This window comes from Loxodonta africana, chromosome 19, assembly GCF_030014295.1.
Source record: "Loxodonta africana isolate mLoxAfr1 chromosome 19, mLoxAfr1.hap2, whole genome shotgun sequence".
NCBI classification, from domain to species: domain Eukaryota; kingdom Metazoa; phylum Chordata; class Mammalia; order Proboscidea; family Elephantidae; genus Loxodonta; species Loxodonta africana.
The window spans coordinates 27,271,153-27,373,316 of record NC_087360.1 but is presented as its reverse complement, the minus strand read 5'-3'; the positions used below and the strand labels follow the sequence as shown (position 1 = coordinate 27,373,316).

Sequence of the window (102,164 nt, the reverse complement as noted above, 5' to 3'; positions counted from 1 at the left end):
CTTACTGATGAGGTTCAGAGAGCTTTTTTTCCTTTAAACCTGCCCAAGGTCTCACAGGTGACCGACTGGGCTCCGAACCCCGGCAGGCTGACACCAGAGCAGCCTTTTTTCCATCACTCTGACGAGCCAAGTGGGGAAACGCGGTTTGCAAACTGCTGCTCTGATTATTACTGCTGCGGTTGAGGCCGCGTGTGGGTCACAGCCCAAGTGAGGGCGCAGCAGGGGTCACCGGGCGCCCAGCCCACTCCAGGCGGGCCAAACCTTCGCGTGGGGACTCGGGGGCAGGCCTTGGATCAGGCTCTCACCTGCCGGCCCCGCCCCTCGAGCAGGCCAATGGGGCGCGCCGCGGGGCGGGCCCAGGTGCGGGCGTGGGCGGGGCCCGGCCTGAGTGGCAGGCTCGGCGCGCGGGCGGGGCGGGCCGGGCGTGCGCAGTGAGTCCCGTCCTCCGGCCTGGCTGCGGAGCCGGGCGGGCCCCCGGCGGCCGGGGCGGCAGCGGCGCTGAGGAGGGCGGGCCGGGGCGGGGCGGCGGGCGGCCGGGGCGGGGCCACACTCGGGCCCCGCGTCCCGCTCCCATGGCCGCCCCCGGCTCCCCGCGCTGCCCCCTCTCCCCCGGGCCGCGCCCCGGGGCCCCGCACTGACGGCCCATGGCGCCGCCCGCCGCCCGCCTCGCCTTGCTCTCCGCCGCCGCGCTCACGCTGGCGGCCCGGCCCGCGCCTGGACCCGGACCCGGTGAGTGAGCGACCCCGGCGCCCCCCGGCGCGGAGTCCCCCGAGGGGCGACTCGGCCCGACCAGCCTAGCGTGCCGGGATCCGCGGCTTCCCGGCGTCCAAGGGCCCCCTCTCCAAGTCCCGCAGCGACGCCCCTCGGGCCCGGCCAGCCCCCAGCCTCAGGGTCCGGGACCCTTCCCCAAGCGGCTCAGCGACACCCCTCAGGCCGGGACACCCCCACTTCAGTACCTTCCAGGACCCCTCCCCCGAGTCCCTCAGCAGCGCCCCTCGGGCCAGGACCCCGCTTCAGAGCCCGGCACCCGTTTTTCAAGCCCTTCAGAGATGCCCGCGGGCCCGGCTACCCCCCTTCCCCAGCCCCGCCTGAAGACCCAGGACTGTCCCCCGCAAGTCTCTCAGCGACGTACCCTCGGCCCGGGACGGCCCCCGCCTCAGTAGCACCCCTTCCCCAAGCCCCTTAGCGATGCCCCCGGGCTAGGACCCTCTCCACGAGCCCCCCAGCGACGCTCGCGTACCCCCAGCCCCCAGGAGCGGGTGCAGAGGTAGCAGGAGCGGCGTCCCTCTGCTGGGGTCGGCTGCGCTCGCTTGGCCTGACGGTGACTGCCTCGCAGGAGACGGGCCGATTTGCCCGCCCTACAGGAGGCAGGTCTGGGACCCGGGACGACCCGCTGCACCCAGACGGGATGCCCTCTCCCTCCCCTCCGGGGCGCTTTGAACTTCCCCATGACTCAGGTGATGGCACAGCAGAGGGAGAGAGAGAAAGGAAGGGGAGATGGGAAATTTCTTCCAGACAGATCTCAGGGTGCTCATCCTGAGGGTGCAATGCTGAGCCCCCAGTCCGAGTAGCCCCACGCTTTTAACACAGTCACCCACCCACTGTCCAGGCCAAGGCCAGGTCTTCTGTGGTTGGGCCCTGGACCAGGATGGAAGCTGGAACTTTGCTTAGCTTCTACACACACCCTTCCCTTGCAGCAGAGTCCTTTCCAAGTTGAAGAGTAGGCAGGAGGGCATAGTCTGGCCCAGTTACTGTCCCTCTGCAGGTTGTTTGGGTGTTGGGCATTGGACATTTGCAAAAGCGATGGGAAGAGTTCATTACCAGGCTACCCCAGTAAGAAAACCAGCCTCTAGTTTCTCCACCCAGAGTCGCAGACCATGATATTGGAAAGACAGGATTTTGCCGATGAAAGAAAAGTCGGAGTTGCTTTGTTTACTATCAGGTTGAAAATTAGTGAAAAAGCTAGGACTTGGTGTTGCCATTTACTGTGTGACTTGAGCTTCAGTTTCCTCATCTGTAAAGGGGGTGGGGGGATAATGATGCCTCCCTCGCAGGGAATTGTGAGAATTAAATGACATACTGAAGGTCATACACGTGCATATGGAAGCCACGTAAACCATCTTTTAATAATACTTTTTATAGTGCTTCATGGTTCAAGTGCTAGATACCTCATTTGCCCTGGGAATATCATAAACTTGCAGCCTGATTAATGCCTATAAAAGGTAAAGCTTGGCTTTAGATCAGTGCAAGGGGGGAGGGTCTCTGAATGCTGTCAACCTAAGGTGCAGTAAGTGGCCTCTGAGTGGTTGCCAGCCTTCTATGGGACTTTCTACAGTTTGACCACTTCTGCTATTTGCTGTATGTTAGGAGTGAGGGAGGGACATTCTGAGACCAGGATATGTCAACATAACTGTAACCTAGTAACCCCTCAGTGGAAATAAGCTGGTCCCCCTTCTGGAACGGACAGCAATACCACTGAAAAGCAGTAAGTGAGCCAAATCTGTGCTTATGATTGTTAGAAGGTAGCATTCTTTCCTCAGGCACCTTTGCTTTGCTAGGAAGGGACAAACTCAGCAGGTCTTATGTAGTTTGAACCCCAGGCTTTGGCGTGCTTTTATTTACAAGTGTAGGGTTGTTGTTGAGTCAATTTCGACTCATGCTGACCCCATGTGTGCAGAGTAGAACTGCTCCATAGAGTTTTCAAGGCTGTGACCTTTTGGAAGCAGATAGCCAGGCCTGTCTTCCGAGGCACCTCCAGGTGGGTTCGAATTGCCAACATTTAGGCCAATAGTTGAGCACTTAATCATTTGTGGCACCCAGGGACTCCATTGTGAAATGATTTGTGAAACGTGATCCAACTTCTTAATTCAGCGAACCTCACCAGCTTGGTTTCCTACCATCTTGCTACATCAGTGCTTTTCTGACTTTTTTCTCTCTAGTTCTAGAAGGATTTCTAGGGAGATACCACATGGTCGTCAGCATCACATCCTGTCTAGAGCCTACCCACAAATTTTTAAAATCCTTTCCAATAAAAAACACGTTTTACTCTGAGGATATGCCAAGCTTGCCATTTTATATTGTTTGATACTATAATTTTCTCAAAACTTTTGCGGATGGAAAAAATTATTTCAATACTTATATTCTGCACAATTTTGTAATATTTATATTACTGGTGGTTTGCATTTTTGAATGCTGACTTTATAAAAACAGTTAGCTCACTCCCCATCAGTGCTCCTTCTAATTACAGTATGTAAAAAAAAAAAAAAATTTTTTTCTTTATGTAGCCAACCCCAAATGAGCTCCCTTCCCCACTCCATTCTTCCTTTGAGATTCTTTCCCTTCTTTCACAACTGATAAGAAGAAAGATAGAGGTTACTGGCGGAATCTAGACTCCACTTCCAAGGAGGAAAGCAGCCAGGGCCGTGGGGCTGAGTGATTTTCCTTAGTGGGTCCCATCTAGAATTTGCTAGAGAGGTAGGAAGAGCAGAGAAAGCTGGGTGGGCTCCGCCTGTGGCTTGGGTGTTTGACTACATTTGGGAGCCATCAGGTGTGCATCAACAGGGCTTCTTGACTCAGGTTACATTTTCTGTGAACTGCCTTTTATAGTTGACAGTCATCTTCTTCCAACTCCTCATCTGGAATTCCTCCCATTAGCCTGTAGCATGCCTTGCTAAAACCTATGAATTCAGTTAGCAGTGAGAGCTTCATACTCTTACACAGGCCTGCCCCTCCTGGGGGCTCTGTTAATGCTAATATACTACCTGTCCACAGAGTCGGGGCTGAGAAGCGTGAATCAGCATATATACTGGTTACATTTACACTTTGAGTGTTTTACAAAACACAGTTTTGACTTGGTATCAAAGAACTCTGATCCTTTTGTGAAAATTTCTTTTGGCCCTTGGACGAAACTATTTAAATGTCTGAGATATGCAGTGTGAACCCTTTTACAAATTCTAAAGCAAGAAGTTCCATTTAGGCTCATTACTTATGAACAAGGAAACCCTGGTGGCGTAGTGGTTAAATGTTATGGCTGTTAGCCAAGAGGTCGGCAGTTTGAATCTGCCAGGCGCTCCTTGGAAACTCTACGGGGCAATTCTACCCTGTCCTACAGGGTCTCTATGAATGGGAATCAACTCGACAGCAGTGGGTTTGGTTTTTTGGTTTGACTAGTAAACAGCAAGTTAGTGCACTCAATATAGGTAGATATTATTGACACACTTTAATGGCTTAGCGTAAAACCAAACCAAACCCACGGCTGTCAAGTCTATTCTGGCTGATAACAACCCTACAGGACAGAGTAGAACCACCCCATAGGGCCCTATGCTATAAATCTTTATGGAGGCAGCTTGCCACGTCTTTCTCCTGCGGAGCAGCTTGTGGGTTCAAACTGCCGACCTTTTGGTTAGCAGCCAAGCACTTAACCACTGTGCCACCAGGGCCCCCTTGGCCTAGCATAGTTGGATGAAAAGTAGTAAATGTTTAAGATAAAATGTATTACTTAAATAACTTCACAATATACAGATTAAGGGGTTTTGGTGATGGGCAAGGTACTATCTTTAGTTTAGGATCTTTGAGCCTGGAATGCCATCTGAGGCTGTAGGTCAGGGGTCGGCAAACATTTTCTGTAAAGGTCCAGAGAGTAAATTATTTGGGCTTTGAGGACAACATACCTTCTCTGTCGCAATTACTCAACTCTGTCATTATAGCGCAAAAGCAGCCGTAGACAAAAAGCGAATGAAGAGCATGACCGTGTACCAATAAAACTTTATTTATGGACACTGAAAATTTGAACTTGATGTAATTTTCACATGTCACAAAAAATCCTCATTTTGATTTTTTTTCAACCATTAAAAAATATAAGAACCATTCTTATCTCATGGGCTATACAAAAACAGATTTGGCTTACAAGCTGTACTTTGGCAACCTCTGCTCAAGGTCCGTATGTATTTTTTTCAGCATCCGCTGGTCTGGAAAGGTGACAGGGAGGCTTGATTTTGGTGAATGAATGAACCTTTTACTGCAGACTAATTTTCAAGATACATATGGGGTAGAAGTTCATGCACATACATTTGGATCTTTAAAAAGACTTTAAAAAAAATGCTTTAAAAGAAGTTCCATGTGGTTTCAGGAAAATAGTGCCTGTCCTGGAACTGGCCAGTGGTTTGTTCAGCTATGCCTGCACATGCTGTTTGGAACAAACTGTTGAGAGATTCCTCTATCAGGAAAGCCCAGGCAGCAGGTGGCACCAGCCCTGAGATGTAGGCAGCTAGGGGGAAAAAAGAAAAAAAAAAAATCTGTCCCTTTCCTAAGCAGTTGATTTTTATTTCCATAGTTCTATCACCATTTTAAAAGTGGCCTTTAAAAAACAACAGTGTGCTTAGGATGGCTGATTATTTTGTTTTAATTAAAACATTTTTGAAAAACAAAATGAAACATTCAAACATACCAAGTTGATTGTGTTTGTACTGTGGAACAGTTAATGCAAAACACTCCAAAGCGGCCGGAAGTTCAGAGCCGTAGCTTTTGCCTGAGTTTTTTTGCTTTTTGAATAAGGACAACATAAGAGGAAGTAAAATGTGTTCCATAGAAAAGTATCAGATCTTAGGTGAGATCTCCTCAAGCCTCTTGATGCCATTTGGCAGGTGACTCTTTGGCTGGTTCACCGGGCAGCCTCCACACAGGTGAGAATGGTGACTAACGTACGTTCTGTAGTCAGTTTGACCTTGAGATTCCAGCTGGAACTGGGAAGTATTAGTCTAGGACGAGAAGTCTGTAGTCACTGTAGTTTTTCCTCTTCAAGACCTCACCTTTCCCAAACCTCACCTTCTGAGACATGGTCCTGGATTTGGACTGAACAGAGAAAGGAAAAGTTCCTTGTAAAATGTCAGAAGGGTGTCCATAATTCTCACAAATAGCCATTCCACAGAAACTTGCTTTCTCCTGTGAGGGGACTCCCTCTTCCTCATTTTTGAAAACTTTCTAAGTAAACACTTCCTTAGCCTAGACTTGTACCAGTCGGAAGAGGAATGAGTTTGGGTGTTAGGAAGCACCTCAGCAGACAAAATTTTTAGGCCACCTCACATGCAAAGTTGCCTCTCCCCCTTCCAGTTATAACAGGATCCCCTTAGGGTTCCCCTTTGTTGGGCCCAAGCTTCCAATTTCTCTTGCCACTGATTTAATCCCTGGCAAGTAGCCAAAGCATTCAACTTTTATTGTTCAATTTACCACAAGGGCGGGGCTCTGCTGCTAGTGGGCTAAGGAGGCTGCAGCCGTTTCCAAACCCTAGTGTCACACCACATTAGTGACTGCAGACTTCGAGGGCTGGATTTCTTTCAGTTTGGTTAGATTCTCGGTTAGAACTAGAACAGTATACTCATACTGGAGCAATAAATGACTTCTAAAGCTAGAAAAAAACAGCATCATCAAATGGTTGTAACTATCAGCACATATGAGGAGCTCTGCGTGGCTTCTGTCTATCTTCTGAGCAGATATATTAAATGTGCACGTTCCTTGGTATCGTAAAGTTGAATGAAAACATGGTGGCCAAGTTCTCTTCTAGAATAGTAGGCATGGTTAGCCAATTCCATCTCTGTATGTAAATTACTTGCTGCTGTTCAATCTATAAAAATTCATCTTCAAAGAAAATTATTGGGCTGGTAAAAATATTTTTAATAACGACCACAGAAGCCATATTTCTTTTTCTTTGATGTTCTCCCGAAGACTCTTCTGGTTTTAATCAGATTGTTCCCACATAAAATACAGTGGAAATCTACAATAATAAAATCCCTATTCCTATGTCTATGGGGAAATAAACAGGATGGGGACTGTCTTTTTAAGGGGCTTTCCCCTTTCCTTTCCCCAGACTCAAAGCCTCTATTACTGGTGGGTGTTTTGGCATCAGTTAAGGGCCTTCAATCCTTCCCTCCCTCCATGTTTTGCTCTTTCATTAAAGTGTTTCTGTTGTCTAATTATATCCTTTCAATCAAATTAGAGACTGCAGCATCTGGTGAGGGCCGTAACTGCTGCCATCTGCACCTCGTATATACAGGCCTTTTCAGCTGAGAATCACTCCAGTTCCCAATGGCAGGAAGAGATTTGAAAAAAGTTTAGTTGGCAGGGAGGTTCACTTAAAAAGAACGTCTTCAAAGGCTGGGTGCGACGCCCTGCTTGCTGTGATGTGTGCACTGCCGTGCTGAGCGCCATTGCTTGGCTCACCAAACATTCTTCTCTAGCGCTTTTGGCAGATGAAGGGTTTCTGACGGTCTTAGCTGAAATGACTAGGCCTTCTCCTCCCTGCTATGGGCTTGGAGGGCCCCAGGGCTGAGCTGAGAGTTTCTGCCTTGAGAAGAATTTTTTATTATATGACCACTGGTTACTGGATGTGACACTTTCTGTTTATTTGACCACTTCTTTTAACTCAGTGGTTTCTAGTGGAGAAGATTTTGCCCCCAGGGGACATTTGGCAATGTCTGGAGACATTTTCAATTGTCACAACTGGGGAGGGATAGGGGAAGGGTGTGTTACTGGCATCTGGTATGTAGAAGCCAGGGATGCTGCTAAGCATCATTGAATGCACAGGACAGCCCCCCACAACAAAGAATTATCTGGTCCCAAATGTCAATAGTGCCAGGGGTGAGAAACCCTGCCCTAACTATGTTATTCTTTTGTCCTTTCCTTCATTGTCGCCTAGGAGCAGATAACTGATCATCACCTTTTAGATTCTTCCTCATTCATATCTGAACTCCTTAGGCATTTCTGTAGACAGCGTTTCAGAAACCTTATTAAAGAGGGCTGGGATCCACTGTATCTTTCTCTCTCTGTAGTAGGATTGCCAGACGAAATACAGGACACCCAGTTACATGTGAACTTCAGGTAATTCAGAAATTCACATTTAACTGGGCGTCCTGTGTTTTATTTGCTAAATCTGGCAACCCTACTCTAGAGCCATGAAATGCTATACAAAACTTTAAACCTCTGATTTTTATCAAAATCAGTTGGTCACTGTCTGTCCTTAGTCTTATTACTCTGGGTGGCTAGAGATAATAACACCGTCTGCTTCTACCTAAGTTAGTGCTGCACAGAGACTTTCCTCAGTGCCCCAAATTGTCTCTCTGGCCAGAACTTCTGAAATCTGTCTCTAGAGTCGTATTTTTTTGTTGGGACAAATTAACAAGTACTTATCATATGCCTGCTATGTGCCCAGCATCTTCAACTAGGACTCATCCCTCTGCCAATTCTTAGAAGGCTACAGCTTTATTTCTTCAGGTTTTGCTTTAAAGATGTGTTGTAGATATATATTGACTCTCTGACAATCAGCTCCCCACTCAGGAACTCTTGTATTATTTGGCTCATCTCATACCAACTGAGGGAAGCTGAATAGCCCAGAGCCTGGCTTCCATGGAGTGTTGGCTGTCCTCCAGGACTCCATTATTGGAAACTTTCTTGCCATCTGAAATTTAAAATAGTGCACAGACAGTACTGATGAAACTTGACCAGAAGCTGGATTGTGTCAGTTTGTTTTGTCTCCCTTTAGTCTGATTGAGAGCTTCAGACGGTATGAAACAGGTTTGCTCAACTGACGGCAAGGCAAGGTATAGATTTGAGCCAAGTGTTTGCTGCTTAAAGCAAACTTGGAATTGGAAAATTTGTGTTCATTAAAAAGGATGTTGATTATTCCCCATTACGAATGACTTTACCAAAGATTTTCTTTCAAGAGCAGATTCCTCTGACTTAAATGCAAGCTTTTGATTTTCAAATACGTGATTTACATAAACTTTTCTGAAACATTTCATAGGTCATGGCTAGGTAACTCATGAGGCCAGTCTGGAGGCATAAACTGGTGAGGAAATTGGGGCATTCTGAATATGTCTGTAATGGATTTTTTTCCTTAACTCCCTGTACACCTGTTTCATTCCCTCATTCAACAAGCATTTGTCAGGGCCCTTTGTGGTGTATAGTTGCCGAAGAGACAAAGATCAGTACGATGCTCAAGAAGCTCCGTAGGCTAGTAGAAGCAGGGCCAGATGCTTCTTTAGCAATTGTAGTTCAAGATAATCAAGTCCTGTAAGAGCCATGGCATCAGATGTTTGGAACTTGTTTTAGAGCTCCTGATTTCTGTAGGAGTACAGTGATACGTAGTATAGACCCTAAACTTACAAATAGTTCTCCATCTTTTATATTGCTTTTTGTTTCCTTTAGAGCTGACTTAAAATGAAATAAGGTATTACCCACCAGAGAGTTGGATGTGAGCTTTTAAACATCTTATGCTTTCTGTTTCCTAAGGTGAAGATTATTTCTAGTGTGAAATTTTATTTCAAGTTTGAGGAGGGGTTGGCTTATCCTAATAAATAAATATGCAGAGTAGATCCATTCATATGCACCTATTATATCAAAAGATACACCATCACCAATGTGTGATAGCATATGTTCTATTGGTACTGGCAGTAAAATTCATCACAGTGTTTTGGTTAATTAAAGAAGTGTTTTCCGTAGCGTTCCACTGAGCTGGTAATTTCTAACTGTCCTACTGAGTCCATTCTTAAACTCAGGCTTGGCCTAATCTCATACACATTATAGAGCTAGATATGTCCATTGTCATTTTTTTGTCCAAAACTAATTTGATGATTTCTGGTGTTAATAATATCCTAAATTTATATATATATATATGTAAATTCCTCAAGCGCTGCTGCATATTCATGGTGATTATTTGAAGCAAAAGTATATGCACTTCACAGTGACAACCATGGCATGTTTTCTACTGGATCCTGGATAGGAATGGAGCATAGTGAAGTGGGAGCCAGGTGGGAAACAACGGACGCCCAAGTCACCTCTGCATTCTGGGCCTTCTCTGCCTTGATATTATTTGGTTTTCAAATTTTTATTTCACAAATAATAAAGGCCCCTCTCTGAAGTGTTTATATGGATCTTCTGAATTTAAACCTCTGGCTCTGTGCTTACTATAGGTTCCATTTTTCCTAGAATAGTCTTTTAAACAATTAAATATTCCATCTGTTAGTAGATAAAAAAAAAAAATTTTTATAGAGATGAATAAATGGGAGCTTTAAATAGGAGTCCTCAAGTCCCCTTCCAAACTATAAAATAACTTTGAGAGGCGTGGCCTTTTCTTCTATTACGATTTTTAAAGACATCATCTCTGAACAAAAAGGAAGACCTACAAAGTATTTTAATGGAAAATCTGCAGATACTTGAAAAGTTACAGCAATTATTTTTGTGGTAATTCAGCTTCAGGTCACAGCGCAGCTTGTTCTATGGTCGTTTTACACTGTGAGTACATAATCCAATAACATGATGGGATAGATGATTTATTTTTATTTTAGATGACTGAGTTCATAGCTGATTGAGTTTTTTTAAAGTTCTTAAGAAGAGGCTAATGTGGATTAGTTGTAAAACAAAACAATAGTGACTGCTTTTATGATGTCCTTTTTAAACATTTTAATATGGGAAATTTCAGACATACACGAAAATAGGAGAGTATAATGAAGTCACACGTATCTCGCAGCTTCCACGATGTTATTTCCTCTGTACTCCCCTTGCTCCCGCCCTTAGATTTTTGTTTTTTTAAATCTTATTTATTTTGTTGGGAATATACACAGCAAAACATACACCAATTCAACAGCTTCTACATGTACAATTCAGCGACCTCGATTAGTTCTTCAAGCTGTGTGACCATTCTCACCCTTTCTCTGAGCTGTTCCTCCCCCATTAACGTGACTCACTGCCCCTCAGGTTCCTATCTGTGTAATCTTTCAAGTTACTGTTGTTAATTTTGACCCCATAAAGATAGCTCTTAAAACAACATAATGGACAAGGCAGACATTTTTTACTAGTTAAGCTGAACTTTGGTTTTAAGAAGACTTCAGGGCACATTTTTGGTTTAAGGTTTAAAGATTATCTCAGGGCAATAGTTTTGGGGGTTTATCCGGCCTTCATGGTTCCAGAAAGTCTGGATTCCATGAGAATTTGAAATTCTGTTCTGCATTTTCCTGCTTTTGATCAGGATTCTTCTATAAAATCCTTGATCAAAATGTTCAGTAATGGCAGCCAGGCACCATCCAGTTCTTCTGGACTCAATGCAAAAGAAACACTCGTTCACGTTCACGGAGGCAGTTCGCCGCACATTCCGTTTCCACCTCCTTCTCTTCCTGACTCCGTTGCTCCAGGCGAGTAGAGACCCCTTGTGCCTCTGCTAATTTTTTTTATAACAAATCCCAGGTATCATATTATCTCAATTGTAAATGTCTGTATATATCTGTGTATCATCTGTATGTACATCTAAATAAGGGCTCTTGTAAAAAACATAGTAACAACACCATATCACACCTAAAAAAATTAACAATAATTCCTTTACGTCATCAAATATTCAGTGTCCAAATTTCCTTCTTTGTCTCATCAGTATTTTTTTTTTTTTTTTTTAGATAACACTGAAAATTTTCCAATAATGAGATATATTATTTGGAGCCAAATTTGAATTAAAATGAATGAAAGCGAACCCTTGTCCAGCCTGCAAATAAAATAGTTCTTCTTTTTTTTTTTTTTTAATGTAATGACCTATCAACTTTTTTAATTGTATTTTAGATGGTTTACAGAGCAAATTAGTTTCTTGTTAAACAATTAGTACATATTATTTTGTGACATTGGTTGTCACCCCCATGACATGTCAGCACTCATCAGTATTTTTCTTAAGTCAAACAGAGTCTACACAAGGTACATTTAGTGGATGGGACTCTTAAGTCTCTCTTAACCTATAGGTTTCCCCTCTTTTTCTTGTAATTTATTTATTGAAGATATAGTTTCTTTTAGGCAGAGTGAGGGCCCACATGGGAGGTGAGTTATTTTTTACTGTAGAATTCTCACTTCCATTAAAGAACCATGTACAATTAGAGACCTTTATGCCTGGAAGAGATTTTTTAGCCGTCGATCCCTTTCAGTCACATCACCCTAGACTTTTGAATCTTCCTTATGTTTTCTTAGAGTGAAGAAACTTTGAGACCAGCTGGCTCAAATCCCCTTGTTTCAGAGATGAAGAAACTGAAGCCCAGGGTGTCTGGGTGATTTGCTCAAGACAACATAGTGTTAGCAACTTACCTGGTGTGGTTTCCTCTTTATTCTGGTGACTCTCTATGTGTACTATGTGTGCAGAGCACTTTCCACCCTGGGGTTCCTCTCTCTAGTCAAGACCTGATAACCTTTCTTCATATAATTGCAGGAATCACTGTTCGTGGAGAACCAATATTAAAGATGGGAGAGTGTCCTATCATAGCCTCAGTGGTGCCGGGGTGGAAAAAGGTGGGGAACCACTTCCTTCCCAGGGACATGTGCCTCTTCACTACAGGGTTCCACATAACTGAAACAAGCATTGCTGTAGTGTTTTTGAATGTCTGAGGGCAGTTTCCCAATGAGCATGGGCTTTGATGATGTACTCATGAGTTCCCACTGGGCACTAATCTTTATTGGAAACCCAAGAGAGCAGCAGGTATTCTGTGCGAACATTTAACACTCTTTTGGGTTTAAGATAATAAAAGGAACTTTTTCCACCTAAGCATTGTATCTCTATGACCTGCCCACTTATCAAATTTCGTAGACACCTTTAAAAGAACAGAAAATATTCTCATTTGAAAATGTTTTCTGCTCTCTGGTCTTAAGATGCTCCGGTTTAATTTAATGTGTATTGACTTATGTTGATGCCAAAATAGGTTAAAACCAGCCAGATTTTTCCAACATAGGATCAATAGAGATGCTAAATGGTCCTACGTAGAGCGAAGACTTAACTTCAGTTGATTTAAAAAAAAAAAAAGATAAAGTGACTCTCTCAAACATCACAGACAGAGATCTATGGCTTAATGTTTAAGAGTTCGGCTGCTAACCAAAAGGTCGGCAGTTCGAATCCACCAACCACTCCTTGGAAACCCTACGGGGCAGTTCTGCTCTGTCCTGTAGTGTCACTGTGAGTTGGAATCGACTCGACGGCAATGGGTTTTTAGTAATTCTACCAGGAAACTAGGAATATTCTAGATGCAAAATAAGAATATGTTTCTATTTCTTAACAATGTGGTTTTGAACAAATAGGGTAATTAGAAATGACCTAGTTATAGAGCATCATTAACTCTTATCAAAGGATAGAATGTCTTTTAGATTAACTCGTTCTCATACCACTATCTTATGCATGTCAAGTTTTAATTATTTATTTTAAAAGAACACCTCATTATAGTTTTACACATGTATTTTTAAAATGCACTTCATGCCCAACCTGGCAGAGTTAAATTTCTTGGTACTTTATTGACTTGGTATTTTCCTCACTTATAAGTACGCATATTGAATTATGTGATTTTAGTACCATATATTTAAACAAAGCTGTGTTTCATCCCATTTACAGCTGAACTTTTTATTAAGAAAAATCTGTTTGCTCAATTATATCTTTTTTCCTTACCTCTTATTCATTGAATGCCAGCATCCAGTACGGGGTTCAAATCCTATATGTTTTCTATCCTGATGGTAGCCTGATAACTTAAAACAGAATCATAGTAGAATGGTATGCCACCTACTTGTATTATGCTGTCTTTCATAGCTACTGATCTTTATGGACGAGAATAAACTATAATAGTGATGACTATAATACTTTACAAGTTAAAATTTTTATAATAAATTTTGATTATTTTTAAAGTGTTATCATTACATAATAAATTACTAGGTACCTGCTGCACACTAGCCATTTTATTTGCGCATCCTCCAATTGTTTGAACTGCCCTGAGCTATAATTAATCTAATTCCCCATTTTATAGGTGGGGGAACTGAGGCTCAAAGAGGGTAGGGGAGGTACCCCTTAGCTTGTAAACTGCAGAGCTAAGGTCTGATTCCAGGGCCCCTAACATGCACTTTTCATATTGTACCACATTTGATTTAAACTTTTTCATAACTTACTAAATCCTTTGAAGTTCCTGTGTGTGTGTATTTTGTACATATATGCTTATTTAGGAAGTCCTTAACTTATAGTTAATGGATTCTATGCAACCTACATCGCATGGTTAGTGGATGTAGAAGGGCTTCAGGGGATCCGTGAATACTTCTGAAATTGTATGTGAAGTGTATGTGTATGATATTTGCCTGGGGAGTGGGTTCCTGTCTTTCAATAGATCCTTCAAGGTGTCTGTGCGTGTCCCTAAAAGGATTGTTGTTATTGTTAGGTTCTGTGGAGTCGGCTCCAACTCATAGTGACTTCATGGATAATAGAATGAAATGTTGGCCAGTCCTGCAACATCCTCACAATCATTGCAGTGTTTGAGTCTGTTGTTACAACCATTGTGTTAATCCATCTCATTGAGAGTCTCTTTCTTTTTTGTTGACCCTCTACTTTACCAAGAATGAATGACCTTCTCCAGTGATTGGTCCCTCCTGATGACGTGTACGAAGTAAACAAGACAAAGTCTAAGGAGCATTCTGCCTGTACTTCCTCCAAGACAGATTTGTTCATTCTGGCAACGCATCGTATAATCAATGTTTTTCGCCAACACACCAAAAAAAACCAAACCCGCTGCCGTCGAGTCGATTCTTACTTATAGCGACCCTATAGGACAGAGTAGAACGGCCCCCATATGGTTTGCAAGGAGCACCTGGTGGATTCGAACTGCTGACCTTTTGGCTAGCAGCCGTAGCTCTTACCACTATGCTACCAGGGCTTCACCAACACCACAATTTAAATGCATCAATACTTCTTCTGTCTTCCTTTTCATTATTCCAGCTTTCACATGCATATGAGGCAATTGAAAATAACTATGGCTTGGGTTGGATGCACCTTAGTCCTCAAAGTGACATCTTTGCTTTTTGAGATTTTGAAGAGGTCTTGATCAGCAGATTTGCCCAGTGCAATGCATCGTTTGATGTCTTTTTTTTTTTTTTTTGGTTCGATTTCTTGACTGCTGCTTCCATCGGTGTTGATAGTGGATCCAAGTAAAATGAATTCCTGATCTAATCAAACCTCCTCATTTCAGAGAGAAAGAAACTCGAGTTGTGAATAACATGCACTGTGCACGAGGGCACCAGAGGGCGGCAAAGTCAGAGCTAGGGCCCAAGCAGACCTCTCGCTCATCAGTGTTCTTTCCACTGACCATGAGTACTCTTTCCATCCTGACAGAGAGAGGTGATCCTAACCTCTGCAGTTGGACAGCCACATTAGCGCAAGTCCGGGCCTCTTTCATTGCTCTTTATGAGATGCAAGCAGCAACTATCCATTCCAGAGTATGCAATTAATGAACTGTTAGACTATAGTCCATTAAATCATTGGGTAGACTGGCTTTAGGAATTGCAATATAGAAAATATCTTTGGCAATACTTCTAAGTCTTCTGCAGGTCATGCTTCTACATTAAAACTCTTCAAATAATTTTATGTATAGATAGTATGAGACCTTATAGCAGTTGAGGTATAAACATCAAAGTTTAGAGTACACATGCAATGAAGTCTACCAGTCTTTGCTCTATACCCAGCCTGTCTAAATTCTAAGCATAATGAACAGTAATATTTTTCATGAGAGAAAACTCCAGCTAGATTTAATTAGCAGTGAGGGAATATTGAGCTTTCACCCAAATGTAGTCTTTGGTCTCAGATTTTACTACCAACGGAATAACCTCCAGCTAACATGCGAACAGGTCCCACAGAGAATAATCAGTGTGCACAAAGTCATTTGCCTGGAGATTCTCAACTAAAGATTTTCATACCCTAATGTGATTCTGCTTATCCTAAGAGAATTTTAATAAAACTAGCATCTCCAATTTTAAAAATAAATGCTTTATGCTATACTTTGGAGGATTTTGGTGATGAGGAAAAGGATAAGAAATTACAGACTTGCTAGCTACCATCAGTTCCAATTCAAAGCGACCTTACGTACAGCAGAATGAAACACTGCCTGGTCCTGCATCATCCTCACAATCGTTATACTTGAACCCACAATTGCAGCCATTGTGTCAGTCCATCTCGTTGAGGGTCTTCCCCTTTTTCACTGACCCTCTACCAAGCATGATGTCCTTCTCCAGGGACGGATCCCTCTTGATAACATGTCCAAAGTATGTGAGATGTAGGCTCGCCATCCTTGCTTCTAAGGAGCATTCTGGTTGTACTTCTTCCAAGACAGATTTGTTCGTTCTTTTGGCAGTCCATGGTATACTCACTATTCTTCACCAACACCATAATTCAAAGGTATCAACTCTTCTTGTCTTCCTTATTCATTGCCCGAATATGAGGCAATTAAAAACACCATGGCTTGGGTCAGGCGCATTTTAGTCTTCAAGGTGACATCTTTACTCTTCATAATTTTAAAGAGGTCTTTTGCAGCAGATTGGCCCAGTGCAATGCGTCTTTTGATTTCTTGACTGCTGCTTCCATGGGTGTTGATTGTGTATCCAAGTAAAGTGAAATCCTTGACAACTTCAATCTTTTCTCCGTTTATCGTGTTGTTGCTTATTGGTCCAGTTGTGAGGATTTTTATTTTCTTTTTGTTGAAGTGTAATCAATACTGAAAGCTAAGGTCTTTGAGCTTCATCAGTAAGTGCTTCAAGTCCTCTTCGCTTCCAGCAAGCGAGGTTGTGTCATCTGCATATCACAGGTTGTTAATGAGTTTTCCTCCAATCCTGATGCCCTGTTCTTCTTCACATAGTCCAGCTTCTTGGATTATTTGCTCAGCGTACAGATTGAATAGATATGGTGAAAGGATACAGCCCTGACAAACACCTCTTCTAACTTTAAACCACAAAGTATCCCCTTGTTCTGTTCAAACGACTGCCTCTAGATCTATGTACAGGTTCCTCATGAGCACAATTAAGTGTTCTCGAATTCCCTTTCTTTGCAATGTTATCCATAATTTGTTAGGATCCACGCAATCGAATGCCTTTGCATAGGCAATAAAACAGCAGATAAACATCTTCCTGGTATTGTCTGCTTCCAGCCAGGATCCATCTGACATCAGCAATGATTTCCTTGGTTCTATTGTCCTTTCCAGAATCCAGCTTGAATTTCTGGCAGTTCCCTGTCGATATACTGCTGCAGTCACTTTTGAATGATCTTCAGCAAAATTTTACTCATGTGCGATATTAATGATATTGTTGGATAATTTCTGCATTCTGTTGGATCACCTTTCTTGGAAATAAGCATAAATATGAATCTCTTCCAGTCGCTTAGCCAGGTAGCTGTTTTCCAAATTTGTTGGCATAGATGTGTGAACACTTCCAGTGCTGCATCCATTTGTTGAAACATCTCAATTGGTATGCCGTCAATTCCTGAAGCCTTGTTTTTCCCCAATGCCTTTTGTGCAGCTCCGGCTTCTTCCTTCAGTAGTGTCAGTTCCTGATCACCTGCTACGTCATGAAATGGTTGAACATCAACAAATTCTTTCTGGTATAGTGACTCTGTGTATTCCTTCCATCTTATTTTGATGCTTCCTGTGCCGTTGATATTTTCCCCATAAAAAATCCTTCAACATTGCAACTTGAGGCTTGAATTTTTTCTTTAGTTCTTTCAGTTTGAGAAATGCCAAATGTGTTCTTCCCTTTTGGTTTTCTATCTCCAGGTCTTTGCACACGTCATAATACTTTGTCTTCTCAAGCCACCCTTTGAAATCTTCTGTTCAGCTCTTTGATTTCAGTTCTTCCTTTTGCTTTAGCTAGTCGACATTCAAGAGTAAGTTTCAGAGTCCCTTGTAACATCCATTTTGGTCTTTTCTTTCTTTCCTGTCCTTTTAACGACCTATTACTTTCTTCATGTATGATGTTCTTGATGTCATCCCACAACTCATCTGGTCTTCAGTCATTAATTTTCAACGTGTCAAATCTGTTCTTGAGATGGTCTCTAAATTCGGGTGGGGTATACTCAAGGTTGTGCTTTGGCTCTTGTGGACTTGTTCTAATTTTCTTGAGTTTCAGCTTGAACTCACATATGAGCAATTGATGGTCTGTTCTCCATTCAGCCCCTGGCCTTGTTCTGACTGATGGTATTGACCTTTTCTACCCTCTCTTTCCACAGATGTAGTCAATTTGATTCCTGTGTATTCCATCTGGGGAGGTCCAGGTGTGTAGTCACTGTTTATGTTGTTAAAAAAAGGTATCTGCAATGAAGAAGTCATTGGTCTTACAAAATTCTATCATGCTATTTCCATGGTTTGTATCACCAAGGCCGTATTTTCCAACTACCAATCCTTCTTCAACTTTTGCATTTCAATCACATGCATCCTGATTGCATGTTCAATCAATTTCAGACTGCAGAAGTTGGTAAAAATCTTCAATTTCCTCATCTTTGGCCTTAGTGGTTGGTGCATAAATTTGAAGAATAATCATATTAACTGGTCTTCCTTGTAGGCATATGGATATTATCCTGTCACTGACAGAGTTGTACTTCAGGATAGGTCTTGAAATGTTCTTTTCAACGATGAATGCAATGCCATTCTTCTTGAAGTTGTCATTCCTGGCATAGTAGACCATATGATTGTCCAATTCAAAATGGCTAATACCAGTCCATTTCAGCTCATTAATGCCTCAGATATTGATGTTATGCATTCCATTTTATTTTTGATGATTTCCAACTTTCCTAGATTCATACTTTGTACATTCCACTTTCCGATTATTAATGGATGTTTGCAGCTGTTTCTTCTCATTTGAGTTGTGCCACATCAGCAAATGAAGGTCTGGAAAGCTTGACTCCGTCCACGTCATTAAGGTCGACTCTCCTTTGAGGAGGCAGCTCTTCCCCAGTCATCTTTTGTGCTCCCTCCAACCTGAGGGGCTCATTTTCTGGCACTGTATCAGACAGTGTTCCTCTAGCATTCATAAGGTTTTCACTGGCTAATTCTTTTCAGAAGTAAACCTCTGGGTCCTTCTTCCTAGTCTTAGTCTAGAAGCTCAGCTGAAACCTGTCTGCCATGGGTGATCCTGCTGGTATTTGAGTACTGGTGGCATAGCCTCCAGCATCACAACAACATGCAAGCCCCCACAGTATGACAAACTGACAGATGTGAGGGGGTACTAACTTACAGGGGTAGAATTAATTCTCTCAGGGTTTTGATGACAGCCTTGGAGGTTTTTATCAAGGTAGTTTTTCTACTGTTTAAGAAACTAAGTTTCTATTAATTTTCAGTTGGGCCGTTATGTCTAACTTAAGGGCTCTTTTCATCCACTCCACTCAAAAAGATGTGAGATTTCCAATGGAGAGATAGAGTCGAATAGAAATGATTTTTGTGAAGTAATGGGATCTAGCGAGAAAAGACGAGGAGGAAATAAAGCAGCACCTATCACAGTTTATTATTCTTTCCCTCTTGAAACACCTCCCTCCCTTGACTTTCGAGACCCACACACTTGCCTAGGTTTTCTCCTTCCTTACAGGCTGCACTTTCTCAGTCATCATTGCTAGACCCTATGTTGGAGGGTCCACCCTTCCCCCACTCAGCCTTCCTACTCCAGCCAGGTTTGAGGAACTGCTTTATACTTCACTGGACCTGCGAAGCGCGTTGTCACTTGCAGGAGCCTTACACTTGTTTTAAACCCAAACGCAAACCCATCACTGTCTAGTTGATGCAGCCCTATAGGACAGAGTAGAACTGTTCCGTAGGGTTTCCCAGGCTGTAATCTCTACGAAAGCAGACTGCTACATCTTTCTCCTACAGAGTGGCTGGTGGGTGTGAACCAGTGACCTTTTGCTTAGCAGCTGAGTGCTTAACCAGTGTGCCACCAGGGCTCCTCTGCACTTGAAGTACCTTCTGTCAATTACACTCTTCCCGCAGTCTTGCCCTTGGCTTGCTTCCTCCCTTCATTCACATCTCTGCTCACATGCTCCTCCTCTTTAGTCCTTCCCTGACCCACCCAATAAAAGAGAACTCCCCACCATTCAGTCTCCATCCCTTTACTCTGCCTCATTTTTCCTTATGGCACTTAGCACTCTCTGACATTAATTTTGATTGGTTTATTATTAGTGCGTTTCTCCTGTTAGCACATAAGCTCCATGAATACAGGGTATTTGTTCACCACTGTAGTCCCACTGCCATGAACAGTGCTAGGCATATAGTAAATGTCAAAGAAATAGTTGTTGAAGGAATTAATGAATAATGCTGTAAAAAAAAAAATTTTTTTTTTTTTTTTTGCTGTAGATATTAGACCTGTCACCATCACTCATTGCCTTTCCCTGAATACATAATATACAGATGGCCATGGTTCAAGCCATTCCTTGGCTATCTAGCCAAAGCTTATGTTGGTTTCACAGCGGTAAAAAATAAGGGAGGCAGGGTCCTTATCACCTAGTACGCACCCTAATATTTTGATGAGGTCAGTATGCACACACAACTAAATTCAGAATATTCAAGTTTGTTTTTCTTGCTTCCCCCCACCCCCCATAATGGGCATGTACTGGGCAAGTCTGGTCAAAAAAATAATAATCAAATCCAGTATAGTGCCTCAGTTTCCCCATTGTAATAGAACGAGATGGAGTCTGCACTTTTCCATTCCCCATAGATCATCTCATCCTCATTCATAATGACACTCATGTGCCTGGATGGCAGCCACATTCTTTTTTGTTACAAATCATCTGAGTCTCTGGGAACACTGACCCCACCTACCGTGCAGGTTGCTGGCCCCTGGGCCACACCTCATTCACTTTTGATAGAAGAACAAAGTGTAACCGTACAAAGAGGGCAAGCTACAAGGCCCTTTTGAAAAACTACTCATCTTCTGTACCAAGTTGTATAGTTTGGAAAAAAAAACCCCAAACCCATTGCTGCTGAGTCAATTCTGACTCATAGCAACCCTGTAGGACAGAATAGAACTGCCCTATAGGGTTTCCAAATTGTAGCTGGTGGATTTGAACTACCTACCTTTTGGTTAGCAGCCGGGCTCTTAACTACTATGTCGGCAATTGGCAAACGTTGACTTATGATCTTAGTAGAATCATCTAGTCTTAGTGGTTCTTAAACCTCATTACTTAGCAGAATCACCTGGGCAGCTTTTAAAAAAATACAGATTCCCAGGTCCCACTCCAGCCTCATAGGTGGGGATAGGGCTCTGGTGTGTGTGTGTGTGTGTGTCTGTGTCTGTGTGTCTGTGTGTCTGTGTCTGTGTGTGTACATACACATACTAAAGCAGATCAGATACATTCCCAGTGGTAATAAGTGCTATGAAGAAGCAAACAAAGGGCAGAAAAATAAGAGTGAAGATGATGGGAAAGGGTTTTCTGAGGAGGTAATGCTTAGTCTGTGATGGGAAGTATTAGAGGAAGAACTTTTTAGGCAGGAAATAGCATGCTGTGTTCATGGAATTAAAAGCAGACCAGTGTGACTGGAACATAGCAAGTGAGTAGGGGAAGAGCTGGGGTGTGGTGAGAGGAAAGGCCACATCATGGTTGCCTTGTAAACAACAGTGATGAGTTTGGGTTTTGTTTTGAGTGCTTAGGTTTTCCTAAGGCTTTTGAGTACTAGGTGGGAATGTATTGTAGCAGAATAAAAGCGGAAGTTGTGAGACCTGAAGGAGGCTGTACTCTCTTCTGGTGATGAATAGGACTAAAGCAGTGACCTGGAAGATGGAGGGAAAGGGGGGCTTTGGGTATAGATTTTAAAGAAGTCAACAGGACTCAGTGACGAGTTGGAAGAGGGGTGAGGGAGAGGACAAGGGAAGCAAGGATGAGGCATGCCAAGGGGCTTCTACTAGAGACAGTATTGGGTGTGGTTGAGTCCTTTCTCTGTAGTGAGACTGCCTTGGGCAAGTTACTTAACCTCTTTGTCCGCCAGTTGCCTCATCTATAAAATGGGGGTTCTGAGGGTACTTCATCATTGGATTGGTGGTGAGATGATATTTGTAAAGCCATTAAAATGGAGCCTGTCACACAGTAAAACACCACATCAGTATTATCGGTGATGTGGATGTGGTGATACATCCAAGGTTACACAGCTGGTCAGCAGCAGGTCCAAATGAGAAGCCAGAGCTTAGCCTCCTAATTTAGTGTAATTTGTGCTACATTGATCTGCCTCCTTTGCTTACCTTTGCTCTTTTTATTTACGGAGACACTTGGTAGGGGGTTTGGTCATCAGGGTACATAATGAGTCTTATTTACCATACGTATAAGTGTTGTACCAAACACAATAAATTATTAGGGTTTTCAGTATAACCTGGAATTCTAGATTGTTTTGGCTATCCATAAAACTGTGCCATTCCAGAGAAAATACTGGGCATGGACGTTGGGAGGATGAGGGTATAGGAAGAGTAATGTTTTACGGGTAGTTTTTAAATACTAAAAGAAATATCTTCCAGAATGTAGCTGTGCTCATGTCCACATGCTTAGGCCGGGCAAGACACTTGAACTTCAACAGGAGACGACATTAAGAGTCCTTAATTCCGTAAGTCATGGGCCAGTGCATGCCAAGAGAAGGAAACGAATAAAGCTAAGAATGTTAGTGTAACTCCACCAGATTGTCAGGTTTCTAGTGAGACATCTCAAAGAAGTGTTTGAAGTACTTCTGTCAGTTTCAACTAAGCTAATTAAAAAAAATTGCTTTTTGTACTGTGCCTTCCCCATGAACCTCTGTGAGTTTAATGAGTGCAATATGTGGGGGAAATCCCATCAGCCTAAGTTCCCATCCCTTCCAAAGTCTGAGAAACATATTTCAGAAGCACATTGTTTCACCTGCAAGGATTTGTCATTTTACTAAACTAGGACTTAAGTCTGTTTTCCATGGCTCTTGTAGGAAGGAATTTCAGAAAAAGGTGAGAGAAAATGCCAACTGGGCCCTTCCTCCCTTGTGTTGACTGTCTGTTTTGTTGCACCTCTATCTCACAGAGCTTGGGGAGGACTGTTCTTCATTACCAGGGAATGTGAGTCATTCCCAACTGGTGTGATTGAGATTCCAAAGCGTTGCTGTATCCGATGGTCTTATTAAATCCAAGTGTCAGTGCAGTCTTTCAGACTGTAGGGGAGAGCTCAGTTGCAGCTGGTGACCTGGTTCTAGTTACCACACAAAGACACTGGCAAGAGCAGTGACCCCCTCAGAGTACCCAGAATCCCACATGGATGGCTGTTACCAACTGTTCCCAGTTTTGGGGGTTTCCTGGTTCATTTCATGGACTTCAGTACATTTCAGGTCCCTGTTTATATCCTAATTTGGGTCTGTATACTTTGGGGGAAATGTTCTGGTGTCTGTAGATAGGCTAGTGCCAAGATTAGCCTAGCGTTTGGAGGGTCCCTAGTTGCAGATTGACTCAGCCCTAGCAGTGTTAACTGTGCCAATTCCAGGATCTAGCAAGACACTACCCATTCTCAGCTTGACCCCAACCAAAACAAAATAAAACATCAACTAGAGAGGGGAGGAGACTATAGATGTTGCCAGAAATTAGTTTACTTTGTCTCTTCTTTCTCCTAGAGTGTTTCACAGCCAATGGTGTGGATTATAGGGGAACACAGAACTGGACAGCGCTGCACGGTGGGAAGCCATGTCTGTTCTGGAACGAGACTTTCCAGCATCCATACAACACTCTGAAATACCCCAACGGGGAGGGGGGCTTGGGCGAACATAACTATTGCAGGTAAGATGGGGCCACTCAGGACTTAAAAAAATCTCTGGTCTCTTCTTCTAGCCCCTTATAGTCTGCTCACAACTAGGGAGAACTTCTTTGTGTCCTTTGGCCAACTCCAAAGGCCTTTCTTATCAGTATTTTAAAAATCTTTCTCCTACACCTTATACACACACACAATCTACCACTCTTTTCAACTTAGGCTGCTTTTATACTGGCTTTCAGAGCTCTGCCGTCCTGTCTGATCATTACATGTCTCTTTGAGAGAATTTTCTTAGTTGGCTCTTCCACTGGGAGACAGTACACACACAGAGAGCTTCCTGAGTGCCGTGAATGCGGTGGTCAAATGTCACCGTCTGTGACCCAAGCCGCCCTCTGTTTCTGAGCAAAGGAGGCTGCCCTACATTCCCCACCTCCTGCCAGCTCAGCATAACCATGCTCTATGAGCAGCTGTATTCTTCAGATTTGTGTTCTTTACTTCTTCTCACTAGGCTAGGGGGTTCTTTGTCTACACCTCTCGCCTAAATCTAGCAGGGGCTTAGAGTGCATAAAATGTTGCATATTCATGATTTTACGAGCGGATGATCTATGGTTCTAATCAGATTCTCACAGTTATGCTTGAGCTAAAACAAGTTAAGAATCACTGACCTGTAGGGATCAGAACCAAGATTCTAAGTACTTTTTTAGTTATTTATTCCCAAGATCCTGATAATGTGAGTCATGGCTCAATAATTTGTCGAATTTGATTATTATTAGGACAGGTGCAAAGGCAGCCTCTTAAGTCATTGGAACAGGGAAGGGGGATCACTGCAGTACACTCAACACTGTGTCCCCCAGTTCTACGGGGACCTTAGAATCTCAGCCGTTGCACTGTGGACACAGCTGAGCCAACATATACCTGCATTGCATGGGCCACACTGTTTACCTTCTGCTTTGCCTACATACCTTTGCTAATACTCCAGGACCCTTGAGATTGTCTTGAAGTCACCAGACTTAGAGTCCATGGTGTCTTTATCCCTGTACCTTCAGTTCTTAATTTCACCTGTGTCCTAACTTGCATTCCCCCGTAGTTGGGCATCCCCCCGTAGTTGGACATTGCCCATAGTTGTCATTGCATAATTTTTTAGTTTGTCATGATAAAAGTCTTAAAAGCTCTTGTGACAAATTCCCAAACACTGGAGAGATATATAATTGAAAAAGTTAAAACCCCCCACTTCACCTCTTTTTCCCAAAATTTCCTTGATCAACTCCCACTTCTCATAGGTAACAATTTGGTACATATCCTACTTGACATTTTGTTATCTTTTGTATTTTGTTGTTAAAGTTACACATGCTCACTAGATAATTCTTTTGTGTTTTACTTTCAAAGTTATACATGTTCGTTTAAAACATTTTGCATAAGTCAGAAAATTAGCCCCATTCCATTTCTGGCTTAGTTCCTCCCCCAATATTTCCATTCATTAGATTAGTTGGGTTGGGAAGAGTGTTTAGAAAGAGAAATGGGTGCTTGTTTTTTGTTTTTATGTAGTTACTTCTTGTTCTAAAGTGTTCCTTAGTAGCAGGCTGTGGTTATGTTTATTGCTCTATTGCTGTCTATCAAGCAAGTCTTCTCAGAAGAGTTCCTGCTTTTAAGTCTGACTTTAAGGTAAATTTGAAATTTCCAATGAGATTTAATTTATATGAAAAAAAAAAAAACTTTTTTTCTTATATATTAGCACCAAGTTCTACACATAGGCTCCCAGAAACCCACCAGTAAATACCCATTAAGAGTGCAGTGAGAGTCAGGGGCAACCATTTTCTTCCCTGTCTGCATCCCTCTCCTTTGATTTGATGGAATGTACCAGACCTGAACTACTGGTTTATGCTGAAATTGTTATTATCACATCAGAGAGCCCGGGGCCTTTTTGTTTTAGCCCTGCAGTGAGGTCAAAGATGAATTTGCTCATTCTTTATTAAGCTATTCTGATGCCTTTCAGAATGGTTGTGACATTGATAACAAACAGTTGTTTTCTAAGGGCTTTACCAAATAATACATCAAAGCTGAACACTGAATAGAGAGAAGAAAATGACAGTGAAATGCTGTTTAAAGAAAGGCTTTGTATAAATTCTCCTACTTTGATTTTGCAGCCGACACCTGACACCATGTTTGTCTTGTGCCATTTTTTCAGACCCATCACATTTGAGATGTCTGAGGGATGGCAAGTGATGGGAAAGCACTTCTCTGAGCTCGATGTATCTGGATTAGAGTGTAAGGCAGAAACAGGGAAGAGCAGAGTTGGCCCTGGCACCTGCCTTTGGGCACAAGGAATAAAAGGACCCTTTGTGCTTCAGGGAGGCTTATCGTCTTGGCCACACAATAGGCGGATCCCTCTCAGGCCTGATAGGGGTTGATCCAAAGCTCCCAGCTGCAACTTCTTTATGCCCATTTCCGGCCTAACCAGAGTATCAGGTTTCCAGTGTTCTGAGTCCAAATAAAGGGAGCTTGGAAAACGATGAAGAGGCAAGGCTTTTCTGTGTGCCCAGTAGCCCCTGCCACTTTTTGGTCTGCATCCACAGTGGTGCCCCATTATTGTCAGGATGTCTCTGAACTGAAAAGGCCTTCAAGGGCTTTTATTCCAAGCCATTATCTGTTAGAAATGTGAAATAAATCTTTTTAAAATGCTATCTTGATATCAGAAATTGGTATGGGGATTACAGGACTGTAGGTCCCAATTGAAACTTTGTTAGAGTTTTCTTCTGAATTCTCTGAGGAGTCAGTGTTTTGAGGAAGGATTAGAGCCCATTTCTATCAAACATGAATTGTCCAGCCCAGTCCTGGTGAAAGGTTGTCAGTGGAGTCTGTATCATATGCATTTTATTTTATTGCTTAAGTAACCCTTTAAAATTGACAAGGAGCCCTGGTGGCACAGCAGTTAAGGGCTAGGCTGCTAACCAAAAGGTCCATGGTTTGAACCCACCCTGCGGTTCTGCAGGATAAAGAACTGGTGATCTGCTGTTGTAAAGATTACAGCCTAGAAAACTGTATGGGGAAGTTCTACTCTGTCACGTGGGGTCGCTATGAGTCAGAGCTGACTAGACAGCAACAGGTCCAACTTGGTTTAGTTTTTAAAAATTACAAAAATGCGAAGTATGCTGTAGAGGAGAAAGAAAATAAAGAAACCAGAAAAGAAAAAAATTAAAATCACTATTAGTCCCATCATCTAGAGATAAATATTTCTAAGTATGAATCTAGGAAAATTGGAAGTTGTCAAAAATGAAGCGGAACACATAAAGATCAATATGCTAGGTATTAGTGAGCTGAAATGGACTGGTATTGGCCATTTTGAACCAGACAATCTATTATGCTATTATACTGGGAATGAAAAATTGAAGAAAAATGGTGTTACATTCATCGTCAGAAGAGAACATTTAATGATCTAGCCTGAAGTACAACACTGTCAGTGATAGGATAGTGTCCATATGCCTACAAGGAAGACCAGTTAATAAAGCTATTATTCGAATTTACACACCAACCACTAAGGCCAAAGATGAAGAAATTGAAGATTCTTACCAATTTCTGCAGTCTGAAATTGATCAAACATGCAGTCAAGATGCATTGATAATTACTGGTGATTGGAATGCAAAAGTTGGAAATGAAGAAGAAAAATCGATAGTTGGAAAATATGGCCTACATGACAGAAATGACGCCAGAGACTGCACGATAAAATTTTGCAAGACCGATGGCTTATTCATTGCAAATAACTTTTTGCAACAGTATAAACAAAGACTGTACCTCATTGGATGACATACACAGAAATTAAATTGACTACATCTGAGGAAATAATTCAAAGAGCTGGCCTATATGAAGAAGAACGGAGCATCAGGATTGGAGGAAGACTTATTAATAACTTGTGATATGCAGATGACACAGCCTTGCTTGCTCAGCTCGAAGAGGACTTGAAGCACTTACTGATGAAGATCAAAGACCGCAGCCTTCAGTGTGGATTACACCTCAACATAAAGAAAGTAAAAATCCTTACAAGTGGACCAATAAGCAACATCATGGTAAACAGAGAAAAGATCAAAGTTGTGAAGGATTTCATTTTACTTGGGTCAACAGTCAACACCCATGGAAGCAGCAGTCAATAAATCAAGCGACGCATTGCACTGGGCAAATCCGCTGCAAAAGACCTCTTTAAAGTGTTAAAAAGCAAAGATGTCACTTTAAGGACTAAAGTGCACCTGACCCAAGCCATGTTATTTTCAATTCCCTCATATGCATGTGAAAGCTGGATAATGAATAAGGAAGACGGAAGAAGCATTGATGCCTTTGAATTGTGATGTTGGGGAAGAGTATTGAATATACCATGGACTATCAGAAGAGTCAGTACTACCAAAAGGATCGGTAGTTGGAAAATATGGCCACGGTGATAGAAATGATGCCAGAGATCGCATGATAGAATTTTGCAAGACCGATGACTTCTTCATTGCAGATACCTTTTTTTAACAACATAAACAGTGACTACACACCTGGACCTCCCCAGATGGAATACACATGAATCAAACTGACTACATCTGTGGAAAGAGAGGGTAGAAAAGGTCAATACCATCAGTCAGAACAAGGCCAGGGGCTGAATGGAGAACAGACCATCAATTGCTCATATGTGAGTTCAAGTTGAAACTCAAGAAAATTAGAACAAGTCCACAAGAGCCAAAGTACCATCTTGAGTATATCCTACCTGAATTTAGAAACCATCTCAAGAATAGATTTGATGCGTTGAACACCAAAGACCAGATGAGTTGTGGAATGACATCAAAGATGTCATACATGAAGAAAGGAAGAGGTCATTAAAAAGACAAAAGAAAGAAAAGACCAAAATGGGTGCCAGAAGAGACTCTGAAACTTGCTCTTGAACATCGAGCAGCTAAAGCAAAAGGAAGAAATGGTAAAGTAAAAGAACTGAAGATTTCAAAGGGTGGCTCGAGAAGACAGTATTATAATGACATGTGCAAAGAGCTGGAGATAGGCAACCAGAAGGGAGGAACACCCTCGGCATTTCTTAAGCTGAAAGAACTGAAGAGAAAATTCAGCCTTGAGTTGTAACAATGAAGAATTCTATGGGAAAAATATTAAACGACGCAGGAAGCGTCAAAAGAAGATCAAAGAAATACACCGTCATTATAGCAAAAATAACTGGTCATCATTCAGCCATTTCAGGAGGTAGCATATGATCAGGAACCGATGGTGCTGAAGGAAGAAATCCAAGCTGCACTGAAGGCATTGGTGAAAAACAAGGCTCCAGGAATTGGTGAAATATCAATTGAAATGTTTCAACAAAGGGTTACAGTGCTGGAAGTGCTCACTCGTCTGTGCCAAGAAATTTGGAAGACAGCTACCTGGCAAAATGGCTGGAAGAGATTCATATTTATGCCTGTTCCCAAGAAAGGTGATCCAACCAAATTCGGAAATTATCGACCAGTATCATAAATATCACATGCAAGCAAAATTTTGCTGAAGATAATTCAAAAGTGGCTACAGCAGTATATTGACAGAGAACTGCCAGAAATTCAGGCCGGATTCAGAAGAGGATGTGTAACAAGGGATACCATTGCTGATGTCAGATGGATTGTGGCTGAAAGCAGAGAATACAAAAGGATGTTTACCTGGGTTTTGTTGACTATGCAAAGGCATTCGACTGTGTGGATCATAATAAATAATGGATAACATTGTGAAGAATGAGAATTCCAGAACACTTAATTGTGCTCATGAGGAACTTTTACATAGATCAAGAGGCAGTTGTTCAGACAGAACAAGGTTTAAAGTCAGGAAAGGTGTGCTTCAGGGTTGTATCCTTTCTCCATACTTATTCAGTCTGTGTGCTGAGCAAATAATCTGAGAAGCTGTACTATATGAAGAAGAACGGGGCATCAGGATTGGAGGAAAACTCATTAACAACCTGTGATATGCAGATGACACAACCTTGCTTGCTGGAAGTGAAGAGGACTTGAAGCACTTACTAATGAAGGTCAAAGACCACAGCCTTCAGTATGGATTATACCTTAACATAAAGAAAACAAAAATCGTCATAACTGGACCAATAAGCAACATCATGATAAACAGAGAAAAGATTAAAGTTGTCAAGGATTTCATTTTACTTGGATCCACAATCAACACCCATGGAAGCAGCAGTCAAGAAATCAAATGAGGCATTGCATTGGGCAAATTTGCTGTAAAGGACCTCTTTAAAGTGTTGAAAAGCAAAGATGCCACCTTGAAGACTAAGGTGCGCCTGACCCAAGCTGTAGTAATTTCAATCACATCATATGCTTGTGAAAGCTGGACAATGAATAAGGAAGACTGAAGAACTGATGCCTTTGAATTGTGATGTTGGCGAAGAGTATTAAGTATACCATGGAGTGCTAAAAGAACAAAAAATCTGCCTTGGAAGAAGTACAACCAGAATGCTCCTTAGAAGTAAGGATGGCGAGACTGCGTCTTACATACTCTGGACGTGTTATCAGGAGGGATCAGTCCCTGGAGAAGGACATCATGCTTGGTAAAGTACAGGGTCGGTGGAAAAGAGGAAGATCCTCAACGAGATGGATTGACACACTGGCTGCAAAAATGGGCTCAAGCATAACAACAATTGTGAGCATGGCGCAGGACTGGGCAGTGTTTTGTTCTGTGATACATAGGGTCACTATGAGTCAGAACTGACTTGATGGCACCTAACGACACCACCACCACCAAAAGAATGAACAACTCTGTCTTGGAAGAAGTACAGCCAGAATGCTCCTTGAAAGCAAGGATAGCCAGACTTCATCTCATGTACTTTGGACATGTTAACAGGAGGGGCCAGTCACCAAAGAAGGACATCATGCTTGGTATAAGTAGAGGGCAGCAAAAGAGAAGACCCTCAATGAGATGGATTCACACAGTGGCTGCAAAATGGGCTTAAGCATAGCAACAATTGTGAGGTTGGCCCAGGACGGGGCAGTGTTTTGTTCTGTTGTACGTAGGGTTGCAATGAGTTGGAACTGATTGAAAGGCACTTAACAACAACCACGTAAGTATTTAATATGAGGGATTAATGGGGTCTGTCATCCATGGTGTGTTATAATTGCCTTTAAAAAAAAACCTATTAAGACATTGTAAATACCTTTCTATATTAATGGAGTTGCTGGGGTGGTGCAAACTATTAATGTACTCTGCTGCTAACTGAAAGGTTGGAGGTTGAAGTCTACCCAGATGCATCTCAGAAGAAAGAACTGGTGTTCTAGTTCTGAAAAATCATCCATTGAAAACCCTATGGAATACCCTGTCCGGAGCAAGGTTAGAATGAGGAAAACCAAAGACACAAGGGAAAGATTAGTCCAAAGGACTAATGGACCACAACTACCACAACCTCCACCAGACTGAGTCCAGCACAACTAGATGGTGCCTGGCTACCACCACCAATTGCTCTGACAGAGATCACAATAGAGGGTTCCAGACAGAGCTGGAGAAAAATGTAAAACAAAATTTAAAGTCACAAAAAAAGACCAGGCTTACTGGTCTGACAGAGACTGGAGAAACCCCAAGAGTATGGTCTCCGGACACCTTTTTAACTCAGAACTTGAGTCACTCCTGAGGTTCACCTTTCAGCCAGAGATTAGCCAGGCCCATAAAACAAACAATAATACATGAAGTTCAACCATGTATACAAGACCAAATGGGCACACCAGCCCAGGGGCAAGGACGAGAAGGCAGGAGGGGACAGGAAAGCTGAAGAATGGAAATGGAGAACCCAGGGTAGAGAAGGGGCGAGTGTTAACCTGCCCAGGATTGGTGACCAATGTCACGAAACAATGTGTGTATTAATTGTTTAATGAGAAACTAATTTTCTCTGTAAACCTTCATCTAAATTACAATAAAAAAAAGAAAACTAAATAAAACTGTAAAAAAAGAAAGAAAGAAAAAAGGCCCTATGAAGCACAGTTCTACTCTGACACACATGGGTCGCCATGAGTCAGAATCAATTTGATGACAACTGTTTGCTCTTTTGTTTCCATGTTAATACAAACACGTATTAACATTCGTTTTTTTAAAAATAATTTTTATTGTGCTTTAAGTGAAAGTATACAAATCAAGTCAGTCTCTCACACAAAAACCCATATACACCTTGCTACACACTCCCAATTACTCTCCCCCCCTTTTTTTTTTTTTTAATGGGACAGCCTGCTCTCTCCCTCCACTCTCTCTTTTCACGTCCTTTTTGCCAGCTTCTAACCCCCTCCACCCTCTCATCTCCCCTCCAGGCAGGAGATGCCAACATAGTCTCAAGTGTCCACCTGATCCAAGAAGCTCACTCCTCACTTAACATTCCTTTTTACTGAATGCCCAGCTTCTTTTGTATGGATATACCATATATATTTAATTAATCCTTGATTGTTAGGTATTTGTTGTTTCCAACTTTTTTATACTATAAAAATGCTTTGGCAACACCTTTGTAAGTAAAGACTTCTTCAGAATAAATTCCTAAAGAGGAAATTGCTGGGTAAAAGGTTTGCACATTTTTAGGGCCTTTGATTCTAATTACGAAATCACTACCTGGCCTTTTGTGTCAGTTCACATTCTCATCATTGGTATGTGAGAACACCTGTGCCCTCTGAGGGTGGCATCCCAATGTTCACACTCAAGGTGCCAGTGCTATTTGCCATGATTTGCTTGGTGGTCAGTTGTCCTAATTACACTGCAGTAAATTTTTGTAAACCTGTATCACCTTTGGAAGCCCTGGTAGTGTAGTGATTAAGTGCTATGGCTGCTAACCAAAAGGTCGATGATTCAAATCAACCATGCGGTCCTTGGAAACTCTATGGGGCAGTTCTGCTCTGTCCTGTAGGGTTGCTATGAGTCGGAATTGACTCGACGGCAATGGATTTTTTGGTTTTTTTATGTCACCTTTGCCCACTTCCTTCTCAAACTCTGGAATATGTGTCAGAAGGGAAAGGTTTGTTATTGTAGTATTGCCATTTTTCCCTTCTTGAAAAGAGACAGCGCTGAAATGGATGCCAGTCATGAGAAATAACTTGGAAGGTGAAGTGTTCCATTTCTGTGAAACTGCAAAGCAACAAGCCAGTTGACCTAAAATGCCAGAAATGTTACTGGTTGTGTCCTTTTCCCCAACAGAAACCCAGATGGAGATGTGAGCCCCTGGTGCTATGTGGCTGAGCATGAAGATGGTGTCTACTGGAAGTACTGCGAGATACCTGCTTGCCAAAGTAAGACTATATATGATACATGATCTGAACACTAGGAGTGCAGAATGGAAGTCCACTGTCCAGCTGAGATAGTTCAGGCAGATGGATTTCCGAAAGCAGGTGAAGGGAGAAGCCATCACTTCTCTTATTGGGCTTTTCAGGAATAGGAATGCCTGGTTCCCTCAGTACCTCATTCCCTTGCTGGGTAAACCTAACCAGAATTCATACTTTAATTTCCTTTCACAGATTCTTTCACGGATACAGAGGACAGCAGGTCAGTAGCAGGCTAGAAAAGAAAACGTACCTTGTGCTTTTTGGAATGAGTAAAGACTCTATTTATAGACAGTTAAGCTGATTGCTATTATTTGAATTGGGATGTGCCGCCTGAAAAAAATGATATTGAGTAAATACCTGATTAAATACCATACAAAGCCAATATTATAGTTCTTTTCCCCACATTAGCATAAAGGTATTCTAATATTTTATTTTATTTATGATAATAACTCACATCTTTCACCTCCCTGGAGCCCTGGTGACACAGTGGCTAAAAGCTCAGCTGCTAACCAAAAGCTCAGCAGTTTGAATCCATCAGCCTCTCCTTAGAAACCCTATGGGGCAATTCTAGTATGTCCTGTAGGGTTGCTAAGAGTTGGAACTGCCTCTATGACAACGGGTTTGGTTTTGGGTTTTGTACCTCTCTACTACTGAAAAACCCGGTTTTTTCAGTCTTTTATTAGAAGACCTGTTTTCTGTTTCATTCTTTCATTCTTGTATTAAGTGTTTATTATATGCAAGATAAGAAAGGCAAAAAGATACCCCAGCCCTCTGGGAGTGTATTGTCTAGGAAGGAACCCTAGAAGGATACTTTAAAACAAGGTAGAAACTATTGTAGAAAGCTTTTACAGAAAGTTTAAATTTCAGAAACCAAAACTAAACTTAGCACTGTAAGGAATTTACTAATTAGTGTTTATAATGGCTTTTTAAATATGCCAGAGGAGCAGGGTTTCTCAGTATCTAGAGCTGAAGAAAAGGTCAGTTCGTTCACCATTATTCTGCCTGGCTTATTCTTTATTTGCCAAACCTACATCTTGTCCTGCCCCCTTCTCACTCCTCACTTAGGTCAGGAAGTTTGTGTATGTGGAATGGTATGGAGATTCAGGTGGGACCTGGGGCCCCTGTCCACTCATGCCCAGAATAGCAGTCTGAATCCTGATGCCTCCAGGGGAAAGTGCTGCCGGCCCGATGCTTACCTTTCATAATGAAACTCCCAACTGTCACCACTGCCTGACAGCTAGGCTTCAGCTTCCCTATCCTTCTTGCTTGACTGTGTCTTAATTCAGTCACAAAATTGAGAAAACTGTGAAGACCAGCGGAGTGGGCTTTTGTTCAGTCTACTTAGTTAAAATTTTAAAATAAAAAGCGTCTCATTTGGCTCTCATTATGTAAAGGAGAAAGGCAAGGGGGGAGGAAAGCAGATTTTCCTCGGTCCATTTGTTGTGTACAAAGATAGCCTTTTAGTACTAGCCTATGTCGTTCTCTCAGGGATGCTGAAGAGGGGATTTCAGTCTGGCTACTTTTATTTGGAAAGATCATCCTCTTCAGCTTGCATTTATAAAATATAATATGGGCCAATAGAAGCTGATTCCTGTGGTCCTTGACTCTAGGCTACAGAAGAGAGAATTACAGCAAAATGGTACAAACCCCTCCAATGTGTAATATTTGTCTGATATATCTCACTGTTCCAAATAAACAAAAAACCAAACCCACTGTTGTCGAGTCAATTCCGACTCGTAGCGACCCTGGAGGACAGAGTAGAACTGCCTCATGGGATTTCCAAGGTTGTAATCTTTACGGGAACAGACTGCCACATCTTTCTCCCAAGCAGTGGCTGGTGGGTTCAAACCTCCATCCTTTCAGTTAGCAGCCAGATGCTTAACCACTGCACCACCAGGACTGTTTGTTCCAAATAAGAGAAATTAAATATTATTTCCATGTCTGACAACACTTTTGATAACCTTCTCAATGCTCCTACTAAAGTTGACCTTGAACTGGTCTAGGGAGGGAGACTTGCAGAAGCTGGGAACAAGAATTTGAGAATACTTGGTTTGGGGGAAGTGAGCAGTGTCTGGCTTTGGTGCTTTGGGGAATCTTTCAGTCTGCCCCATGGGCACCAGGGCTCCACATCAGGCCCAGCCTCAGACGTTGAGTCTGGCAGAACATTGTGCTTCGGGTACATCTGACTAACATGGTTGAGAAAAGCTCTTGGGCCGTCTGCAGCAAGAGGCCTTGGTAGTTGACCAAAGGATCCAGCTGAGATACAGCCTGCCTATTTTAAGCCACTTTTGCCCTATTTCTGGATGTGGAGTCAGAATTTTCATGAATAATACTAACCCTCTGTGTGAAGCCCGCCATTCATGATTAACATTGAACTTGTCATACAGGAAAAGGCCTGTGACATGATCAGATTCCTGGAAAGTTCATATCTGAATATAACAGTCCCAGCAGGAGCCGGGGGGGTGAATGTTTAGGAACAAAGCAGAATCTGGTTGAATGGTGGGTCATTGTGTGGAGACCGGAATCTCTGCCTCTCAGCTCGTTAGGTGGAAAGAGAAAACAAGCAGGGAGGCAGAAATGAAGTATGATTCAAAAGGGGCAAAGAAAAATTTGAACTGTGCCCTCGACCTCCAGAACATGGATCAGAACTGTTAAAAGGAGAACAACTCCAAGGTAATTGGATTTGCCCTTCAAACTGCTTTTGCCAAGATGTTTCAGAAGCCCCGAGTTCTTGTTACAGGCAGGAGAAATACAAATTCTAAAAGCAAATTCCAATGTCATCAAGTTTACCATCTCTCTAGCCCCTACCCTCCAGATCTCTAGTCCTGTTGGTTTAGCTATGGAAAAGGGAAATCTGGCTTATTATCTGTTCTTTGCACGCCTCTCTTTGTTAAATAATCGTCCTTACCGTCCCAATTCTCCTTTGCTTCATTGCTTTTGAGGGACATATTAGTGAGGACCTCAGCATGGCTTTTACTTTGCTCTATTTGGCCTAGAGGATGTTTATAAAAGTTTTGTACAGTTTTTGAAAGTAAATGATGTAGTTGTGAGTAGGGGAAACCTGCAAATGGCATTTAAAGGCAAATGTAATTTTCTTCACATAGCTCATTTGGGCCCAAAGCTGTGGGCGTGAGAAATTTACCTTCTCATCTCTGGGAGCTATTTTTTGTTTACTTGTTTACTATAAAAAGTTCACTTGTTTAGAACAAACCTAACTATAAAAAATTCATCTTTGGAATAGTTGAGGAGTGAATATCGAGTAGGCATGAGATTATATTAAGAAATTACTGTTAATTTTATTAGGTATGTGTCTCAGTTTGCTAGTGCTGCTGTAACAGAAATACCACAAGTGGGTGACTTTAACAGACATTTATTTTCTCACAGTTTAGGAGGCTAGAAGGCCAAATTCAGGGCATAGGCTTTAGGGGAAGGCTTTCTCTGTCAGCTCTTGGGGAAGGTCGTTGTCTCATTTCAGCTTCTGTTACTGGTTCCTTGGCAATCTTAATGTAGCGTGTACCTTTGCTTCTGTTTGTGCTTCTTCCTCTGTGCCTAATCTGCCCTTTTTGTGTCTCAGAGGTGATTGGCTTAAAACACACCCTGTACTGATGTCGTCTCATTAATATAACAAAGAAAGTCCTATTCCCAAATGAGATTACAGCCACAGGTATAGGAATTTAGGATTTATAGCACATATTTTTGGGGGACGCCATCCAATCCATAACAGCATAATGGCATGGTAGTTATATATATTTTTTAAATGTCCTTTTAAATTACAGATACGTATGAAAGTATAGGTGGGCCTGAGGGTCTGCATTTCTAACAAGCTCCAGGGATGCTGAATTTGCAGGACCTCAATTTTTTTTTTTTTTCAATTTGAGTAGCACAGTTCTAGATGTTGGTTGGGGCGGAGGTGAGGAGGGCATTTGAGGCAGAAGGAACAGTTTGCATGCACACACACGGAGTGGCAAATTTTAAGAAGTAAAGGGCAGGAACTCGCTCAAGAACACTCCACACACATCTCTCTCCATGTAGTTAGCCCCATCAGCTCGTAGCTTGCCCTTCATTTAAGGAAAAGCTCCACCTCAGCCTTCACATCCAACTAGCAAGGGTCTTTTTTACCTGAGCCCCCTGAGTTAAAAAGACTGGGGCTAGGGTCAGGGAGAGGAGGCAGAGATCTGGGAAAGCACTGATAAGTTTCATTCTTTGAGCTGTTAGAACTTTTATGCAACCAGTGCTCTCTCTGTTAAACTGGGTTGGCCCACAGCATTCCTGAAATCGTGTTAAATTTGTTTTAATTTAAAGGGAGAACATTGTGCTATAAGTAAGGCGTTGTGAAATGTAAAAAAAAAAAAAAGTAATAAATAATGCAACTCCCATTAGAAGATGAGGAAGGAGGAGGAAGGGGAAGAAGAGGAGACGAGGTCTGAGAAGAAATAAACAGAGCCACATAATGGAAAGTCTGTGGTCTGGGTACAGAGCTTGGACTTGGCAAGAAAGATGGTGATAAGGCTAAGGAGAGCGTGGAGTGTCTGAAGGAGACATTTCTCCATAGCTTCTTCAGCATCTGTATTTAGGGACTTGGGGTAAGATTTCTCTGAATCAGGGAGAAATTGTCTAGTGATTTTACCATCCACACAAATCTAGGAGGATGCCAGCAATAACACCTATGCAACATGGAACCTTTGGGGATCTCAGCCTATGCCCTCATTGGCTCCAAATTTGCTATCCTAAACTGTTAGTATTTACCTTATTGAAATGCAGCCCAAAAAACAGGATTTGAAGGCTTCCAATTGTGATCCCTAATAAGAATTTTTAAAGCTGTGTTTAGAGTTTACAAAAACCCAAGGGCACTTTGGCAGTGGTGGTCAAGACAGCTTGTCAATTATAGTCAATGCTTAGTTTCTCTTTTATGCATTTTAATGTCGGCACTGAATTTTAGTGTTTCTGCCATCATTGAGTGCCTACTAAGTGCAAAGAACTTATATTCGCGTTATCATATTTAACCTTTTCAACAATCCTATGGAGCAGGTAGTATATCTACTCTTCCCCTACCCCCACCCTACCCCCATTTTTCAGATGAGGAAATCGTGGTTAGAGTAAAGCTAGAATGGCTATGTGATTTCATGAGGATGACACTCTGGGCTGAATGGGATTTGAATCCAGGATTCTGACAGCGAGCCCAGGGCCCTTTCCTTCCAGTACTTGAGAATGGCCCCCACTTCCTTTATCGCCTTGAAAACGGGGGCCCTGGGATATAGCCAGGCTACTGTTGAGGTCATTCTTCAGAATTTTCTTTGTGGATTGTGTAAAATTAAAGTTTGGAATTCTGATAGTATGCCAAATTATTAAGATTGCCTTTCTGACATTGTGGAAACCAGAGGATTAGCTCAGTGGCGACAGAGGGTCTGCAGTTCATGCTGTTAGCTCTAAGTGATTTTCTTTTCTTCTTTGGGTTTGGGAAATCCCAGGCCCCAGGAGTAAAGCAGGCAACGATGGTATCCAGGAAGCATTTGTTGCACAGCAGAGCTGCCCTGGAGAATGCTGGGCTGGCTCCATGGGTGTTCCCAACCCAGCTGTTCTCAGCTGGGAAAAAGGCTTCCCATGGCTGGACTTTTTGCATGAAACACCACATCACCAGCTTTGTCCGAGTCTCAAGATCTCTCCCAGTCCTGCACCTTTATTGCTGTTGGATCAGTTCACCTGCTCTCTGTGCATCATTTGTAGTTCACAGCCTCAAACTTCAAGCTGTAGCAAAAACAATATGGAAATGAACATTCATAATATAAACGTTGCGGACTAATTTTTTTCCTCTGGGCTATGTCTTTCAGTTACAGTTACTTAGTGTTTTTGCTTCTTTGAACCCTTTTTGACTGCCCAAATTCGTCTTATCAGAATCCTGTTTTATATTGTTTATTCTTATTTTACGTGAGTATTTAGTTTTGTTTTCCCAACTAGACTAAGCTGTTCAAAGATAGGAGCAGCGGTAGCTTGGGAATTTCTGTGGATGAGAGACTTAGTGTAGAAAGGGGAACTCAAGGATTTCTCTCGAAACTGTGTTTCCCTAGCAAATGTTTATTTGTGGAGGGGTGCTGATGGAATTTATAGGGGCTTTCCCCTCTCAAACCACTCCTTGGCTAACACTGAAAAGAACCGTATATTTCAACAATCTCCTACAACACCTAGCACAGTGGAGGCCGTAACAGGTGCTCAGTAATTATTCTTTGTTGGAGACGTGATGAGAGATCTCTTCTCATAAGAGAGAGAACACAAGCTAGTGGAAAGAATGTGGACTTTAGAGCCACATGGCTTAGGTTTGAATAATCACTTGCTTTATGGCTTTAGGCAAAACAACTTCCCTCTGAGCCGTGGTTTCCTCTCTGTGCTTTCCTACCAGGGTTGTTTTGAAGATTAAATGAGTAAAATGCATACAACTCTAAGTCCAGGACCTGGTGCATGGTGGTAACAATAGGTATTGTGGTGACCAGTGCTTTCCTCAAGAAATAGGCTACCATTGGCGTGTTTCTGTGGCCTAACTCCTTGAAGGCGTTATTCCTAGCCTTTTTATTTCTGCCCATTCTTTTTCATATGACTGACTGAGGGGCTTGGTACCAGGCCATCAGCTGCTGCTGCTGTGGCCAGTCCCCTTGGGACCTGGTGTGACGTTGAACCCAGAGAACACAAGAGACCCCGTGTTTGTTCTTATAATGCAGCTTCGTGGATTCAGGTCTGGTGTACATTCGGCTATTCTTTATTTTTGGCAGTGAATGTTATTTAATTTTCCACAAAAAAAGTACAGATTTTCTGAACCAAATGGACATTTTCCTCAGTGACAGATACACTGTTATTTCCAAAATGTTCCAAAGCACAGTCGCGTAAAGCGTAATAATAACTTGAAAAGGGAAAACTATTGAGATCGATAAAGATGATTTTATGGAAATCTTTATACCAGCACTTGATAGGGTCTATAAGGAGCATACGTTTTGGTTCCAGTTGCTGTTGTGCTGGTTTCGACTCATAGTGATCCCATGTATGTGAAAATAGAACTGTGCTCCATGGGATTTTTCTGGCTGTGACCTTTCAGAAGCAGATGGCCAGACCTTTCTTCCAAGGGACATCCACTGCCAGCCTTTCAGCTAGTAGCCTAGTACTTAACTGTTTGCACCACCCAGGGACATCCAAGGAATATAAATAAACATAAGAAATAGTTCCTACCCTCAATCTTATGATATAATTAGGAATCTGAGTTATAAACACGAGACAGAGACCAGCACAGCCATTACAAAAATAAATGTTGAATTATGAGGTACAATGCTGTGAGTTTTTGAAGATGAGAGGGCTCAATAGGGTTGTGGAAGTTGGGGGGTGTCATTATGGAGAAAGGTGGGTAGGGAATTGATGGGTCAGGCACACCAGCTCGGTAACAACATGAGAGAGGCATGGAAGAAGGGCACAAGATTGGTGTGAATGCAGATTGGGATCTAGGCTGGAGTAGAGGAGTGGACAGAGAGGAACCAGGTCAGACCTTGAACATCAGAGTTGGTAAGATGGGGAATGACATGCTGAAAGCCCTATTTTTGGAACATGGGCCCAGTGTCCATTTATGGGATGGATCAGAGGAAGGAAGTTTGGGGAGGAGAGAATGAGTGTAGATTTCTAAATCCAGGGGATAAGGGCCTGGGCTGTGATACCCCAATAAGACGGGAAGGGTTAAATCCAAGATGCATTTAGGAAGACAGAACTTGATGACAAGTGGAATATATGAGAGATGAAACAGTGGGAAGAATAAAAGATGACTCTGTGGTTCCTTGCCTGGATATTTGTGGTGTCCCTGAAAAAATGTCCAAGTCAACAAACCAAGCTCTTCTTCCCAGAGGCACAGATGTATTATGAGGTATAGTAGACTGAACTTTAATCAAGCAAGGTGTTTCAGTTGTCTATCACTGCATAACAAGCCACCCAAAAACCTAGTGTCTTAAAACAACAAGTTTGTCATTACTCCCGATTCTGTGCATTGGTTGAGTTTCAGCTGAGCGGTTTTTCTACTGCTCTCACCTGGGCTCAGGCAGGTGGCTGCATTCAGCTGGGAGCTCTGCTGGGATTGGAACATCCAAGATGACTTCAGACCTCTAGCCACGTGATCTCTCCTTCCAGCAGGGTAGTCATTCTTCTTACGTGGTGGCTAGCTTCCAAGAGAAAGAAAATAGAAGCTGCCAGTCTTCTTAAGGCGTGAACTCCCAAGTCCACCACATTCTGTTGGTCAACAGCAAGTTGCACGTCCACCCCAGATTCAATAGTAGGGGGAATCAATTCCAACTCTTCAAAGTGGGGAACAATATTAATGTCCAGGGCAGGGAGAAATTGCTGGGGCCTTCTTTGGAGACTATCTGCCATATTAAATCTCCAGAAATAAGTTTCAGAGAAGAGTCTCCTACCAGAAGGGAACTACCACTGGAAGACATCAGTGCCATTCAGGGGTCAGGATCCTTAGGAACCCTTACTACCTTTCCCTAAAGGTTTCATTTCATTGAGGAAGAAAACAAAGCTGTGCTTAGTTATTTGGATGAGTTGGTATGACTCAGAGGCATGAGTGAGGTGTTTGAAGAATCAGAGTGACTGAAGTGGATTGCTGATGTTTAGAAGTAAAGTTATAGAAGGATGGTGGAGCCACGTTGTGATAAGGACTTGGACCAAGACGGCAGCTTCCAAATTTGGAACAGAAGTTATAGGTGGACAGGAGGGGCTGCAGTGTGCTGGTGGTCACAGGGCTGAGAGTGTAGATGAATCTACCCGTAACCCATCAATACTCTGAAGGAAGTATTCTAAATGATTAGTTCCTTAGTAGGGCACCAGTAGTATCATCTTTCCATAAGAAGACTACCCCACATTCTCACTTCGTTCACATTCCTATGGAGGGGAGAAGTCAGCTACTGAGGTACCAGTGCAAGTCCCTGGGGCAGCAAGTGGTATTGACACAGGTTTTAAATGACATTTAAAATAGGCAAAGGAGTTGCATCATTTCTGAAGAAGCAGATTTTACTTATAAGAAGAAATAAAAGAAATTCTGCAGAGCCATGAATGGAGTTTTCTAAAAACTCGGGATAAGAACTTTGGCTCTGGTTTCTGAAAGTCTGATCAGAGCTCTGGAATAGAAAACAGGAACAGTCAGGGCTGCTTCTTATGTGAATTGCCATCTGAAGATCTGTGTTCAAGGTGAGCTTTTATGATGATGGGCAGCCTTCTGTGTGTTTTTTTTTTAAATAATATTTTGTTGTGTGTTTGGTCAGCCTTCTGTCTTTGACAGGAATTGTTTGGTTGCCAGGAATAGAACTTACTCAAGCTAACTTGAGCAAAAGGGATTTATTGAAAGACATTAGGGGTATATCACAGAACCTAATCCCTGTCTCCCAAGAACCTGGAAGAAAGTACCCACTCTCGTGGTCTCTCCCCGAGGCCACAGGGCCTCCCATCTCTGCCTCTCTCAGAATGGCACCCATTCTTCTTCCTGTTTGTGGATCAGCAAAATCTGCCCCTGTACCAACTCACATGGCCCAGATACGGTAACTTGCCTTAACCCCTATTTGATCGATCCCTACAGGTCCAATACCTGCAATTCCAGATTCTTGGGAGAGAGAATCCAGTGGCCCCAGTGTGAATCAGCTGTGTCCAGAGGAAGGGGCCCCTTGTCCTGTCCTCAACCAGCAGCAGTTATGGGAGCAGATTCCCTGAGAAGGTGTTGTGGTTCTCAGAGGAGGGCTGTGAGCTGTGTAGTTCCCCGTGAAAGTGTGTGGAGCACCTTTACAACAAGGCCACAGTTATACCCAAATATATCTATTCAGTGTTCAAGGAGCCCTGGTGGCACAGTGGTTAAGCATTTGGCTGCTAACCGAAAGGTCAGCGTTTCAAACCCACCAGTTACTCCATGGGAGGATGATGTGGTAGTCTGCTTCTATAAAGATTACAGCTTTAGAAACCCTGTGGGGCAGTTTTACCCTCTCCTGTAGGGTTGCTCTGAGTTGGAATTGACTTGGCGGCAACAGGTTTGTTTCCTGTGATAGTCACATAATAGTTATTGAGTTAATCTGAGTAGAGCACCATCTCCCCTCAGCCCACCTCTCAAATGTATCTCGGTCAAGAACTCTGAACATCTAGAGAAAATGTTGGTAATGAATTACTATGAGTCTTAAAGCCTCAACTATGATAAACAAGGGGTCCATTTGTGTTTTAAGATGATTTTTTAAAAACCGAAAGTGATGAAGCCTCTTTGGTAAGAGGAAAAATGCATGACCAAGCCACAAGGACTTTCAAGTGGCCTTGAAAGTAAAAAAGAATTTGAGAACAAATATCCTTTTTCAAATTGACTTTTCCTCCCTGCTTCTCGGAAGAGCTGAGGGTGGGACACAGTCTGGAAATCCACTCAGTTGACCAGTAACGCTTTTGAAGACTACATGACGTGTCTTCTCTGGCGAGACTTCGAGCCACACTTTCCAGTACGAGTCAGAGGGCAGTGGCACCCCTCAGAGGCTAACCACTATCTCAGAGGCTCCTTGCATTGTGCACAGAGCATTAAGGAAGCAGTAGCATGTTTGAGAATTTGAACTTTAATCTCAGGGAGTCACTTTTTCATTTAGTTCCTCAAACTGACCCTGTGAGAAAAGGGGATAGGGACACCAAGGAAAACACTGGAGTGAGAATCTGCAACCCCGGCGCTGACCCCTATTCCCTGGTGCCATGTTGTATGTTCCCAGACAAGTCCCTAACCTCACTAAACTGTGGTTTCTTCTTTGTCAAATAGGAATACCATCATCTGCCCTGCTTTCCTGAAAGGGCTGTGAGTTTTATGGGAGAGGACTTATGGGAAAGCACATTGTCTGCTAGACAGATGTAAGAGATTAATATCTTAATATTGAGGGTAAAACAGTTTTCTGAGGAGGCTGCCTTTGATTTGGTCTCAGCAAGCTCTTATTTGTGTGGTGAATGATAAAAAGCCTTATTATATATAATGATAATAAAAAAAAATGATAATAAACACTATTTATTCAGCACATCCTATCCTGCCAGGCCTGGTGGTATTTATTTTATTTACATTATCTCATTTTAGTTCTCACAAGAGCCCTTTGAGGCTAATATTGTTCCTCTTCCCACTGCTGATGAAACTGAACTTTCTAAAAAGGCCGCAGTGGAGGGGCCAGAGCTCACGCAAGGGTTTGTCTGACACCAAAGCCCACGTTTGTGATCACAGCAATGTGCTGGCTGCTCTGGGACAGATGATGGTGGTAGCGCCAGTGCCCTTTAGGATGTCACCACGTTCTGCGAATTGAGCAAGCAGAAACAACCCCTGAGCTACACCTTGGAGGGCAGCAAGTGGGGAGCAAAAAGACTCTCCCTCTTTTCGAAATGATGCTCAGTTTTCATCCAGTTCTATTAAGCGCTGTCGTTTTTTTCTAAGCCTAAGCCTAAGCGGCAGCAGATGAAGAAGCTAAGCAAAGCCTGCAGGCACTGACAGTAGCAAGAGCTAGCTGCTGTATAAGACCTCTTTCAGTTTAAAGTTCTGAGGCTTCAGCAGCCGTGACAACAACCAAGGAGACAGATCAACTATTAAAGTCAGACACAAGAACACAAAAAAGCACAGCAGTCTGGGGCTATTCAGGGAAGTACATTTGATGACCTCGAGTCACCAAGAAAAATTTAAAACAGGTTGAAGTATGTTAAATTTGCTTAAGAAATATGTAATGCATTTTAGAGAGGTTTTATCCAAAATGTTTAGGATAACATTTTTAGTTTTAAAGTTAACTGACAAAGAGGACAGTGAGCAGGAGTCAAAACCAGTGGTTACTAGCTTTCAGTGGATGTTGCTATGCAGGTCAGCTCTGCTTTTTGATTCTAGTCTGCTCTGTTCCTTCAGTGCTGCCTGAGACAGGTTACCTTTACCCACTCCCTCTGTGGTTTCAGCTGGCGACCTGGGCTAGGCTTGCTCATTCAGCACATAGTTATAGCACACCTGCTGTGTGGCTGGGGCCAGTGCCAACCCTGGGCACACAATTGTGTGGAGAAGATACAGTCCTGCTTCAAGTCGTTCATGGTTAAATCCAAGAGAGGAACAAGTAACAGATGTTTAGAATCAAACTCACACAGGCTGCTTTAGGACCACACAACAGGGGTTTATAAGCCTTCAGATGAGACCACAGCCCTGGCTGACACCCTGACTGCAGACCAGTGGGAGGCCCTGAAGCTGAAGACCCAGCTAAGAGGTCAGGGACACAGATGGGGATAGGGACTTCCAGAGGAAATGATGCTCAGGCTAAGTAGGGAAGAGTATTCCATGCAGAAGGAATAGCATGTGGAAAAACTCAGAGACCAGAGAGCAAGGTGCAGTTGGGAAACTTGTACATATACTATAATTTAATTTGGCCTTAGTATAGAATGTGAGCCCAGGGGTAGAAAGGCCATACTGCTGGGGGAGGGAAGGCAGGACAGCACAGATCAGGCAGTGCCTTGTATACCCCGTGAGAAAGTGTGGACTTTATCCTGAGTGGCAACCAGGGCACTTTGAAGGGTTTTACACAGGGCCCTGCCTACCTCTCCATCTGCTGCTGCTTTTCCCTCTCTTCACCACTGGCCATGCTCACTTAGATGTGGAAGGCCAAGGCCGTCCTTGCCTCAGGCCTTTGTATTTGCCACTCCTTCTGTCTGAAATGTACTGTGAAAAGATTGTTCTGGTCGCAGTATACTAACTAGATTAGAGAGGATGGGCCTGGGAACAGGTAGATGGAATAGAAGGTTGATGCAGTGGTCTAAGTGGAAGGAGACAATGGCCTGAACTGGGGAGGTGGCAGCATGGATGGAAAGAGATGGACAGTTGCATGGTATTTTAGGAGGTAGAATTGACAGTGTTTGGCAAGTGGTTGACTTAGGCAGTAAGGATGATCCCCGAGGTGCCGCTGGTGTTCCAGTGGCTTAGAGCAGCAGCAGGGCGTGGTCTGCTTCCCAGAGATCCACCTCATGGTGTGTTTTGGGACCTTGCTGCCCTGCTGGAACATGAACTGCCTGGATTTGCTCAGCAAACTGTTGTGAATAAAGCTTATAGGTTCTAGCTACATTAATGCAACCCATGGCCTTGTTTATGTCAAATCTTAACACATATGATTTGTGCTTTGGGGTCTTTATGAACTAATAAGCAGTAACATGCTTACTTGTGGGCATAAGGGAACAAATGAGAAAAAATTCAGAGTAAATGACCAAGGTGATCATAATCAAGTGCAGTAAGTCACTGGGTTACAAATGTCCAACTTATGGACAACTTGAACTTGCCCTTTAAAGTTATGTAAATTTGCCCTCACTTTGAAATGATTGAACCAATCCCTACTCAGGACAAATTCTTCATCGCAATCACCTTCACTTACTGCACGTGCAGCTTTTAAATCACTGAAAAGTCTTCGAGCCTTTTCTTGCACTATAGTAAGGCTAGATAAGCACCGTATGTACATGCACTGACTTGTTGACAAATTCAACTTAAAGACGCACTTAGCAACGGATCTTGTTCGTAACCCGGGACTGCCAGTAGTTTTTGTTAAGAACCATTAAACACACGGCTCAAGTTTCCATATGCAAGGTCCCTTTAACAACAGCAACTTATATCATATGCCCCTGACTGCACTGCAGCTGTTTAAACCCTAAAGCCCAGACATTCCCAAGCAGGCCCCTGGACTCCTACTGCCTAGAGCCTTTCTGTTTACATTTGCTACTATAGAGATTTGGTTTGTTTCCGAAAGATGGATTTTAACATTTGTGTGGTGAGCCACATTTGTTATATTTGAACCATCTATGACGCAAGGGAGAAGGGTAACGACTTGGCTTAGAGGGGAAGGGTGACTCTTGGGGTTAGCAGAGGTACTTCCTGCCAATTTAAAATGAGCTGGTTAGATGGTGGCAGAAATAAAAAAGTATGTGTGTATACATATACACATACATAGTTTCATAGAGCCTAAAAGCCAGTGTGGATGTAGAGATAGGTAGGTACGTAGGTGGATATAAATAGATACGTAGATAGATAGATAGCTGCCATTGAATTGACTCTAACTCATGGTGACCTTACATACAAAAGAACAAATGTTGCCCAGGCCTGTGTCATTCTCATAATCACTGGCATGTTTGAGTTCATTGTTTGGGCTATGTGCAGATTCATCTCACCAAGGGTCTCCCTCATCCTTACCGGCCCTCTATTTCACTAAACATTATGGCCTTCTCCAGTGATTGATCCCTCCTGATGATGTGCCCAAAGCAAGTGAGTTGGACAGTGTTCTGTTGTGATCCATAAGGTTTTCTTTGCCTGATCTTTGAAAGTAGATCTCTAGGCCTTTCTTCCTAGTCTGCCTTAGTATGGAAGTTCTGTTGAAACCTGCCACCATGGATGAATCTGCTGGTATTTAAAATATCTGTGGCATAGCTTCCAGAATCACAGTGTGGATATAAATTTATTAAACTGGAGCATTCTGTTTTCCAGTCTCAAACATAAAGGGGAAATGGTATCTAAGAGTCTTTATGGCTATCACTTTGGCACTGGGTAATATATAACTCTTAACTGACCTAGAAGTGCTTCCAGGACCAGGTTGCATTCATGTCTTGCTATAGCCTCAGATATATAAACTGTGAGGAGCCAGATAGAGATGCAGTGATCAATAAATTGATAACACAGATGGAAAACTAAGGTCCAGAGAGGTTGATTTGCTCATTGCCCACAATTAATCCATTCTTTCATTCAATAAACACATATTTGGTATGTATAGGTATATTAGTTATCTATTGCTGCATGACAAATGACCCCAAAACTTTGTGGCTTGAGAAAACACATTTATAGTCTCACACTTACTGTGGATCAGGAATCTGGGTACAATTTAGCTGGGTCCCTGCTTCAGGGTTTCTCACAAGTCTGCAGTCAAGTTGTCAGCCAGGGCCAGGATCACGTCTCAAGGCTTGGCTTGGGAAAGATCTATTTCGAAGGTCATGTCATTGTTGGCAGGATTCAGTTTCTTGTGGACTGTTGGACCTAGAGTCTCAGTTTCTTGCTGGCTATTGGCTGGAGGCTGTCTTTAGTTCCTTGCCATGTGGCCTCTCCAACATGACTTACTGCTTCATCAAAGAATACAAGCTGAGAAAGAAATGGAGAGAATCTGCTAACAAGACAGAAGTCACATTCTCTCGTAACCTAATCATGGAAGTGATATCCTGTTAACTTTGCCACACTCTATTGGTCAGAAGGAAGTTACCAGACAGGCACACTCAAGGGGGAGGGCATTACACACGGGCGTTATCATGGATTGAATTATGTCTCCCAAAAATATGTGTCAATTTGTCTAGGCCGTGATTCCCAGTATTGTGTCCCGGTATGGTCCACCATTTTGTCATCTGATATGACTTTGCTGTGTTGTAAATCCTACCTCTATGATACTAATGAGGTAGGATTAGAGACAATTATGTTAATGAGGTAGGACTTAATCTACAAGATTAGGTTTTGTCTTTAAGTCGATCTCTTTTGAGATATAAAAGAGAGAAGTGAGCAGAGAGGTGGGGGGGCAGGGGATGGGACTTCATGCTACCAAGGTAGAAAAGCCAGAATAGCGCGTCCTTTTGACCTGAGGTCCCTGTGCTGAGAAGCTCTTCAATCGAGGAAGATTGATGACAGGGACCTTCCCCCAGAGCTAACAGAGGGAGAAAGTCTTCCCCTGGAGCTGGCACCCCGAATTCATACTTCTAGCCTCCTAGACTGTGAGGGAATAAATTTCTGTTCGTTAAAGCCCTCCACTTGTGGTATTTCTGTTATGGCAGTACTAGATGACTAAGACAGGTGTGAATACCAGAGGTGGGGATCATTGAGGGCCATCTTTGAAATCTATCTACCACAAGCAGTACATACATTCAGGTTTCTTTATTCTCAGATACAGCTTTTTCTACTAGACCAAACCATCTGATTTTGGGGTTGTGAAACACTAGTATGCTCACTGTGGTAGGCTGAATATTGGCCTCCCAAAGATATTCAGGGGCCCTGGTGGTGTAGTGGTTAAGCATTTTTGCCTGCTAACCGTAAGGTCGGCAGTTCATATCCACCAGCTGCTGCTTGGAAACCCTATGGTACAGTTCTACTCTGTCCTGTAGAGTTGCGAGAAACCCTGCTGGTACAGTGGTTAACAGCTGTGACTGCTAACCGAAAACTCAGCAGTTCAAGTCCCCCAGGCACTCCTTGGAAGCCCTATGGGGCAGTTCTACTCTGTCCTGTAGGGTCACTATGAGTCAGAATTGACTTGATGGCAGTGGATTTGGTTTTGGTTTAAAGCTGTCTATGTCTTAATCTCCAGAATACGTGAATAAGTTACCTTACGTGACAAAAAAGATATCACAGGTGTGATTACGTTAAGGATCTTCAGATGGGAGACGATCCTCAAGTATCACAAGGGTCCTTATAAGGGAGAAGCAAGAGGGTCAGAGTCAGAGAAGGTGATGTGACTACAGAAGCAGAGGGAGAGAAGATGTGGCTATGGAAGGAGATGCAAGAACGAGGTGGCCACCAACCAAGGAATGTGGGCAATTTCTAGGATCTGGAAAAGGCAAAGAACAGATGGTCCACTGGAGCACCCAGAAGGAATATAGCTCTGCTGACACCTTGGTTTTAGCCCTACAGAATCCAATTAGGGCTTCTGACTTCTAGAACTGTAACATAATAAACTTTACGTTGTTGTAAGCTACAGAGTTTGTGGTAATTCATTGCAAGAGCAATAGGAAATTAATGTACTCATCAGAAGACCTTGGGAGAAATCCTCTGGTGGAGCTTCCTAAGGATAGAGGGGTTTAGATACAAGGCATGGGATGATGGGCTGCCCAGGGCTTTTCCTGTCCTCTAGTGGTTCTGGGACATAATTTACCGTTACATTGTAACTTCTCTATTTTTAGAGAATTGTTCCTATTTCCCTTCAGTACTAAATCCTATCAATATTGAACAGTTACAAAATTTCTTAGGGTTAGTTAAAGGTAGGTCTGGGTCTCTCATACTCTTCAGAAAAAAACAAAAACATGGCATCTGGCAGATGACACGAAGGCTTCTGTGTTTAAAACTTGTTGCTTGTTATTTGTACTTCAAGAGTGGAAATATTGGCTGGGATGAAAGTACCTGGCACAAAGAACTTTTCCCTCTTGGCGTTTCACAGCCAGGTGTTGTGAAATTCTTTTGTTTTTCTTTTTTCTCCAGTGCCCGGAAACCTTGGCTGCTACAAGGATCATGGAAACCCACCTCCTCTAACTGGCACCAGTAAAACGTCTAACAAACTTACCATACAAACCTGCATCAGCTTTTGTCGGAGTCAGAGGTTCAAGGTAATGGCTCTGTGGCTATGCCTTGTTAGTGGTTATTAATAACTGAAGTACAAGATAAACACATGAATGTATTCTGCTGAGATAATGTGGAAATATATATAGATTAAACAACAACAACAACCGGTTGAGCCATATCACTCGACTTTTCTTCTTCCAGGGAGAACTTGGAGGAAGAGTGGGGCTTGAGATTCAGCAATGTGAGACAGCACTTTATCTAAAGGCTGGGAGAAAAGGGGAGGAAAAATCCCCATCATCCGCATCCCCATCTGGCCTCCTACAGAATTATACGTTTCCTTATGTCCTTGTATGTTACAAGCTGGTACTTCTCTGGATCAACAGACAGTCTGGGAAAAGCCATATAATGGCTACTTCCTTAATAGACTAAGGGGCCCTAGTCTGGACACCAATCCAAAATATTTCCTTTTTCTCCTATCCATTCCTTTATCTGAAATTCATTCCTTAGTCATTGAGGTTCAATAATGCTATTATTTGTTATGTTTAAAAAAAGAAGAAAAGAACCTTTCTTTCCTCCTTTTCTTCCTTCCTTACTCCTTTCTTTCCTCCTTTTCTTCCTTCCTTCCCTTCCTTCCTTCTGTCCTACTTGTCCTACCTTCTTTTCCTTCCCTTCCTTCCTTTCTCCCTTGTTTCCTTCCCTTTCCTCCCTCCCTCCCTTCTTCCCTGCTTTCCTCCTTTCTCCAGTTAAAAAGCCATTAAGCAGACCCAAGTGAGGAGGGTAGCCTGGCAGGGTTCAGAGCCTGTGTGAAGCAGGTGGCTAAGAAAGGCAGGTGGCCCATCACAGTCAAGTGATTGGTTGCATGCAAAGGGATTGAGCATATAAGTAAATATATTGAGGATGATGGGAACTAGGTTTCTCACTGCTGGGGAAGACAGTTACAAATATGGAAGCAGGGGAAAGCTGGCATGAAGCCTGCAATGTTGGATAGGAATTGAAATTATTAGTATAAGTGCATGGTGATAGATAGATAGATAGATAGATAGATAGATAGATAGATAGATAGGTAGATAGATAGGTAGATAGATAGATAGAAATGTAAAAATGTGTGTATGTATACATACACATATATATTTCTTAGCTCTGTCCACTGACAGGGCCTATGAGCAGCAACACACCAATGAGCACACCTAGCACCCAGATCTTGGTTTCTAGATACTGTTCTCCAGTAAAAAGAAATAAGGCTCCTTGGAGAAAATGGCTGATTCTAGGGCTGGGACTGGGAAAGTGTAAGAGGTGCCTGAAACATCTTGTGCAAGAAAGTAAGGAAGTGCTCAAAGAGCGTTAAGGACGTGTCAGTGGGACATAAGAGCCGACTTATGGCCACATCTGGGATAATTTGTGCTTCAAAGCAAAAGATGATAGTAATGAATTATACCCCACTGACTAAAATAAGAATCCATAAATCCATGCTAATATAAATAAAAAGCAAAGGTGTCACTTTGAGGACTAAGATGCGCCTGACCCAAGCTATGGTATTTTCAATTGCCATGTGAAAGCTAAACAGTGAATAAGGAAGACCAAAGAAGAACTGATGCCTTTGAATTATGGTGTTGGCGAAGAATATTGAGTATACCATGAACTATCAAAAGAATGAACAAATCTGTCTTGGAAGAAGTACAGCAAGAATGCTCCTTAGAAGCGAGGATGGCATCTTACGTACTTTGGACATGTTATCAGGAGGAACCAGTTCCTGAAGAAGGACATCATGCCTGATAAAGTAGAGGGTTAGTGACAAAGAGGAAGGCCCTCAATGAGACGGATTGACACAGTGGCTGCAACAATGGGCTCAAACATAGCAGTGATTGTGAGGATGACACAGGACTGGGCAGTTTCATTGTGTTGTACGTAGTGTCACTGTGAGTCAGAACCAACTGGATGGCACCCAACAACAACAAATATATAAATAAATGTGGAAGACAGAAAGGTTTTCCTTACAGTAGAACACCAACTAATAAAAGCAGAAGAAATTATGCAATCAGAAAATCACCGTTTGGCAAGTATCATAGTAATAATTAATTCAGGGAACAAATATTAATGAGTATGTAAACATCCCAGTTTGCATCCACTAGTGGGTAAAGGTTACATGAGGAACGGGATATTTACATAGACTCAAAGATTTTCCCACACAATGCTTATTAATTATAAAGGGAAAACAATATAGTAGAGAAAACTGGCATATGCTATCCTACTCAAGTGATCAAAGTAATATCACCAATGATGGGACAAATAGACATTATATGCCACCTGATGGGATATAGGTCATCACTTCAGTGATATTTCTGCCAGAAGTGCATAATCTGAATCTAATCACAAGGAACCAGCAGGCAAACCTAAAATAAGGGCCATTCTGTAAAATGACTGGCCTTTACTCTTCAAAAATGTTGAGGTTATAAAGGCCAAGAAAGGACTGAAGAACTATTCCAGATTGAAGGAGATTGAAGAGAACTGACAATTTAGTACATGTATGATCCTGGATTGAATCCTTTTTCTACAGAGGACATTATTAAGACAGTGGCCTTCTTGAATGAAGTCTCTGGGTAAAGGGGATAGGTCAGCTCTTTGTACTGTTCTTGCAACTTTATTGTATGTTTGATATTTTTCAAAATAAAAATTCAGAAAAAGCATCTGAGAAAATACAATATCCATTTATGGTATAAATCCTTAGGAAACTAGGATTAGAAAGGAACTTTTTCAGCCGGATTAAAAACATCTATGAAAAACCTACAGCTAACATTGTACTCCACAGTGAAAGACTCAGTGCTCTCTTTCTAAGATAAAGAATGGACAAGGATGCCCCCTCTCACCACTTCTATTCAACAGCATACTGGAGTTCTTGCCAATGAAGTAAGGTAAGAAAAAGGAATGAAAGACATACAGATTGGAAAGGAAGAAGTAAAACTTCCTTTTGGCTATTCTCGGTCCTTTGCCTACCTCATGCCATATACTTATATATATTCACATATACAAATATTAACTTAAAATGGATCAAAGACTTACAATGTAAAACTGTAAATCTCTTAGAAGAAAAGACAGATATAAATCTGTGTGACCTGGGATAAGGCAATGGTTTCTTAGTTATGATACCAAAACACAATCTTGTCTTCATACAATCCTAAGAAACCTACAAAGAAGATACTAGAACTAATAAGTAAATTTAGTAAGGTTGCAGGTTTATTTCTGTATACAACCAGTTACCAGTTGCCATTGAGTCAATTCCAACTCATGACAACCCCATGTGTACAGAGTAGACCTGCTCCATGGGGTTTTGAAGGCTGTTAACCTTTTGGAAGCAGATTTCCAGGCCTTTCTTTTGAGCCACCTCTGGGTGGATTCGAAACTCCAGCCTTTTGGTTAGTAGTCAAGGTCTTAACCAATTTCACCACCCAAGGACTTCTTTCTATATACTAAAAAAATATATATATATATATACTATACTAGCAGTAAACAATTACAAAATGCAATTTTAAAATTCTGTTTACAATCACATTAAACAAACAAAAAAACCTTAAGAATAAACTTAAGAAAAGATGTTAAACACCTGTACGCTGAAAACTATAAAACACTGTAAAGGGAAATTAAAGAAGACCTAAGTAAATGGAGACATTGACCTTGTTCGTGGGTTGGAAGACTCAGTGTTATTAAGATGCCACTTCTCCCGAAATTGATCTGTAAATTCAGTGCAATTTCAACCTAAATCATAGCAGACTGTTTTAAAAAATTGACAGGTTGATCCTAAAATATATGGAAAGGCAAAAAACCTAGAATAGCCAAAATAATTTTGAAAAAGAAGGTCAAGCTTGAATTTACCTTGCCTGGTATCAAGATTTTCTATAAAGGTACATAATCAAGCAAATGATATTGGTATAAGAATAGTCATATAGATCAGGCATCAACAATAACGGCTCATAGGCCAAATTCTACTATTTACCTACTTTGGAAATAAGGTTTTATTCGCACATACCCACCTCATTGCTATCAAGTCAATTCTGACTCAAAAGAACCCTGTAGGGCAGAGTAGAACTGCCCCATAGGGTTTCCAAGGCTGTGATCTTTACAGAAGCAGATTGCCACATCTTTTTCCTGAGGAGCAGCTGGTGGGTTCGAAACACTGAGCTTCCAGTTAGCAGCCAAGTGCTTTAACCACAGCGCCACCAGGGCTTCTTCTCTTGGCACATAGCCACATCTATTCTTTTACATATTGTCTGTGGCTGCTTTTGTGCTACAGTAGCAAAGATGCGTAGTATGGCCCACAAATTCTAAAATATTTACTCTCCGACCATTATAGAAAAATTTTTTCTGAGCCATGCTGTAGACCAGTGAAACAGAATAGAGAGTCTAGAAATAGACCCACACTTACGTGGACAGTGGATTTTTTTTTATATGTAATTTTTATTGTGCTTTAAGTGATTTTTTAAGTGAAAGCTTACAAATCAAGTCAGTCTGTCACACAAAAACCCATATACACCTTGCTACACACTCCCAATTACTCTCCCCCAAATGAGACAGCCTCCTCTCTCCCTCCACTCTCTCTTTTCGTGTCCATTTCGCCAGCTTCTAACCCCCTCCACCCTCTCATCTCCCCTCCAGGCAGGAGATGCCAACATAGTCTCAAGTGTCCACCTGATCCAAGAAGCTCACTCCTCACCAGCATCCCTCTCCAACCCATTGTCCAGTCTAATCCATGTCTGAGGAGTTCGCTTTGGGAATGGTTCCTGTCCTGGACCAACAGAAGGCTTGGGGGCCATGACCACTGGGGTCCTTCTAGCCTCAGTCAGACCATTGAGTCTGGTCTTATGAGAATTTGGGGTCTGCATCCCACTGGTCTTCTGATCCCTCAGGGGTTCTCTGTTGTGTTCCCTGTCAGGGCAGTCATCTGTTGTAGCCAGACACCATCTAGTTCTTCTGGTCTCAGGTTGATGTAGTCTCTGGTTCATGCGGCCCTTTCTGTCTCTTGGGCTCGTAATCGCCTTGGGTCCTTGGTGTTCTTCATTCGCCTTTGATCCAGGTGGGTTGAGACCAACTGATGCATCTTAGATGGCTGCTTGCTAGCGTTTAAGACCCCAGACGCCACTCTTCAAAGTGGGATGCAGAATGTTTTCTTAATAGATTTTATTATGCCAATTGACTTAGATGTTCAGGAAACTTCTTTGCTTTTGGTTTGGTCCAGTTGTGCTGACCTCCCCTGTATTGTGTGCTGTCTTTCCCTTCACCTAAAATAGTTCGTATCTACTATCTAATTAACGAATACCCCTCTCTCACTCTTCCTCCCTCCCCCGCTCTGGTAACCACAAAAGAATGTTTTCTTCTCAGTTTAAACTATTTCTCAAGATCTTATAGTAGTGGTTAAGTGCTATGGCTGCTAACCAAAAGGTCAGCAGTTCGAATCCACCACGCGCTCCTTGGAAACTCTATGCGGCGGTTCTACTCTGTCCTATAGGGTCGCTATGAGTCGTAATCGACTCGACGGCACTGGGCTGGGTGGGTTTATAGTAGTGGTCTTATACAGTATTTGTCCTTTTGCAACTGGCTAATTTCACTCAGCATAATGCCTTCCAGGTTCCTCCCATGTTATGAAATGCTTCAACGATTCCTGACTGTTCTTTATCGATACGTAGTATTCCATTGTGTAAATATACCATAATTTATTTATCCATTCATCCATTGATGGGCACCTTGGTTGCTTCCATCTTTTTGCTATTGTAAATAGTGCTGCAATAAACATGGGTGTGCATATATCTGTTCCTGTAAAGGCTTTTATTTCTCTAGGATATATTCCAAGGAGTAGGATTGCTGGATCATATGGTAGTTCTATTTCTAGCTTTTTAAGGAAGCGCCAAATCGATTTCCCAAGTGGTTGTACCATTTTACATTCTCACCAGCAGTGTAGAAGTGTTCCAATCTCTTCACAGCCTCTCCATTTATTATTTTGTGTTTTTTGGATAATGCCAGCCTTGCTGGAGTGAGATGAAATCTCATTGTAGTTTTGATCTTCATTTCTGTAATGGCTAATGATCGTGAACATTTCCTCATGTATCTGTTAGCTACCTGAATGTCTTCTTTAGCGAAGTGTCTATTCATATCTTTTGCCCATTTTTTAATTGGGTTATTTGTCTTTTTGTAGTTGAGTTTTTGCAGTATCATGTAGATTTTAGAGATCAGGTGCTGATCAGAAACGTTATAGCTAAAAACTTTTTCCCAGCCTGTAGGTAGTCTTTTTACTCTTTCGGTGAAGTCATTGGATGAGCATAGGTGTTTGATTTTTAGGAGCTCCCAGTTATCTAGTTTTTCTTCTGCATTCTTAAGAATGTTTTGTATACTGTTTATGCCATATATTAGGGCTCCTAACATCCCTATTTTTTCTTCCATGATCTTTATAGTTTTAGATTTTATATTTAGGTCTTTGATCCATTTTGAGTTAGTTTTTGTGCACGGAGTGAAGTATGGGTCTTGTTTCATTTTTTTGCAGATGAATATCCAGTTATGCCAGCACCATTTAACTGTTTTGGGGTCTTTGTCAAATATCAACTGCTCGTATGTGGATACATTTATGTCTGGATTCTCAATTCTGTTATTGGTTTATGTATCTGTTGTTGTACCAGTACCAGGCTATTTTGACTACTGTGGCGGTATAATAGGTTCTAAAATCAGGTAAAGTAAGGTCTCCCACTTTGTTCTTCTTTTTCAGTAATGCCTTATTTATCCGGGGCCTCTTTCCCTTCCGTATGAAGTTGGCAGTTTGTTTCTCCATTTCATTAAAGAACGTCTTTGGGATTTTTTTTCTTTTTTGGGGGGGGGGGATTTTTTTTCTTTTTTGGGGGGGGATTTGGATCGGAATTGCATTAAATGTATAAATCACTTTTGGTAGAATAGACATTTTTATAATGTTGTCTTCCTATCCACAGGCAAGGTATGTTTTTCCACTTATGTCTCTTTTGGTTTCTTGCAGAAGTGTACTATAGTTTTCTTTGTATAAGTCTTTTACATCTCTGATAAGATTTATTCCTAAGTATTTTATCTTCTTGGGGGCTACTGTAAATGGCATTGATTTGGTGATTTCCTCTTCGATGTCCTTTTTGTTGGTGTAGAGGAATCCAACTGATTTTTGTATATTTATCTTGTATCCCGATACTCCGCTGAACTCTTCTATTAGTTTCAGTAGTTTTCTGGAGGATTCCTTAGGATTTTCTGTGTATAAGATCATGTCATCTGCAAATACAGATACTTTGACTTCTTCCTTGCCAATCTGGATGCCCTTTATTTCTTTATCTAGCCTAATTGCTCTGGCTAGGACCTCCAACACAATGTTGAATAAGAGTGGTGATAAAGGGCATCCTTGTCTGGTTCCCGATCTCAGTGGGAATGCTTTCAGGCTCTCTCCATTTAGGGTGATGTTGGCTGTTGGCTTTGTATAAATGCCTTTTATTATGTTGAGGAATTTTCCTTCTATTCCTATTTTGCTGAGAGTTTTTATCATGAATGAGTGTTGAACTTTGTCAAATGCCTTTTCTGTATCAATTGATAAAATCATGTGATTCTTGTCTTTTATTTATGTGGTGGATTACATTAATTGTTTTTCTAATGTTGAACCATCCCTGCATACCTGGTATGAATCCCACTTGGTCATGGTGAATTATTTTTTTGATATGTTGTTGAATTCTATTGGCTAAAATTTTGTTGAGGATTTTTGCATCTACATTTATGAGGGATAATAGATCTATAATTTTCTTTTCTTGTGGTGTCTTTACCTGGTTTTGGTATCAGGGATATGGTGGCTTCATAGAATGGGTTTGGTGGTATTCCGTCCTTTGCTATGCTCTGAAATACCTTTAGTAGTAGTGATGTTAACTCTTCACTGAAAGCTTGGTAGAACTCTGCAGTGAAGCCGTGCGGACCATGGCTTTTTTTTGTTGGGAGTTTTTAGATTACCTTTTCAATCTCTTCTTTTGTTATGGGTCTATTTAGTTGTTCTACCTCTGTTTGTGTTAGTTTACATAGGTAGTGTGTTCCTAGGAATTCATCCATTTCTTCTGGGTTTTCAAATACGTTTGAGTACAGTGTTTCGTAGTAATCTGATATGATTCTTTTAATTTCAGTTGGTCTGTTGTAATATCACCCATCTCATTTCTTATTCGGGTTATTTGCTTCCTCTCCTGTTTTTCTTTTGTCAGTTTGTCCAGTGGTTTATCAATTTTGTTGATTTTTTCAAAAAACCAGCTTTTGGTCTTGTTAATTCTTTCAATTGTTTTTCTGTTTTCTATTTCATTTAGTTCAGTTCTAATTTTTATTATTTGTTTTCTTCTGGTGCCTGAGGGTTTCTTTTGTTCTCTCTTTCTGTTTGTTCCAGTTGTAGGGATAATTCTTTGATTTTGGCCCTTTCTTCTTTTTGGATGTGTGCATTTTTTGATATAAATAGGCCTCTGAGCACCGCTTTTGCTGTGTCCCAAAGGTTCTGATAGGAAGTGTTTTCATTCTCATTGGATTCTCTGAATTTCTCTATTCCATCCTTAATGTCTTCTATAATCTAGTCTTTTTTGAGCAGGGTATTGTTCAGTTTCCAAGTGTTTAATTTCTTTTCCCTGCTTTTCCTGTTATTGATTTCCACTTTTATGGCCTTACGGTCAGAGAAGATGCTTTGTAATATTTTAATGTTCTGGATTCTACTAAGACTTGCTTTATGATCTAATATGTGGTCTATTCTAGAGAACGTTCCATGTGCACTAGAAAAGAAAGTATACTTGGTTGCTGTTGGGTAGAGTGTTCTGTATATGTCTACGAGGTCAAGTTGGTTGATTGTGGCATTAAATCTTCCGTATCTTTATTGAGCTTCTTTCTGGATGTCCTGTCCTTCACCAAAAGTGGTGTGTTAAAGTTTCCTACTATTATTGTGGAGCTGTCTATCTCACTTTTCAATGCTGATTGAGTTTGTTTTATGTATCTTGCAGCCCTGTCATTGGGTGCGTAAATATTTAATATGGTTATATCATCTTGGTCTATTGTACCTTTAATCATTGTATAGTGTCCTTCCTTATCCTTTATGATGGATTTCACTTTAAAGTCTATTTTGTCCCAAATTAATATTGCCACTCCTGCTCTTTTTTGATTGTTGTTTGCTCGATATATTTTTTTCCATCCTTTGAGTTTTAGTTTGTTTGTGTCTCTAAGTCTAAGGTTTGTCTCTTGTAGGCAGCATATAGACGGATCTTGTTTTTTAATCCATTCTGCCACTCTCTGTCTCTTTATTGGTGCATTTAGTCCATTTACATTCAGGGTAATTATGGATAGGTATGAATTTAGTGCTATCGTTTTGATGTCTTTTTTTGTGTGTTGACAGTTTCTTTTTCCGACTTGATTTTATGTGCTGAGTAGATTTTCTTTATATACTGTCCTTTCCTCGTATTTGTTATTGTTGATTTTGTTTCTGCTGAGTCTGTATTTTTCCCTTGTATTTTATTTTGATGAGTAGGGTAGTTTGTCTCCTTTGTGGTTACCTTATTATTTACCCCTATTTTTCTAAATTTAAAACTAACTTTTATTTCTTTGTATTGTCGTGTCTTCCTCTCCATATGGAAGGTGTATTATTACATTTCTTAGTCCCTCTTTATTATTATTATTATTTTTAATAATTTTTATTGAGCTTTAAGTGAACATTTATAAATCAAGTCAGTCTGACACATATAAGCCTATATACACCTTACTCCATACTCCCACTTACTCTCCCCCTAATGAGTCAGCCCTTCCAGTCTCTCCTTTCATGACAATTTTGCCAGTTTCTAACCCTCTCTACCCTCCCATCTCCCCTCCAGACAGGAGATGCCAACACAGTCTCAAGTGTCCACCTGATACAAGTAGCCAACTCTTCATCAGCATCTCTCTCCTACCCATTGTCCAGTCCCTTCCATGTCTGATGAGTTGTCTTCGGGAATAGTTCCTGTCCTGGGCCAACAGAAGGTTTGGGGACCATGACCGCCGGGATTCCTCCAGTCTCAGTCAGACCATTAAGTCTGGTCTTTTTATGAGAATTTGGGGTCTGCATCCCACTGATCTCCTGCTCCCTCGGGAGTTCTCTGTTGTGCTCCCTGTCAGGGCAGTCATGGGTTGTGGCCGGGCACCATCTAGTTCTTCTGGTCTCAGGATGATGTATGTCTCTGGTTCCTGTGGCCCTTTCTGTCTCTTGGGCTCATAGTTATCGTGTGACCTTGGTGTTCTTCATTCTCCTTTGATCCAGGTGGGTTGAGACCAATTGATGCATCTTAGGTGGCCGCTTGTTAGCGTTTAAGACCCCAGACGCCACATTTCAAAGTGGGGTGCAGAATGTTTTCATAATAGAATTATTTTGCCAATTGACTTAGAAGTCCCCTGAAGCCATAGTCCCCAAACCCCCACCCTTGCTCCGCTGACCTTTGAAGCATTCAGTTTATCCCGGAAACTTCTTTTCTTTTCGTCCAGTCCAGTTGAGCTGACCTTCCGTGTATTGAGTATTGTCCTTCCCTTCACCTAAAGTAGTTCTTATCTACTAACTAATCAGTAAATAACCCTCTCCCACCCTCTCTCCCCCCCTCGTAACCACAAAAGTATGTGTTCTCAGTTTCTACTATTTCTCAAGATCTTATAATAGTGGTGTTATACAATATTTGTCCTTTTGTCTCTGACTAATTTCACTCAGCATAATGCCTTCCAGGTTCCTTCATGTTATGAAATGTTTCACAGATTCGTCACTGTTCTTTATCGATGCGTAGTATTCCATTGTGTGAATATACCACAATTTCTTTAACCATTCATCCATTGATGGACACCTTGGTTGCTTCCAGCTTTTTGCTATTGTAAACAGAGCTGCAATAAACATGGGTGTGCATATATCTGTTCGTGTGAAGGCTCTTATTTCTCTAGGGTATATTCCGAGGAGTGGGATTTCTGGGTTGTATGGTAGTTCTATTTCTAAGTTTTTAAGAAAACGCCAGATAGATTTCCAAAGTGGTTGTACCATTTTACATTCCCACCAGCAGTATATAAGAGTTCCAATCTCTCCACAGCCTCTCCAACATTTATTATTTTGTGTTTTTTGGATTAATGCCAGCCTTGTTGGGGTGAGATGGAATCTCATCGTGGTTTTAATTTGCATTTCTCTAATGGCTAATGATCGAGAGCATTTTCTCATGTATCTGTTAGCTGCCTGAATATCTTCTTTAGTGAAGTGTGTGTTCATATCCTTTGCTCACTTCTTGATTGGGTTGTTTGTCTTTTTGTGGTTGAGTTTTGACAGAATCATATAGATTTTAGAGATCAGGCGCTGGTCAGAGATGTCATAGCTGAAAATTCTTTCCCAGTCTGTAGGTGGTCTTTTTACTCTTTTGGTGAAGTCTTTAGATGAGCATAGGTGTTTGATTTTTAGGAGCTCCCAGTTATCTGGTTTCTCTTCATCATTTTTGGTAATGTTTTGTATTCTGTTTATGCCTTGTATAAGGGCTCCTAACGTTGTCCCTATTTTTATTTCCATGATCTTTATCATTTTAGTCTTTATGTTTAGGTCTTTGATCCACTTGGAGTTAGTTTTTGTGCATGGTGTGAGGTATGGGTCCTGTTTCATTTTTTTGCAAATGGATATCCAGTTATGCCAGCACCATTTGTTAAAGAGACTATCTTTTCCCCAATTAACTGACACTGGGCCTTTGTCAAGTATCAGCTGCTCATATGTGGATGGATTTATATCTGGGTTCTCAATTCTGTTCCATTGGTCTATGTGCCTGTTGTTGTACCAGTACCAGGCTGTTTTGACCACTGTGGCTGTATAATAGCTTCTAAAATCAGGTAGAGTGAGGCCTCCCACTTTCTTTTTCTTTTTCAGTAATGCTTTACTTATCCGAGGCTTCTTTCCCTTCCATATGAAGTTGGTGATTTGTTTCTCCATCACATTAAAAAATGTCATTGGAATTTGGATCGGAAGTGCATTGTATGTATAGATGGCTTTTGGTAGAATAGACATTTTTACTATGTTAAGTCTTCCTATCCATGAGCAAGGTATGTTTTTCCACTTAAGTAGGTCCTTTTTAATTTCTTGTAGTAGAGCTTTGTAGTTTTCTTTATATAGGTCTTTTACATCTTTGGTAAGAATTATTCCGTAGTATTTTATCTTCTTGGGGGCTACTGTGAATGGTATTGATTTGGTTATTTCCTCTTCGGTGTTCTTTTTGTTGATGTAGAGGAATCCAAGTGATTTTTGTATGTTTATCTTATAACCTGAGACTCTGCCAAACTCTTCTATTAGTTTCAGTAGTTTTCTGGAGGATTCCTTAGGGTTTTCTGTGTATAAGATCATGTCATCTGCAAATAGAGATAATTTTACTTCCTCCCTGCCAATCCAGATGCCCTTTATTTCTTTGTCTAGCCTAATTGCTCTGGCTAGGACCTCTAGCACAATGTTGAATAAGAGCAGTGATAAAGGGCATCCTTGTCTGGTTCCCGTTCTCAAGGGAGATGCTTTCAGGCTCTCTCCATTTAGAGTGATGTTGGCTGTTGGCTTTGTATAGATGCCCTTTATTATGTTGAGGAATTTTCCTTCAATTCCTATTTTGGTAAGAGTTTTTATCATAAATGGGTGTTGGACTTTGTCAAATGCCTTTTCTGCATCAATTGATAAGACCATGTGGTTTTTGTCTTTTGTTTTATTTATATGGTGGATTACATTAATGGTTTTTCTAATATTAAACCAGCCTTGCATACGTGGTATAAATCCCACTTGGTCGTGGTGGATTATTTTTTTGATATGTTGTTGAATTCTATTGACTAGAATTTTGTTGAGGATTTTTGCATCTATGTTCATGAGGGATATAGGTCTGTAATTTTCTTTTTTTGTGATGTCTTTACCTGGTTTTGGTATCAGGGATATGGTGGCTTCATAGAATGAGTTAGGCCATATTCCGTCATTTTCTATGCTTTGAAATACCTTTAGTAGTAGTGGTGTTAACTCTTCTCTGAAAGTTTGGTAGAACTCTACAGTAAAGCCATCCGGGCCAGGGCTTTTTTTTGTTGAGAGTTTTTTGATTACTGTTTCAATCTCTTTTTTGTTATGGGTCTATTTAGTTATTCTACTTCTGATTGTGTTAGTTTAGGTAGGTAGTGTTTTTCTAGGAATTCATCCATTTCTTATAGGTTTGAAAATTTGTTAGAGTACAATTTTTCGTAATAATCTGATATGATTCTTTTAATTTCATTTGGGTCTGTTGTGATGTGGCCCATCTCATTTCTTATTCGGGTTATTTGTTTCCTTTCCTATATTTCTTTAGTCATTCTGGGCAATGGTTTATCAGTATTGTTAATTTTTTCAAAGAACCAGCTTTTGGCTTTGTTAATTCTTTCACTTGTTTTTCTCTTCTCTAATTCATTTAGTTCAGCTCTAATTTTTATTGTTTGTTTTCTTCTGGTGCCTGATGGATTCTTTTGTTGCTCACTTTCTATTTGTTCAAGTTGTAGGGACAGTTCTCTGCTTTTGGCTCTTTCTTCTTTTTGGATGTGTGCATTTATCGATATAAATTGGCCTCTGAGCACTGCTTTTGCTGTGTCCCAAAGGTTCTGATAGGAAGTGTTTTCATTCTCGTTGGATTCTCTGAATTTCTCTATTCCATCCTTAATGTCTTCTATAATCCAGTCTTTTTTGAGCAGGGTATTGTTCAGTTTCCAAGTGTTTGATTTCTTTTCCCTAATTTTTCTGTTATTGATTTCCACTTTTATGGCCTTGTGGTCTGAGAAGATGCTTTGTAATATTTCGATGTTTTGGATTCTGCAAAGGTTTGTTTTATGACCTAATATGTGGTCTATTCTGGAGAATGTTCCATGTGTGCTAGAAAAAAAAGTATATTTTGCAGCAGTTGGGTGGAGAGTTCTGTATAAGTCAACGAGGTCAGGTTGGTTGATTGTTGTAATTAGGTCTTCCGTGTCTCTATTGAGCTTCTTACTGGATGTCCTGTCCTTCTTCGAAAGTGGTGTGTTGAAGTCTCCTACTATAATTGTGGAGGTGTCTATCTCACTTTTCAGTTCTGTTAAAATTTGTTTTATGTATCTTGCAGCCCTGTCATTGGGTGCATAAATATTTAATATGGTTATATCTTCCTGGTCATTTATCCCTTTTATCATTATGTAGTGTCCTTCTTTATCCTTTATGATGGATTTAACTTTAAAGTCTATTTTGTCAGAAATTGATATTGCTACTCCTGCTCTTTTTTGCTTATTGTTTGCTTGATATATTTTTTTCCATCCTTAGAGTTTTAGTTTGTTTGTGTCTCTAAGTCTAAGGTGTGTCTCTTGTAGGCAGCATATAGATGGGTCGTGTTTCTTTATGCAGTCTGAGACTCTCTGTGTCTTTATTGGTGCATTTAGTCCATTTACATTCAACGTAATTATAGATAAGTATGTGTTTAGTGCTGTCATTTTGATGCCTTTTTATGTGTGTTGTTGACAATTTCATTTTTCCACTTTTTTGTGCTGAGACGTTTTTCTTTGTAACTTGTGTGTTCCTCCTTTTCATAGTATTTGACTATGTTTGCTGAGTCATTGTGTTTTTCTTGGTTTTTATTTTGAGTTATGGAGTTGTTATACCTCTTTGTGGTTACCTTAATATTTACCCCTATTTTTCTAAGTAAAAACCTAACTTGTATTGTGCTATATCGCCTTGTATCCCTCTCCATATGGCAGTTCTACGCCACCTGTATTTAGTCCCTCTTTTTTGATTATTGTGATCTTTTACATATTGACTTCAATGATTCCCTGTTTTGAGCGTTTTTTTGTTTTTGTTTTAAATTAATCTTAATTTGTTTTTGTGATTTCCCTATTTGAGTTGGTATCAGGATGTTCTGTTCTGTGACCTTGTGTTGTGCTGGTATCTGATATTATTGGTTTTCTGACCAAACAATTTCCTTTAGTATTTCTTGTAGCTTTGGTTTGGTTTTTGCAAATTCTCTAAGCTTGTGCTTATCTGTAAATGTTTTAATTTCACCTTCATATTTGAGAGAGAGTTTTGCTGGATATATGATCCTTAGCTGGCAGTTTTTCTCCTTCAGTGCTCTATATATGTCATCCCATTGCCTTCTTGCCTGCATAGTTTCTGCTGAGTAGTCTCAACTTATTCTTATTGATTCTCCTTTGTAGGAGACCTTTCTTTTATCCCTGGCTGCTTTTAAATTTTTCTCTTTATCTTTGGTTTGGGCAAGTTTGATGATAATATGTCTTGGTGATTTTCTTTTTGGATCAATCTTAAATGGGGTTCGATGAGCATCTTGGATAGATATCCTTTCGTAAACCGCAGAGCAGTTTACTTTCTGGCTCAGGAAATTCCAATGTTAATGAAGCCGCCTGGGAAGGGGAGGGGAGGGTTCCTATAAATAGGAGAGAGTAGTGCTCCGGAATATAGACAAAGTTACTTATCTTGGTTGGGATGACCGTTTTATCTGAGATTCCCGAGGGGCCCATCGTCGACTGTGTGCACTGGCTGGGTAGAGATTGCCCCCGAGGGTCAGGCCCGCGTCCTGTGCTTGCGCTGTCTCAGAAGCCGCAGTTAGTTCTTCCGCTCCCAGTCCAAAGCCCAGTGCCGAGGTTCCCCCAAGGATGCCGCACTCCTGGCTCCAAAACCAGTCGCTGCCTCCCGGTGACTTCTCCTCCTGTCAGCTGTGTCACTGCGCTGCCTGTGTGCACTGGCTGGGCTTCCCCCGAGGTCAGTTCAGGGGGTCAGGGCTGCGCCCTGTGATTGTGCCATCTCAGGATGCTGTGCTCAGCTCTCCTGCGCCCAGTCCAAAGCCCGGCGCCAAGGTTTCCTGACTGGGACGCTGGCTCCAGGCTCCGAAAACAGTCGCTGCTTCCCCGTGGTTGTTCGTTCTCAGTCTCTGTCACTCAGGTCAACTCTTTAAATCTGTGTTTGTTGGTAAGAGTTCGTAGATTGTCATGTATGTGATCGATTCACTAGTTTTTCCGAGTCTTTGTTGCAAGAGGGATCCGAGGTAGCGTCTACCTAGTCAGCCATCTTGGCCCGATTTCCCCTCTTTATTATTTTAATGTTGTCTTCTTTTATATAGTAACATCGCCGTTACCCTGTTTTGAGCTTTTTGTTTTGTTTTTTATAACCTTGCTTTGTTTTTTTGGATTTCCCTGTCTGGGTTGACTTTGGTTGCTCTGGCCAGTGTTCTAGTCTTGAGTTGATACCTGGTATTATTGATTTTCTAAGCAAAGAACTCCGTTTAGTATTACTTGTAATTTTGGTTTGGTTTTTATGAATTCCCTAAACTTGTGTTTATCTGGAAATGTCTTAATTTCGCCTTCATATTTAAGAGACAGTTTTGCTGGATATATGATTCTTGGCTGGCAATTTTTTTCCTTCAATTTTTTAAATATGTCATCCCATTGCCTTCTTGCCTGCATGGTTTCTGCCAAGTAGTCAGAGTTTATTCTTATCGGCTCTCCTTTGTAGGTGACTTTTCGTTTATCCCTCGCTGCTCTTATAACTCTGTCTTTATCTTTGGTTTTGGCAAGTTTGATTATAATATGTCTTGGTGACTTTTTTTTCAGATCTACCTTATGTGGAGTTCGATGAGCATCTTGGATAGATGTGTGCTCATCTTTCACAGTATCAGGGAAGTTTTCTGCCAACAAATCTTCAAGAATTCTCTCTATATTTTCTGTTATCCCTCCCTGTTCTGGTACTCCAATCACTCGTAGGTTATTTCTCTTGATAGAGTCCCACATGATTCTTAAGATTTCGTCGTTGTTTTAAATTCTTTTATCTGATTTTTCTTCAGATATATTAGTGCCAGAGTGATTTATCTTCGAGTTCAGAAATTCTAGCTTCTACTTGCTAAATTCTGCTCCCCTGACTTTCTATTGAGTTGTCTAATTCTGTAATTTGGTTGTTAATCTTCTGAATTTCTGATTGCTGTCTGTCTGTGGATTTCTCCAGCTTATTAAACTTTTCATTATGTTCCTGAGTATCTAATTTCTTCAGTTGCCTTATCTGTGTGTTCCTTGGCTTGTTCTGTGTAGTGCCTCATTTCCTTCCTGATATCTTGAAGGGTTCTGTATATTAAACTTTTGTACTCTGCATCTGGTAATTCCAGGAATGCATTTTCATCTTGAAGATCCCTGGATTCTTTGTTTTGAGAGCCTTTTGAGGTGATCACAGTCTGTTTCTTTATGTGACTTGATATTTACTGTTGTCTCCGAGCCATCTATAAGTTATTGTATTAGTTTATGCTTGCTTACAGTGTTGTAGCTGCTTGCTTTGTTTTGTTTTGGTATACCCCTATGGGTTGCTTGAGGGAGCTAGCTTGATTATTTTTGCCTTTGGAGCCCTGGTGTCCTGTCCCTAGCTGGCTAGACCTGTTATCAGGTATATTAGTCTAGGAGTCCATTCAGTTTTCTTATATGAATTCAGCTCAGGTTTCCAGGTAGCTGATCATCAAGTGTGTGGTACAGACCCTGTCCTACAGACTTAGGGGGGCACGGGTGATTGGAGTATATACCAGTATCTGATTGCAGCAGGGGGTCACGCTCTGAACAAGGCAGGGGGCAGAGAACTGACCCCCGAGTGTCTCTGAGGAAAATGCATCCCTGTTCCTTAGAGCATGCAGGTGGGTGGGTTCTGCAGATGGACCATGGGCACCCAATGTTTTTGGTTGTAAGGACTGGGAGGTACCAGTTATCTTTGGGCCCCTGTCGTTGGTGGCTGGGTGACCTGGTAGAGCTACCAGTCCTTAGGTCCCTGATGTGTGTAGGTGAGGACCTTGTTTAATAGGCAAAACAATGTCAAACGTCAAACACCCACCTCTTCACTGCACAGCTGAAATGGTTGGAGTTTGCCAACAAGGACCTATTCTCCTGAAATAGGCCCACACAGGTCCATGCAGAAGGGAAAGGTGCTCAGGGTCCTCGGACAGTTTGTGCCTGGACAGGAGCCGCTTCTGTCTTGAGCTCCCCCGGGAAATGGAGCTAGCAAATTATCTTTTTCCCCCCAGTTGCAATTTTTTTCCTTCCCCAAGTCCGGGAGGATGGCTCTAGGTGCTCAACAGGGTCTATCTCAGGCATGGGGATTCAGCCGCTGAAGCTGGCTTGGGAGTAGAGGGGTATGGTAAAACATACACAAGTACTTAGCTTTTGCCGAGAGCGCCCTTCTCCTCAGGTTCCGGAGGTGTGAATAGGCTGTGTGGCTGGCTGCTCCTCCCTGAAGAAACTGCAGCCGAGTGCTAGCACCAGCCCACCGCCACCACTGCCACTGCTCCAGGAATGGTGCCTGAGGGCTCCCCGCGATTCAGGTCCGGTAACTCCTCTCCACTTCTGAACAGTTTCTTCCTCCCCCTGTCCCTCAGTTCATTGTCTAAGCTTTGCCTTTGATGCTCAGGGCTCCCAGCTTGTCACAAATACACTCGTTTCACTTGTTTTTTCGGGTCTTTCTTGTAAAGAGGGCTCGCCGGAAGTGTCTGTCTATTCTGCCATCTTGGCTGTGCCCCCACAAGTCCCAACAAAGGATTTTGACAAAGGTGCTAAGTTCATTCAATGGAAGAAAGGATAGTGTTTCAACATGATTCTAGAGAACAACTGGAAGTCTTTATAGAGAAAAATGAACCTTTACCCTTCCCTCACACCATTTTTTTTTCACACCATAGCCAAAAATTAAAAATTATACTACCATAAAGGAAACCCTGGTGGCGTAGTGGTTAAGTGCTACGGCTGCTAACCAAAGGGTCGGCAGTTCAAATCCGCCAGGCACTCCTTTGGAAACTCTGTGGGGCAGTTCTACTCTGTCCTATAGGGTCACTATGAGTCGGAATCAACTCGATGGCACTGGGTTGGGACTACTATAAAAAGAGCTTGCGTCCTGACAGAGACTGGAGAAACCCCAAGAGTATGGCCCCTGGACACCCTTTTAGCTCAGTGATGAAGTCACTGCTGAGGTTCACCCTTCAGCCAAAGGTTAGACAGGCCCATAAAACAAAATGAGACTAAAGGGGCATACCAGCCCGTGGGCAAGGACTAGAAGCAGGAGGGGACAGGAAGGCTGTTAATAGGGAACCCAGGGATGAAAAGGGAGAGTGTTGACATGTTGTGGGGTTGTTAACCAATGTAGTGAAACATTGGTATGTACTAACTGTTTAATGAGAAACTGGTTTGTTCTGTAAACTGTCATCTAAAGTACAATTTTTTAAAAAAACCCATGGAGCACAATTCTACTCTGACACACATGGAGTTGCGATGAGTCAAAATTAACTCAGTAGCAAATGGTAGGAAGCATTTATATCAGGAATGCAAGAATGATTCAGTATTTTGAAAGCTATTAATATGATTCACCATTTAAATAGAAAAAAAAAAAAAGAATTTGCATGTTACTGTGATGTTGGAAGCTTTGCCACCAGTATTTAAATACCAGCAAGGTCACCCCTGGTAGATAGGTTTCAGCTGAGCTTTCAGATTAAGACAAACTAGGAAGAAGGACTGGCAGTCTACTTCTGAAAAAAATTAGCCATTGGAAACCTTATGAATAGCAGCAGAACATTGTCTGATATAGTGCCGGAAGATGAGCCTCTCAGGTTGGCACTCAAAAGACAACTGGGAAAGAGCTGCTCCTCAAAGTAGAGTTGACCTTAATGACTTGGATGGAGTCAAGCTTTTGGGACCTTCATTTACTGTTATGGTGTGACTCAAAATGAGGAGAAACAGCTGCAAACACCCATTAATAGTTGAAATGTGGAATGTATGAAGTATAAATCTAGGAAAATTGGAAATCATCAAAATGAAATGGAATGCATAAAGATTGATATCCTAGGCATCAGTGAGCTGAAATGGACTGATATTGGCCAGTTTGAATTGGATAGTCATATGGTCTACTATGCCAGGAATGACAAATTGAAGAGAAATGGTGTTGCATTCATCGTCAAAAAGAACATTTCAAGATCTGTCCTGATACAACACTGTCAGTGATAGAATAATATCCATACACCTACAAGGAAGACGTGGTAATACTACTATTATTGAAATTTACACACCAACCACTAAGGCCAAAGATGAGGAAACTGAAGATTTTTACCAACTTCTGCAGTCTGAAATTGATTGAACATGCAATCAAGATGCATTGCTAATTCCTGGCAATTGAAATGTGAAAGTTGGAAACAAAGAAGAATCTGTAGTTGGAAAATATGGCCTTGGTGATAGAAATGGTGCTGGAGATGCATGATAGAATTTTGCAAGACCAACGACATCTTCATCACAAATACCTTTTTCAGTAACATAAATGGTGACTATACATGTGGACCTTGCCCAGTGGAATGAATACACAGGAATCAAATCAACTACATCTGTCGAAAGAGACAATAGAAAAGCTCAATATCATCAGTCAGAACAAGGCCAGGGGCCGACTGCGGAACAGACTATCAAGTGCTTATATTCAAGTTCAAGTTGAAGCTGAAGAAAATTAGAACAAGTCCTTGAGAGTCAAAGTACAACCTTGAGTATATCTCATCTGAATTTAGAGACCATCTCAAGAATAGATTTGACACATTGAACACTAAGGACCGAAGACCAGACGAGTTGTGGGATGACATCAAGGACATCATATGTGAAGCAAGTAAGAGGTCATTAAAAAGACAGGAAAGAAAGAAAAGACCAAAATGGATGTTACGAGAGACTCCGAAACCTGCTCTTGAACATCAAGTAGCTAAAGCGAAGAGAAGAAATGATGAAGTTAAAAGACCTGAACAGAAAATTTCGAAGGGCAGCTCGAGAAGACAAAGTAAAGTATTATAATGACATATGCAAAGACCTGGAGTTCGAAAAACCAAAAGGGAATAGTACTTTCAGCATTTCTCAAGCTGAAAGAACTGAAGAAAAAATTCAAGCCTTGGGTTGCAATATTGAAGGATTCTATGGGCAAAATACTGAACAACACAGGAAGCATCAAAAGAAGATGGAAGGAATACAGAGTCACTGTATCAAAAAGAATTGGCCGACGTTCAACCATTTTAGAAGGTAGCATATGATCAAGACCTCATGGTACTGAAGGAAGAAGTTGAAGCTGCACCGAAGACATTAGCGAAAAACAAGGCTCCTGGAATTGATGGAGTACCAATTGAGATGTTTCAACATATGGATGCAACACTGGAGATGCTTACTTGCCTGTGTCAAGAAATTTGGAAGACAACTACCTGGCCAAAGAGGTCCATATTTATACCTATTCCAAAGAAAGGTGATCCAACAATGCAAAAATTATCGAACAATGTCATGAATCTCACACGCTAGTAAAATTTTGCTGAAGATGATTCAAAAGAGGTTACAGCAGTATATCCACAGAGAACTGCCAGAAATTCAAGCTTAATTTAGAAGAGAACGTGGAACGAGGAATATCATCGCTAATGTCAGATGGATCCTGGCTGAAAGTAGAGAATACCAGAAAGATGTTTACCTCTGTTTTATTGACTACGGAAAGGTATTCGACTGTGTGGATCATAACAAATTATGGATAACATTGCAAAGAATGGGAATTCCAGAACACTTAATTGTTGCTATGAATCGGAATTGACTCAATGGCAACGGGTTTGGGTTTTTTTTTTTGTTGTTGTTAATTGTGCTTAAGAAGAACCTGTACATAGATCAAGAGGCAGTTGTTGGAACAGAACAAGGGGATACATTTTCATGGTTTAAAGTCAGGAAAGGTGTGCATCAGGGTTGTATCCTTATACCATACCTATTCAATCTGTATGCTGAGCAAATAATTCGAGAAGCTAGACTATATGAAGAAGAACGTGGCATCGGGATTGGAGGAAGACTCAGTAATAACCTGAGCTATGCGGATGACACAACATTGCTTACTGAAAGTGAACAGGACTTGCAGCACTTAGTGATGAGCATCAAAGGCGACAGCCTTCAGTATGGATTACACCTCAACATAAAGAAAACAAAAATCCACACAACTGGACTGATAAGCAACATCATGAAAAACAGAAAAGATTGAAGTTGTCAAGGATTTCATCTTACTCAGATTCGCAGTCAACACCCATGGAAGTAGCAGTCAACAATGCATTGCACTGGGCAAATCTGCTGCAAAAGACGTCTTTCAAGTGTTCAAAAGCAAAGATGTGACTTTGAAGACAAAGTGTACCTGACCCAAACAGTGGTGTTTTCAGTTGCCTCGTATGCATGTGAAAGCTGGGCAGTGAATAAGGTAGACTGAAGAAGAATTGATGCCTTTGAATTTTGGTTTTGCCACAAATATTGACTGCCAGAAGAACAAACAAATCTGTCTTGGAAGAAGTACAGCCAGAATGCTCCTTAGAAGCGAGGGTGGCGAGACTTTGTCTCACATGCTTTGGACATGCTATCAGGAGGGATCAGTCCCAGGAGAAGAACATCATGCTTGGTAAAGTAGAAGGTCAGTGAAAAAGAAGAAGACCCTCAAGGAGATGAATTGACACAGTGGCTGCAGTAAAGGGCTTAAGCATAACAACATTCATGAGGATGGCGCAGGATTGTGCAGCGTTCTGTTTTGTTGTACATGGGGTCACTATGAGTCAGAACTGACTTGATGGCACCTGACAACAACAACAACATAAAAAGAGCTATGGTACTGACATAAGGATAGACATATAGACCAATGGAATAGAATTGAGAGTCCAGAAATAAATTCATACATTTATGGTTAATTAATTTTTGACAAGGATGCCATGATTATTCAGTGGAGAAAGAATAGTGCTTTCAACATATAAAAGAATGAATTTGGACCCCTACCTCACACCATATGCAAATATTAACTAAAAATGATTCAAAGACTTAAATTTAAGACTAAAACTATAAAACTCTCATAAGGAAACAGGTTATAAATCTTCATGGCCTAGGATTACACAATGGTTTCTCAGTTATGATACCAATTGCGCAGATAATCAAAGAAAAAAATGGATAAATTGGACTTGATGAAAATTGACAAGACACCCACAGAATGGGAGAAAATATTTGCAAATCATTTATCTGATAAGGGTCTAGTATTCAGAACGTGTAAAGAATGCTTACAACTCAGCAATAAAAAGACAAATAACCTAATTAAAAAATGGGGAAAGGATATTTGACCAAAGATATGGATGGCCAGTAAACACTTGAAAAGATGCTCAGTAATACTAGTTGTTATGGATTGAATTGTATCCCCTCAAAATAAGTGTTGTAAATCCTAAGCTCTATGCCTATAGCTATAATCCCATTTGACAATGGCTTGCTTGTCTTTGTTATATTGAGGCAGGATTAGTGTAGGATGTGTTTTGAGTCAATCTCTTGCAAAATATAAAAAGAGCAGATTAGGACAACCAAGCAAGCAGAGATGGGGAAAGAGAGATGCCAAGCCACATGAAGATCGCCCAGGAGCAGAAGCTCAGAAGAGACAAGGACCTTCCTCCAGAGCCAACAGAGAGAAAGGCTTCTCCTAGAGCTAGTGCCCTGAATTCAGACTTCTAGCCTCCTAACTGTGAGAAAACAATTTTTTTTGTTAAAGCCCCCCACTTGTGGTATTTCTGTTATAGCAGCACTAGATAACTAAGACACTAGTTATCAGGGAAATACAAATTAGAAGCACAATAAGATACTACTGCATACCAACCAGAATGACTAAATTTAAAAATACTGACCATACCAATGATTTGTGAGAATGTTGCACAACTGGAACGCTCATTGTTGTTGTTAGGTGCCATTGAGTCGGTTCCGACTTGCAGAGACTTTATGTACAACAGAATGAAACACTTCCTGGTCCTATGCCAGCCTCACAATTGTTGTTATGCTCGAGCCCATTGTTGCAGCCACTGTGTCAATCCATCTTGTTGAGGGTCTTCCTCTTTTACGCTGACCTTCTACCAAGCATGATGTCCTTCTCCAGGGACTGATCCCTTCTGATGGCTTGTCCAAAGTATGTGAGACATAGTCTCACCATCCTTGCTTCTAAGGAGCATTCTGGCTGTACTTCTTCCAAGACAGATTTGTTCGTTCTTTTGGCAGTCCATGGTATATTCAATATTCTTCACCAACACCACAATTCAAAGGCATCAGTTCTTCTCTGGTCTTCCTTATTCAACTGGTAATTTAAAAAAAAAAAAAAACGAGTTGCCATCGAGTCGATTACAACTCATGGTGATCCCCTGTGTTTCAGAGTAAAACTGTGCTCCATAGGGTTTTCAATTGTTGTGGTCTCTCAGAAGTAGATTGCCAGGCTTTTCTTTCAAGGTGCCTCTGGGTGAGCTTGAACTGCTAACTGGGTAGGTTAGTAGCTAAACACTTAACCATTTTTACTGCCCAGGAACTTCATAGACTGGTGATACAAAAACCAAACCTGTTGCCATTGAGTCGATTCCAACTCATAGCGACCCTATAGGACAGAGTAGAACTGCCCTATAGGGTTTCCAAGGAGTGACTGGCAGATTTGAATTGCTGACTTTGTGGTTAGCAGCCACGTTCTTAACCACTGCACCACCAGGGCTTTAGACTGGTGATAGGAATGTAAAAGGTATAGCCTCTTTGTAGAAAGGTCTTGCAGTTTCATATAAAGTTAAATATACAAGTGTACCTTACAACTCAGCCATACTACATCTAGGTATTTTACCCAAGAGAAATGAAAACTTATGCTCACACAAAGACCTATCCAAGAATGTTCATAGCAGCATTACTCATAATAGCCCCAAACTAAAAATAACCCAAATGTCCACTGACAGACGAATGAATCAATAAGTTGTGATATATCCATACTATGGAATATTACTCAGCAATAGAAAGAAAAGGCATTAAGACATATTAATACATCCAACAGCATGGATGAATCCCAGAAACATTATGCTAAGCGAAAAATTTTAAACACAAAAGACTACACACCGAACTCAAAATGAATCCTGATCTAAATGTAAAGCTATAGAACTTTTAGAAGAAAACATAGGCAAAAATTTTTATGAACTGGTTTTAGGGAAAGATTTCCTAGATGTGACATCAAAAGCATGGCCAGTAAAAGGAAAAATTGGTAAATCTTAATTTAGACTTCTTCAGAATTAAAACCTTTGCTCTGTAAAAAACACTGTAAGAGAATGAAAAAGAAACTGCGGTCTGAAAGGAAATATTTGCAAATCACATCTGCAGCAAAGGGCTTTTATCCAGAACGTATTTTTAAAAAGCTGAAAATTCAGTGGTAAGAAAACAAACAACCCAATTTAAAAATGGGCAAAAAAACTTGGATACTTCACCAAAGAGGATTTACGGATGGCAAATAATCACATGGAACAATAGTCAATACAATTAACCATTAAAGTAATGCAAATGAGAGCCATGATGAAATGTCAAACACATCTATTAAAATGGCTAAAATAAAATACACTGACCAATAACAAGTGCTCACGAGGATATGGAGCAACTAGAACTCTTGTACGTTGCTGTTGGGAACGTAAAGCAGTACAGCCACTCTGGAAAACAGTTTGGTAGTTTCTTATAAAGTTAGACATACACTTACCATATGACCCAGCAACCCCATTCCTAGGTATGTACCCTAGAGAAATGAAAACTTATGTTCACACAAAACTCTTTACACGAATGTTTATAGAAGCTGTATTTATAATCTTGAAAAACTGGACACAACCCAGAAAAACTGGACAGAACCCAGATGTCCTTCAGTGGGTGAATGGATGAACACACTGGAATACGTCCATACAACGGAATACTACTCAACAATAAAAAAGAGCAAACCTATTGATCCATGTGCCAACTTGGATGACTCTCAAAAACATTATGCTCAGTGAAAGCCAGACTCAAAAGGTTGCATATTGTATGATTCCCTTTGTATGACATTCTAGAAAAGGCAAAACTACAGTGATGGGAAGCTAATCAGTGGTGGCCAGGTTTGGGATGGGGGGCTCTAAAGGAATAGCAGGAGGGAGTTTTGGGGAATGATGGAACTATTTTGTATTCTGATCATGGGTAGTTATACATATCTGTACATGTGTTAAAATTATTGAACTATACACCATAAAAGTCAATTTCACTGTATGGTATAGCCCTGGTGGCATAGCAGGTAAGAGCTCAGCTGCTAACCAAAAGGTTGGCAGTTAAAATCCACCATCCACTCCTTGGAAACCCTAAGGGACAGTGCTACTCTGTCCTATAGGGTCACTATGAGTTGCAGTCAACTCGAGGGCAATGGGTTTGGTTTTTTTGCTTTCGTTTAGTGAAGAATGTCTGCTTTGAGTATGGTGCTCTTTTAAGATCTATCTATATGGGATCAAATTGACAGCAACTCAAAAGATTAGATAGGAAATTTAGGGGGCAGTGAGTTTATGTTAATGGGGAGGAACAACTCAGAAAAGGAGGGTGAGAATGGTTGCACAACTCAAAGAATGTAATCAGTGTCATTGAATTGTACTTGCAGAAATTGTTGAATTATTGTATATTTTGCTGTGTTTATTCTCAACAACAAAAATACATAAATTTTTTAAAAGTTTTTTTTAGTTTGCTGTAAATATTTGATGTAAAGCACTTACTACCTGGCACATAATAAACATTCAGTAACATTTTTGTCAGTTTGTTGTACTGTGGTGGCTTGCATGTTGCCACGATGCTGGAGGCTTTGCCACTGGTATTTCAAATACCCAGCCGGGTGATCTGTGGTGGATGGTTTTTAGCAGAGCTTCCAAACTAAGACAGACTAGGAAGAAGGACCTGGCAATCTACTTCTAAAAAAAATTGGCCAGTGAAAACTTCATAACATTTTTAGTTATAATTAATGTTTAAAGTTTATGGGGTTTCCCCTCCTTAAAACTTATTAAATACGGTGGTAGAGTTGCAAACATTACAAAGGGATGGTCACTGAAGGGGAAACACAGCTCCAGTCCATTCCAACTTGGAATGAAGTGTGGTGAGAGTGGGACAAGGGAGGGTTCTAGAAGAAGGGTGCCGTGGGAAGGTGAGGCTGTTTGCTGGGGGCTGACCCCGCCAGGCTCTTTCAGACCACCTGACACCCCTGGATAACACTCACCATGTGCCCTTTCTTTCTTGTGGCAGTTTGCTGGAATGGAGTCAGGCTATGCTTGCTTCTGTGGAAACAACCCTGATTACTGGAAGTACGGGGAGGCAGCCAGTACCGAGTGTAAGAGCGTCTGCTTCGGGGATCACACCCAGCCCTGTGGTGGCGATGGCAGGATTATCCTCTTTGATAGTGAGTATGCGCTGTGCCCGTCACTGCCCAGGAAGGCATGGGAATCCTTAGACCAGGGGAACAAGCCTGCTTGCTCTCCCTGTCTTCCATGTATTCATTCATTCACTTGGCAACACTCACTGAGCACCTGCTGTAGGCCAGGCACTGAGCAGACCCTGACGATACATCACTGAGCAAGAATTCTCGGCCTCTGCCCTCTGGAAGGGAAGACACTTAACAAGTAATTAATTACAATTGTGCCAAGTGCTTTTAAGAGACGCGACCTATTGGGAGATACTCTGACAACCTAGAAAAGATAATTTTTCTAATTTAATATAGACACTGATATAACTGTTCAGTATCAGCTTGGATATCCTCTTGGTTTAATGTAATTTCCAGCCCCTTTTAACTGTTGTATTTTTTTAAGGCACTTGGGATTTATATCTTATTGTCATGTATCTGAAAAGAAAGCATATGCTTTCTTGTTTTTCCAAGCCTCGTGCTGAGTGTACCCTGATCCACATCCTCTCTAGCCTGTCCCATTTTTGAGATTCTGGCTAGAGGCAGGGGGTGTTCTAAATGGGGCTTGGATCTGACCTCTCCAGCACCTTGTTCTCGCCACTGGGCACCTGATCTCTCATCATAATCTACCTCCATCCGTGTGCTTCTTAGTGATAGTGAGGCTTTACGATACTCACAGCTCCAGTCCAGTGCCAGATTTTAAAATGGTAGAAAGGAGATAGTCACAAATGAGGCAGACAAAAGAAAAGGCCTGAGGTTCCTGAGAAGTACATAGAGTCTCTAGTGTCTTTGTTAGTCCTTAGGCTAAAGTAGATACACCCCTGACATCTCAACTTGGCTCAGTGGCTCAGTTTTAAGCAAAAATGTCATATGGTATATTAGTTTCCCAGGACTGCCATAGCAAATTGCCATCAACTGGGTGGCTTAAAATGGAAGAAATGTATTGTCACAGCTCTGGAGGCCAGAAGTCCAAAATCATGGTGTTGGCAGGGCCATGCTCCCTCTGAAGACTCCAGGGAAGAATCCTCCTTTCTTCCTAGCTTACAGTGGTTGCCGGCTGGTAGCTGCAGCACTTCAATCTCTGCCTTAGTCATCACATGGCCGTCTTCCCTGTGTCTCCTTTCTGAGTCTCTGTGTGTGTGTGCCTGTTTCTAAATCTCTTTCTGCTTATAAATCTCCCTATAAGTAGTTGAGTTTTGGGCCCACCCTAACCCAGTATGACCTCATCTTAATTACATCTGCAAAGGCCCTATGTCCAAATGAAGTCACATTCACAGGTACTGGGGTACACAGTTCAACCCACTACATACGGTGACTATAGAACCTAGCCCAAGTCTGTAACTGAGCCTTTTGCAGGCTATAGCTTAGATGTTGTCTAACGTGTGTTCGTACTGGGCCAGCGGACTGGCCACCAGAACTCATGTGGTCACTTTTGGTCTTTTTAGCTAAGTGTATCCATTTGAGACTATAATGGCTTCCTATACATCCAGCTATTTCAAGAGGAATGTTTGGTATATTACCCCTGTGCAGCTAAACACTGAACCTTGAGTAACACTTAAGGAGGAATAGTTGGCAAATAACAACTCGGGAAAGGAGGGTGAAAATGGTTGCACAACTTGAAGAATGTAGTCAGTGTCACTGAATTATACACGTAGAAGTTGTTGAGTTGGTGTATGTTCTGCCGTGTATATTCTCAACACCAACAACAAAAATAAAATTATATTGGCAAATAATATGCATTGCATATCTATTTAGCCTTTCATTTCCAGAGTTCATTATTATAAGATTCTCTGCCAACTCAGGAGAATATGTGTATTGAGCTTACAAAATACCTGGTATACTCTTAAGTGGGGAAAGAAAAAAAAAAAAGGAAATAAACATTTATTGAATATCTGGTATGATGAAGGCTTTATACAAATTAACACATCGAGTCCTCCTGGCAGCCATCTGAAGTAGACATTTGTCTTAGTTTGCTAGTGCCACCTTAACAGAAATACCACAAATGGGTAGGTTTCAAGAACAGAAATTTATTTTCTCATGGTTTAGGAAGCTAGAAATCTGAATTCAGGATATGGCTCTAGGGGAAGGTCCTTCCTTGTCAGTAGCCCCAGGAATTCCTAGGAGTTCCTTGGCATTTCTTGGCATCCTTTGGAGTCTGTATTCCCCCATGTGTGTCTCTGTGTCTATTTTGCTCTTCTTATAACTCAGACATGATTAGGTTTAGGACCCATCCTACTCTGCTGTGGCCTCATTAACATAACAAAAGAAGACCCCTATTCCAAACAGGGTCATGTTTACAGGTAACAAGGGTTAGGGTTTCAATGCATGTTTTTTTGGGGGGGTCCACAGTTCAATCCATGATAGCATTACTATTATTACAGAAGAAAGTCCTAGGACGTGAAGAGAGGAAATACCTTTCTGGGAGTAGAAGCTTTGGGTCTAGAGAGTAAACAGAAGCAGGGTGCTGGGATTTACCACCTGTTTTTTGACTTTAAATAGAATACAGTTTTAATTTTTTTTTTTAAATGGAAAAGTACAAGTGTTGTTGAGCATGTGGAGAAATTGGAACCCTCACACACTGCTGGTGAGGATGTAAAATGGTGCAGCCTCTGTGTGAAACAGTTTGGTGGTTCCTCAGAAAGGTAAACATAGAATTACCTTATGACCCAGTAATTTCACTCCTAGGTATATACCCAAGAGAATTGAAAACATATGTTCAAGCAAAAACTTCAACACAAACGTTCATAGCAGCGTTATCCGTAATAGCCCCAAAGTAGAAATGACCCAAATGTCCATCGGCTGATGAATGGATAGACAAAATGTGGTATATCCATATCATGGCATATTATTGGCCATAAAAATGCATAAAATACTGATGTGTACTACAGTGTAGATAAACCTGGAAAACGTTATGCTAAGTGAAGGAACTGGACACAAAAGACTGCATACTGTCTGAATCCATTTATATGAAATGTCCAGAATAGGCAAATGCATAGAGGCAGAGAGCAAATTAGGGTTGCCAGGGACTAGAGGGAAGGGAGGTCGGAGTGTGACTGCTTAATGGTACGGGGTTTAAGTGTGGGGTGATGAAATGTTCTGGAATTAGACAGTGGTGATGGTCGCACAGCATTGTGAATATACTAAAAAACACTGAATCATATACTTTAAAATCATTTAAATGGCCCTGACAGGGAACACAACAGCGAACCCCTGAGGGAGCAGAAGAGCAGTGGAATGCAGACCTCAAATTCTCATAAAAAGACCAGACTTAATGGTCTGACTGAGACTGGAAGGACCCCAGGGGTCATGGTCCCCAGACCTCCTGTTAGCCCAAGACAGGAACCATTCCTGAAGCCAACTCTTCAGACAGGGGTTGGACTGGACTATAGGACAGAAAATGATACTGGTGAGGAGCGAGCTTCTTGGATCAAGTAGACACATAAGACTGTGTAGGCAGCTCCTGTCTGGAGGGGAGATGAGAGGGCACAGGGGTTCAGAAGCTGGCTGAATGGACACAAAAACAGAGAGTGGAGGGAAGGAGTGTGCTGTCTCATTAGGTGGAGAGCAACTAGGAGTATATTATATAAAAAAAATTTTTTTTTTTTTGTATATAGCAAGGTGTATATAAATTTTTGTATGAGAGACTGACTTGATTTGTAAACTTTCACTTAAAGTACAATAAAAAATTTTAAAAAGCATTTAATTGGTGAATTGTGTTAGGTGAACTTTATCTCAGTTAGAAAAAGAATATACTTTTTACATAACAGTCTTTCATTCAGCATTTTATTGGATATCTGCTGTGTGGCAGATAAAATTATCTGTTTTAGTTAGTACTGTGCTCTACCAGAAGTGTAAAAATTGCTCTGGGCAATAATTTGGTTTAGTCACTTTTATACCAAGTATCACCTTTGGTACTAGAAATAGATTCAGGAGACAGTACTGCTCCTCACACAAAGATACACTAAAATGAGCTAATGATAATGGAAAAGACTGCTATCTATTGCATGTTTGCTGTGTGTGAGACTCAACGCCAGGTACTTTTGTGTATTTTATGTTATTTAATCCTTGCAACAGCCCCGATGATGAGAAAACTGCAAATCAGAAGATAATTGTCCAAGCTAGTGCCAGAACCAGGATTCAAACCCCACTTTGCCACATTTTTAATCTATTTCAGTGACTAGAACTCCTTTTATTAACAATAATGAAATAGATCGTAATAATGGATCTAGTTTACTGCTTAAAAATTAAGTAAACAAAGTTTGCCCAGTTGTACTAATTATTATTCAGTTGGCCCTAATGTAGCTCTCCAGAAGCTGCCCTCTCCGGCTTCCATTCACTCAGGCACTAAGAAGGTTAGCATTCTGAAAGGTGGTCTACTGTAGTCTCCAGAGCCTCTGACAGTAGCCAACCCGGTAGCTCATACCGCACTGCTCTGCCAAGAAAGGCACAAATGCAGCACTGTAGAAATAATCTCTAAAGTTTCACCTATACCATTCCATACCCGTTGCCGTCAAGTTGATTTCGACTCAGAGCAACCCTATAGGACAGAGTAGAAATGCCCCATAGGGCTTCCTTATCTTTCTCCCACAGAGCGACTGATGGGTTCGAACTGCAGTTCTTTTTGCTTAACAGCTGAGCACTTAACCACTGCACTACCAGGGCTCCATTTTGTCTATAGAGATTAAATATTTTAACTAGCTCAAGCAGAACCTCGTGTAGATCCTTATGACCAACTGGATAAGGCTGAACATTTTGGAGATGGTGACTACAGACTGTCTTGTAATTTGTGAGGGCAAAGATGTCTCTCTAAAGAGATAGGAAGAGAAATTAGATGACGAGAAGGGATCAGGTTATACTCTCTGCCCCCCAGAACATCAGGCCAAGCTATCAGTGCAGCTCAAATCTGGGTCTCAGTCAGAATGTCCGCAAGTTCCTACTGCTCTCGGGTAATCACGGGAGTCCTCCAGGCTCCTCAGATCTGGAGAGTTGACAGAGGCAGCTGGTGGAAGCTGCCTGCTCAGTCACTGCCCCACCAGCGAGTAATTTGGCACAGGTCCCATGGCTGACTTTCAGCAAGCTCCCAAGAACTTAAAGAAGTCGCTGAAGTGTAAACACAGTGCTGATGGGGACTTCAAACCTCTGTACCCCTGGAATTGTAATTTATTGAACTAACAGAACCAAAGAGAAGATCAGGTCGGCTGGAGTCAACAGTGGGTTACTGAGATCACCCAGGCTGGACTTTTGGGACCCCCTCAGCTTGAAAGCACTGATGAGAAGAGTTAGTCATATGGATTGGGCTATGTTTTGTAACATTATTGAGCACTCATCATCTGTAGGCACTGTGCTGTTCATTTTACACGCATTACCTCCTTTACTTCTCACAATACTGTGATGAAGGCACTAATATCCCTATTTTCCAGATGAGAAAACTGATACTCATGAAAGTTCAGTAATTTGCCCAAGGCCCCACAGACCAAGATCCCTGTCCTCATCCTGGTGGGAAAGGAAGAGATTAATGGTGAAAAAGACTGAGGGCATAAGGATGGGTAGGCTCTGACTGCTGTGACTTGTTAGTAATTGTATTTCGTAGACTCCAAGAGGCCATCACAGAAAGCAGGAGGAGGACTCTGACCCCCTGCCATCAGAGGTCTGTTCCCCACCTTCCACCTGCCCAGATTGTATGTGTCAGGCTAACCTCCCCTCCAAAAGATAAGATTCACGTTTCCTGTTGAATTGTCACTATATTTTAATGATTCATCATAGATATCATGTGTTTGCTCTCAAAATTGCTAAATTGGATGTACTGTCAGCATGGCACATATCTGGGGACCAAAAGTTCCAAATTTAAGGCCTGCCTTTGCTATTGAAATATACGTTTAATCTGCATACTTTATTCTTTTCAAGTAATAATAGAATAGCTCCTATTTACTTAGCTTTTACTATGTTCCAGGCCCTAGCTATACTAAACACTTTACATGTAGTAACTCATTTACTTCTTATAACCCCATGAAGGAGACACTGTTACCACTTTCATTTTATAGATGAGGCAACTAAGGTATACAGAAGTTAAGTAACTTGCTCAAATTTATACAGTTAGTAAATGGTAAAGCCCTTCTACACGCCCTCTCAAGGACTTTTCATTTCTGGGATCTTGCTTACACTTCACTGTGTAAGCTATGGTGGAATGGTGTGTCCCCTCCCTAGAACCTACCGATCAATAAACAGGTGTTGAGAAATCAGCTGTCATCAGCACAGAGTGAAAGAGATCCAGCGTGTCTCCCCCATGCGGAAGGTTCTTTCTTGTGCCATAGTTTTTCATTGGAAAAATGAGCCTGGACCTCTCACGTGAGTGTTGCTTCTCTAACGTGTCAGGGATGCCTGCACAGTTGTAAAGCCCTTCTCCTTTTACAACCTTACTTTATCAAACCCCTCCCTTCCAAATGGGTCCCAGTATTTTCATGTGTTCTATCTCATCTGTCCTCATGCATTCATACGATACAGGAGCAGGTGGTAGTCTCTCGATCCTCAAAACTGAGAGAAATGAGAGGCCTGGAAAGGGAGGTGCGGCCCTGGGATCACATGGCCCAGCCAGCCAGAATCCAGACTCTCTGACTCCAGCCCGCCCTGGCCTGGGCTGCACCACCACGCTGTGCTCTCATTCCAGGTCTCCTAGACAAAAAAGAAAAGCTTCCACAGCTATTTGTTCAGGGTTTAAGTAATTCATTTTGTGATCAGATCCTGAAACATAAGATGGTCTGGTTTTGTAGATTAAAAAAACAATATCCCAAACTGGATGACGTTAGTCAGGGAGAGTCTTGATTATAACCAAGTTGGAAAGCGTGCTCTGTGGCTGAGACCCAGACTGAACCCGGTGTCCTTCTATCTCCCCAGCTCTCGTGGGCGCCTGTGGCGGGAATTACTCCGCTATGACTGCAGTGGTCTACTCCCCGGACTTTCCTGACACCTACGCCACAGGGAGGGTCTGCTACTGGACCATTCGCGTCCCGGGCGCCTCCCACATCCACTTCAACTTCACCTTATTTGACATCAGGGATTCCGCAGACATGGTAGAGCTGCTGGATGGCTACACTCACCGGGTCCTGGTCCGCTTCAATGGAAGGAACCGCCCCCCTTTGTCCTTTAATGTCTCTCTGGATTTCGTCATTTTGTACTTCTTCTCTGATCGTGTCAATCAGGCCCAGGGATTTGCTGTCCTGTACCAAGGTAAGACCGCCTTGCTTCCTTGGGGGGCGACCCTTCAGGGTCCTGATTTAGGAGCCTCAGGCAGCTCTCATTGGGAGGACTGTAAGGAGCTACTAATTGAACCTGTGGGTTTTCTCACCTCCCATTTCATAACTTGTGTAAGTTTCATGATAGAGAAAAGAGGTGAAACCTATACATTTTGCTATTTTAGTAGTGCTAATAACAGCTTTCATGGTGGGGTGGGGTAAAAAAGCAACTTAAAGAGCTGGGATTGGAAGAGTTGAAAGGATCTAAAGAGGTAATTTGGATCGTCCTGCTGCCTCTAAACATTCCCGCCCATCCCAAAAGACCAATTTCCTGTCTTTCTTCAAACCGTCCTGAGGTGGCGCACACTCTGGGCCCCTCTAATGTGAACACACGTGTGTGGCCATGTCTCTTTGCCAATACACCAGAAGCCCAGAGCAAGGTATCTCAGACCTAGCGTGTGTTATCTTGGGTAGCAATAGCAGGCCTTGAATAGAGTTCGTGTGTGGCCTTCCCAGGGGTGGGACGGGCTTGAAGAACAGCAGGATTTGGGTCAATAGATAGAAAGGAAGAAGGCCTTCCAAAGTATGCTGAGGTGTCTCTGAAGAGACCAATCAAATAAGTAGAAGTTGACAGCTCCTTCAGCACCAGAGCCAGAGCCTGACAGGTTCTGCTTTGGGAATCAATGCGGTGAGTGGAGCTATTCCACCCAGAATTGAATCCAAGAAAGCGGCCCCCTCTTCATAATCAGCGCCCTCTTCCTTCACAGCTCTCTGTTGTCTCCGTCAGCTTTACTCCTACTTAATTCCTTTTGATCTTCCAGCCATCAAGGAAGAACAGCCGCAGGAGAGGCCCACTATCAACCAGACCCTGGCCGAAGTGATCACCGAACAGGCCAACCTCAGCGTCAGTGCTGCCCGGTCCTCCAAAGTCCTCTATGTCATTACCACCAGCCCCAGCCACCCACCTCAGACCGTCCCAGGTAGCACTTCTCGGGCACCATCAATACGGGGTGGAGGCCTCAGAGCTTGAAGGTAGTGCCCTTGGCAGTTACAGAAACAGAAGTGCCTTTGAGCGTTTCTCATTCAGAGACAGGTTGGAGGTACTGGCCCCATGACCTATATATACTTTGTCCTGGCCTTTGAAGGAAATTGTCTCATTGGCTTGGTTCCTTAGTCCTTAGGAGAGAATACTCACCTCCAGAGATCCAACACGTGCCTTTTGAATGTTGTGTACACGGCAATTCAGCTAATCCAGTGTCTCCTCACTTTGAGATCTTCTTTCTAGAGTTCCATTGGTAGCTCCCTAAATTTATTGGCATTGGCAACAGCTCCATTCATTCATTCATTCAGAAGTATTTAAGTGCTTCCATAGTGCAAGGCACTGTTCTTGGATACAGTGAACCCAACAAAATCCCTGCCTTCTTGTGGCTTATATTTTAAATGGGAGGAGAAAGACAAAAAAACAAAACGAACAAATCATATATTGGTAAGAGCTAGAAGAGTCATGCAGGAGAGAGAGAGAGAGTGGGTAGGCAGTGGCATCAGAATGGGGATGCAGGAGGTGTGGATTGCACTAGGTGACACTGTCAGAGAGGTTGACACCAAAAGGACTGTCTTTAAAATTTTTGTGATGTTTCAGCACACAAAAAAATTATTTTTTATGAAAATATCCCTGTAGTTAGTTATAACAACAAAAACATTTTTCGTAAGCCCAGCTTACATATATCAATATACCGCAAAGCTGAAACTCTGTGCCGATTTACTTTTGAAGCTTCTAACGCACTCTGGTCAGAGCCGTCATTATTACCCGATTACAGTGACACGTCGAGTCAGGTGATGCCGTCTGCACGTGCTACAAGCATGTGCTGCTGCTTTTGTTGCTTCTGGTGGCTTTACAGTTGCTAATTTTGTCAGATTTTCTCGTGTTTTAGCTACAGTATTGCGGTAATTAGTATTTGTGAACCTATATCAATCACTTTGCTGAGAATGAAGCTGTAATTAAAGGAAAAGGAGGAGAAAGATCAAAAAAGACTTCTGCTGCATTACCAATAATGTAATGTTATAATTCAATGTAGAAAGATTTTACAAAACAAGCTTGTTAGTATTTATATAATCTAAGAACTATTACATTTGAGCAATTTACAACTATATCACGTATTATTCTATGATTAAAATTGATAATAAACATTATTGAGGATTCTGTATGGTCTGGTACAGGAGGAGGTCCATTGGGGGGAGGTGACACTATGAGTTACCGCACTGGGTAACACCAACCCTAGTGACACCACTGGGTATGGTCTTGTGGCTTAAGCTGGGTACTTGAGAGAGTATATATGTCCTGGCCCTCCTTTCTGCCAAGGAAGCCAAAGCCTCTATGAGCTGGGGAGCTGGAGAGTACCGGTAGCGAGTACCTCGCCTAGAGGCTTTTAGACTGCTCACGGAATCCCTGCAGGACCCACCATGGAAGGTCAGAGCCGCTGCAGTGCTCGCTGTATGTAATTTGTTTGTGTATCCCAGGACAGCTTTATAGGTCACACATCTCAGTGAAACTGAGGCCCAAAGACTTTATGTAACCCTTCTGCAGTTGCACAGTGATTCCAATGGTAGAGACAGACCCCTTTCGACTGAGTCCAGTGCACTTTGGACCTCACCACTCTGCCTCTCTCCAAGAGTGAGCTCTAAGCAAGGACAGGCACTCGGAAGGCCTGGGGCTCCATGCTCAGACCAGCTCTCAGCTGTTCCCACGGCTGCATTTGGTGGCTGCCCCCCCAGCTACAGAGGGCTCCCCAGCCAGCCCTGCCTTTCGGAGCTCCCAGTGTTCACTCAGGGCTTCCAGCAGACCTCCTTTTGAAAACCAAGCACAAACAGATCTGACAAACCTGTCTTTTGCACTTGCAGGATGGACAGTGTATGGCCTGGCAACTCTCCTCATTCTCACAGTCACAGCAATCGTAGCAAAGATACTTCTGCATGTCACGTTCAAGTGAGTAAAAGAGAGAGCTGCCTGATCCTGGGAAGGGGAAGCCTCTGGATTCCTTTTCTACTATGCTTCATTTGTCTGGGTACAACTGGAATATCAGAGCATGACTCCAAAGCCCTTAGTCCTAGCCAACATAAAGCATTAGACATTTCTCATTCTCTGCAGAGTGAAATGTACAACTGGACAAATCTCACACAGGTTGGAGGGATTGTGTTTGCTCCTGTGTCCAAAGGATATGATTTCAAGGAGGATTGAAACAGTCTGAGCATAAAAAGCAACCATTCCCATCTTTTGGCTGCTGCTGGCCCCATAAAGAGGTCTTTATATGAGAGCAAAGGTTCCTAGGGCCAACAGTGCTTTCATTTCCTGGTGTTTTCTAGACACCTAGTCCCTGCGTGGTGCAAATGGTTAACATGCTTGGCTGCTAACCAAAAGGTTGGTTGTTCAGATTCACCCAGAGACACCTCGGCAGAAAGACCTAGCAATCTACTTCTGAAAATCAGCCATCGAAAACCCTATGGAGCACAGTTCTACTCTGACACAGATAGGGTCACGATACGACAGAATCGACTCCATGGCAACTGGTTACTGGTTTTTTTTGGGGGGGGAGGGTTTCCCCTAAAAATTGGGAGGCACTCTTAGGAAGAGATTCTAACATTTCTAACCCTTGCTTGCACAATAAAACAATTATTGAAGAAGCTATAGAAGCTTCATCCTTCAATTCAGACCTCCCTTATTTTGCTGTTCACATAACACTTCTGCCTTCCAGGAAAGGGCAGTTTATGCTGCTGATGACGTTTGTGTGCTTCCAGAGGGTAGTCCATTCTCATTTTTTCTGGGGCCCTGCTCTGTCTTCACGTGGTTCCCGGTCTGGGTGCTCCCCGTTGCAAGGCCTTCCTGAATGTTTGCGTCCAGTAGAAGCAGCTGAATTTCTCCTGATCTTGCCACTTGCCCTCTGCTGCAGACTCTTATGTGTTAAATGCAGGCTCCTCCATTGCACTGTGAGGGCTGCCTTTGGCCACATTCTTTCCTATATTTCCAACTTGCCACTCTACACAGGCATCTCCACCCTCAACTTTACATTTTTCAGTGGGAATAATATCTGTATTATTGTTTACTAAGCTCACTGTCATGCCCTTTATACATATTTTTAAAAAACCACAACTCCCACGTTCTGGAAAATCCTCTCAGGCCCCATCCTGCTTACGTGTCCCCCCGCCCTGCACGGGCCCAGCATTTCACAGCACAGCCGGGGCCCTCAGGGCCCGCGAGCCCCAAAGCACAGGGCTGATGTCCATCTATAGCACCTTCTCAGGCAGCCCTGGGGCTGACATGGGGCGGAGGGGCGAAGCATTAGAGGTAAGGCAGGCCTTTACACCAAGCAGAGCAGTTTTGCTTTTATCAAGCTCTTTTAGCTAAGTGAACTTCCAGGTGAACATAAATATCATTCAAAGGAAGAGTTCTGCTATCTAAAAAAAAAAAAAGGAGGCGGGGCCAAGATGGTGGACTAGGTGGACGCTACCGCGGATCCCTCTTGCAACAAAGACTTGGAAAAACAAGTGAATCGATCACATACATAACAATCTACGAACTCTGAACAACAAACACAGATTTAGAGACGGAGCACGAACAAATACGGGGAGACAGCAATTGTTTTCAGAGCCAGGAGCCAGCGTACCAGTCAGCGGATTTTCTGGAAAAACTAGTTTCCCAGTGATGGCTCGGAGACAACAATCCATATCAAACCACATAAAGAAGCAGACCATGACAGCTTCTACAACCCCCCAAACAAAAGAATCAAAATCTTTCCCAAATGAAGATACAATCCTGGAATTATCAGATACAGGATATAAAAAACTAATTTACAGAATGCTTAAAGACATCACAAATGAAATTAGGCAAACTGCAGAAAAAGCCAATGAACACACTGATAAAACTGTTGAAGAACTCAAAAAGATTATTCAAGAACATAGTGGAAAAATTAATAAGTTGCAAGAATCCATAGAGAGACAGCATGTAGAAATCCAAAAGATTAACAATAAAATTACAGAATTAGACAACGCAATAGGAAGTCAGAGGAGCAGACTCGAGCAATTAGAATGTAGACTGGGACATCTGGAGGACCAGGGAATCAACACCAACATAGCTGAAAAAAAATCAGATAAAAGAATGAAAAAAAATCAGATAAAAGGATTAAAAAAAATGAAGAAACCCTAAGAATCATGTGGGACTCTATCAAGAAGGATAACTTGGAGTGAGTGATTGGAGTCCCAGAACAGGGAGGGGGGACAGAAAACACAGAGAAAATAGTTGAAGAACTCCTGACACAAAACTTCCCTGACATCATGAAAGACGAAAGGATATCTATCCAGGATGCTCATCGAACCCCATTTAAGATTGATCCAAAAAGAAAAACACTAAGACATATTATCATCAAACTTGCCAAAACCAAAGATAAACAGAAAATTTTAAAAGCAGCCAGGGAGAAAAGAAAGGTTTCCTTCCAGGGAGAATCAATAAGTTCAGACTACTCAGCAGAAACCATGCAGGCAAGAAGGGAATGGGACGACGTATACAGAGCACGGAAGGAGAAAAACTGCCAACCAAGGATCATATATCCAGCAAAACTCTCTCTGAAATATGAAGGCGAAATTAAGATATTTACAGATAAACACAAGTTTAGAGAATTTGCAAAAACCAAACCGAGGCTACAAGAAATGCTAAAGGAGATTGTTTGGTCAGATGACCAATAATATCAGGTACCAGCACAATACAAGGTCACAAAACAGAACGTCCTGATATCAACTCAAATAGGGAAAGCACAAAAACAAACAAATTAAGGTTAATTCTAATAAATAAATAAATAAATAAATAATACACATAACAGGGAATCATGGAAGTCAATAGGTAAAAGATCACAATAATCAAAAAGAGAGACTAAATACAGGAGACATTGAACTGCCAGATGGAGAGTGATACAAGGCGCTATAGAACGATACAAGTTAGGTTTTTACTTAGAAAAATAGGGGTAAATAATAAGGTAACCACAAAAAGGAATATCAACTCCATAACTCAGGATAAAAGCCAAGAAAAACGTAACGACTCAACTAACATAAAGTTAAACATTATGAAAATGAGGATCTCACAATTTACTAAGAAAAACGTCTCAGCACAAAAAAGTATGTGGAAAAATGAAATGGCCAACAACACACATGAAAATGCATCAAAATGACAGCACTAAACACTTATTTATCTATAATTACGCTGAATGTAAATGGACTAAATGCACCAGTAAAGAGACAGAGAGTCACGGACTGGATAAAGAAACACGATCCGTCTATATGCTGCCTACAAGAGACACACCTTAGACTTAGAGACACAAACAAACTAAAACTCAAAGGATGGAAAAAAATATATCAAGCAAACAATAAGCAAAAAAGAAGAGGAGTAGCAATATTAATTTCTGACAAAATAGACTTTAGACTTAAATCCACCACAAAGGATAAAGAAGGACACTATATAATGATAAAAGGGACAATTGATCAGGAAGACATAACCATATTAAATATTTACGCACCCAATGACAGGGCTGCAAGATACATAAATCAAATTTTAACAGAATTGAAAAGTAAGATAGACACCTCCACATTTATAGTAGGAGACTTCAACACACCACTTTCGGAGAAGGACAGGACATCCAGTAAGAAGCTCAATAGAGACACGGAAGACCTACTTACAACAATCAACCAACTTGACCTCATTGACTTATACAGAACTCTCCACCCAACTGCTGCAAAATGTACTTTTTTTTCTAGTGCACATGGAACATTCTCTAGAATAGACCACATATTAGGTCATAAAACAAACCTTTGCAGAGTCCAAAACATCGAAATATTACAAAGCATCTTCTCAGACCACAAGGCAATGAAACTTGAAATCAATAACAGAAAAACTAGGGAAAAGAAATCAAATACTTGTAAAATGAACAATACCCTCCTGAAAAAAGACTGGGTTATAGAAGACATCAAGGAGGGAATAAGGAAATTCATAGAATGCAACGAGAATGAAAATACTTCCTATCAAAACCTCTGGGACACAGCAAAAGCAGTGCTCAGAGGCCAATTTATATCGATAAATGCACACATACAAAAAGAAGAAAGAGCCAAAATCAGACAACTGTCCCAACAACTTGAACAAATAGAAAGTGAGCAACAAAAGAATCCATCAGGCACCAGAAGAAAACAAAAATAAAAATTAGAGCTGAACTAAATGAATTAGAGAACAGAAGAACAATTGAAAGAATTAACAAAGCCAAAAGCTGGTTCTTTGAAAAAATTAACAAAATTGATAAACCATTGGCTAGACTGACTAAAGAAATACAGGAAAGGAAACAAATAACCCGAATAAGAAACGAGAAGGACCACATCACAACAGAACCAAATGAAGTTAAAAGAATCATTTCAGATTACTACGAAAAATTGTACTCTAACAAATTTGAAAACCTAGAAGAAATGGATGAATTCTTGGAAAAACACTACCTACCTAAACTAACACATTCAGAAGTAGAACAACTAAATAGACCCATAACAAAAAAGGAGATTGAAACGGTAATCAAAAAACTTCCAACAAAAAAAAGTCCTGGCCCGGACGGCTTCACTGCAGAGTTCTACCAAACCTTCAGAGAAGACTTAACACCACTACTACTGAAGGTATTTCAAAGCATAGAAAAAGACGGAATACTACCCAACTCATTCTATGAAGCTACTATCTCCCTGATACCAAAACCAGGTAAAGACATTACAAAAAAAGAAAATTATAGACCTATATCCCTCATGAACATAGATGCAAAAATCCTCAACAAAATTCTAGCCAATAGAATCCAACAACACATCAAAAAAATAATTCACCCTGACCAAGTGGGATTTATACCAGGTATGCAAGGCTGGTTTAATATCAGAAAAACCATTAATGTAATCCATCACATAAATAAAACAAAAGATAAAAACCACATGATCTTATCAATTGATGCAGAAAAGGCATTTGACAAAGTTCAACACCCATTTATGATAAAAACTCTTACCAAAATAGGAATTGAAGGAAAATTCCTCAACATAATAAAGGGCTTCTATGCAAAGTCAACAGCCAATATCACTCTAAATGGAGAGAACCTGAAAGCATTTCCCTTGAGAACGGGAACCAGACAAGGATGCCCTTTATCACTGCTCTTATTCAACATTGTACTTGAAGTCCTAGCCAGGGCAATTAGGCTAGACAAAGAAATAAAGGGTATCCGGATTGGCAAGGAGGAAGTAAAGCTATCACTATTTGCAGATGACATGATCTTATACACAGAAAACCCTAAGGAATCCTCCAGAAAACTACTGAAACTAATAGAAGAGTTTGGCAGAGTCTCAGGTTATAAAATAAACATACAAAAATCACTTGGTTTCCTCTACATCAACAAAAAGAACACCGAAGAGGAAATAACCAAATCAATACCATTCACAGTAGCCCCCAAGAAGATAAAATACTTAGGAATAAATCTTACCAAAGATGTAAAAGACCTATACAAAGAAAACTACAAAGCTCTACTACAAGAAATTCAAAAGGACATAAAAAAGTGGAAAAACATACCCTGCTCATGGATAGGAAGACTTAACATAGTAAAAATGTCTATTCTACCAAAAGCCATCTATACATATAACGCACTTCCGATCCAAATCCCAATGTCATATTTTAAGGGGACAGAGAAACAAATCACCAATTTCATATGGAAGGGAAAGAACCCCCGGATAAGCAGAGCATTACTGAAAAAGAAGAAGAAAGTGGGAGGCCTCACTCTACCTGATTTCAGAACCTATTATACAGCCACAGTAGTCAAAACAGCCTGGTACTGGTACAACAACAGGCACATAGACCAATGGAACAGAATTGAGAATCCAGATATAAATCCATCCATGTATGAGCAGCTGATATTTGACAAAGGACCAGTGTCAGTTAATTGGGGAAAAGATAGTCTCTTTAACAAATGGTGCTGGCATAACTGGATATCCATTTGCAAAAAAATGAAACAGGACCCATACCTCACACCATGCACAAAAACTAACTCCAAGTGGATCAAAGACCTAAACATAAAGACTAAAACGATAAAGATCATGGAAGAAAAAATAGGGACAACCCTAGGAGCCCTAATACAGGGCATAAACAGAATACAAAACATTACCAAAAATGATGAAGAGAAACCAGATAACTGGGTGCTCCTAAAAATCAAACACCTATGCTCATCTAAAGACTTCACCAAAAGAGTAAAAAGACCACCTACAGACTGGGAAAGAATTTTCAGCTATGACATCTCAGACCAGCGCCTGATCTCTAAAATCTACATGATTCTGTCAAAACTCAACCACAAAAAGACAAACAACCCAATCAAGAAGTGGGCAAAGGATATGAACACACATTTCACTAAAGAAGATATTCAGGCAGCCAACAGATACATGAGAAAATGCGCCCGATCATTAGCCATTAGAGAAATGCAAATTAAAACTACGATGGGATTCCATCTCACCCCAACAAGGCTGGCATTAATCCAAAAAACACAAAATAATAAATGTTGGAGAGGCTGTGGAGAGATTGGAACTCTCATACACTGCTGGTGGGAATGTAAAATGGTACAACCACTTTGGAAATCCATCTGGCGTTATCTAAAACAGTTAGAAATAGAACTACCATACAACCCAGAAATCCCACTCCTCAGAATATACCCTAGAGATACAAGAGCCTTCACACGAACAGATATATGCACACCCATGTTTATTGCAGCTCTGTTTACAATAGCAAAAAGCTGGAAGCAACCAAGGTGTCCGTCAATGGATGAATGGGTAAATAAATTGTGGTATATTCACACAATGGAATACTACGCATCGATAAAGAACAGTGACGAATCTGTGAAACATTTCATAACATGAAGGAACCTGGAAGGCATTATGCTGAGTGAAATTAGTCAGAGGCAAAAGGACAAATATTGTATAAGACCACTATTATAAGATCTTGAGAAATAGTAAAAACTGAGAAGAACACATACTTTTGTGGTTACGAAGGGGGGAGGGAGGGAGGGAGGGAGAGGGTTTTTTATTGATCAATCAGTAGATAAGAACTGCTTTGGGTGAAGGGAAAGACAATACTCAATACATGGAAGGTCAGCCCAATTGGACTGGACTGAAAGCAAAGAGGTTTCCGGGATAAAATGAATGCTTCAAAGGTCAGCGGAGCAGGGGCGGGGGTCTGGGGAACATGGTTTGAGGGGACTTCTAAGTCAATTGGCAAAATAATTCTATTATGAAAACATTCTGCATCCCACTTTGAAATGTGGCGTCCGGGGTCCTAAATGCTAACAAGCGGCCATCTAAGATGCATCAATTGGTCTCAACCCACCTGGAGCAAAGGAAAATGAAGAACACCAAGGTCACACGACAACTAAGAACGCAAGAGACAGAAAGGGCCACATGAACCAGAGACCTACATCATCCTGAGACCAGAAGAACTAGTTGGTGCCCGGCCACAATCGATGACTGCCCTGTCAGGGAGCACAACAGAGAACTCCTGAGGGAGCAGGAGATCAGTGGGATGCAGACCCCAAATTCTCATAAAAAGACCATACTTAATGGTCTGACTGCGACTAGAGGAATCCCGGCGGCAACGCTCCCCAGACCTTCTGTTGGCACAGGACAGGAAGCATCCCCGAAGACAACTCATCAGACATGACAGGGACTGGTCAGCGGGGGGGAGAGAGATGCTGATGAAGAGTGAGCTAATTAAATCAGGTGGACACTTGAGAGTGTGTTGGGAACTCTTAACTGGAGCGGGGATGGGAAGATAGAGAGGGAAGCTGGCAAAATTGTCACGAAACGAGAGACTGAAAGGGCTGACTCAATAGGGGGAGAGCAAGTGGGAGAAGGGAGTAAGATGTATGTAAACTTACATGTGACAGACTGATTGGATTTGTAAATGTTCACTTGAAGCTTAATAAAAGTTAATTAAAAAAAAAAAATTTGAAAACCATTATCTCTCTGGCCAACCCTTTCCAGATTTGAATAATTCTGCCAGTTAGAAAGTTCTCTGAGATTCTGAACTGAAATCTGCTGGACTGCACCCCGCCCTGCAGCCCTGATGCCCACAGGACACAGTTCATCCATAGTCTCTAAAGGCCACAATTAGGGCTTTGCCAAGGCCTTGCACTGAACGCCCCATTAGTGGGTACCAGGTAGCTCATGAGGTGGTCAGCTGTTTAGATGCTTTGCTCTGCTCTGCTTGAAACATTGAGTTATGTTGTGTTTGACAGGTCCCATCGTGTTCCTGCCCCAGGGGACCTTAGGGGTTGCCATCAACCAGGGACTTCGGGGGAAATCTGGAGCATTTTTTATAAGCCTTCTACTTCGATTTCCATCTTTAAGAAGAAGCTCAAGGGTCAGAGTCAACAAGATGACCGGAATCCCCTCGTGAGTGACTAAAAGCCCAGCTGTGCCAGGACACCAGGTCCCTGTGCAAGCTCAGGCTGCTGGGGGTCGAGCTCTCCCGTGGTGCTCCTCTGACCAACTTCCCTGCCTCTCCCTCGGCCTTGGCCCCTTCTGGTGCCCCCTTCAGATGGGAAGGGATTGCGCTGCAGGGCCGTGCAGCATGGTTTCACCCTGCTTCATCGATTGCACTCAGGAGAAAAGACTGAAGGCTTGGGTGTCCCGGCCTTCTCTGCCTCCACCTCTCTGTCCTGGGAGCAGTGGGCCCAAGGGACAGAGGGAGCTGCGTCGGGCACTGGGCTCAGGTGCATTCTAGATGACTGTCAGGTGGTGGTAGGCATACTGTATGCTGACTCTTTCTTCTTCTGTTTGGTCCACCAACAGATCAGTTTCTCCTGGGCTAGACAGGGAGAATTGGAGATCTCTCAAAGATTATCCTGGTTCTGCACAAGCGTGTACCCCTGGGCATTAGCACCCCCAAAGCATAAAGAGGGCCCCACGCTCTGGGCTAACTCCGGGGCTTTGCTGTCAAGGTTCTGCACCAGCATGGGCCTCCTCCAGCAGGGGCGGGCTTGAGAATTGGATCTGGTGACTCCCATTCACATCACCTTGATATCTCCCCCATACAGGCTTCTTTCTGTATCTTTATTTTCATAGCTCTGTGACCACCAGAGCAAGCTTGAAGAGTGATCACATAAAAATTCATGCATTTCTTCATGCAACAGACTTTACTGGAAGCTGGTATAGGTACTCAGTAACTACTTGTTAGATTGAGCTTGGTCCTGGGGAACCAGGCCAGGCCGCCATCTCTCCATGGTTCTCCAGGCTGACTCTGGTTCAGAATAGGAGTATAAATATTGTGATGCAGCATTTAGGCAGCACCATGTGAGACCCAGAGCCTGCATCCCCTGCTCAGGTGTCTCCCAGTTAAAAAAGAAGTTGAAAAGCACCCTGAGGGCTGTGCCCCCTGTGGCCCTGTCTGACCTTTCCTAGGGGCCTGGAGTGGGGTTAGGCATGGCTTGGTGGAAGAGGACAGGTCCTTGCCCTTGGTCCCATGCCCCCACATCCCTCAGATGTGTAGGTGAACTGCAGAGATGATGTGAGGAGTGAGAGGGAGGATGTGGGGCTCCTCAGATGGAGAGCTCCAGCTGGTGGTGTGAGTGCCATCTCTAATTCAGATGTCCTCACCATTCGAAAGCAGGCTTTGTCAGCAACAGCTGAGAGAAGAGCTGCCTGCCGCTCTGAAGGCCTGGCTGGGCCATTTGTCAGAGCATGACTCTCCCCTAGGCACTCAGTGCTTGTTTGGCATCTGGCTTCTTGAAACACTTTGCCTACCTCCCCAGGCCATGACCCTTCCCAGGATTCTGCCACGCTGGCAACCCTTCTGTACCTGGCCATTCCTGGGAGGACGGAGGGCAGGGTGGGACCAGCTGGGAGGTGTCTGCAGGAAGAGGCAATAGTCGGCAACCTAAGTCCAGGAGAGATGCTTGGAGCTGGCATGCAGGGGCACCCAGAGGAAGGAGGCCAGGCAGCATGTCCACAGGGAGGGCAGGGGCACTGCCCAGACACAGTGTGAGGCCTGTGCAGCCACGGTTGTAGACAACAGAGCCACTAGGCATGATCTTCATGCTTTGATCTAGAAAGGGCGATTATCCTGGAGCAGCTGTCTACAGACCCTTGGGCCCGAGGACAGAGGCCTGTTATATGCAGGGACCCCTGGAAATGTACCAACATGTCTGTCTCCCTCCAAGTATTCCTGGCTTTTGTGGAATCTCCTCTCACACACAAGTGTCAGGTTGTGGACTGAGAAGGGCTCTGTGCTGTGAGTAGACCCATTAGCAGCATAAAGGGAGTGTGGAATTAAGGCCTGGGAAGGGTTCACCCGGGCAGAGGGACAGTTGTTCAGCTGACTAGGGCTTACGCTGATTGCTAAGTGCTGTCCTTTGGGGCACCATGCTTGCCCACCACCCTCCCATCTTGGATCTCTGGCCAGGGAGGCCAGGCCCTGCGCTAGTGTGCTATCTGAAGCCTACAGCTGTACCAGTCCCTTCACGGAGGTCCCAGGAAACACTGTGATGCCCAGGCTTTGTTCCTGTTGGCCCTGGCGCAGCTTCAGGAAGCCCACGCCCAGCTTGGTACAGCATGAGGAAAGGAGGCTGTAAATTGTCCTAAGTTGAGGCTCTATAAATGCCTCAGGCTGGGCCTGGCAAGGGCTGGTCGGTAACACCCACAGAGAGGCCCCCAGCACCTGAGAAATAAGGGGTACCCAGGAAGAAGAAACTACTTCGTAAGTGAGAGCATGGGGGCTGGAGGTGATTGGAAAGGGGTGACCCTGAGAAAAGTAAATTACAGAGCACAGAGGAGACTGTGAAAGAGGACAGAGAAGACTGCACAAGGGGCCTTTGCGGACCACCGTGAATGGCCGTGCTGAAGCCTGTGCCCAAAGCCACCTGCAGTTTCTAGACCTGCCTCAGCCCGTGTGCCACGCACAGCCCTGCTCTCGGTGTGGCACCAACAGGGGCCCTCTGCCAGCTGACCTAGTCACATCCTGTGATGACTGACTTGGGGTGGCTGTGGGGCAGCTCCCTGGTGTCTCAGGAGGTGCACACATGGTGCCCGTGTTCTTCCCGTTTGTCCAGTGGCATGCAAAGGAGTGACCAGTGGGAATGAACCCCGGTGCCCACCTCCTCCGACTTCAGAGCAGACCTGAGGCCTCTCAAGCAGATGCGAGGTAACTGGGTTGCTGTAACTTCTGAAGTGTGGGCTCTGGCTCAAGACTCCAATCAGTCAGAAACCCGCAAAGATCAAAGCACTCTCAAGTACAGTTGTCCTGGCCAGCAGGCAAACCTGTGGGGTGTGCCCGGGCATAGTCACACACCCACGCCTGCTCAGCACCAAGTCAGGAGTCGGCCTTACCGGGTTTGTGGTCCAGCCATAGTCAGCCAGGCTGTCCCCAAGCCCCCGTGAGTCCTGGGGGCACTGCACACTTAGTCTCCAGGCACTTAGAAGTAGACAGCCTACGATGACCACTAATAAATACCTAGAATAATGGAAAAAAAAAAAAAAAAGTGGACAGCCTCTGAGATCTGTACCCCTCATCTGATGAGGCCTTGCCAGACTCTCCCCCGATCCCCCCAGCCAGCCAGGCCAGCTACCTGCTCACATCCCAGCCACCCTCTTGGGCTGCGAATCTCCGCGTGTTTAATGTCTGCTTTGGTTATTACCTTGGGAATTGTTACCCTTTTGATTGTATTTCCTCTGGTGTCTTTGTTTACCTTCCTCACTGTTCTACCTCCTGGCCAAGTCTCTCAGCTTAGCTGCCCTGGTGTGGGGTGTTTTCAAACCTTCCAGCCACAGCTCCTGCCCTGGGGCTGGACAGCTCGGGGGCCGACCCCTGACGGGCCCATCTCACAGCTCCTGTCTTGCCAGGTTGAACGTACGCATCATCAAGTCAGAAAGGGGGTGTGTGGAGGAGAGCCAGAGGTAACTATTGCTTCATGAAAAGAAGCGTCTTAGAAACCCATATCGGAGGCCCCCTCCCTGCCTGCAGGGAGCTGCCCCCCCACCCCCGCCCCTGCCCGGGTTCACACAGCACCGGACCTTCCCACATCCGAACTCACCTTCTCGCGGGGATCTCAACTCTGGATGACAAGGCTTTATTTGTAAATATGCTCTTAATATGCAACTTTGAGGATAAAATAGAAACATCGTATTTTAAAATATAAGATGAAGTGTGACGCACTGTATACAATTTAATATATATTTTTAGGATTTTGTTATTTAAGAAAATGGAATGTAACGGTACTTAACTTTTACAAAAGAGAGAAAACTGTTATTTTTACTGTCTGGAGAAAATAAATATTCTCATTGTTGTAGAAACAGTGGTGGAGCTGGTCGTAGTTTCTGGGGGGAGTACTAGGCAGGGGGTGGGGGAGGTATCCCATTGTGTGACGCTGCGTTCTTCTCTAATCCTGCGCCTCACCATTCCCTTGGTTCTTCCCACCACTGTCTTTCACGGCCTTGCCCCGCAGTTGCTCTTTAGCTGGTAAGACTTGAGAGGGAGGCGGGGGAGGTTGGTGGCGAGAGCACAGGGCTCTGGACTCAGAAAGACCCAGGTCTGAACTGGTCTCCAGACCCAGGTCTGAACTGGCCCCAGCTTCCTCACCTGGAAAGTGCAAGTAACTGTACCTCCACCTCAGAGGGATTATGAAAATCAAATGAGTGCTTATGTAATTAATTAGGAGCCCTTGTGGAAGTGACCTTGCCTTTCAGAGCAACCAGTTCCTCCCTCTCCCTTTCTTCTCCCCCTGTTTTCTTTTTAATATGAATAGAAGCTCCCTGGAAGAGTTGCCAACTGTGTTAGGTCCCTTAGGCACTCCGCATATCCTAACAGCACTTTGGGTGTTGTGGCCCCTATTTTGCCATTGGAGTCCCTGGATGTACTAACAGTGGATGTTTTTGGCTGCTAATGGAAAGGTTGGAGGTTTGAGTCCATCCAGAGGTGCCTCAAAAGAAAGGCCTGATGATTTACTTCCAAAAACTCAGCCCCTGAAAACCCTGTGGAGCACAGTTCTAGTCTGACACACAAGGGGTCGCCATGAGTCAGAGCCAACTGGGTGGCAACTGGGTTTTTGTTTTTATGTTGCCGATGAGGAAGCTGAGGCTCAGAGGTGAGGATATGTAGTAGTTGAGGGCACAGCCCTGTGGCCAGCCTGCCGGGGTTCAGAATCCACCATTCATGAGCCATGAGACCCGTACAGGAAAAACAGTAAAGAAGTGATATCAGATTCCTGGTTTAGAAAGTTTACTTGCTTGCGTTATGAAAAACAGATTGGGTAGGGTAAGACCAAGGGCAAAGAGGCCAGTCGGGAAGCTCCTTAGATGCACAGGTCCAGACAGAGATGCCGAGGAGGGTCTGCCCAGCCCACAGGCTGGCAATGGATGGAGGGAGGACAAGGGTGTGAGAAAGACTGACCATGTCTACAGGTCAAGAGCATGTCCTTGGTGCCAGACTGCTTGGGCTCAGATTCCAACTCCACCACTTACGATGTGAACTTGAGCAAGTACCCAGCCCTGTGTGCCTGTTTTCCCATCTGCAAAATGGGGCTAAGGAGCCCTGGTGGTGCAGTGGCTAAAGTGCTCAGCTGCTAACTGGAAGGTTAGCAGTATGAACCCCAAAACAGCTGCTCCTTAGGAGAAAGATGTGGCAGTCTGCTTTCTTAAAGATTACAGCCTCAGAAACCCTATGGGGCATTTCTACGGTGTCTTATGGGATCACTAGGAGTTGGAATTGACTCCACAGCAGTGGGTTCTGGTTTGGGGTTTAAAATGGGGGAATTACAGTGCCTACCTCATAGGATTGTGATGAGTTATTACCTGTCATATGTTTTCCATAAATGTTAGCGGTTCCTTTCATTACAGAATAGCTGTGGGGGTTAAGAGCAAGGAAGCATCTAGGATGATGCTCAGGTGTTTTAGGTGCCTGAGTGGAGAGAGGTGCCATTCTTTGAGACAGGAGCATAAAAGGACACCAGGTGTGGGAGAAAACATGACAAGTTCATTTGAGATCTGTGGAGTGAGATCCCTATGGGACATGGAGGTAGAGCTGCCCAGTAGGTGGTTGGATAGACAGCCTGAGACTCAAGCCATGGCCTGGCCCGGGGAACACAGAACAGGGACACATGGAAGCAGAGGACATCCCAGGGGCAGCATCCAGGGTGATCCCAGATGGCTGCTGGCAACAGTGCCTCAGGACCCATCGAGGCAGAAGAGGAGGGACCTGGGCAGGACAACCAGAGAGGGGCAGGGGCCAGCCGAGGGGGTGGTCCCAGAAGCCAGGGCAAGGGCACCTACGAGCAAAGCTTCTAACCTGACTGACTAGTTGGCACACACAGACTTGGCTCTCTGAGTCCCAATTCCAAATTCTCAGGAGATAAATTGCCGGGCAAGGTCTCCTTGGTCCAGCTAGTTACTGCTGGAGTGTAGGGCTCTTGAATGGCCTCATCGGTAGCGCAAATGGTTTGCGTTCGTCCACCAACCTAAAGGTTGAGGTTCAAACCCACCC

At 42.4% G+C, this 102,164-nt stretch overlaps 1 protein-coding gene across 1 annotated transcript; it reads left to right on the top strand.

Annotated features, from left to right (window-relative positions):
- Window positions 1-644: 644 nt before the first annotated feature.
- Window positions 645-99,178, top strand: KREMEN1 (kringle containing transmembrane protein 1). The gene is made up of 10 exons (XM_064271926.1): window positions 645-729; window positions 23,394-23,556; window positions 32,693-32,784; window positions 50,054-50,178; window positions 77,228-77,381; window positions 84,273-84,605; window positions 85,432-85,590; window positions 87,509-87,593; window positions 95,929-96,085; window positions 98,740-99,178. The coding sequence occupies exons 1-10, from the start codon at window positions 645-647 to the stop codon at window positions 98,755-98,757; spliced, it is 1,371 nt and encodes a 456-aa protein (XP_064127996.1). The 3' UTR covers window positions 98,758-99,178.
- Window positions 99,179-102,164: the final 2,986 nt, after the last annotated feature.

Coding starts and splice junctions, on each gene's coding strand:
- KREMEN1 (XM_064271926.1), top strand. CDS start 645: ATGGCGCCGCCCGCCGCCCGCCTCGCCTTGCTCTCCGCCGCCGCGCTC. Junction 32,785..50,053: donor CGAGATACCTGCTTGCCAAA/GTAAGACTATAT, acceptor TTTTTTCTCCAG/TGCCCGGAAACCTTGGCTGC. Junction 87,594..95,928: donor CTTCTGCATGTCACGTTCAA/GTGAGTAAAAGA, acceptor TGTGTTTGACAG/GTCCCATCGTGTTCCTGCCC.